Source organism: Schistocerca americana, chromosome 2 (genome assembly GCF_021461395.2).
Source record: "Schistocerca americana isolate TAMUIC-IGC-003095 chromosome 2, iqSchAmer2.1, whole genome shotgun sequence".
Lineage (NCBI taxonomy): Eukaryota > Metazoa > Arthropoda > Insecta > Orthoptera > Acrididae > Schistocerca > Schistocerca americana.
This window is the reverse complement of record NC_060120.1, coordinates 200,981,608-201,125,786: the sequence shown is the minus strand read 5'-3', so window position 1 is coordinate 201,125,786 and position 144,179 is coordinate 200,981,608. Positions and strand designations below refer to the sequence as shown.

The window sequence follows — 144,179 nt, the reverse complement described above, 5'->3', positions numbered from 1 at the left end:
CAGAGTGCTATGCGCTGACGACGTCACGCAGCGGGTATGACGTTCTCTTATCTATTTTGGTGGCGGCAACTGCTACATAGTGTAAAGCCGCATGTTCAAGGTGGAACACGTTCACTGTTCAAAATCTATTCTAGTTTCAGTGCGCAAGTGGTTCAACAGAAGAAAATGGCGAAAACTGCTGGTTCAAAGTGTAATCGCATAAGACAGTTGAAAACGTCCCCTTAGGAAAATTATACATGACTCTGTTTAAACTGACACACAATATTTTTAGCGCAACGCAATCTGACTTTCAAAAATCCGTACAAAAGAATGGCCCTGACTAACATTAACCTATACGTTTCACAAATCACTTACCTCACAAAAATCTTGGTTACTCGAACTACTGCAATACAGCGAGCGCCACTACTGCCAGCTAAATAAAATATTCAAACTACGGAAGGCACTAACTACTAATAGGCATAGTTAGCAAAAGAAAGATTTTGATAGAGAGCAAACAATGTATTTACCTTACTAGTGTTCAAAAGTCATAATATATATAGCAGCTCATGACATCCAGTCTTACAAATTTCAAAACTCCGCCATTTCTCTCCCCACATCCACCACTGCTGGCGGCTCACCTCCAACTGCGCAACGCTACACGCAGTTAACATCCAGCTTCCCATCACTACAATGGCAGACAACAATGCAAACTAGCCACAGACTGCACACAGCACAGCCAGCGATTTTCATACAGAGCGTTACGTGGCGTTGCCAATATAAAAACCTAAACAGCCTACTTACATAGCCCCCATGCTCCCCACAAAAAATTTTACAAATTGTTTTGGGCACTGGCCAATACAGATTTGAAATTTTTTTTCATAATTACAGTAAGAAAGATATCAAATGCACACAGTTATTAATACAATGTTGGTCAAAAGCTAAAATTTTCTCACAGTCCATAAAGACAGTCCTGATCATTCATCACAGTAAAACTGCCGTTTCTTTTCACAAAGTCTGAGCAGTAAAAGACAATGCACAAGGAAGTAGTGGATTTCCATGCAGTCTTGAAGAAGTAGTGTTGTCCTTCCAACAGAAAGACAGTGCTGACTCTTGACATGCAGACAGGTAATGGGTCACAACAGAGCAAACCCACAGCAGAGTCATTCGAAGTTTTGAAGAATATTGGTAGGTAGGTCATCACAGAGTAGACCCACTGTAGTCCTGGTAGAGATTACGTTATTGGTGGGCCACCAGAGGTGCAGACCCACTGCAGTCCTTGTAGAAATAATGGTACTGGTGAGTCAGCAAAGGTGTAGACCCACTGTAGTCCTTGTAGAAATAATGGTATTGGTGGGTCATCAAAGATGCAGACCCACTATAGTCCTTGTAGAGATGGCCAGCAGCCATCTGTTGTGACTGTGCAGGTGCACAATCACCATTGAAGAGTCTTGTGGATAATATAGCAAGTCCATAACCACCACTTGTGCACTCACAAGGTTTTTTGGAATTGTCCTTAGAACCAGCAATGCTGTTATCCAGTACTTGCTGAATTATTAACACATGTGCAAACACTAACAGTCCCTACTTCTCACATATTGTCCATATACTATGACCAACAGAAACGTGTACAGTGAAATGTAACTTACAAGTTAATAATATGATGAACTGGTGTCAATTACAATTTTATAACATAAAAATACAATTACAAAGGTACAAAATGCATCATTAAAGAACATAACAATACAGATAACATTTGTAGTACAGGCTTTACAAAAGAATCGAAATAACATATACATCAGTGTTACAGGAATTATGACATAAGTACATACATAGAAGATCAGAATAACTTTTGATACATCAACTTCACACATGAGCAACAAAACAGAACAGATAAATAATGTCTATACATCTTTACAAAGTAAATAACATAGTATTAGAAAAATTCTACAACATAACTCTCATCAGCTAAACACATAAAGACAGAAAAAATACAAATAAACAAGGGTACACAAACACATAGCAGAATAACACAAAGGGAAAGGACAGGGTTCGTTTTACTACAGTATCTTGCAAACAAAACTTTTTTTACTTCTTGGAGATCTCCCTTCGTTCTCCATTATTTCAAAAAGTGCTATCTATACCTGCTTTCTGTACTTTTTTCGTAAAACTTCTCAATGCATTTCTTCTAATTCATCGCAACTCATTCTCTTATATAGTCTTAAGCTAACTTAAATCTACCGAGCTCAGATGCTAAACTAAGGGATGAGGCAATGCAGCAGCATAAAACAATTAATACAAACAGCAATGAAAAAAATGGAAATTGTCAAATCAAGCTGCAATAAATCTAAATTACCAAGCAATGCAACATTACAATTAATATGAGCCAATGTGCAGCAACAAGAAAAATAAATCAGTAGTAAAACTAGCTTAACAGAGTAATACAAAGTGAAATTTAGTAGCACTATGCCTGGCAAACAGCAGCAGCAAATGCAATAACTTATATCTAAGCATGACAAAGCTCAATCAGAAAAAATATTACACTAAAGATGGCCATGTCTAATTCCTATGTCACATCATAATACTAGAGTGATGCATCACGATAAGTTACTGTAGCAGACAAGTTACCAAATCGTTTAAAAAATTATTTATGCAGTTCCTGTGAAGGGAAATGTCTATTTGTGCTCTCTTTTCTAAGAAAGTACATCATAAATGTATTCTTTCCTGGATCTGTAGACAGAAAATAGTGATATTAGTACATCTATTAAATTTTATAATAACCAATGCTGCAGTGCAGCTAGAAACTAGATATTAAACGAAATGAGCAAATATATATAGCCTATATAGAGCAATGCATGAAATGTCATTCACTAGGCAAATGGCGTCTCCAAAGGCAAAAGAATCTCTCAACTAGAAAGACAATAAATGTAAAATATTTCTCATCATTTCATTAGGCATTTCAGTAAATATCATAAATTAAGAGCTCCACAGTGTAATCATATGTTTTCAAGTTTGAGTGTGTCGTATTTGCGGTGCTTTCTACAAAGAAATGTCAATAGCGAGGGTAATGGCCTCCCTTTTTTTTTTTACCTGTGCCTCTGAAAAGGCACACACTAATGGCTTTTTCTCCAGGTGTCTGACACAGCTGGCCACTCAAGATGCATTACGTCAAGGTCACTTGGCTTTCTTACCGAAATATTTACGACACCAGTTTGCACTACTGTGACAGTCTCATATAAAAATTTCACAGTTCGAGAATTTGCGTTGCAAATCTGTAGAAACAAAATCCTATAAATATAACAGTGTCCAAAAAATATTCGTCGGCATTGTGATACATTCACGCATTTACACACATTTCATAACTCTTAATGTACGATTCTTGGTTTCCAGCATACTTTTCCACAAGTCAGAGTCCCTAACCACTACTCATTATTCCTTACCTTATTACACATATACATATTTATCAACACTTCTTCAATATTTCATCATAATAAATATGTAGCATAATCAAATTCCTCATATAGCATCAGCTTATTGATCATAAACATACCGCAACAGCGTAATACACATCGTCATCATAACATCATAAAACCTTGGCCAAATCTCAAAAAAGGCGTAGCTTTCTGCAATAATGTCAAAAAATAAAAAAAATTCTCTGCTCATTTCAATAGTGTCATTTACCTCCAACATTCTTGAAAAATCATGACCCCATACCAAATACATCATTCAAAGCTCTCATAGTATCACAATGGTTCCAAAAAAAAATATGAACAGTTCACAAAGTACAGACAAAATACAGTTCCATAAGTGTGAAGTTATTCAACTGTGTAATTACGTAAACATTTGTCACTGATGTAATTAAAAAAATGTTTATCTCTCAGTTAAATGATCAGATAGCTGTGTAATTTGTGTGTTAGAGGAATATGGTACCGATGTGTAAAGTTGTATAAGCAAATACCATATTAGCTAGGGCTCCTTGTGCTTGCCACACACATGGTGCACAAAGTAAGCGTGTACCCCCCTGACGATTAAATGTAATTATACCCTCAGGTGTTACAGATTACAGCAATGGAATGAAATGTATCACGGAAAACCTTTGTATCATTGTACTTCAAATATCTTTAAAAATAAATGATTTAAGTACAAAATTAATCACGCAAATACGTGTCCTGTAGCGCTAAATGTGCGTCTTGCTGTAAGATAATCTCTGTGAAAGTGTCGTAGTTATTGTCCTCCGAAAGCTAAGTTCTGCAGAAGCCAATGTACTTACCTCATAATAATCAAAAGTGAAATGCTTTGTGTATAGATATCGTAGTTATTACGTACAGTACCGTGATCAAGAAAGTGCTACACTGTAACATATTGTTGTGCTACTAAACAAAAAAAAAGGCTGTCTTATTGTAGCTATACCACAAAGTTACTATTAAACATGTTTTACTTTCCAGAAGAATTCAGAAAAACTGTGCAGATATAAAGCAGATACAGCACAAAAGCAACAATGTAAATTGTGTCACACATTAGTAGCGTGGTGATACAATTATGTAGCTGTCAAAGAAACCAAGTGCTAAGTCATCTTTCATCCCACAGAAAGTACTTCAAATATAGAATGTTTTTTCAAGTAAACCAAAATGTTGCATGAAAATCTCATTAGCAGTACCGGTATATGTCCTAAGTATGTGAGCCTTATAGTCATTACGTGATTGTGCAACTAACAAGCAAGAATGTAAAAATAACAACACTGTGTCGTCTATTCACTATAACAATGCATTCGTAATTTTTGTTTAAATAAGATCTCTTGGTTCTTGACTGGATATTTAACTTCAAACATTGTCGTATGTTAACAGATTCTAAGTCTGACAAAGCATACTGGTAATGTAAAGTGAAAAGTTATATGGCAACGACAAAGTTAAAACGCACATTATCTTTCAATAAACGGTTTTACATGTGAAATGTGGTGTAAACCTTTACTCTTCCTAGTATGCAGAGTTTCAGCTTCAGTGGAATTATCATGTGGTATATGGTACATCGGTAAAGAATGCTAAAATTTTTCTCAAGGTTAGCGTCTATGTAATTTTTCCCTGAGCCAGCCGGCGCACGTGGCTGCCTGCGGTGCGAGTCATTGTCTGTCTCTTTGTTGGCGTGCGTCGTTATTGGGATTAGGAGACCTAACTTCTACAAATTCACCTTGTCGAGAGTGCCCTGCTCTGTTTGAATCCCGCCATTTCTGATGGATTTCAGGTCTGTCGTTTTGTCGGTAGTTTACATAGTTTCTTGTTTGTCGGTCATGTGGTGGAGAATTTCTCCCGGAATCGTTACTGCGCGCTGAACTGTTGCGTCTGAAGTTATTCTGTCTCCCTTGATAATAATTGTTTTTGTTCCCATATTGTCTGTTTCTATGGTAATCCCTGTCATATCCATTACTACGGAAATGCGATCTTTCTCTGTAACTATTATTACTCTGCCAGTGGTTGTCATATGGGTGGTGTCTGTTTTGGTCACGATTTGCATTGTAAGAATAGACTTGTCGTGTCCAGTTATTGTTTCTGTCGTCACGGAATTGTGACGGATGTGACCTGTAGTGATTGTTTACCTGTTATTGCATCCCGCGACTGTCTGTGTCAATTTCTAATTCTTGTAAGAGTCCCTGAAAAGCTTCAATGTCGTCTTTGCAACGTCCTGCCAAAATAATATTTCTTAAATGTTCAGGCAATTTCATTAAGCAAATGCGGATGAGTTCTGAAGGGCTGTATGGGTTTGAAATATATTGATTCTTATGCAACATATCTTCAAAATATTTGACAAGACTGGAAAATTCAGATTGTTCAAAGTGTTTCATCATCATGATGCTATGTTTTACTCGGTCTTGTGTAGCTTGAGACCAATATGCTGAGAGGAAGGCATGGTAAAATTCTCCTTCACTGTGACAATCGTGCATGACCGATCGCATTCTTACAGCTGGTTCATTCTCTAAATAGTCACACATAAATTCTAATCTGTGCTCTAATGACCAGTTGGGAGGAAAACAATGAGAGAATTGATGGAGCCATGCTTGTGGATGAATGTCGTTGCCAGAATTCTTAAATGTTTTGAATTTACGTGTAGTAATGAACAGCTTGTAGTCAAAATCATCATATCGGCGAGTCGCATGTCGGTCATTGTTACGTCGTTTCGGCGGTTCCATCTCAAATTTCGGTGTACCTTGCCAATTTCTTTCATAATTTCCGAAGTGCCCTGAGGTATTATTTTGTGGCTGTTCCGTATTACTATGTCCCTCTTCCCGTATTGGAGCGCGAGTGGCCTCTGAAATACGTAATTCTTGTATTACCTGTGTCAGCTGATCTTGTACTTCTCGAATTTCTCTTTGGTGTTGCGTATTAATTTGATTCTGATTTTGTTTGAATTTCCTAATTTGTTTGCACTCTTCTGTGTCATTAAAGACTACCGGTTTTGTGTCATTCAGATCACCATCTACCATTGTAGATAAGTTAGTGAACTGATCTGAAAGTTCGGCTACTTTACCCGATAGTGAAATTATTTCCTCTGTGTGTTTTTCTGAACCAAGTTTCAGAGTATTCATTTGTGTTGAAATCGTATCTACTGTGTCCTGTAAGTTTTCCTGAGTTTTTGCAAGTTGCGTAACCGAATCGGTAGATGCAACTGAGTCAGTTTTAGCTTGCAAGGTGTCGTAATTTTCATGAACAATAGTTTGCAGTTCTTTTATGGCTGCTTCGTGATTCTGTAATGCATTTTCATGACGCGAAAAACTAGGTTGGAAATGCTCAAAATAAATTTGTGTTTTTACGTCATTACAAACTTTTTGACATTTCGATTCTATTTTATGTAACTCAGTAGTTAAATCTTCACGTGTTCGTTCAAGCATGGTGTGAAGATTTTGTTCCATTGCGTCTAACTGTTGCTGTGTTTGTCTCTGGTGTTGTTCCATTGTGTCTAGCTTTTGAAGATTTTGTTCCATTGTGTCTAACTTTTGAAGCTTTTGCTGTGTTTGTCCCATTTGTTGTATTAATTGTAATAACAATGCACTGGTGTCTGAAACAGATTCCTCGGTGCTTTTCGGCAGTGAATTTGCACCGGCAACATTCACATTTTGACAAGCAGAAAATGTGTCTTGACTTATTTGAGAAAACGGTGAGGACCCAAAACCTGAATCTACAGTATTTGCGAGATTTTGTCCTGTCATTTCGGATTCCTGAGGCGAGCTGTTGCCGACCGATCGATCGATAATGCTTCCCTGTTCACTAATTCTTTCACTGTCTACGCCATTATTTGCAGCCCGCTCCATTTCCCTATATACAATTACCAAATTACTACTTCGAACATTAATTAATTCATTACACGGTGGCGCTAACACACTGCTTTCGTCTTCACTGTCATTTCTCAGTTTACTTTGGAGCCTAGTATTACGTTTTTCACACGCCATTATTGTCACAATATTTCACACAACAACACAGAAAAGCACAATTTGAAGAGCAAAATAAGAAAACACATTAACATAGCATTGAAAATAATATCTAGTTAGTCGCAAGCGCAGCTGCGAAATATTTGGTGCAAATCTACATGCATGCCACAACTGTTTTAAACAAAATCTACACTAATTACACAAACTACAAGAAAAAATCAGAAGATTCCAGTGAGGTATCCTCGGCTAAGGGTCGACATATGAAACGTCCCCTTAGGAAAATTATACATGACTATGTTTAAGCTGACACACAATATTTTTAGCGCAACGCAATCTGACTTTCAAAAATCCGTACAAAAGAATGGCCCTGACTAACATTAACCTATACGTTTCACAAATCACTTACCTCACAAAAATCTTGGTTACTCGAACTATTGCAATATAGCGAGCGCCACTACTGCCAGCTAAATAAAAGATTCAAACTACGGAAGGCACTAACTACTAACAGGTATAGTTAGCAAATGAAAGATTTTGATGGAGAACAAACAATGTATTTACCTTACTAGTGTTCAAAAGTCATAATATATATAGCAGTTCATGACATCCAGTCTTACAAATTTCAAAACTCCGCCATTTCTCTCCCCACATCCACCACTGCTGGCGGCTCACCTCCAACTGCGCGACGCTACACGCTGTTAACATCCAGCTGCCCAACACTACAATGGCAGACAACAATGCAAACTAGCCACAGACTGCACACAGCACAGCCAGTGATTTTCATACAGAGCGCTACGTGGCGTTACCAATATAAAAACCTAAACAGCCTGCTTACACAGTGGCTGACAGAGCTTCCGCTCTATACGACAGATGGGAAAATTATATTTTGCCAGGCTTGCAACAAAGAAGTCAGCTGTTATATTTTTATGCCTCTTAGCTTTTCCTGCCATTTCGGAATTGCGAATTTCTTCTCACATCTTTCGACACCAGGGCATCTGTGAGGCAGTTTATTGTGTAAATATCCTTTAAAATAATACTAACAGACACAGGGGCTTAATTGTTTTACCATAACTTCTAAGTTGCCGAGTTCGATTTTGATGCAAAGGAAAATTAAGCGATGTGAAAATGTCATTTCTACGGTACAAAGCATGAATGTTTTTAAAATGATGCACATTTTTATAAAAATTTTGAGTTATAACAAAAATCTATTCAGTGTCAGGATACATGGGAAACAAAAATTTGTAATCTGTGCTTCAAGTTTTTCTAATGTTTTTTTTATTTTTTATAAACGAAAGCCACAAAGAATGCCACTTCTATACACACTTCTCTACAGCATCCTGCTTCTTTCTTGGATTAGGTTTCGAAAGTCCCACTTAACGCAGCCTTTTAGAAAAATAGGAAAATCCTATTTTGTAAGGTTTTCTTTAGAAGTACTGCCGTCAGTCTGTACCTGCAGAATCAACGTTGCGTAAAAATTACGTGGACCCAACTTACACTGATGCATTGCAAAGAATCCAAGAAGAAATTGGGGAGTCTTGCATGTGGATTTCTGTGGATGGAACTACTGACAATCTCGGCCGGTACACTGCAAATCTGACTGTTGGCAAGTTGGATCCAGATGCGCCATCCACAGCTTATTCGATTTGCTCAGAATAACTCCCAAAGACAAACAATTGCACAGTTTGTCAACAATAGGCTGAAGGTGTCATATCCAAATGGCGCAGATGAAAATAAAGTGCTTCTGGCCGTCATAAATGCCGCTGCATACATGCTTGCCGGGTCTCATTTGCTCCAAGTGTTCTACCCTTTGATGCTGCATGTAACTTGTGTAGCACATGGTATCAACCATATAACGGAGCAAGTAAGGCTAGAGTTCCCTAAGATAAATAAATTAATCTCCACGGCAAAAGAAGTTTTTGTTAAGGGACTATCAAGGGTACAGGCATTCAAGGAGCAACTTCCAGATGTCCCCTGGCCACCTGAACCTATAGTTACTCGCTGGGGCACGTCGTTCGCTGCAGCAGAATATTACAGCAAGCACATCCCAGCAGTTCAGGGGGTAATTCAAAATCCGCCGGAGGATGCCGCTTCTGTAACTTCCCCAAAACAGTCACTCAAAGATCCCTCAGTTCAACGGGACTGGACTTACACTAGAGCAACCTACACATTTATGGCGAGAATTATTTCCGCTTTACAAGGCTCAGGGAGATCTACCTACGAGAACATTGCTTTGCCACGGGAAGTGAGAAAGAAAATTAATGAAGCGCCAGTAGAAGTCGGCGGAAAAGTACAGGCAAAAAAGTAGCAGGTTTTCCAGAAGAGACCCGGCCTGAAGGACGTGAGCGCGGCAGCACCAATACTTGAAAATCCAGTTCTGCTGGATGTAGCGTTCCTATCCAACATGTGCCGCTAATGAAGTGCGCCCCTGTCACATCCGTTGATTTAGAACGTTTTTTCTCGGCGTATAAATTAACATTTACTGACAAGCACCGTAGTTTTTCAATGGAAAACCTATAAAGGATTTAGTCATTTACTGTGAATCCAACTATGGTCTCAACTTTGAAACCACTAGTTTATTCAGGCATTGTTAAATTATATATTACATGTATTTCAACATATGGCTTGTGTTCTGTACCGTATTTTTATCTTCGATAATCTATAAAGGTTTGGAGTCATTTGGAACATTAATAGTGGGTAATGCTTTCTGTGTTGTGCAGCTGTGCCTGTTTTCATTTTCCTTATGGTAAACGAATAACAATTCGCTCAGAAGTGAACAATGCGTACTTTACATTACGTTTAGTTTTTCTGTGAAATACTTTTTAGAGTCAATTTTAGTTTTAATATGGCCTAAATGATGTACTGAAAGAACCTATTTTAGGTGCCTAAATTACACGTTTTACGACCTAAAAATTCGCAGTCCACTTATTAGGCTTTAATTCACTTACAGTTGACACCAAAGCGGTTGGGGCGACCATTTCGGATGTAAAATTACTCTCGATAATTTTGAAGCCTCACACCACTCCCCCTCTCTTTCGCAATTTCCCAAAATGTTAACCGTACTTCATCTCTCACACTTCCTTTTTGCCATCCTCCTCACAACATAACACTATTTGTTTATGGTTCATGAACATTTTTTATAATTTTTTTCTTTAAATTTTTCGCATATTGGTACTACATTTTCTGTATATGTAAAGTGTCCTACACTGGAGATTGAAGTTTTTGACATTGTATGTTAGTAATGTTTGTAAAATACTATGTAAATTATTTATTATGTTCAATAATTTTCTTATGACATTTATGTATGAATGCAGAGTCTTGCGGCGATAACATTGAACAATATGTTCTCGGGTTTCCAACCGCGTCAATTGCTTAAAACTACTCGAGCTTTCGGCCAAGCACTTCTTGGCCATTGTCAAGTGGGCTATTGGTGCGTCCTTACATACGCTAGCTGTCGGCTGTGACGTCACTGGTGCCCGTGACATTGCCATACGTGGGCATGTTTTGAGTCGGCGTTCGATGTGCCCTCTTCAACCGCGCGATCGCTGGATCCCACGCAGCGCTGAGCTGCAAGCCACCGTCTCTATTCAGGGTGTTTGCGGTAATTTTTATTTCAATAGCTTCCTTTATTAAACTGTCCCAGAAGCCGTTAGTGCGAGCCACGACAGAGGTATCGTCAAATTTTATGCGGTGACCGTTTTCTAACGCATGCTCAGCTAACGCAGATTTATCTGGATAGCGTAGGCGATAATATCTCTGATGTTCCTTCCTGCGTTGTTCCACAGTTTTCACTGTTTGTCCGATGTACTTCTGGCCACACTCACAAGGTATTTCGTAGACTCCAGGTGTTCTGAGACCTACTGCGTCTCTAACTGGTCTCATTAATTGACGGATTTTCGTTGGAGGCCTGAAGATTGATTTGATCTTGTGTCTTCCCAGTACTTTGTAAGTGACGTGGTCTAGCTATTTAGGCACACTCTTACGTCCTCCTATTTCGTGTACAACGGCCAGTATTACGATCAGACAGACGGCGTAGTAATGGGTAGCCCGTTGGCTCCAGCTGTTGCAAACCTCTTCATGGAGAATTTTGTGGATATTGCCATAGATACTGCGCCATTGAAGCCGAAGTGTTTCTTTCGATACGCTGACGACACGTTCGTCATTTGGCCACACGGACGCGAGAAACTAGACGAGTTTTTGTAACATCTCAATAACATCAACAGTAATATCCAGTTCACCAAGGAGGTGGAAAAAGATAGTGCATTGCACTTCCTCGATGTCCTTGTCCACCGTATACGAAATGGGTGCTTCGGCCACAGCAGCTACAGAAAACCCACCCACACAGACCTGTACCTTCACGCCACCAGCCATCATCATCCAGCACAGAAGCGCACAGTATTACAAACATTGGTGCATCGTGCAAGAGTAATCTCAGACGACGATAACCTGCCCCATGAACTGAGCCACCTACGCAAGGTTTTCGGGAATAACGGCTACAGCGCCCATCAAGTGAAAGAAGTGATTTCTGGGAAATATCAGAATAAGACCACCGACGAAGAGCAGGAAAAGAAACTTGCTTACTGCCATTCTGTGGCTCTGTGTCGGGCAAGATAAGCCGCTTGTTGAAAAGACACAAGATCAAATCAATCTTCAGGCCTCCAACAAAAATCCGTCAATTACTGAGACCAGTTAAAGACACAGTCGGTCTCAGAATACCTGGAGTCTACGAAATACCTTGTGAGTGTGGCCAGAAGTACATCGGACTAACAGTACGCACTGTGGAACCACGCAGGAAATAACGTCAGAGATATTATCGCCTACGCATCCAGATAAATCTGCGTTAGCTGAGCGTGCGTTAGAAAACGGTCACCACATAAAATCTGACGATACCTCTGTCGTGGCTCGCACTAAAGGCTTCTGGGACAGTTTAATAAAGAGAGCTATTGAAATAAAAAATAACCGCAAACACCCTGAGTAGAGACGGTGGCTTGCAGCTCAGCGCTGCGTGGGATCCAGCGATAGCGAGGTTGAAGAGGGCACATCGAACGCCGACTCAAAACATGCCCATATATGGCAATGTCACGGGCACCAGTGACGTCACAGCTGCAGCTAGCATATATAAGGGCGCATCAACAGCCCACCGGCAGTCATAACACTTGACAATGGCCAAGGAGTGCTTGGCTGAAAGCTCGTCTAGTTTTAAGCAAGTGACGCCGTTGGAAACCCGAGAACATTTTATTCTATTATGACATTTATATTTAAAAATAGTTGTGTGTAGAAACTACTCATGTTGATGTAAATTTGACAGTTGTAATAAATGGCCACACTTAAGAACAATGTAAGAAATAGGTATTATGTAAAACCCAGCGTGCTTTTGTTTGAAACGAAAGTGGCTCTGGGGAGTGGAAAAGGTGGCAAGGGTGAATTAGGGAGCTACCTAGAGCGAGCTCAGAAAGTAAGTCACACAGTCTGTAGGCAGCAGTGATTGAGGCAGCACCCTTGTGGAGCCGGAGAAGCTTTGCGTGCATATTTGCACGAAAATGCCTCGGATGAACACTGCAAACGGCTTACGGCATAGCTGCGAGTTGTCGGGCAACTGTATGTTAAACTGAACGACGCCAAGAAGAGAAATTGAGGCCGTACAACAAGTTACTTGCGGGCCGTACTGGCATTCGCTTCCGAGCGCTAAGCGGCAAGAGTTTCGGCTCACCTCTCCGCAACCTCAATTGCAAACCCCCCCCAGCGGGACTCTCCCGTCCTTTGGTAGGGTGTTTCAGTGTCAGGGGCCCGTTCACGTCGGATAACCCCGCGCACTGTAGGCCGCTCTCTTCTACCCGCGCTCTCTTGCGCCACTCATTGCACTCCGCGCAGATATGTCGTAGTGACACCCCTCTTCTGTAGGTAGACAGTACATTACACTCTCGCCGAAAAATCAAAAGTTGTCGTTTTCGAAAAGAGCAAAATTGTCGTACACCGCCTGCCCCCTTGAACCTATCCAAATAAAACATCCTTATTCAGGAAACATGTTCGATCCTTCCAGCATATCTCCTCCATTAACCCGTAGCAAAGCTGCAGCACGAGAGGCGGGAATGCCGGCTGTTCCCGCCAGCATCTCCATCCCACTCTCCGTGTTGCAAGAGGCAGTTGCTTCGAAGGATCAGCAGATCGCCGAGCAGCAACAGCTGATCGAGCTGCTGATGGAGGGTGAACACACACAAACCCCGACATACGCACCACACACACAAGCGCCTGCTACAAACACATTAGATATGTCCTCGCTTTCACCTCTGGCGGCCGAGGCTCCGACAGAGCCGGAGCCAGAGCCGACAGAAGAGACAAACAACTGTCATGGCAGCAGATCGGTCTACGACACAAACCCCCTAGAACACACAAACAAGTGAGCCCACAAACTCACGAGGCAACCGCCGTGTCCTGCTGCCAACTCTACCTGCAACGCAAAATAGCAGCACCAGCAACACAGGGAACAACCCTGCTACTGCAGCACACACAAACACACAAGCAGCTGCGCAGAATCCGAACAAGCCCTCGGCTGGCTTCCCACCAGTCATTGTACACAACTATGGAGACCTTAGTCTCCTAAACAAATAATTTAATAACAAACACAACCCCACAACATTCTAGTCCAAACTCACCGGGGACCGCGCCGCACAGTACGTGGCGAACAAATTACACTACAAGAATCTGCTGGACTTTCTTAAAGAAAGAAAGGTAAAACATACAGGGCAGTCTTGGAAACTACCAAGCAGTACGTGATCAAGGGGGTACACTCTCGAACCCAGATCGAGACGGTATACGAGGAACTCACCGCCCTCGTATGGGAGTGCATTCGTGTAAATCGAATGACTTGAGCTCGTCACAGTGATCATCACATGACTACATGGTCAAGCTGGCCGCGACCTGCTGAAGTTAAAATTATTTCTTCACATGGTAGTCAATGTAGAGGTTTACAACACGCGGCGCACCCTCCCCCCCCCCCCCCCCCCCCCCCCAACAATGCCACAACTGCCAGCGCTTTGCGCACTCGGGTATCCGATGCGGTCTCGCTCCCCACTGCCGCAAATGCGCTGGTGGTCACACAGCACACGGTTGAAAACGATCTGGACTCAGACCACATGCCTGTAACACTGCACACGAAAGAAAAACTGCAGGACACAGAACCACGCAGGATACTGAGCTACAAGGGCGCAAATTGGACCCTGTTCAATGAAAAGCTTGATAGTCGTATTCCGGACAGCCGCTAAACTAACAACACGCAACAAATTGATGAGGCGGTGGAGGCTCTTACTACTGCCGTCCAAGACGCAATGACTGATGCCATTCCACGTATAACACCAAAACAACACTCGACGGCCCTGCCCCAGGAAATCCTGGACCTTATCTCCATGAGCAACAGCCTCAGGAGATACTGACAGAGTACCAGGTGCCCGTTCTAGAGACTTCAGGGTATAATACGGGACAAAATACAAACATTTCGAAACGAACAATGGGGGGGGGGGGGGGGGAAGAGAATCTCGCAGGGCTAGAGACCACACGTCCTGGCGTGTGGAAGTTAGCCAGACACTTCACCAGGGAGAAACATTACATTCCCATTCTACAAGGACCAGACGGCCCAGCTTACTCCGCGATGGAGAAGGCAGAGCTTATGTCACAACACTTGCAGCGTCTTTCATGCCGAATCTGGCTTCTTCAGATCCAGTATTCACATTTGAAACGGACCAGAAGGTTACACTACTTGTAGCCCAGCCCTCGCGTGACGCAATCAGATGCAGGAGGACAAATGAAATTACTTGGGCTATCAAAGATACCAATGCTAGGAAAGCCCCTGCGTCTGATGGCATTCACATCCGTGTCCTCTATGTCCCTGACTTTTGGAAGGTGGCCAAGGTCCTGATGTTCAGGAAGCCGGAGAAAGAACACTCTCGCCCCCATAATTACTGACCCATCGGTCTGCTGTGCTCGCCCAGCAAGATTGTTGAGAAGGTAATGCTAAAACGCATCACTAGACACTGCATGACCAATGACACCCTAAGACCGGAGCATTTCGGCTTTAGGAATCACCACTCAATAACACACAACTCCTCCGCGTAGTCGAACATATAATACACGGCTACAACACGGACAAAGCCACAGGGGCCGTGTTCCTGGACATCGAAAAAGTTTTCGACCGTCTCTGTCACAACGACCTTATACGCGAACTACGCGAAGCTGTGGGAGTGTAGCCACTATAATTGTTCACCACTCTCAAGTCCACAGCCACCAGATAATTTTTTTTTTGTATTCTACTTTTATACAGCGTAAACCATTAACTTAAACTGTGAATAATCGTTCTCGAACTTTAAAGAAACTGGTTCACCCTGTTATTTCATCCTAATCATACACCTATAAAGGGTTCCTTCCTGGTGTTTCATTAATCCGAGTATCCTGTTTTACAGATTTATGAAGTGACAAGTTGATATAAAAAGGCACCATTTAAATTGTTTTGTGGAAATAATGAGAAAGTTTTTTTAACAATTGCAAAGTATTAAAGTAAAATCATACAATGTAGGCTTTCACGGCCAGTATTGTCTTCACTTGAAACATCCATGCTGATAGGCCGTGGTCGAAATATAAAACTCTCTCCTGACGTTTTGTCTCCGACTGCGGGAGACATCCTCGGAGGTACAGCGCTTTATTATAGTAAAAGTTTGCTTACGTAAAATTAAATCAGAGTGAAGCCAGGTTACTAGAACCTGCTAAATGACTACACAGTGTTAGTTCAAAGAATAATAGTGTTTGAAAGTAAATTCCAGTAAGAAAGAGATTTTCTTGAAGTAAAATGTTCAGTATAAAAAGTGTGTGCTTTAGTATCTAAGTATTTTAGTATTTGAGTTTGTTGAATACGGAAAGTGCTCTTCTAAAGGTCCCCCCCTCCCCCAGGAATAATTTTTTTAGCTTCCTCGGAGTTATCTACTGGGTTTTCTTTTAAGATCGGAATGTATAAAGGTTGAAACGTCCCCTTAGAAAAATTAGTGAATTACTATGCTGGTTAACCCCTTACGTTATTTGAACGTACTCAGACATTTCGCTCTTTACTTATTCTGATCAACACTAAACTGACACACAATATTTTTAGCGCAACGCAATCTGACTTTTAATAATCCCTACAAAAGAATGGCCCTGACTAACATTAACCCATACCTTTCACAAATCACTTACCTCACAAAAATCTTCGTTACTCGAACTACTGCAATACACCGAGCGCCACTACTGCCAGATAAATAAAGGATTCTAACTACTGAAGGGACTAACTACTGATAGGCATAGTTAGCAATTGAACAGTGTTCAAAAGTCATTATATATCAGTTCATGACATCCAGTCTTACAAATTTACTGTCTCTGTCCAGATCATCCGCTCTCAAAACTCCGTCATCTCACTCCCCACATCCACCACTGCTGGCGGCTCACCTCCAACTGCGCAACGCTGCGCGCTGTTAACAGCCAACTGCCCAACACTACAATAGCCAACAACAATGCAAAGCAGCCACAGACTGCACACAGCACAGCCAGTGATTTTCATACAGAGCGCTACGTGGCGTTGGCGTTACCAATATAAGAACCTAAACAGCCTACTTACAAGGTGTAGCAGTCAAAAAGAAATTCCAATGTCTACACTAACTTTTTTTACGTGCAGTAATAATTATTTGAAGAAGCAACTTAAACAGTTGCAAGGAAGTACGCAGAATTCATACTTCTGCTTTTCCAATACTTTACTGTTTCATTGCCTGGATAGGCTGGCGACCGTTAGTAACTATTGTAAACCACTAAATGTACTTGGAACTGATTTGCATTAGCTTCAATATAATACTATTCATACTGCGTTTCTTTCTAATCGCTGGGTAAGATCTTAGGAAAAGAATTGAATAATCTGATTTACTTATCCAATATACATAACGCACCGTCAAATCCTATTGATTGGCTTTTCCTATTAACATAACTATCTTCTAATAGTGCACATTATTTGGAAACTAAACTAAGTTTGGTAAGAGGGTTGTATATGACAACATAGATACAGGGTTTTCTGTTATTTAGGCAAAAACAAACTAAATTACAAGGGTAGTGGAAGGCTTATAACACCTAGGTATAAAAATGAATTAGGTAAGAAAATAATTCATTTTTATACTTCAGTAAAAGGAGAAATGTAACCTTAACAATATTTTCTCTGCTGTATCTGTAACTGAGACATCTATGTGACACCTATATCATTCTACGTGGTGCACTATATCACCAGATGTATCCGCATACCTGTTAGTGGACATTGATGTGAGAGGGGTCCATCCTTCGCCTTTATTACTGCATGAACTCTGTTGGGGACACTTCCAAAGAGGTACCTTGGTGTCTGTGGAGTAATGACAGCTCGTTCTTCCTCAAGAGCTGAAACGAGACAAGGTAGTAATGTTGGACCTGGTATCTCGAGCGACATCGAAGTCTTAAGTGATCTCATAGTGTTCCATTGGGTTCAGGTCAGGTCCCTTCTGAGGTCAATCTATTTCAGCATCGTTATTATTCACAACACAATATGGCAGGTGGCTCTCTCTAGCAATTCGACAAACCCAAAGTCTTTCATAGGATTGACGCAGGGTATAGCGCGATTCATCTCTGTGCAATACTCGTTTCCAGTCATCCACCACCCAGTGGTGTCTCCTTAAAAAAATTGTTCAAATGGCTCTGACCACTGTGGGACTTAACATCTGTGGTCACCAGTCCCCTAGAACTTAGAACTACTTAAACCTAACTAACCTAAGGACATCACACACAACCATGCCCGAGGCAGGATTCGAACCTGCGACCGTAGCGGTCGCTCGGTCTCCTTAAAACATCATCTTAAGTGGCGCTAAACACTGACTATAGAAATGCGTGGTCTATGAGTAGCTGCTCGGCCATCGTAGCCTATTCTTTTTAATTCATTGCGCACTATCACTGTGTAAGCTGGACAACTGATACTACCGTGGAATTCACGAGGAAGTCTTTTCACGGACATATGATTTTTTACAGGTACCTTCCACAACGTTCGACCGTCCACATCTGTCAGTACATCTAGTCTGCCTGATCTTGGTTCAATCGTGGTTGTTCCTTCGCGTTCCCACTTCACAGTCTCGCTATTAACAGTCGACTTGGGTAGCTTTAGAAGGACCGAAATGTCCCTAATGGATCTGCTACTCAGGCGGAAAAAAAATGAAATGATCGTGTGGCATTGTTGGTCGGGAGGCCCCAACCAGGGAAGTTCGGTCGCCGAGTGCAAGTCTTATTTCAGTCGACACCACATTGGGCGACTTGCGTGCCGGTGATGAGGATGCAAAGGTGATGAGAGCAACAAATAGTTATAATATCTGTATGGTAGACATATTAAACCCAAAAGTATGTAAACAATACAGAAAAGATCTCACGACAGACACATGTTCTCATCCAACACAGAGCAACACAAAACACTAACAATGACCACATGCAAGACGCAACACAGAAACGACATACAGACAAAACGAAATGGCACATACTGATCTACAACAACAAAATTATTCATAGAATAGGCACCATATTAAAGAAACAGGAACTCCAAATAGGATGCAGGGGAGAGAACACAACACAGAAAAAGATCAGAACACAAGAAACACCCACAGATAAATTTAACAGCTAAGGAATATATGAACTCACATGCACAGCTGCCAGTCAGTATACAATGGACAGACATGCACAAACTTCAAAACAAGATATTCAGAACATGTCAGAGATTTAAAAAGCAACACCTCCCACAGCACCTTTGATGACCACCTAACAGCCCACAATCACCACCCAACTGCAATAGAAACAGACAGAATATTAAAATCCAGCCACAGCCTATACAGCAAACCGACCATTGAGGAAAACTTCCATATACAGAAGGCAATAGCAGGAGGAAAACAGATCATAAATGAATAAACTACACTCTGCAAGGGCACACTACTTAACACAGTAAAGGAACTTTACAGAAAAGACAATACAAACAGCTAAACAAACTACCCACATTTTTTAGCTATTTGTATTGTCTTTTCTGTAAAGTCCCTTTACTGTGTTAAGTAGTGTGCCCTTGCAGAGTGTAGTATAAATATATATATATATATATATATATATATATATATATATATATATATTTGTGATCCATTGATGCCTCAGAACATGTCCTACCAACTGGTCCCTTCTTCTTGTCAAGTTGTGCCACAAACTCCTCTTCTCCCCAATTCTATTCAATACCTCCTCATTAGTTATGTGATCTACCCATCTAATCTTCAACTTTCTTATATAGCACCGCATTTCGAAAGGTTCTATTCTCTTCTTGTCCAAACTATTTATCGTCCATGTTTCACTCCCATACACGGCTACACTCCATACAAATACTTTCAGAAACAACTTCCTGACACTTAAATCTATACTCGATTTTAACAAATTTCTCTTCTTCAGAAACCCTTTCCTTGCCACTGCCAGTCTACGTTTTATATCCTCTCTACTTCGACCATCATCAGTTATTTTGATCCCCAAATAGGAAAACTAATCTATTACTTTAGGTGCCTCATTTCCTAATCTAATTCCCTCAGCATCACCCGACTTAATTCGACTACATTCCATGATCCTCGTTTTGTTTTTGTTGATGTTCATCTTATATCCTCCTTTCAAGACAGTGTCCAGTGCGTTCAACTGCTCTTCCAAGTCCTTTGCTGTCTCTGACAGAATTACAATGCCATCGGCAAACCTCAATGTTTTTATTTCTTCTCCATGGACTTTAATACCTACCCCGAATTTTTCTTTTGTTTCCTTTACAGCTTGCTCAATATACAGATTGAATAACATCGGGGAGAGGCTACAACCCTGTCTCACTCCCTTCCCAACCGCGGCTTCCCTTTCATGCCCCTCGACTCTTATAACTGCTATTTAGTTTCTGTGCAAATTGTAAACAGCCTTTCGCTCCCTGTATTTTACTCCTGCCGCCTTTAGAATTTGAAAGAGAGTATTCCAGTCAACATTGTCAAAAGCTTTCTCTAAGTCTACAAGTGCAAGAAATGTAGGTTTGCCTTTACTTAATCTATTTTCTAAGATAAGTCACAGAGTCAGTATTGCCTCATGTGTTCCAACATTTGTGCGGAATCCAAACTGATCTTCGCCGAGGTCGGCTTCTACCAGTTTTTCCATTCGTCTCTAAAGAATTCGCGTTAGTATTTTGCAGCTGTGACTTATTAAACTGATAGTTCGGTAATTTTCACATCTGTCAACACCTGCTTTCTTTGAGATTGGAATTATTATATTCTTCTTGAAGTCAGAGGGTATTTCGCTTGTCTCATACATCTTGCTCACCAGATGGTAGAGTTTTGTCAGGACTGGTTCTCCCAAGGCTATCAGTAGTTCCAATGGAATGTTGTCTACTCCCGGGGCCTTGTTTCGACTCAGGTCTTTCAGTGCTCTGTCAAACTCTTCACGCAGTATCGTATGTCCCATTTCGTCTTCATCTACATTCTCTTCCATTTCCATAATACTGTCCTAGAGTACATCGCCCTTGTATAGACCCTCTATATACTCCTTCCACCTTTCTGCTTTCCCTTCTTTGCTTGGAACTGGGTGTCCATCTGAGCTCTTGATATTCATACAAGTTGTTCTCTTATCTCCAAAGGTCTCTTTAATTTTCCTGTAGGCAGTATCTATCTTACCCCTAGTGAGATAAGCCTCTACATCCTTACATTTGTCCTCTAGCCATCCCTGCTTAGCCATTTTGCACTTCCTGTCGAACCTCATTTTTGAGACATTTGTATTCCTTTTTGCCTGCTTCATTTACTGCATTATTATATTTTCTCCTTTCATCAACTAAATTCAATATTTCTTCTGTTACCCAAGGATTTCTACTAGCCCTCGTCTTTTTACCTACTTGATCCTCTGCTGCCTTCACTACTTCATCCCTCAGAGCTACCCATTGTTCTTCTACTGTATTTCTTTCCCCCATTCCTGTCAGTTGTTCCCTTATGCTCTCTTTGAAACTCTGTACAACCTCTAGTTCCTTCAGTTTATCCAGGTCCTATCTCCTTAAATTACCACCGTTTTCGCAGTTTCTTCAGTTTTAATTTACAGTTCATAACCAATAGATTGTGGTCAGAGTCCACATCTGCCCCTGGAAATGTCTTACAATTTAAAACCTGGTTTCTAAATCTCTGTCTTACCATTATATAATCTATCTGATACCTTGTAGTATCTCCAGCATTCTTCCATGTATACAACCTTCTTTTATGATTCTTGAACCAAGTGTTACCTATGTGCAAAATTCCACCAGACGGCTTCCTCTTTCAAAAATGGCTCTGAGCACTATGGGACTCAACTGCTGTGGTAATAAGTCCCCTATAACTTAGAACTACTTGAACCTAACTAACCTAAGGACAGCACACAACACACAGCCATCACGAGGCAGAGAAAATCCCTGACTCCGCCGGGAATCGAACCCGGGAACCCGGGCGTGGGAAGCGAGAACGCTACCGCACGACCACGAGATGTGGGCCTTCCTCTTTCATTTCTCTCCCTCAATCCATATTCACCCACTGTTTCCTTCTGTCCTTTTTCCTACTCCCGAATTCCAATCACCCATGAATATTAAATTTTCGTCTCCCTTCACTACCTGAATAACTTCTTTTATCTTATCGTACATTTCATCAATTTCTTCAACATCTGCAGAGCTAGTTGGCATATAAACTTGAACTACTGTAGTAGGCATGGGCTTTGTGTCTATCTTTGCCACAATAATGCGTTCACTATGCTGTTGGTAATAGCTTACCCGCACTCCTATTTTTTTATTCGTTATTAAACCTACTCCTGCATTACCCCTATTTGATTTTGTATTTATAACCCTGTATTCACCTGACAAAAAGTCTTGATCCTCCTGCCATCGAACTTCACTAATTCCCACTATATCTAACTTCAACCTATCCATTTCCCTTTTTAAATTTTCTAACCTACCTGCCCGATTGAGGGATCTGACATTCCAGTCTCCGATCCGTAGAACGCCCGTTTTCTTTCTCCTGATAACGACGTCCTCTTGAGTTGTCCCCGCCCGGAGATCCGAATGGGGGACTATTTTACTTCCGGAATAATTTACCCAAGAGGACGCTATCATCATTTAACCATACATTAAAGCTGCATGCCCTCGGGAAAAATTACAGCTGTAGTTTCCCGTTGCTTTCAGCTGTTTGCAGTACCAGCACAGCAAGGCCGTTTTGGTTAGTGTTGCAAGGCCAGATCAGTCAATCATCCAGACTGTTGCCCCTGCAACTACTGAAAAGGCTGCTGCCTCTCTTCAGGAACCACACTTTTGTCTGGCCTCTCAACAGATACCCCTCCGTTGTGGTTGCACCTACGGTACGGCCATCTGTATCACTGAGGCACGCAAGCCTCCCCATCAACGGCAAGGTCCATGGTTCATGGGGGTAGGATATATAGTGTATTCATTTGTCATATATATATATATATATATATATATATATATATATATATATATATATATATAAAACAAATGAATACACTATGCTCTGAGAAGGCTCATCAATTTTCCACACTAAGGGAACACCACTTAACAGACAAAACTAGCAGCTAAGAAGCGTACAGAACAAACACACACACACACACACACACACACACACACATACACACACAGATAAAATGTAAACAAAATTCAAATTGCCGAAATAAATCTCTGCTGAACAGCCTGGTATGAGTGTGCATAGGACACAATATTTCGGCATCGACCACGTTGCCATTATCAGGTGCGCTGATGTACTGACCGGCGTCCGTTCTCCCGCCGTCTGGGCGCTGCGTCCTACGTCTTCTCGTTCAGGAGGGTCTGCCGGCGCCGCTCTCGTTATTCTTCCCTCCTCCCCGATGTCGGTACACTCTGGGAAATATCCTTTTTCTTCTTAATCCGGGTGATCGTGGGTTCCCACGCCTTGCTAATGATGTAACCGCTGTCACAATTTAGTTGTGGCTCCCTTACTCTGATCTCTATGGCTTCTTTGATGACACAGTCCCAGTATTTGGAAGACTGTGTCAGGACTTTGGTTTGGTCATAATCCATGCTGTGGTGTTCCGACAGGCAATGCTAAGCCATTGCCGACTTACTGGGCTGTTGCAGTCTAGTATGCCGTTGATTTTCTCGGCATCGTTCCTCAATGGTACGAATGGTCTGCCCTATGTATACACTACCGCAATGGCAAGGTTTCTGATAAACCCCTGATTTATGTAGACCGATGTTGTCTCTGACACTACCAAGAAGGCTCTTGGTTTTGCTTGGAGGACGGAAGATGGTTTTCACTTGGTGTTTACGTAAAATGCGTCCAATTTTTCAGTATAAGGCCCCACAAAACGGAATAATAGCCAAGGCCGCCTCCTCCTGAGGTTCATCCTCAGTTTCCGCCGGTGCTGCACGTGTGGGATGTAGAGCCTTCCGAATTTGCCCTTCCTTGTAACCGTTCCTCCGAAACACGGTCTTCAGATGGTCCAATTTCCAATTCTTGTTGGAGACTGTCCCTATCGGAGATGATGTTAGCTCTGTGTACAACAGTTTTGAGCTCGCCATTCTTTTGTGCCGGGTGGTGGCAGCTATCCGCATGTAGGTACAAATCGGTGTGCTCCCTGCCGCCGTTGGATAAGCAGCTGCAGCAGCAAGTCGTATACTCTTAGCTCACTTATTTGTTACATAGTTTAATTCTTAATTCCTTTGCGTGTTTTTGGTACTTGCATTGTTTAATTTTTAAATTTCGGGCGTATTATAGTATTTGAGAATGTAGCATCGCGTTTTAGTACCTGAATAGTGTAAAATCCCGTAGTCTCCTTCCGCCGCAGAGCAGTGTGTCAGCAGTGCGCAAGTAGCAGCATTACTGCATCTATTAGGCAATCTTGTATATTAATAACCGTTTAAATTTTGTGTCGAATTGTTTGTGCTCTCTGTAGATTAGTTCAGACGTTCTTTGCACAACAGTTTTTAGCATGGATACGGACTGCAACTGCTGAGTTCGGATGCAGGATGAGTTGGCATCCCTTCGCTCCCAGCTTCAGGCAGTGTTGGCTTCGGTCACACAGCTTGAGGCTGTTGCCAATGGGCATCACTGTGGGGGTCCGGATGGGGGTTTGTCGGAGACGGCCAGCTCGTCCCACGCATCCCCCGATCGGACTACGACTGTGGTTGCCCGGGACGCTGCCCGCATTGAGGCTGATCCCTCACCTGTGGTAGAGTGGGAGGTCGTCTCAAGGTGTGGCAGGGGGCGAAAGACATTCCGGAGGGCTGAACGGAAAGCCTCTCCAGTTTGTCTGACGAACTGGTTTCAGGCTCTGTCTCAGGCTGATACTGATCTTCGGCCGGACATGGCTGCATGTCCTGTTCCAGAGGTTGCCCCTCAGTCTGCAAGATCCGGGCGGTCGCAGAGGGTGGGCTTACTGGTAGTTGGGAGCTCCAATGTCAGGTGCGTAATGGGGCCCCTAAGGGATATGGCAGCAAGAGAGGGGAAGAAAACCAATGTGCACTCTGTGTGCGTACCGGGGGGCGTCATTCCAGATGTGGAAAGGGTCCTTCCGGATGCCATGAAGGATACAGGGTGCAACCATCTGCAGGTGGTCGCTCATGTCGGCACCAATGATGTGTGTCGCTATGCATCGGAGGAAATCCTCTCTGGCTTCCGGCGGCTATTTGATTTGGTGAAGACTGCCAGTCTCGCTAGCGGGATGAAAGCAGACCTCACCATCTGCAGCATCGTTGGCAGGACTGGCTGCGGACCTTTGGTACAGAGCCGAGTGGAGGGTCTGAATCAGAGGCTGAGACGGTTCTGCGATCGTGTGGGCTGCAGGTTCCTCGACTTGCGCCATAGGGTGCTGGAGTTCCGGGTTCCGCTGGATAGGTCAGGAGTCCACTACACGCAGCAAGCGGCTACACGGGTAGCAGGGGTTGTGTGGCGTTGACTGGGCGGTTTTTTTAGGTTAGATGGCGTCGGGCAAGTACAGAAAGAGGAACAGCCTCAAAGGGTGCGGGGCAAAATCAGGACATGCGGGGACCAAGCAGCAATCGGTATTGTAATTGTAAACTGTCGAAGCTGCATTGGTAAAGTACCGGAACTTCAAGCGCTGATAGAAAGCACCGAAGCTGAAATCGTTATAGGTACAGAAAGCTGGCTGAAGCCAGAGATAAATTCTGCCGAAATTTTTACAAAGGCACAGACGCTGTTTAGAAAGGATAGATTGCATGCAACCGGTGGTGGCGTGTTTGTCGCTGTTAGTAGTAGTTTATCCTGTAGTGAGGTAGAAGTGGATAGTTCCTGTGAATTATTATGGGTGGAGTTTACACTCAACAACCGAGCTAGGTTAATAGTTGGCTCCTTTTACCGACCTCCCGACTCAGCAGCATTAGTAGCAGAACAACTGAGAGAAAATTTGGAATACATTTCACATAAATTTTCTCAGCATGTTATAGTCTTAGGTGGAGATTTCAATTTACCAGATATAGACTGGGACACTCAGATGTTTAGAACGGGTGGTAGGGACAGAGCATCGAATGACATTATACTGAGTGCACTATCCAAAAATTACCTCGAGCAATTAAACAGAGAACCGACTCGTGGAGATAACATCTTGGACCTACTGATAACAAACAGACCCGAACTTTTCAATTCTGTAAGTGCAGAACAGGGAATCGGTGATCATAAGGCCGTTGCAGCATCCCTGAATATGAAAGTTAATACGAATATAAAAAAAGGGAGGAAGGTTTATCCGTTTAGCAAGAGTAATAGAAGGCAGATTTCAGACTACCTAACAGATCAAAATGAAAATTTCTGTTCTGACACTGACAATGTTGAGTGTTTATGGAAAAAGTTCAAGGCAGTCGTAAAATGCATTTTAGACAGGTACGTGCCGAGTAAAACTGTGAGGGACGGCAAAAACCCACCGTGGTTCAACAACAAAGTTAGGAAACTACTGCGAAAGCAAAGAGAGCTTCACTCCAAGTTTAAACGCAGCCAAAACCTCTCAGACAAACAGATGCTAAACGATGTCAAGGTTAGCGTAAGGAGGGCTATGCGTGAAGCGTTCAGTGAATTCGAAAGTAAAATTCTATGTACCGACTTGACAGAAAATCCTAGGAAGTTCTGGTCTTACGTTAAATCAGTAAGTGGCTCGAAATAGCATATCCAGACACTCCGGGATGATGATGGCATTGAAACAGAGGATGACACGCGTAATGCTGAAATACTAAACACCTTCTTCCAAAGCTGTTTCACACAGGAAGACCGCACTGCAGTTCCTTCTCTAAATCCTCGCACAAACGAAAAAATGGCTGACATCGAAATAAGTGTCCAAGGAATAGAAAAGTAACTGGAATCACTCAGCAGAGAAAAGTCCACCGGACCTGACGGGATACCAATTCGATTCTACACAGAGTACGCAAAAGAACTTGCCCCCCTTCTAACAGCCGTGTACCGTAAGTCTCTAGAGGAAAGGAAGGTTCCAAATGATTGGAAAAGAGCGCAGGTATTCCCAGTCTTCAAGAAGGGTCGTCGAGCAGATGCGCAAAACTATAGACCTATATCTCTGACGTCGATCAGTTGTAGAATTTTAGAACATGTTTTTTGCTCGCGTATCATGGCGTTTTTGGAAACCCAGAATCTACTCTGTAGGAATCAACATGGATTCCGGAAACAGCGATCGTGTGAGACGATTTTCCTTGACTTCTGGAAGGCGTTCGATACAGTTCCGCACTGCCGCCTGATAAACAAAGTAAGAACCTACGGAATATCAGACCAGCTGTGTGGCTGGATTGAAGAGTTTTTAGCAAACAGAACACAGCATGTTGTTATCAATGGAGAGACGTCTACAGACGATAAGGTAACCTCTGGCGTGCCACAGGGGAGTGTTATGGGACCATTGCTTTTCACAATATATATAAGTGACCTAGTAGATAGTGTCGGAAGTTCCATGCGGCTTTTCGCGGATGATGCTGTAGTATGCAGAGAAATTGCAGCATTAGGAAATTGTAGCGTAATGCAGGAAGATCTGCAGCGGATAGGCACTTGGTGCAGGGAATGGCAACTGACCCTTAACATAGACAAATGTAATGTATCGCGAATACATAGAAAGAAGGATCCTTTCTTGTATGATTATATGACAGCGGAACGAACACTGGTAGCAGTTACTTCTGTAAAATATCTGGCAGTATGCGTGCGGAACGATTTGAACTGGAATGATCATATAAAATTAATTGTTGGTAAAGCGGGTACCAGGTTGAGATTCATTGGGAGAGTCCTTAGAAAATGTAGTTCATCAACAAAGGAGGTGGCTTACAAAACACTCGTTCGACCTATACTTGAGTATTGCTCATCAGTGTGGGATCCATACCAGATCGGGTTGACGGAGGAGATAGAGAAGATCCAAAGAAGAGCGGCGCGTTTCGTCACAGGGTTATTTGGTAAGCGTGAAAGCGTTACGGAGATGTTTAGCAAACTCAAGTGGCAGACTCTGCAAGAGAGGCTTTCTGCATCGCGGTGTAGCTTGCTCGCCAGGTTTCGAGAGGGTGCGTTTCTGGATGAGGTATCGAATATATTGCTTCCCCCTACTTATACCTCCCGAGGAGATCACGAATGTAAAGTTAGAGAGATTCGAGCGCGCACGGAGGCTTTCAGACAGTCGTTCTTCCCGCGAACCATACGCGACTGGAACAGAAAAGGGAGGTAATGACAGCGGCACATAAAGTGCACTCCGCCACACACCGTTGGGTGGCTTGCGGAGTATAAATGTAGATGTAGATGTAGATACACGCTGTGGCCCAAAGTGCCGACTGCTCGTCTTCTAATCAAAACATCTAGGAAAGGGAGCATCCCATCCCATTTCGATCTCCATGGTGATCTTAATATTCTCGTGTCTGGAGTTGAGATGTGTGAAGAAGTCTGCCAATTTATCTCTTCCATATGGCCAGACAACGAAGGTATCATCCACATATCTAAAGAAACAGGTGGGTTTTAGATGTGCTGATTCAAGGGCTTCCTCCTCGAAATGTTCCATGTACCGGGTGATCAAAAAGTCAGTATAAATTTGAAAACTTAATATACCACGGAATAATGTAGATAGAGAGGTAACAATTGACCACATGCTCGGAATGACATGGGGTTTTATTAGAACCACAAAAAACAAAGTTCACAAAATGTCCGACAGATGGCGCTGGACAGCAAAACGTCAGTGACTACGCATGACAATCGTGTATAAAAGGAGCTGTAATGAGAGAGAGAATCCTGACCGGTTCACCGCTTGGTGCAACCAGTGGTTGCTCAAGGTCAATCCCTCCATAACCCAGGCGATCATTATAGGCAAAACCACCCCTTCCTTCCGCCTCCTTGATTTCTATCTCACCATCTATGGTCGTCCTGTCACCCTCACTCCCACCCTTAAGTACCTTGGCGTCACCCTCGACCGTCGCCTCTCCTGGACTCCCCACCTCCGGACAATCCAAGCCAAGGCACACTCCCGACTCAGTCTCCTCAAGCTCCTCTCCGGCCGTACGTGGGGTCTGGACCCCTCCACCATCCTCCACACCTATAAATCCCTCATCCGCCCTATCCTTTGTTATAGCCATCCGACTTGGATCTCCGCCCCCCCCCTACCTTTTATAAATCCCTCCAAATCCTTGAACGTCATGCTCTCCGCCTCGCCTATCGCATCCGTCTCCCCTCCCCCACGCGGATCCTGTACGATCTCATCCCCTTCCCCCACCTCCTCCTTTTCCTTCAAAGGATATGGATCCTGTACACCTCCCGCAAACTCGATCCTCCTCACCCGCTCGTCTCCCCGATCCTCTCCCACCCCCGCCCGCTGCCGCACCTGTATTCCCACGTCCCACCCGGTCTCCCTCTCTCCACCCTCCTTACCCTCTCCCAAGGTGGCTTCCGCCAGCTCCCCCTCCCTGATGATGTCCTCCTCCCCTCCATCTACCCCTCCTACCAACTTTGATCCTCCCTCCCTCTTCCTGTATCTGTTCCTTTGGGCACCCTCCATCCCTCCCCCCCTTTCTCCCCACTTCTCCCCCGGGTCTCCCCTCCCCTGTCCTCCTACTCCTCCTCCCCTCCCCTCAGCCATTGGCATCTCTGTTCTCCCCTTTCCACCCTCTCCACCCGCCCTCACCCTTCTTCCCCTCTTGGCAGGTCCCCGGACTCGCACACGCTACGTGGACTTTCACGCGCCGGAGATCATCGCCATCTGTGTCTCGTGTGTGTGACGTCGTTTAGTGTTTTTAGTGTCCGCCGTCACGCTTCTCCGTTCACTTGTGCCATCGGATTCATCAGTGTTATGTGTGCCCTGTCAACGTGTTTTCAGTGTATTTTTCGTCGAGTGTGAACGTCTCCGTGTTTTTTGTGTGACTGTGACCACTATTTTTTGCCCGTCACTATGTTCATTTTCATTCTCCATTCCTGTACTGTGATTGTCAACTCTATGGCTGAAGAGCGGCGTGGCATGCCGCTGCCAGCCTACCTGATTGTTCAGGTGTTAAAATAACAATAACGTAAAAAAAAAAAAAGAGAGAGAGAATCAGATGCGCCAGAAGCCGCAGCATGTTGACGTTACCTGAAAAGGCGCTTTTAGTAAAGCTGTATTATCAGAATGGGGAATGTGCTAGTTCAGCGTTACGATCCTATCCCCATAGGAAGGGGATTCGAACGGGTAAGGGTCCGTTGACAAACGCAGCTGTGGCGAGAATGATTTCGAAGTTCGAAGCCATGGGTTGTTTAGATGATAGACCCCGTAGTGGCCGACCGAGCACAAGGCGTAATACTGCTGAGACAGTTCAGGAAGAAATGGAGACAGTAGCGGGTTCGTCTATGCACCAGGAAGTCAGCACTTGTGCAGTCGCACGTCGCACCGGCATTCCATACACTACTGTTTGGTTGGCACTGAGGCGTACCCTCCGATGCTATCCGTACAAAATCCATCGGCATCATGAACTGTTACCTGGCGATTTAGTGAAGCGGAGGGCATTTGCGGTGTGGGCGTTTCAAAAGATGGCGGAAGATAACGATTGGTTGAGTAACGTCTTGTGGACCGACGAAGCGCATTTCACGCTCCGAGGGTCTGTCAACGCCCACAAATGCAGAATTTGGGCTACCGAAAATCCTAGAACTGTCGTGGAAACTGCACTGCACGACGAGAAAGTCACGGTACGGGTTGGATTTACCACATCTACCGAAAGATCTCTTGCGCGCGTCGTTTGGTGATGATCGTGTGCTCAGCCGCCACTTTCGTCATGCTTGGCCTCCCAGGTCCCCAGACCTCAGTCTGTGCGATTATTGGCTTTGGGGTTACCTGAAGTCGCAAGTGTATCGTGATCGACCGACATGCCTAGGGATGCTGAAAGACAACATCCGACGCCAATCCCTCACCATAACTCCGAACATGCTTTACAGCGCTGTTCACAACATCATCTTTGGTTTGTCTTACTTTGTTATGCTAATTATTGCTATTCTGATCAGATGAAGCGCCATCTGTCGGACATTTTTTGAACTTTCGTATTTTTTTGGTTCTAATAAAACCTCATGTCATTCCAAGCATGTCTGAAAAGGTTGGTGGTCTCTTCGTCAAATTTCTGGCTGATGAGTTCCAAGGATTCTTGTAACAGAAATTTAGTGAATAGAGATACCACGTCGAAGCTCAACAGTATGTCAGATTCCTTAAGCACAAGGTTGTTGTAGGAAATACACGGAGTTACGGATGTGGTGTGTACATCTCCCAACGTAAGGGCTAAGCAGTTGTTTAAGGTGCTTGGTGAGAAGGTACGTTGGGGTACCAATATTGCTGACAATGGGACGTAGCGGAATCGATTCCTTGTGCACCTTCGGCAGTCCGTAAAGTCTGGGAGGAATAGCAGCCCTCGGGCGTAGCTTCTTGGTGATCTCGTTAGGGAAGCCTGAATCCTTGAGAAGCGCCAGAGTCTTCCTCTCGACCCTCTTTGTAGGATCGGTGTCAATCTTGCGGTATGCGCTGTCACCAAGTAGGCCCCGCATCTTCTCAGCATAATCCTCTCGGGCTAGGATCGCTGTTGCGTTGCCCTTGTCTGCAGGTAATATTACGATGTCTGGATCTTCTCTTAGTTCCCGCATGGCGGCCCTCTCCCTGTAGGAGTTGTTCGGTTTCATCAGCTTTATTTTGGTTTGTTTGGTGTCCAAGCGCCACCGCGTGAAGCGAACTCTCTGTCGTACGAAAGCTAGGCTGGCACGTTTCTTGATTATTCTGGCCGCAGCTGAGCCGATGTGATGCTTGACCTTAGCAAAATTCGGCACCACACGTTCTTCTCGGCACTTCATAAGAAAAACAAAAGAGGTCAGTAGACGACTTCTCCGATGACGCAGCTTGTCGATCCTTTTCATACTGCGATACATCTCCTCCCCGTAGAGGTATATGATGTGATTCTTCAATTTCTCCAGACGTAGTTTATGACGAAATAAATATCGGGTGAACAGCCTGGTAAGAGTGGATTAAGAAGAAAAAGGATATTTCTCAGAGTGTTCCGACTTCGGGGAAGGAGGGAGGAGTAACGAGAGCGTTGCCGGCAGACCCTCCTGAACGAGAAGCTGCTGCTGCTGCTGCTGCTGCTGCTCACATCTGTTACTTTCCCCTCTTTGGGGAAGTGTGAGGGGGAGTTTGTAGCCTTTCGGCTTTTACTCCCCTGTGAACGTGTTGTGTGATTTTTCTATAGTTTTTTGGTGTCTGTGACTTGTGATGTCTGTTGTGAGTGAGTCTGGTACTTGCCTGAGGTAGGCGAAAAGATTGATGTTATATGGGAAGGAACTGGATTAGGGATTGGGTATTGGGATTTTCTCTTCGACTTAATCGTCGAAGATCGTCATAGGGCGCTTATGCTTATCGCGGGACATGTCATACCGACCTAGGGAGTGGATGAGCGCGTTTCCGGATCTGGAAGAACCCTCATAGAAGGCCCTTGCCAGATCCTGGAAACGCTCTCTCAGGAGTGGGATTTCGGCTGCGGCGTGCAAGTCGTCTGTAGGGAATCCAAGAGGAAAGTGCAGTGCCCTTCTGAGGGCGCGGTTCTGCAGCCTCTGGAGTTTGTCCAGGTGCTGCTTTGCCGCGTATCCCCAGACAGGGCACGCATACTCCATTACTGGCCGGATCAGGGCCTGGTACACATTTACTGCTACTGGGCGGGGAAGGGAGCTGGTTGTGTTCAGGATAGGGTATAGGATGGACATTCTGGCGCAGGCCTTCCTGTGGACCTCGTCTATGTGGGGTTTCCACGTAAGACGAGAGTCCAAGGTTACGCCAAGGTACTTGGCGGTTCTGCGCCAGGGGAGTTGGGTTTCATTTAGGTGAAGGTGGAGGGGGGGGACGTTGAGGAGGATCGCGCCTTCCGAGCCTGCGGGTAATCAGCATCGCCTGCGTCTTCTCAGAGTTGATGGTGATGCGCCAGCGACGGGCCCAAGTTTCTGTGTCACCTAAAACCTTTTGTGGCCTACGGATGACCAGGTCCTTGTTCGCGTTTCTCGTGTAGAAGGCTGTATAGTCGGCGTACTGTGCGGTGTGCACCAGGGGGGCCGTTGGAGTGTCCGCAGTGTACAAACTGTACAATACGGGCCCCAGGACCGATCCCTGTGGCACCCCAGCACGAATACGCCTTCTGGTGGAGGTGGCAGTTTCTACTTTGACGGAGAAAGTCCTATTCGTGAGGTAGCTCTTGATCAGCTGAACTATGCTCCCGGGAAACCCTTGTGTGTATAACTTATAGAGTAGCCCTCTATGCCATACTGAATCAAAGGCTTTGGCTACGTCTAGTAGCACTATCCTGCAGTAGCCTCTGTGGTTGAAGCCCTCTGTGGCTGCCTCAACCATTCTCATGACCTGTTGTGGGGCAGAGTGGTTCTGCCGGAATCCAAATTGGAAATCCGGCAGAGTTTGCTCTCTGGTAATATGTTCTTGTATGGGTCTTAGCAGGAGGCGCTCATAGATCTTGCTGAGAGTTGGCAAGCGGATAATCGGCCTGTAGTGCTGCGGGAATAGAGGGTCTTTCCCTGGTTTGTGTATCGCGACCACTTCCGCATGTTTCCAGCAAGCTGGGAAAACACGGGATCGAGTAATCTCGTTGAGGACGTTCGCGAGGTGTGTGATCGCTGTGGGTGGGAGTTTTTTGACTAACTGGTTTGTGACACTGTCGTGCCCTGGCGCCTTTTTTGTAGGGAGGGACCTGATTACTCTTGCCACGTCCTCGGGGGCAAAAAGTATGGGTTCGTCCTCTGGGTCCTCCTCGGCATTGAGGAAGACGGCCAGTTGACGACTACCTCTTCATGCTCTTCATCCTGGGGTTCTGCCGCTTGGAACTGCTTCTCGAAGGAGTCGGCGAGGGCGTTGGCCTTTCCAGCATGGCTGTAGACCAGTCCCCGCTCGCCATGCAGTGGCGGCATCCTAGCACGTCGTTTTGTAAACTGTTTTGTCGCTTGCCATAGTGTATGATCGTCTACTTTGAGAGCTTTGAGGCGATTTTGCCATTGCTGGTTTCTGTGCTCATTAAGAGCTACCTTCAGTTCTCTCTGTAGACGATTGAGCAGCCTCCTGGTGGCCTGATTTCTGGTGATCTTCCACTCTTTTGCTTTGAGCTAGCAAGTGTTCCGGGAGCTGTATTTGCGGCGGTGGGCCATCCCTTTGTGGAGGGGTGACTTCTTCCGCTGCCTGCAAGATGGTGCCTGTTAGGTCTTGTAGCGCTTGTTCTACTGTTTCGGCAGTAGGTGGCGGAGCGCGAGCGATATCAGAGGCGACAGTTTCTTGGTATCGCTCCCAGTCTGTACGTTTGTACGACGTCTGGTACCGTGGGAGTGCTACCCATTCTCCCACATCGACCTCCAGAATCACTGGGCTGTGGTCGGAGGACATTCTGTTGATTGTCCTTGCGGCCACGAACCCTGCGATCCTCCTGGTGAGAGCTATATCTATCACGTCGGGCCTGCCTTCATTTTTTGGAAAATGTGTGGGCTCGACTGGACTCCATGTTTCGAAGTGGTGGGTGCGCGCTAGTTGTTGCAGTTTCGCGCCTGCTCTGGAGGTTACTCTAGAATTCAAATCAGGATGTTTGGCACTGAAGTCTCCCCCTATTATGAGTTTGCCTTCAATTTGCCCTAGAGCAGCTATGTCTCCCTCATCTATCTGGTCATGTGGGGGTCGGTAAACTGCAACAATTGTTAGGGGTCCAGTGGCAGTGGTTACTTCCGCCGCCACTGCTTCGATTTTGTTGGTAGCTGGTAAGAATACCCGGTGGTGGGGGATCCCTTTTTTTACATATATGGCCACTCCTCCGCCTTGGGTTGGCCTGTCTTTACGGTAGCTAATGTAGTTGGGAACTGTCGCTTTTACTCCCGGTTTTAGGTGGGTTTCTCCCATCATGCATATGTCGATGGAGAACTCCTTCATGAGTTCTCGGAACTCGACCTCTTGATTAACAATGCCGTCTGCGTTAAAGACGCACACTGTCAGGCCTTGGATATTCGGTCGTCTATTCATGATGGCGTTTTGATACTGCTGAGGAAGTCGCAGAGGGGAGCGACTGCTGGACTGTTGCCTGAAGGGCGACGAGGATCTGTGTGTTCTGCTTCTGGGCTTCCCTGAATTCCTTCATCATTTCCATGACGAGGTTCATGGTCTGCACCATTACGCCTAACAACTGATCCATGGGGGGGGGGGGGGGGAGAGTGTGTGTGGGGTTCCCTGGGGCTTCCTCCGTCATGGTGGACCTGGTCGTTGTTGCTGTGTGTTTCCCGGTGTTGTTCTCGTGATAGTGTCTGGTGTTGTGATGATTGGGCTACGCTTTCATGGTTCCTCGGAGGAGAAACCACTTCCGCATAAGTCGCCCTCGGTGTGTCCAGCTTTGGTTTTACCCAGGCCTTGTCCGTGTGTGTTGCCATGGTTTGTTTTCTTGTGTATCTTGATGGGTTTGTGGTGTTTTGTTTGTGTGTGTGTGTGGGGGGGGGGGGCGGCCTTTGCGCCCTTTGCCTGTTGTGTGTGTCGTTTGTGGACCTCACAACATTGGTAACCCGCCGTGTGGTTTTTGCCACACAGCGCGCACCTAATTTGTGGGTCCGTGTGTAGAAGTGTGCATGTTCTTGTGTCGTGGGCCTCGGCGCACTTCCTGCACCTTACTGGCATGGTGCAGTAGGCGGCGATGTGGTTAAGGCCCTGACACCTGAAGCACTGCACCGTCTTGTTCTTACGGCGCAGCGGTTCAGTGGTGACAGGCACAGCCAGAACCATCTTTATCTCCCTTTTGTTCACTGCACAGTACGACTGTCACCGAGCGACTGAACGAGAAGACCTAGGACGCAGCGCCCAGACGGCGGGAGAACGGACGCTGCACCTGGACCGCGCGCGGGGCGCCGACCGCACCGACTCATAGGAAGCGCCTGAGGGAGGAGCAGGAGGGGGATTGTCCTATATACACATTGCGCCGGCCCACCGCCGGTCAGTACATCAGCGCACCTGATAATTGCAACGTGGTCGATTGCCGAAATATTGTGTCCTATGCACACTCAAAACAGGCTGTGCATCCGAGATTTATTTCGTCATAAAATACGCCTGGAGAAATTGAAGAATACATCAAAATTCAAATTTGGCACCAAACTCACTGGTGAACGAATGAATACTGACTGGGCTGGGACACGCAACAACCACGATTATAGTGTGTTTTGGTGAAGTGTAAATTGCTCTTCACGACCAATTTTCTGAAAAATGTGTTATATTTACGTGTACTTCACAACACAAAAAAGGATTTGCCACAGGAAAACGTAGGTAAAAACGAATATATGCGGGAAATATCGCGACAGACTAAATTACGTTTAAAGCGTAAAATTATAGGGTGGCTCCCAAGAAACATCGTTTGGTTGCAGATGACAAGCTATCAAAAATGGCTCCGAGCACTATGGGACTTAACATCGATGGTCATCAGTCCCCTAGAACTTAGAACTACTTAAACCTAACTAACCTAATGACATCACACAACACCCAGCCATCAGGAGGCAGAGAAAATCCCTGACCCCGCCGGGAATTGAACCCGGGAACCCGGGAACCCGGGCGTGGGAAGCGAGAACGCTACCGCACGACCACGAGATGCGGGCGACAAGCTATCAGTACGACATAATACACAAGTTGTCCTGCAAAACGATGCGAGCCGAATGTAAAGGTATTAACTAACAGAAACAAATAGTTGTTTGAACTACATATTTCTGTAATTTTGTAATCATTTAGTAAAAATGTTCACATTACAGACTAAATAAAACAGAAACCCACTGTTGATGACACAGAGGTGCTGAAACATGTTTGGAAACTTTGAAAAAAACGTTGTTTTGCGTAACTGGCGGACCTTACATCCAACGATGTAATAAAATTTATTCCTGACCGTTTACTCAAATAATCATTTAAAGTAACTGTGGGTAGTCATTACATGGGACGATTAGGTGAGAAACTAAATAGCTGTCGCCGCCTTTGTACTACCTGTAGCTTGTTGAGTATTTTCACCTGTGGTAGTCCAAAGATTGAATTATTAATAATTTCTATTCTGCTATGTAATCATGATTAAAAACAATTGTAACTTCTTAGTACTTACGGTAGAATTATGCTGACAGTAGTAATGAGCTCGTCTCGTCACCGCAATTATAACTGTGATTTTGGATTTATCGTGTTATTTTTGCAGGGCCTTTATCGCAGTTTCCATGTAAGTGCTACATCTACTTTTACCAAGATCATTGCAATCGCCATTGTGTCTTCTTCGAACATCTCGGCGCTGCCTGTGCGGACCCGCCACGGAGGGACGTGAGTGCGCCGCCCATCGCACTGACAGCTAGCGCCCTCTCCGCCATCTCGTGCTCTGCCAGCTGACTACTCGTACTGGGAGCGATTATTTGCCTACAGGTCGATTCGATAGCCTTTCATTAGTACCGCGATATATCCACACTATCTTCCATATTATTCCGTACCAACGTATTTCATTTTTCAAAGGCTTCTATTCTGCAGTTGTCTGTACTGCTTACCGTCCACGTTTCTCTTCCATGCAATGGGGCACACCAGAGATAGTTTCACAGAAAGACATCCCAATATATTAATTTTTATTCGAAGTTAACGGGTCACTTTTTCGGAAACGCTTTTCGTGCTGTAATTCAGGTTTTCCCGGCGAGGCGTTGTTATATTGAACAATCGGGTTTCTGCCGGTTATTCGCGCCTTCGTTGGACGACATTTCAACTGCGTGACTCGCAGTCTTCTTGTCGGATACTGATTCGAGTGTGGAACGAGTACCGATTCCAGTGTGGAACGAGTCCCGTATTTATGTCTATGTCGTGCTAAGCCGACCACTGGCAGCTGCACTTGGTTGGCGCACACCACGAACAGAGCGCCTGCTGCGGTGCGGACCGCAAACGAAGCGCCTAGCACAACACAGGCATAGTAGGGCATGGGAGCACCAGGCCGTCGTGAGTACGTTGGGGCAGTATTATTAGACGTCTTGAAGGTCTTCGATGGCGTGTGGCATAACGACCTCATGTTCAAACTTCTTGACCAGGGGGTATCGGTGTTACATGTGTCCCTGCTCAAATCGTACCTCAGTAACAGAACATTCCACGTCAGAGCCGATGGAGGCGTCTCGACAGCGTGAAAAATGAGGGCGGGAGTATCAGAGGGGTCCGTACAGTATACTCCTCCAATACTCTGAAAACCCCGAGAGTTGATCTGGCGTTATGTGACGGTGACACTGTGCTGCTTGCGAGCAGTTTAAGTGTACACATTATAAGACGTCGCTTACAGCTAGTTTGCGACACGCTTGGAGCTTGGGCCACCAAGTGGCAGCTCCAAATGAACCTGACGAAGAGCCAGGATTTAATCATAACGAGAAAAAAGCTTCCAGCAGACTTAGTACCGATTCGCATCATGGGAGGCCCCATCCCTTGATCGCGAACGGGGAGCACCTAGACTTGACCTTCGACGGACACATAACGTGGAGACCGCACGTCAGAGAGGTCAGGGAGAAAGCATTGGGGCGTATGGAAACGCTCTACCCCCTACTAAACTCAATTTCGACTCTACCCACACACACTGTGGAGTAACATTTTATATGGCCCTTATATGGCCTTTCTAGAATACACCGCTGTGGTGTGGGCCAATGCAACTAATAAACATATTGACTCAATACAGTGGGTACAAAATAAAGCTTTACGCCTTGCACTGCGGCTGGTCCCGGCGAAGGTTCGAGTCCTCCCTCGGGCATGGGTGTGTGTGTTTGTCCTTAGGATAATTTAGGTTAATTAGTGTGTAAGCTTAGGGACTGATGACCTTAGCAGTTAAGTCCCAAAAGATTTGACACACATTTGAACATTTTTGAACCTTGCACTACATCTCCCAAGGTGAGAACCGAGCACCAGAGAAGTGCATGAGATGGCAGGCGTACCACTTCTACGACACAGATTTAAACAGACTGCTCGCCAATTTTACACATTGGCGCAGCGGTCAGAGAATAGTTTCATCGCCAACCTGGGCAACCAGTTCCACTGTCTACCGACCAGGGGATGGCCGGACGCGCTACTTGAACAGCAACACTTTGGCAAGTAGCAAGAGCAGTTGCACAAAACTGGATGACAACAAGAGAAGACAAACAAACAAGCGCGAGGTTTGAACTTCCCAACCCAAGATTACACGTAGGCTAGGCATTATGACTGATCATGCTACGCGAAACGAGGTCCAGAGACCTTCAGAAATCAAGGGGGAGAGGACTGGTTCCACACTGGACTCAGTATCATACAGCACCTGAAGAACACTGCGAATCACGCAGTTGAAATATCGTGCAAGAAAGACGCGAATAACCGGCAGAAACCCGATTGTTCAAGGTGCTTTTCGTGCTGCTGGCGGTCACCATTTCATGTCACCTCTACTGCCCGCAGGTTCACTTATTTTGCAATCCAAAAACGAAACATCCAGTACTGTTCAAGAAAGGCGGCACTAACTGGAACTGCTCCGTAGCAAAGCGGCGCCGCACGACACGGCTCTATCTAGCACACCGCAATTTAAACGCAGCGGTGCGACCTTATATTCTTTATTTTGTATGTAAGTCGTTTTGCGGTCTCCGAGGAAGAAGGACGAAAGTGACATGGATGTGATAATTATTTCTTTGTTATGTGACGAAGAAGACTGTAAATTTGTGTGTGTGAACGAGGTTGACCTTGGAAAGAAAAGCTACTCTGGAATCTTTTCACGTACATATTTAGTAATAACACTGGAAACAAGTACCTTGAATATACCTTGCCCTAAATAATTATCACGAACGAGAATTCGACTGTTTCAGGTGATTGTTTGAAACTTAACTTTTCCATTAAAACATATTTGATGAGGCATTGTGTACACAGTCAGATGACCAATCGAAAAAAGTGTAGGGTTACAGACGTAACAGAGCCCGAAAAGTTTCAGAAAACGCTTTTAGAATATTGTGCCAAAAATTTAAGATTTACTGTCGCAAGATCTGTCTCTGTCTCGCACAGTTTTCTCACACACAATACAGTGCTGTTCGACAAAGAAGTGACTGAAGAAAAAATGGTTTAAATGGCTCTCAGCACTGTGGGACTTAACATCTGTGGTCATCAGTCCCCTAGACTTAGAACTCTTAAACCTAACTAACCTAAGGACATCACACACATGATTCGAACCTGCGACCGTAGCAGTCGCACGGTTCTGGACTGAGCGCCTAGAACCGCTCGGCCAACTCGGCCGGCAAGTGACTGAAGAGATACAATTACGAGACCTACCTCACGTAGCAACCAATTTCGTAAATAATGCATTCGAGATGCAGGATAGATTCAACGAATATTTCAGTTGCCCGTAGGTTAGTTTGGTCTGGCAAAACGACGTGGTAAACGGGGGATGTCGTCGAAGAGAAAATAAGACGTAAAAATAATGTAATAAAAGCGTGTAGCCATAAAAAGCAAAGACCTAATGGTCTGTTTCACCGCGGTGGTCTCACGGGTCTAGGCGCTCAGTCCGGAACCGCGCGACTGCTACGGTCGCAGGTTCGAATCCTGCCTCGGGCATGGATGTGTGTGATGTCCTTAGGTTAGTTAGGTTTAAGTAGTTCTACGTTCTGGGGGACTGATGACCGCAGCTGTTAAGTCCCATAGTGCTCAGAGCCAGATCCGTTTCACCAAACAAAAACAAAAAGTTTTTGTAAGTATTTGCACATTCTGTTTACTCCCATTTCCTTGAAATTTTTTTTACAGATATTGCTTTTTGTGGCAATGTTCATTTTGGAGGTCCTAGACCTCTGGATATCCATTCATACAATTAATTATTTTTCCCTCGTCTGGCGCCAATTAGCTAAAGAAACTTTCTTTTCGCACACCGAAGCAGCAACTATTTGCAAGACGTGCAGTGTCGCAGTACTTTGCTACAACGCTCTAGCGATAACGGAACGCGAAACCACACGGGTCGCCACAGTCGGCCAGTTGGTCAACTTTGCCTCGCACTGCCGCGACACGCAGTTCCACTGCCGCGTAGTGCGTTCTGTCTCGTACGATTTCGTATAAACTATATTTGGTCGCATCGTGACGCGCCGCCCTGCTGCACTGCAGTTCTGTTTAGTGCGAGCTGGCCTTGTCACTGAACCTCAATTCTCTTCTCAAATTTATCCTGACCTTTTCCTTCACAGCTTGCTCGCTGCACAGTTTGTACAATTTCGGGGATAGCCTACAGCCGTGTCTCACTCCTGTCAACTACTGCCTGCCTTTCACGTCTTCCTACTCATAGTGGCACTCTAGTTTCTAAACTAGTTTTAGAGAGTCTTTGTTCCTTACATAGTAACCTCCCTACCTTCAGAATTTCAAAGAGTGTTTTTTTTCCTTGCGAGGATCCCCCCACGTTGACATATTTGTCATTTTTTGTGACCTTGATTGTTAAAAACACTAAACACGAAGAAAACTAATGCACTCTGGTGGCCGATATCTCACAGGGAATTGCAACTCTAATCATTTACATGCTCACCGATGACGTGTATGTGTACGAAGTTACTTTGAATTCAACCTTGTGTTCTGGGTGCTTCAAATTTTCGTTAGGCAGTGTATGTACACTGCTGACCATTAAATCGTCAACACCATGGAGACGGCAGGTATCAACGTCAAACTGGCCTAAAGTGTACTGCGTGTGTGGGTGTGCAAATGATTAGCATTTCGGCGCAACTCCATGATGGAAGTAGGAGCAGCGCCAACTGTCTGTATGTAGAGGAAGATAATGCATGAAGTTTCTGTTTTAGAAAGTCGCTTTTAAAAGTAGTTTGTGTTGTGTACTGCCTCGTTCAAATGGTTCAAATGGCTCTGAGCACTATGAGACTGAACTGCGAGGTCATTAGTCCCCTAGAACTTAGAACTACTTAAACCTAACTAACGTAAGGACATCACACACATCCATGCCCTAGGCAGGATTCGAACCTGCGATCGTAGCGGTCGCGCGGTTCCAGATCGTAGCGCCTAGAACCGCTCGGCCACTCAGGCCGGTTGTACTGCCTGGTATACAACGGTAAAGAGAGGTGGAGCCGGCCGCGGTGGTCTAGCGGTTCTAGGCGCTCAGTCCGGAGCCGCGAGTCTGCTACGGTCGCAGGTTCGAATCCTGCCTCGGGCATGGATGTGTGTGATGTCCTTAGGTTAGTTAGGTTTAAGTAGTTCTAAGTTCTAGGGGACTGATGACCATAGATGTTAAGTCCCATAGTGCTCAGAGCCATTTGAAAGAGAGGTGGGCTACAGAGTAGTGTGGCAGCTGTCGTCGTAGGAATCTGGATAGGAGCTCAACTAATTAGCGAATACATAAATACAGTAAATAGACGTTTCAATGCACGAGCATACTGTCGAACGCTGACTAAGGCAGAAGGCTGGGCCGAGTAGCTGCCGCAGGCCATCCTGTATCGCGGCGGCGGAGGGCGCTCGTAGTCAGAGCTGCTGAAGGCATGGCTCAGCGGCGCGCATCATGGGATCCACTGGATCTCCGTGCGAACACTATCGCCGTCCAATCTCTGATGGTGTCCGCCCCTGGTAGCCGAGTAGTCAGCGCGACGGAATGTCATACCTAACGGCCCGCGTACGATCCCTGGCTGGGTCGGAGATTATCTCCGCTCAGGGACTGGGTGTTGTGTTGTCGCTGAAGAGGCGTCAACTCTAAAGACTTGCACCAGGCGAACGGTCTACCCGACGGGAGGCCCTAGCCACACGGCATTTCCATGTCCATTGATTTGCTTCATCGCAGATTAAGTGTTGCATTGTTGCAGCTACCGCTAGTTTAGCCGAGTCCAGCATCTGCCCGCAGACAATGCGCTAATGTTAGAGTCTACCGTGCTTGGAATAATGGCCATATCTAAATCTGGCGCCGGGTCAACTTCCGAGCATCATGCGCCACAGATGACGGAAGTGAAAGATGGCTGTAGAAATGTGTACGGGCGAATAAACGTGCAACGGTTGAGCGACTGTCCGCCCGGATGAATCAAGGGGCTACCAGCAATGTCTCCTCAACGACCGTTGAGCGAACGTTGATGCTTATGGGCTTCCGCAACAGGCGCCTGGTTCACGCACCCACGCTGACTGCTGTTCATCGACGACGAAGTCTGCAATATACATTCCAGTAACGCAACTGGACGTCCACTCCTTTCCATACGAATCACGTTTTACGCTCCATTGTACTGTTGGCCACTGGTGGGTAAGCCGTGAGACGTCAGAAAGCAAACACCCCGCAATCATTGTCAGAGAGGTCTATGCCTGAGGGCGGTCCATGGGTAATCTCGTCATTCTGGAAGCCACAATTTATCAACTGCAATGATACACCTATCCTAGGGGACTATTTCTAGCCTTACATGCGGTTTATTTTTCCTCGTCCAGGTGGTGTCTACCAGTAGGACAACGCAACTTGTCACACAACTCGCAGTGTGCGTGCACCACCTGGAAGAGCACCAGGATGACTCTACCGTACTCCCTTGGTCACCAAACTTCTCAGATTTAAACACAATCCAGAATCTCTTCGATCACATCAGTTGGGCTTTTCGCGCCTTGGATCCTCAACCGAGAGACCTAGCGCAGCTGGCCACGGTGCTGGAGTGGGCGTGGCTCTACATCCCTGTCGGTACCTCCCACTACCCCACTGCACGTCTCGCTGTTGCCCGGGCTGCAAACGGTGGTTATTCAGGCTCTTGACAGGTGATCACAGTGTAATACACTCTTCAGTGACACTGTGATCACCTGTCAAGAGCCTGAATAACGCAACTTATTTTATAGGTGGTCGATTAGACGAGATGTTCCAGGATTTCATATTAAGAAGTGGGTACGTAACGCTCTAAATCCAAATAAAGCATTGAATTTCGCTGATTTGCGGAGAAATAGTCCCCTAAATACAGTTTTAAGGAAGTGGAGAGGTTCAGTTTTAATCCAGAAACTGAGGAGAATATCAAGATAAACTACAAACTTTACGAACACGTTGAGTATGGTATTTTAAATATTATATTTACCTTCTAAAAGTGTTACGGTCCTTACAGTGGCTACTCTCTATATTTCACTCAATGCTTGTATTTCCGTGTCTTTAACTGATCCAGTGAGCGAGGATTTAAATTTTTTTGTCACACTTGGCTCTACCAGCATCTCAAGGCATTATTCCGAAACAGACGTTTTTAATACAGTATAATGTAACCCCTACCATTGTCTGGAATGTTTATAAGACTGAAAATGATAGCAGCATTTTAACACACAAGACTTTTGGAGAGATCGATAAAGAATAAGCAGTGGGTGGAAAAGGAACTAATAACACGTCCATGATGACATTTTGTATTTTTTATTTGACTTGGGAAAACGTACAGAACTTTGAACGTTCTTGAACCGTACCAAATCTTTGACATAAGTTGTAAAAAATTCAGTTTGAAAAAAAAAATACCCCCGGAATCTCTAAATAACCCAATACTTATCAGGAATTAGTTGCCACGCTCTGGACATATCGATTTATAGGTATTTAAGTCACACAGCTTGGCTTCCACACTGACCCACACACCTGCTAAAGGCAGTTCAAGACAAGATCATCGCGGCATGCGAAACCATCACCACAAAAATTAAATGGATTCATTAGAATATAACTTTTAAAGCTTAAACTTGGTAATTGTAAACAGTGTGTGTCAAAATCCTTCGCTAGCAATATGAAAGCAAGTACTTCTAAATTCCGATTACAGTGTCGCCCATTTACTCAGATCTGTAACGCCCTTAGTCACCCTACATCTAAATCTACGTCTATACTCTGAAAACCACCGTGAGATGCATGGCAGAGTGTATGTCCCACTGTACCAGTTATTAGGGTTTCTTCCTGTTCTATTCACGAGCGAGCGAAGAATGATTGTTTGAATGCCTTTGTGCGTGCAGTAATTATTTATAATCTTAACCTCATGCTCCCTATGTGTGCGATACGTACGGGGTTGTAGTATATTTCTAGAGTAGCCATTTAAAGCCGGAAAGCCGGTTCTTGACACTTTGTTGATAGACGTTTTCGGGATAGTTTAGTCTGTCTTCAGGAGCCTTCCAGTTTAGTTCCTCCAGTATCTCTGAGACACTCTTCCACGGATCAAGCTGCCCTTCTCTGTATACATTCAATATCCCTTGTTAGTCCTACCTGGTATGGGTCCCACACACTTGAGCAATATGCTAGAACCGGTCGCACGAGTGATCTGTAAGCAATCTCCTTTACAGACGGATTCCCCTTCCACAGTATTTTACTAATAAACCCAAGTCTACCACTGGCTTTACCCACGACTGAACCTATGTGATTATTCCCCCTAAAATGTATTACATCCAAGTATTTACATGAGTTGGCCGCTTCCCCCAATGACTCATTGATAGTATAGTCATAGGACACTACATTTTTTCGTTTCGTGAAGTGCAAAATTTTACAAGTTGCTAATCTCAGGACCACGCTGAAATTTTATCGAGACCTGACTGAATATTTATTTGAGATAGTACTTCACTATAGATAACTGCATCATGTGCAAAAAGCCTGATTTTACTATTAATGTTGTCTGCAAGGTCATTAATATACAATATGAACAGCAAGGGTCCCAGCACACATCCCTGGGGCACACACAAAGCTACTTCTACATCTGACGATGACTCTCCATCCAAGATAACATGCTGTGTCCTCCCTACCAAAATGTCCTTAATCCAGTCACAAATTTCACTTGATACCCCATATGATCGTTCTTTTGACAATAAGCATAGGTGTGGTACTGAGCCAAATGCTTTACGGAAATCAAGAAATATTACGTCTACCTGGTTCCCTTGAGCCAAAGCTTTCAGTATGTCATGTGAGAAAAGTATGATGGGTTTCACATGATCGATGTTTCCGAAAACCATGCTAGTTGGCATTGAGGAAGTCATTCTGTTCTAAATATCTCATTAAGTTCGCGTTCAGATTAGAAGATTCTACAACGAATCGATGTCAAGGATATTGGACGGTAGTTTTATGGATCACCTCTACTACTCTTCTTGCAGTCGGATGTGACCCGTGCCTTTTTTCAAGAACCGGCCCCGGTTTTTTGTTAGAGCTATCTGCGACAGATTATATCTGAAAGAGAGGATAACTCAGCATCAAGTACAGTATACAGTCTGACACTGATTCCTTCGGGATCTGGAGCTTTGTTCAGTTTTAACGATTAAGACCGTTTCTCAACACCCTAACACTGACACTAACACTTATTTCATTCGTCTTTTCCCTGGTACGAGGATTAAATTGGGACAATTCATTTGCATTTTCGTTTTGTAAAGGAACATTGGAAAACGGAATTAAGCATTACAGCTTTTGCTTTGCTACTCTCCATTTCCGTTTCTTCCTCATTCGCTAGGGAGTGGACACTAACATTGGTGCCGCTAACAGCCTTCACATATAATCAGAATTTCTTTGAGTTCTGCGAAAGGTCACTGATAATATTCTGTTACGGTACTCATTGAAGGCATCATGTGCTGCTCTCTTGACAGCCAAACGCATTTCATTCAGCATCTTGCTACCTACAGCCCTACACCTATTACGCAGCAATCTCTGTTTCTTTAGAAGTTTCTTTACAGTGACTGTATACCATGGAGGTTTCCTGCCATTATGAACAGTTCTACTGGGTAAATATCAGTCCAGTGGCTTGTGTTTTTTTTTAATGGCTCTGAGCACTATGGGACTTAACATCTGAGGTCATCCGTCCCCTAGAACTTAGAACTACTTAAACCCATAAACCTAACTAACCTAAGGACATCACACACATCCATGCCCGAGGCAGGATTCGAACCTGCGACCGTAGCGGTCACGCGGTTCCAGACTGTAGAGCCTAGAGCCACCCTGGCCGGCTCAGTCCAGTGCATGGTCAACTATTCTTTTAAACTTAAGCCAGAGTTCCTTTACATGCTCCCGTTCTGTGCTGAAAGTTTCAAGTTCCTCATTGAGATATCACACTACTGATTTTTCTATCTAGTTTATTGACCATATATATCTTGTTGTCCTTTGTACTTTACTAATCACTGTTGTCACAACCATGTCATGGTGACTGATACCAGTTTCGATGTCGACGTCCTCAAAGAAGTCAGGTATATTTGTTGCCATTAGATCCAAGCCCGCATCTCGTGGTCGTGCGGTAGCGTTCTCGCTTCCCACGCCCGGGTTCCCGGGTTCGATTCCCGGCGGGGTCAGGGATTTTCTCTGCCTCGTGATGGCTGGGTGTTGTGTGATGTCCTTAGGTTAGTTAGGTTTAAGTAGTTCTATGTTCTAGGGGACTGATGACCATAGATGTTAAGTCCCATAGTGCTCAGAGCCATTTGAACCATTTGAACCATTAGATCCAATACACGCTGAAGCGCCAAAGAAACAGGTATATGCATGCTTTTTCAAATACAGAGACATGTAAACGGGCAGAATACGGCGCTGCGGTCAGTAACGCCTGAATAAGACAAGCGTCTGGAGCAGTTGTTAGATCGGTTACTGCTGTAACAATGGCAGGTTATCAAGATTTAAGTGAGTCTGAACATGGTGCTACAGTCGGCACTCGAGCAATGGGACACAGCATCTCCAACGTAGCGATTAAGTGGGGATTTTCCTGTTCGACCATTTCACGAGTGTACTGTGAATATCAGGAATCCGGTAAACATCAAATCTCTGATATCACTGCGACCGGAAAAAGATCCTACAAGAAAGGGACCAACAACGAGTGAAAAGAATCGTTCAGTGTGATAGGAGCGCAAACGTTCCGAAAATTTATGCAGATTTCAATGTCGAACCATCAGCAAATGTCAGCGTTCATACCATTCAATGAAACTATATCTATATGGGCTTTCGGAGCCGAATTCCCACTTGTGTACTCTTGATGACTGCACGACACAAAGCGTCACACCTCGCCTGGGCCCGTCAACACTGTCATTGGACCATTGATGATTGCAAACATGTTGCCTGGTCGGAACGAGTCTCGTTTCAAATTGTATCGAGCGGATGGAAGTGTAGGGGTATGAAGACAACCTCTTGAATTCATGGACCCTACATGTCAATTGGGGACTGATCATGCTGGTGGAGACTCTGTAATGGTGTAGGGCGTGTGCCGTTGCAGTGATATGCGACCTCTGATTCGTCTAGATTCGACTCTGACAGGTGACACGTACGTAAACATCCTGTCTGATCACCTGCATCCATTCATGTCCATTGTACATTCCAACGGACTTGTACAATTCCAGCAGGACAATGTGACATCCCATACGTCCAGAATTGCTACACAGTGGCTCCAGGAACATGCCTCTGAGTTTAAACACTTCAGCTGGCCACAAAACTCCCCGGATATGAACATTAATGAGTATATCTGGGATGCCTTGCAACGTGATATTCAGAAGAGATCTCCACCCCCTCGTACTCTTACGGGTTTATGTACAGCCCTGCAGGAGTCATGCTGTCAGTTCCCTCCAGAACTACTTCAGACATTTGTCGAAACCATGCCACGACGTTTTGCGGCACTTCTGCGTGCTCGCGGGGGCCTTACACGATATTAGGCAGGTGTACCATTGGCTCTTCGGTGTATTTCCATCATGAATTGGATTCCTAACTATCTGTTCTACATAGTTTCAGCGAAGGCATTTAGTAAAGTTTCACAGGATATCTTATCACGCCCACAGCTAAAAGAATTGTAAGTTCCCAATTAATTGTTGGATGATTAAATTCTCCACCGATGATTACAGTATCACTGGGGAACGTACGTACAAATGAACCGAGGTTTCCTCTTTAGAATCCGGTTACATCAGGAGATGAGTCTGGTAGGCGATAGAAGAATACAATTATCATTTTACTCCCACCCCTGATACTGAAACTGCCCAAACAGTCTTTCCTATTTGCTTATCCTTTCCATATACAATTAAATTTTCCCTCAAAATTACACTGCTGCTAATTTCAGCTTTCAACCAGCTTTCTGTACCTAGTATTATGTGAGCGTGATTGCTTTTCATGAGTGCTGCAAACACTGGCACTTTGCTTCGGCAGTTCACCATTAGGATTTTAATATTGTCAAATGTGGGAGGCATTTATTTTGAAATTACACTAATTCTTACACAATGACTGGGTGTTGTGTGATGTCCTTAGGTTAGTTAGGTTTAAGTAGTTCTAAGTTCTAGGGGACTGATGACCATAGATGTTAAGTCCCATAGTGCTCAGAGCCATTTGAACCATCTGAACCTATACCTATCGTTATATAGACTGAATGGAGAGCCACCTAACCTAAAAAAAAAAAAATCACGCTTTGTGCACCCCACACAAATTCAGCTACCTGAGTAGTGCACACCTGACCCATTTAGGGGACCTTGCAGTTCTCAACCATTTGGTGCAAGTCCAGGAAGTTACAGACTAGCTTGTCACTGAACCTTCGAAGTCTCTGGTTCAGTTCTTCCAGTTGACTCAGAACCAAAGGGCCACGATCAGTTCTGGGGCCAATGCTGGAAATTGTGAGCTTCACTGAAACTCCACGCTCAAGGCTGGTATTCTCAACCTTCTCAGCCAGTCGCTGGAATGATCCAAGAATGACCTCGGAGACCAGACAACAGGTATCATCTGTTCCAACGTGCGCCACAGTCTGCAGTTGGTTGCAACCTGTTCCCTCAATAGGTGCCGGAATAGCCTCTTCAACATGCTGAATGAGGCCCACAGGCATACACACTGAGTGCACCTGGTGTCCTTACCTGTCCTTTGCTACCATTCCCCGAAGGGGTACTATCATTCGCCGTACGTTTCAACAGCCGACGATTAAAAGACCCCTACAGAACTTTTCTGTTTGCTTCCTCCTCACACCAGACGGAACAGGTTTCCTCAAAACAGGTGAAGTGAATCCCACTGGCTCATCTTCAGTTTCAGTGAAAGACAGCACCTCAGACTTGTTGGTTAAGGGGATCAGTACAACACTCTGAGCCCTCCCTGGTCGTAAACCAATCCTACTTTTGAACAAAAAGATTAACTATGTACATTACTTTTTATGTGTGTGATACCAATGAATGTGGCTATTTGTAAATCCAGGTGAATCTAAAGAAGGGTCATCAATGATACGCAGGATGGCGTCCACGTCAGACGGTTGCACGCAAAGCTAACAACTGCGTATTAAAACTGTGCCCTGTTAGAAAAACGCGCAAAGCTCGTTTAGGCCCTACAATTGTTTCTTACCTTGCAACGGATAACTCTGCTCGCTGCTTACTGCGTACTGAAGTGTAAGACCCTAAAATGAATCACTGGTCGGCTATTGCTTTATCTTGCTTTAGGCTGCTTTGCCAAGTGACAGTTTTGTTATCTTTCCAAAAATGCAGATACACGTTCACTCAGCAGTGCAAGACGAGACAATGCAGTAAAATTATACTTTTCGCTCAAATGCTGAGGATAAGCTTCACTGAAATATTTGGAAATAAATAAAAGGGTATTTCGAAATTACTGTGAAGTCCTTTCAATAACGCGAAAGTGACTTGCATCACCATTAAATATGGTATTTTTCTAGGATTGTCAGACACCAAAAATACTAATTCATACAAATAATATTTAAATTACGTAAAATTTACTATTTGCTTCATTAATTACGTATTTTAACTGAATGTGGGAGGTGAAGAATGGTAAGATTCTGAACACATGTGTGATGATTCGCCGTGCACACCAAAACGTAGATATTATTGAACACAATGTAATGTTTGCTCTACATTAATTATTCAGCTAGCGCTTGCAGCAAATAAAACTCAGTGCATATTACCTTTTTCCAAAAGTTTCGTATCTCTGTAAAATCGTATCAAATATCCATCGTCTATATTCAGTTACAACAGGGAGCATCTCAAAATTCATTCTCTGTACGCCAGGTGCACCATCAAAACTCTACATTCTGCGGCGACTCAACACTCACTCTCTCCAGAGTACTGCTCATTTCACTCAAACATGACGTCATTTTGACGTCACGCGCAGTATCGACAACCACATGACCGGTTAACAACATTGTGATAAGGAAAAATATGAATTTTATGACTCCTCGATTCACTCGCAGCAGTTGAAGACGTCCTCTTAGGTTCCTGCCTAACCGCACAACCGTAAATCGCCACATATTCGGAAACAAACAGCCAAATATTTCTGAAAACACAGTATATGAATTTTATTGCACCTCGTTTTAGTCACCGCAATTAAATCTGTACTCTTATGTTCCCGCTTGATCACATACTCGGAAATAAATAAACAGGAAATATTTGTGACAAGGAAGAATATGAAAGTGACTGCTGTCCGTTTCAGTTGCAGTAATTTAAGCCGTCCTCTTAGGTTCCTGCCTAACCACACATCCGCAAATAAACAGCGAAGTATTTGTGACAAGGAAGAATATGCATTGTATTGTTGTTTGTTTCAGTCGCAGCAGTATAAACGGTCTTCTGCAGTTCCTGCCTAATCAAATACTCGAAAATCGCTAAATATTTATGTCTTCCTTCATTCTCAAATCAGAAGGAATGTAAATAACAGTGGATATTGCAGAACATACTTTTTTACATTCATAAGCATGTGCTAATTACGCTAACATGAAAAAAAATATTTGTGTGTGGTGGGATGCGAACCTGCGCTAGTACTTAATCATGTGATGTTTGTCGCCTGTCTTGGTATGATATTCTTTCTGGAAGGCGTATATCGTTGATGCATTATTAAATGACATTCAATGGCAGTGGTGACGTGTTTCCAGTGCTCCGTTACCTTGAAATGGCATACTATAAGTTATACAAGTGTGGATCATGTTTAATTTGTAAATTATTAACGATAATAACTCACTGTTGACAGAGCAGCCCGCATCCCGTGGTCGTGCGGTAGCGTTCTCGCTTCCCACGCCCGGGTTCCCGGGTTCGATTCCCGGCGGGGTCAGGGATTTTCTCTGCCTCGTGATGGCTGGGTGTTGTGTGCTGTCCTTAGGTTAGTTAGGTTTAAGTAGTTCTAAGTTCTAGGGGACTTATGACCACAGCAGTTGAGTCCCATAGTGCTCAGAGCCATTTGAACCATTTTGACAGAGCACTCTTATATGAAGGCACAAACCGTCAATAAATCACTGTGTAACGTTTTATTGCAGCAATAATTATGATAAATCATTCCAAGAATAACTAATTTTGTACAAAACTCCGGTACCCGTACATTATGCCTTGTGAGAGATCCGTATTTAAAGCTAACAAAAGTCGATAGCCGATCATGCGGTCGTCGATATTGCGTCTAATGTCAAAATGATGTCACGTTTGCGGAAACTGTTGTGAGACGAGCATTACCCCTCTCCCTCTCCATCTCTCCCTCCCCCCCCCCCCTCACCCTCTCCCTCTCTCTCTCTCTCTCTCTCTCTCTCTCTCTCTCTCTCTCTCTCTCTCTCAATCGCTTGTGCTCTACTAATAACACAACCTTTCGTAGCCAAAGTATACGTATGACTCACGTGGTCGGGCTTCCAAAAGCGCTCATAGTGTCAAACATTTCAAACAAACTGCCATTCCTCATTATATACACAGCTTTTACGAACTTTCATTTTTGGAAAAGAAAAAATGGCTTTGAGCACTATGGGACTTAACATCTGTGGTCATCAGTACCCTAGAACTTAGAACTACTTAAACCTAACTAACCTAAGGACATCACACACATCCATGCCCGAGGCAGGATTCGAACCTGTGACCTGTGACCGTAGCAGTCGCCACTCCGGCCGGCGAAAAGAAAAACCTTCGACTCAGATCTTCTCCGCGACAAAAATTACAAATGAAAAACTGCAGGATTGAACAAACGACTGTTGATGGATCATCAATTGAAGGCTTGTGATGGCTTGGTGGAGAAAGTTGACAGTGAAATAAATGGCATTTTTGCTGACGCTCAGGAGAGGTGCTGTGGAGGGGGGGGGGGGGGGGGGACGAAAAATATTGTTTATGATAGTAGCCAAAATACGATGCCTTGATCTGGCATTGCGAATATTCATGGATGGTGGACGGACAGCGCTTTCGGCTCATAAGTAGCCTTTAAAAATATAAATGGAAGGAAAACCAGTGTTTGCAACATTGAGGCAAAAACGATACGAATATGCGAGACTATTACTTGGCACGAATACACAATTACTCGAAATAAGACTCTAAGCAGCTCTTGAAGGGACTGTAAGAAAGCCAAAAAAAATAATTAGTTGCTTTTAGGATCCCTTGTGGCTCTAGCTAGTGACTTTATACCAAACTCTTGCAGTTACACCAAAATCGGCTTACGCTGGTAAACTGTACACCAGTGGAAGTTCGTAAAAAAATCATTAGAAAGAAATTTTGTAATCATTTTGCAACAGTACAAGAACTGATAAACACAATAAACCCTATGTTGTCATAAATTATCGAAACTTTGTATGGTTGTGCGAAAAATCCATCCTTGTACCTAAAGATGACGCTGTGTATGATTTAAACAGCAGAGTTCCAAATACGATACCGGATCCAGTTAATGAATTTAAATCTTTAGGTACGGTAATGGATGCTGATGATTCAGTCAATTTTCACCACACAATGTTCCAACGTCCTTACGGAATGCCGCCTAATCTCTGACTACTCTGAAATTCATATCTAATCGCCTGGCGTATGGTTCATTGAACCACTTTAACTATTTCTCTGTTGTTTCACTTTCAAACAGCACATGGGAAAACGAACACTTTCGTCTTTCTGCGCGACCTCTGGTTTCTTTTACTTTACTACAATGATCATTTTCCCTATGTAGGTGGGTATCAACAAAATATTTTCGCATTATGAGAAAACTGGAGATTGAAATTTCGTCAAAAGATCACGCCGCAACTAAAAATGCCTTTGTTTTAATTATTGCCACCCTAACTCGCGAATCATATCCTCGACACCCTCTCCCCCTGCCCCGCCTGCCGCCCCACACTTTTGTCGAAGGAATTTCGGAAAACCGTGTGTAGTAACTTCACTTTAGTGGCACTGGCATCTGTAACATTACCATTGCTATCGTACAATGAAGGGATTGATTTTGTATCACCGCTGGCGTGCTTTGCATACAAACAGAAATCTCTCTGGATTTTATGTTATATTCCGGCACACTTGCAATATGGGATGTGTTAAAAGAATCTCGCATTTAAGTCCACACTAAATTTCGATCTTCAGTAAAACACGGCCAATCATAGAGATTTTGCGTCCTTTTAAATTTGGCACAATGTTTTCGTAGCTTCAGCAGCTGTTCTCTGACCTGTTTCGTGTGCCGTGTGAATGATTTCCATCTCTTATTAATTTATTGACATAAATCTCTCAATAGCCTTCAATACTATTCCTTTGAATTTAAGCCTCATCTGATCTACATTAACGTAGTTTGGAAGGCATTAGGACACTCTTAGGAAAGCACCAGGCGATTTTTTATTTGATTTTTTAATTAGATACATTTTGCGTTTATTTTTGGTGTGTCTGGGTGTTACGGTATTCAGTATGACTGTAACGACCTTGTGGTCACTAATCCCTGAATCCGTCGTAATGATTACTATTTGCTCGGGATTCTTTTTGCTAAAAGATCAAAAATATGTCTTCGCAACCATTTACAGTTCTAGTTGGCTCCTGAATTAATTGTTCAAAACAGCTGTCAGAGTAAGCTATTAGAACGATTTTGGACGATATATTATGCTTACCATTGACTTTAAACATGTATTTTCAGCAACATATCGAGAGTAAATTGAAGTCATCACCATGTATAGCTGTACGTGTGAGAGGGGTGCCTATCTGAAATGAGACTCAAGTAGTCTTTGAGCTGTTTAGCAACTATATCATCGCACTTGGCAGGTAGTAAAACGAAAATGGGGTCAATAACGGTGCTCGTATAAAATAAAGAACTGCCAATGTTTTGCTGTGGTACGAAGTTAACGCTAGAGAGATTGTTGCTAATGGCATAGAAACTTCAGTACCAACATGAATAATCGGATTAGATTAGATTCAGTTTTCGTTCCACAGATCCAAAAATGAGATGATTCTCGTGGGTATGGACCAAGTCAGAAAGTATAATATAAAAACAGAAAAAAATGAATATAACACTCACTACTCTGATCGTTTGTCAGAAGATTATCAAAATAGTTGAATACGTTACAGTAAACTGGAACTGCTAATATTTACAGAATTAACACACTGTCAGAAAGAGCCGTAGTTATACTCTTAATAAATTTGTATACAAAAAGCACCTAATCTTCACTGTTGTGACCACGTGCTGACAAAGCTGAAATCTAACAGACATTTTTACTGAAGCTCATCTAACAATCCCTGTTAAGATATTCATCTATAGAATAGAAAGAGATGCCTATCAAAAAGTCTTTCAAACTCTGTTTAAACTGTGCTTTATCTGAAACCAAGTTTTTAATGGTTGCTGGCAATTTATTGAAATTGTTTGTTCCTGAATATTGGAGGCCTTTTTGGAGCAACATATATTATTTTAGATCTTTATGCAAATTTTACTTATTCCTCGTACTGATACTATGTATTGACCCATTGACTGGAAATAGGGACATTTTACTAGCGACACATTTCATTACAGAATAAATATATTGAGAGGCAACGGTTAGAATAACCAGTTCCTTGAACAGGTTTCTATAATATGATCTTGAATTTACACTGCAAATTAGGCTTGCTCTCTAAAAGTTTTTGCTCGGTTTGACGAGATACAGCAGAATATGATCCCACACGACATAATAGAATGAAAGTAAGCGAAGTATGCAAGCTTTTTTTATATTTATATCTCACACATCTGACGACATTCACACTGCGAATACAGACCTGTTCAGGCGCTCTATCAGTCTGTGATCCCAGAAATTTAACATTGGCAACCTCTTTGATCTGCATCTCTTCATTTGTTATACAAATTCTGGAAGGGAATCTCTTACAGGTTTTGAATTGCATGCAGTGGATCTGTTCAAAGTTTAATGACAGTGAATTAGCTTTAAACCATTTAGTTATACAATGGAGGAGAAAGGTTAGTCATTCAACGAATACCAGTACCAAATTCCGATTTTCCCTTAGCTTTCACAAGGTTTCTATTGCGGTTAGACTAATTTTTGCCAAAACAAATAACCAAGCTCATGGACAGCCTAACTGCATGACATGTGTGTAGTATACAATACGTCCGATTACTGGGCGTCGTGATCCACTGTAATTTTTTTTCTTTATCGAGTTGAGCCTCTATGGACTGCGTGGTAACATCCAATTTAATTTTAGTGTCTAGGTCTTGTTCCAGCTTTGACTTCCTGCCAGCATCTTCTGAGCCTCTCAAGGAGTGCCTGTTCATGCTCTTCGGACAAAGGTCCTCTCCGTCTTTTGGACGTAATTTTATTACATTTTTTGTTATATATTTATCATCATGTCTATTTTTAATTTACACTAGTTATTGGGTAAGAAAATTTGAGACAACACAGAAAATACAAAAATGATCGTTGAGAATACGAGCGTGACAGTATGGGAATCAGAATGAGTGAGTCAGAAGGTGTGCTATTGAATTCAGGTTGCTTTAAAAAAGGAAATGAGTTGTTTCAGGCCTTTAATTAAGGACGCTCCTCGCAAACACCTGTGAACTTCTGCAACGAAGGTAAATAATATTTAAATATGAGTAACAAACTTCGACACCTCCGATTCAATCAGCTGAGGAACTGGATATTTTCGATACTTTTCCTGCTCCAAAAACTCCATATCTCATTTTGCACAAACCACAATATTATGATATGGATACTGCAAATAATATTGTTGAACTTAAAGTTTGAGTTCATACACATCTGTATTGATACAGAAGTGTAGTGATTGGTGGAATGGATCAAGTATGTAAGTACTGTGTTCATACGAAATCCTGCATAAAGAAGAATCTCGAGATAAGTGTCGTTTCACTGGTAAAGTGTCTACCATCACGCATTGCAAATCCAGAACTGTTTCTCTCTTACAGGCCTGGGACTACATCAGATTACGAGAACTTCCTCAACAATTCAAGGACATTCCCACTGATCAGCGGGAACACTATGACCACCTGCCTGACAGCCGGCATGTCTACTTCTGGCACGGATAACAGTGGCAAATGGTCATGGCATGGAAACAATGAATCCTTGATAAGTGGCTGGAGGGAGTTAGTACCACATTTGCACACACAAGTCACCCAATTCCCTTAAATTCCAGGGAGGAAGGCGATAAGCACTGACGCCACATCTAATTACATCCCAGATGAATTCGATAGGGTTCAGATCTGGAGAGTTGGGAGGCCAGCGCATCAACTGCAGCTCGTCACTTTGTTCCTCGAACCACTATCACACTCCTGGCCTTGTGACATGGTGCATTATTTGTTGAAAAATTCTACTGCCGTCGGGAAATATGATCATCAATAAGGGGTGAAAGTGATATGCAGCCAGTGTACGATACCCCTTGGTCGTCACTGTGCCTTCCACCAGCTCCATTTGACCCACGGATGCGCAAGCGAATGCTCCCCAGAGCATAATGGAGCCACAGCCAGATTGTCCCCATCCAGGAGTACAGGTGTCAAGGAGCTGTTCACCTGGAAAATGACGGATTTGTGCCCTCCCATTGGCATGATGAAGAAGGTATCGGGATTTATGAGACAATGCTAGTCTCTGCTACTGCGCCAACGTCCAATGCCGGTAATCACGCGCTTGTTTCAGTCGTAGTTTGCAATGTCGTGGTGTTAACATTGGAACATGGATGGGATGGGTCGTTGGCTGAGAAGACCCATCGTTAAGAGTGTCCGGTGTAATGTGTGTTCAGACACACTTGTACGCTATCCAGCATAAAATTCTGATGTTAGTTCCGCCGCAGATCGAAGCCTGTCGAGTTTTACCAGCCTGCCCAGCCTCCTACGTCCGCGATCTGTAATGAGGGTGACAACCCAACCCCATGACGTCTGGAAGTGGTTTCACCTCGGTTTCGCTGCGTGTTGCAGACACCACAGCACTCCACAAACACCCAACAAGAGGTGTGATTTCCTAAATGCTAGTGCCGAGCCTCCGGACCATCACAATCTTCCCATGGTCAAACTCACATACATCATACACCTTGCCCATTCCGCTCAAGGACAGAGCACATTCACAGAGGCTACATGCACTGTGTGTGTCTGACTAGCAGTCCTTCCTTGCCAAGTAACGCTGCTATAGCCTGGGAGGGTGCATATCGATAGTACGTCGATGGTCATAATGTTCTGGCTGATCAACGTAATTCAAGCTTTCAAATAACTTCACTTGGAGCGCAATTTGTTTTAGACCAACGTTGGCTTGCAAAAACTTTCAAGGTTCAGGATAAAAAATATCACACTGTGGGTCAGTGCCCTCCCTAGCAAATGAAAACGCAAAGCTGCTACAGCTGGGAGATGAAGGACTGGAGAATCATCGAAGACGTTGCTTTGTAGTAGGAGTAAGGCGCTATGTACTGAACTTTCAACTAATGTTTCGCGAAAACAATGAGTAAATTTTTTTGACACACTGTTTAAGTTCCAATAAATGTTGCTCCTACGACAAACGAAAGTTAATAAAACGAAGGAATGTGAGTGAATTTGAGGAAATGAGATGAAATAATGACACTGTTATAAATTTAAAAGTGTTTTATTTTTCATTTTAACATCTAAAGAGGTCGAACCATTGTTCACAACATTTTATACTTTTGCAGAGGCAGAATTGTACGTCGGCGAAGCCACGGGCAAAATGCTACTTTTTTAATAAAGTACTGTAATTAGTGTACGTATGGTAATAACATACTGAAATTAGTGTAAGTACGGTAAACCCCTCCTCTAGAAAAGTTGTGTCTTCTTTATTGTATTAAAACTACAGATCACTGTGAAAGAAATTACACAATTAACCTACGTATCAAATTTATAAAAATATTTAATGCTGTGGTTTTCTCGCCACAGCTACCATAGAAATGTAATGGTAGAAGACCGTTATCTGTCCTGACTTTTCGTCCTTTTCTTTTGTCAGCATCTTCACTTTGTAGCAGTCCTCTAAAAAATCATCAATGTACGATTCCTTTTCGTCGTCTGGAATGCGACTGACGAACGCGTTCACAGATTTCACTGCACCTGAAACAAGAGAATTACAGCTCTTAATGATCTGATATCCAGCCTGTTTTTCCAGGACTTACGATTATATTTAAAATCAGATTCCTTGCAGAACTGATTTGAAGTCTCACAGCAATTACGTAACTGAACTCTGATGTCAGAGAATGTCAGGAGAGGCCCATAAATGGCTGTCTGAACTACAGAAAGGAAATAATGAACAAAGTACTCAACTGTTACCGCAGCCCTCATATAAAATGAGAAATGTGGAAGAGAAAGTGAAGCACTTGTTACAATGGGAAGCCTCTACAGAATACGACAAAGTAAAGATTGAGAGGTTTCCTGAGAGTACAAGGGAAGATAATGGAATATAGAAGAAGTTGAAAGATTGATCTGAGTTGGGGGACGAGACCAGACAGCGAGGTCATCGGTCTCATCAGATTAGCGAAGGATGGGGAAGGAAGTCGGCCATGCCCTTTCAAAGGAACCATCCCGGAATTTGCCTGGAGCGATTTAGGGAAATCACGGAAAACCTACATCAGGATGGCCGGACGCAGGACTGAACCGTCGTCCTCCCGAATGCGATATGAAATCTGAGCAGCTGGTACTGGAAGTAAAAATCTGTACAGAACTCATGCCAGAAATATCACTAACAAAAATTCAAAGGTGTTTTGTATAGAAGAAATTTAGAGACAATTAGATTTTAAGGAGGCATTTTGTTAAACTATACTCACATGAGAGCAACTTCTTCCTGCTGAAATAAATGAAACTAAATACAAGGGCTGGAGCTGGACCTAACATTTAACCATGAATTGCACAACAATCCATTCGTGAGGTACTACCATCAATCTAAAAAGACTGAAAATTTACCAAACCGAGATAAAATGTGGTTGCTGATAGTTGTACTTTTACTATTCCTTTCCCAGTCATCTGCTGTATTTCTAGTTTTTCAGACGGTTAGTGCAACTTACGCCAATCAAATTTTCACATCTGTTTTACAGGCGACAGAAGATCTAATATTCTTCCCACAAGCCATTAATACAGTAATGTTTCTTCATTTCTCATTGCATCAACAGTTTTCCACGAATATTAATTTATATGGCCACAATTTTTAACTCTGTCTTGGAACATTATTCAGTTTTGTCGAATTTAAAGGGTCTTTCTGAAAAACTGCAGAGTTGAATTTACGCTCTATTGTCTTCGTGGTTCCTTGAATTCCGGTACTTTTCGTTTTGTGTGCTGGTTCTGAAGTCTGGCAGAACAACGCCTAGCAGCTATTTCCCATCATCATTGGGCAATTTACCTCTGGTCTCTTGTATAGAAATCTCATGTTTCTCACTTCCCAAGAAACTTTGATTGGCATTTCAAAATGAATAAATACGAAAAAGTGGCTGTTATTGTTTCAGTCATGTGTTCTATATTTTCACATATTTTACCATTGACTCCTAATTTTTGAACCCTATTTGCGTTAATTCCTTTTCGTAACTTCTGTAGCTTAGAGAAATTTCTTTCTGAATAAATTTTAGTGTTTTTATGTTAGCAACAAATTTGGTTTTCTCTATAGTGGTTCTCAAACCTCGTTTTAATATTTCAGGCATTTTTATTTGGTTAGCAGTGAACTGCTTTTACATCTATAGGATGTACACATTATTAATTTAGTTTCGGCTGTTACAATCAATACCTCACATTCAGCACGACTTCGCATTCCTGGCAGAAGATATTTTGATGTCAGATGTTTATCACCGTTGTTCCTCACTACTTTCCAATTCTAGTTCTTAGATGTCTTAGAGTTATGATGACAAAGCCCTGTAGGATTACATTGAAGATGTAAACAAGTTTCTCAGCTGCTGTAACTATCTGATGAACGTCATCCCAATCTACTGTCTTGAAACTCTGTCAATTTTCTGAGCTGTGCTTATGATTCTTGCATATAGTAGCGTTCCTGTATTAACTGTAAGTAACTACTAGGTTACGAAACAGAGATGATACAAACCATTTATAATTGCTTTTGTAAGTAAAGTGGCAAGCAGATGAATATAAATAAAAGATGCATCACGTTTTGCTTCAAGAAGATTAAATCAGATTCTGAAACCACTTTCTACAACGTACAACCCCATTTGCACTAACAAGGATTTCTATTAAAACTTGAAATAATATTTACTCAAACCACAATCAGTAGCGGTCGTTTTCACTTTCTGCAAATACTAATGTGTATTGATTTATTTGATATCTCCTCAAGTGTCACAATGTGAGGATATTGTGCAACCAGCACGAGGTCCCTGAACCAACAACAGAAGGGAAATTCTTATGAGAAGTCTTTTCTTGTCAGAAGACTTGTGGATATCGTAATGCAGATCTATATCACAGACTATGAACAAGATAGGTATGAGAGCAATACAAGAATGAAATATTACCATGTGAAGTCTACCGTTTTTAGGTTCTCTACTAGAGCATTTTATTCATAACGCTGACGTTTCATACTGAAGCCTTTGTGGATGTCATTTGTAGCTGTTGCTCCAAGCCAAACCAGAACTACCAATTCCATCCTGGCAGTTTACGAAATGCTTCAGACTGCAAATTTACAACACATCCGTTACAAATGTTAACTCTACAGCTGTGTAACCTTTACATCATTGCAATTTCTAGATCCCATCTTCCCAGTTGCATCAAGGTGGAGCAATTTCTAATGAGTTGTTGATTCATTCAGTTGTCAGATTTACGAACCATAAACGAAGCGACATGAATTCACTGCCTACCATATTATAACAGTGCTTTTGAGAAAAGCACCCACATTAAAAAACGTTCACAAGGAAGGACACGTTCATTAGATGCTACTCACCTCTGGTTTCAGAATCAGAATGAAATACGTAAGTTCGAGGCTCCGCCTTGACTATCACTGGTTCAAATCCCTCTTCAATCAACATGTTACGAAGATCACAGGCAGGATCCTTCGAATTCTGATATGGAGTAATGTATTTGTCGAAATCCTAAAATTACAAATCATAATACATTTTACTGATAATTATTTTAGAACAAATTCATGCAGTAGAGCAGAAAAAACACAAGAAACAAAGTGGGCTGGCGCAGATCTGTCAGGCCCCAGAAACTTCCAGCAGCTCATGACACTATACTAATTATTTCAAATAAATAGATTTAAGGGAATGGTCACCACACATTGATAAGCCTATGCCGATAAAACTTTTCATGTACATTGCTCTATAAAATTTCAGGCATTGTAACAGAATAAGCTAGCTGACACTAGCATTTATCTCAAAACCTGCTGAATGACTCATATAGAAAGTGATTATATATCCTGTGATCATTCACAATAAACAAATGAAGAAAGTAAACGTGAACTGTTCAGGCACCATGTACTTTAAATTTTATGTAATTTAGTTATACGAGTCTTGTCCAGGAAGTAAGTTCCGATCGGTCGTGAAATGGACACCACAATGAAAACCCGTTGAAGCTTTGCACAGATGTGTTTGGCAGTGTCTCTAGTATGACCGTCGACTGCATCAAGATGGTCTTTTCATTTCTGAGCGCGCTATGAGCGAGTAAAGGTGCCTAGAACATGGCTGTCTCCTGCCAAGGAGGAGGGCCCGCTGAGAGGCTTCGCCTTAATGAATGCAGCCCGCCTAACACAACTGCCACGCACTTCCTTCATGACAATTCTCAGCCGCACTCTGCAAGGGCAGTGAAGACGCTCCTGCAGCCTTTTCGATGGGAAGTGTTCGATCACCCACAACACAGCCCTAATTGTCTCGTCGTGAGTATCATGAAACGCTGGATACGAAGAAACCACTTGGGCGCAGGCTACGCGCTATAGACCAGCACAGAGAATTATCGGGAAGCACAGGTGGCTGCCTTCTATGACAATGGTGTTGGAAATTCGGTATAACGCTCCAACAAATTATGTCAGAGCAGTGAATATGTAGGGAAGTATCTGGAAAGTGCAGCTAACTCTTGCAAATAAAATGTTTGATTTTCACTGTGGTTTCCATTTAGCGACCGATCGGAACTTACTTTCTGGACAACTCTAGTATATGAAAAAATTGTGTATATTGCCTAATTGCATGGAAATTCTCATTTAAAAATAACAGCATTTAATTTTTTGTCATGAAATTACATAGTGAATTTTTATAACAAAATCGTTTCATTTAAATTTCTTCTACAATATGATACTCATCAGTTATACAGATTTTTATTTGTACATTTATTTCATCTGGCAAGATTTGGAACTTCAGTTGCTCTCTACAGTGTAACCAAACTTCCTAAGTTAGTACAAATTATAATAATTATAATAATAATAATAGTAATATATAGTAATGAAACATGGAATTCAAGAAATGTCATGTATGGGTCAATGGAAGAAAAAGATAAAAAAAGATTTAGTGGTGAGTAAAGATATATCCAACGCGCTGGACGTATCTCGTCTGGTACTGCAGTTGTGGAATAATGATAGGTATCTGGTATGTGAGGTGAGATACTGAGAAGACCAGTGACTAAGGAACCCATGAAGTAAGTGTGTTATGTGAAAATTACGCCACCTATTACGTGAATCTAACGTAACTGAATGTAGAAAGGACGGATATGACCAAAGAAGCAAATTTTGCACACCTGTCTTACGCAAGCATTCATCCCAGCTTGCGTCATCAGTAGTTTTAGTTATTTGTGCCATTTTGAACTACATCACAGTAGTTCAGATTTGGTACGACAAAACAGTTGACTAATATTAGTTTCATTTAAGGTGAAATAACTTTTCTAAATCTGGATTACATTTAGGCACGAAAGGAATTTCTGTTCATATCCTTCCGCATTTGGAATTTTCTTAAGCGCAATAAGGCAACCACGCCCTAACCATTATGGAACACCCAATCCTGTAACCGTCACCTCATTCGTACTTCACTGTTGGCACCACACACGTCGACAACCCACACCCTTCCATCGGATTGGTGTGCATACAGAGTTTTACATTACTTTGAATCACTCGTTTCCAGCCATCCAGTACATAGTGACGTTGCTCTTTACGCCACCTCAAGCATTGTTCAGGCAATGACTTCAGAGGTGTGTGGCTTGTGTGGAGCTGCTCGACCATTGTGTCCAGTTCTCTTTTTCATTCGTAAGTCACTGTGTTAGCTGGACTGATGGTAGTATTTTAGAGCCGACAAGTGATTACTGTCGTTTTCATCAGATTTTTTACAGTCACCCTCCGCAATGCTCAAAACTCCTGTCTTTCGGTATTTAACGTCTGCCTGGTTTAGCTGTGGTTGTTCGTTCATGTTTCCACTTCGCAATCACATCACCAACAGTAGACTTTAGCAGCTTCAGAATTGCTGAAATGTCCCAGATTTATTACTCAGGTGACACCTCATGACTATTCCACGTCCGACGTCACTGAGCTCTCCTGCCCGACGCTCTGTGGTGCTGCTCCTTCTCTATTGACAACACAGTAACCCCCCATTCCCTCCTTTCACAGTGGCGGGTCCGCCTCGCGTGACCTCTACCGATGAGTTCCGCATTACATAGGGCTGTTCGGATACTTTTGACTAGATATTATGTCACAGACGGTTCGTTCGCACACCGGCGTGGAGACTGTCCTGCGCCGCAGTTACCCGCCTGCCGGAAGGCACACAGAGTTCGATAGTTGCTGAGGTACACACTCTTCAGGGGGCGACCAGAGTTAGCTGGCCGCTGTGACGGAGCGATTCTAGGCGCTTCAGTCCGGAACCACGTGGCTGCTACGGTCGCAGGTTCGTATCCTGCCTCGGGCATGGAGGTTTGTGATATCCTTAGGTTTGTTAGGTTTAAGTAGTTCTTAGTCTACGGAACTGATGACCTCAGATGTTAAGTCCTCTAGTGCTTACAGTCATTTTTGATCGACCAGAGTTAGGGTTGTCACGATCGTCTGTAGGCTGCGGGGACCGACCGACAGACACACAGACAGACAAATTTCGAAGGAGGAGTGGATACGGAGTAGTTTCAACAATACGGGATAATCGAGTCCCCTCTAAGTGTGTCGTAAGATGCAATTGGGATATTGCAGAGTAAAACGTTTAACTACAATTAATTGTAAGATTCAGAAACAAGTGATTACTATAATTCTACGATGCTGCCAGAAGATGGAAGTATAAATCAAGTTGTGATAAACGAAGCCACTTACACCTGTTGAGCACTGAAACAATTTAATTAGACAATAACAGTGACAAAAATCAAAAATTTGGTTTTAAAAAGGTAGATTGAGGTAATTATTTCGAGCATAGAATATCTATAGCAACCAGACTGACACATGAAGATACGAGTACATAAAAAACGAAGAAAATAAGTAGTAACAACGAACTAAAGTAGTTCTTGAAACAAAAAATATAATGAACAAAAGACGGAAGTGTTAGTGTGTATTGTGAGATTCCACTTCATGTCTTTCAGTTGAGATATGTGTGTTTTTGATCCTTCACTTTCTACTTTCTTTAGTGTGATCCTGCAGTCATATCACACACTGTTTATACTAATTTCTGATATGGTGACCTTCAACAACTTCTCTTTCGTGTGTGAGATCTTTCCTGACATTGGTTTCAGTCTTCGCGATTTTTCTCTTCTGGCTGAATATTTCCCTTCATTCCCGGTAGGAAGCAAATGTAATTATACCCCTGTGTTTCGTGGCACTAGGTCCTCTGCGTCCAACACGCTGGCTTCTGTCGATGTCAGTAATGTTAACCTGTTTGTCGCGAGCGATAGTGATTAAAAGGTCATCAGTGTTCTACCGATAGGTTTCATCCACTATGAACAGGCCCGAGTTGCTTCTCTAGTAGTTCGTCGGCGATCAAACGAAGCATAATTCCTACATTGACACTTTTTTGTTTGTTTCGTATTCCGGCAGGGACTTCCTTAGAGATCATATTTTGACACGTAATTACTTCCGTCAGACCCGGTGACGAATTCTACTCGTACAATGAGATCTACACCGTCATCTATGTGAGATCTACCGTGTCGTGAATGTGCAACGCTGAACTTACCTGGGACCGAGCCAGCTCCCAGATGTCTGGAATAAAGGACTTACACCCTCGATGCTGCGGCCTGTTGGTTTTTCTCATTACAATTCGTTGCCACTCGTGATACCCAACAGAAGAAATTACAGCGAAGCAAATAGAATTTCTATCCTACGTTACCATCTTAGTTCTCTACCGTACTACTCTAGAACACTATCATTATTGTTAAAAACTCTCGAACCAAAGGCACACATGCAGCGGTCACCATCGCACAGGTTGTACGAAGGAGAAGTAAATTTTTTTATTTAGACGAAGAAACGATTTCCTACAGTTATTACTACTTCTGTTTGTCACCAAAGAATGACAGTAAATATCTATAACCCTAGGCTATCGTTTCCAAGCCTGTGGTCCACGAACCCCCTGGGGGTTCGTAAAATATTTAAAGGTGTTCGTCAAAACACTTTTTCATAAGGTCAGGTTTCGAAGTTAGACCCAGTACTGTTTCCTTAGCGTCTGCAGCACTGTTATTATTATTATTATTATTATTATTATTATTATTTTAAAATTAAATTAACTCTGTATTCCTCCTTGTCACACATATGTAACATCGGGAATTTTTCACATTATTTCCACAATAAATTAACATTTACCGGGAATGCTTGACTTACAGTTATGTAACAACGTTAGGAACGTATTTGATTTCACTACAATGGAAATTTAGTCTGCCAGCTTCTTGATGTTCTAACAATACTAACAACAGTACCACAATCCCGCTGAGGAACGCTCACATGGCGGTCAGGCCCTTGATTTTCAACAATAGCCCACTAATTCCTTCCTTGTGTCAAGTGCAGCAAGTCGTCAGTTGTGTATCATAATCGTTCCCATTCACATTCAAATGGATAAACTTGAAGTTCTAAAGGGAAACATGGTTTAACAAAATCGCAAGTTAGTGCTGTGACAGCTTGTGATTCAGCTACTAGAGACGCGTGTCAGTCCGAAAAAACTGAACTGTATGTAACGAAAAAGAGCAGTGATAATTGCATTAGGTTTGGATTTTCGTATAGAAGTGACAAGGACTGTCTGTGACCACAGAATGCCGTTTGTAGAGATATGCTTGTTAACAGTAGTCTGAACCTTTCCCACTTAAAAGCCATTTAGAAACTGATCACTCCACCCACGTAAACAACATTTTTTTTATAATTTTTCATTTTCTCTTACAAGAAAAGCTGTTGTTGTTGTTGTTGTTGTTGTTGTTGTCTTCAGTCCTGAGACTGGTTGGATGCAGCTCTCCATGCTACTCTATCCTGTGCGAGCTTCTTCATCTCCCAGTACTTACTGCAACCTACATCCTTCTGAATCTGCTTAGTGTATTCATCTCTTGGTCCCCCTTTACTATTTTTACCCTCCACGCTGCCCTCCAACGCTAAATTTGTGATCCTTTGATGCCTCAGAACATGTCCTACCAACCGATCCCTTCTTCTTGTCAAGTTTTGCCACAAACTTCTCTTCTCCCCAATTCTATTCAATACCTCCTCATTAGTTATGTGATCCACCCATCTAATGTTCAGAATTCTTCCGTAGCACCACATTTCGAAGGGTTCTATTCTCTTCTTGTCCAAAGTATTTATCGTCCATGTTTCACTTCCATACATGGCTACACTCCATACAAATACTTTCAGAAACGACTTCCTGACACTTAAATCTATAGTCGATGTTAACAAATTTCTCGTCTTCAGAAACACTTTCCTTGCCATTGCCAGTCTACATATTATATCCTCTCTACTTCGACCATCATCAGTTATTTTGCTCCCCAATAGCAAAACTCCTTCACTACATCAAGTGTCTCGTTTTGTAATCTAATTCCCTCAGCATCACCCGACTTAACTCGACTACATTCCATGATCCTCGTTTTGCTTTTGTTGATGTTCATCTTATATCCTCCTTTCAAGACACTGTCCATTCCGTTCAACTGCTCTTCCAAGTCCTTTGCTGTCTCTGACAGAATTACAATGTCATCGGCGAACCTCAAAGTTCTTTCTTCTCCATGGATTTTAATACCTACTCCGAATTTTTCTTTTGTTTCCTTTACTGCTTGCTCAATCTACAGATTGAATAACATCGGGGACAGGCTACAACCCTGTCTCACTCCCTTCCCAACCGCTGCTTCCCTTTCATGCCCCTCGACTCATAACTGCCATCTGGTTAGCTACCGAGTGGAAAATGATTTAACTACTTGTGTATCCGCTGCAAACGGTGACGATGGAAATGCTCTTGAAGCGTCTTATTGCGTTAGCTACAGAACTGTTAAAATTACAAAATCTCATTCAATATCTTAAGTTTAGTGCGGGCATGTATCAATGATGTAGTGTAGTGCATGCTTGGAGAACCTTTCACAAACGAAGTCAATATGGTACCACTATCGGATAATACGGTCAACCGCCACATTAAAAGCATGTTAAGTTATGTCGAAAACGAAATTCTGGAAACAGTTCGTGCCAATCCTTTTGGGATTCAACTTGATGAATCGACGGAGGTCGCCAATTTGTTACGTGTCGGCCGTTATATTGATGGGAAGTGTAGCAGAGGAGCTACTATGTTGCAGACCCTTAAAAGAGAGAACGATGAGATGATATATATGTAAATGAACATCGAATACTTTCGCGAAAATTCAATAGACTCGACTAGCTGTGTATGTATTGGTTCAGATGGTGCGACATCTATGACAGTGTGGTATGCTGGGTTTGTCGCCAAAGTGAAATCGGTAGCGCCGAACGCTTCTTGGACACATTATTGCGTTCATAGACAGACTCTTGTTTCTAAACACGTTCTCGATGGACTCAAACCTGTGCTGGACGACGCAGTGAAAATAATTTTATTAAGGCTTGTGCTACAGATTCCGTCATTCTTGCAGTGCTTTTTGAGGAAATAGGAAGCATTTATAAGTGTTTATTGACTCACACTGAGGTCGGGTGGCTAACTCGAGGTAAAACTCTTTCTAGACTGTATGAGCTTAAAGAAGGAAGTTCACGTTTTTCTCACAAAGCAAAGTGCATGGAAGATGAAATCTGGTTTCAGATTTAGCTTATTTGGCAAACATTTTCTCAAAAATTAACAGTTTAAACTTATTTCTCCGGGGGCCAAAGGTAATTGTTTATAGTGTGCAAGACCCTATCGAATCAGTCTTTAAAAAACTCAATTTTTGGTAGACGTTCTTCAACAGGAATCATACCGAGTGCTTTGATACCCTCCTCGACTTCCTGCTGGAAAACTATCTTTCTTTTGACGAAAATGTCAAGAATATAGTTAAAGAACATTTCAAGGGACTTTGAGAAACTTTCAGAGAACTGCTATGTCCAAAAATAACAACTGGATTAGCAATTCCCTCGAAGAGTCAACTGTTCGCAGCCCATGGTCTAGTGCTGCCTCTGAATCACTGGGTCCCGGGTTCGATGCGCAGCAGGGTTTGGGATTTTCTCTGCCCGGGGACTGTTTGTATTATCATCATCATTCGCGACAGTGGCTAGATTGGATATTGTAAAGATTAGGACTTTATAACCTACATCTACATCTACATGATTACTCTGCAATTCACATTTTAGTGCTTGGCAGAGGGTTCATCGAACCACAATCACACTATGTGTCTACCATTCCACTCCCGAACAGCGCGCGGAAAAAACAATCACCTAAATCTTTCTGTTCGAGCTCTGATTTCTCTTATTTTATTTTGATGATCATTCCTACCCATGTAGGTTGGGTTCAACAAAATATTTTCGCATTCGGAAGAGAAAGTTGGTGACTGAAATTTCGTAAATAGATCTCGCCGCGACGAAAAACGTCTTTGCTTTAATGACTTCCATCCCAACCCGCGTATCATATCTGCCACACTCTCTCCCCTATTACGTGATAATACAAAACGAGCTGCCCTTTTTTGCACCCTTTCGATGTCCTCCGTCAATCCCACCTGGTAAGGATCCCACACCGCGCAGCAATATTCTAACAGAGGACGAACGAGTGTAGTGTAAGCTGTCTCTTTAGTGGACTTGTTGCATCTTCTAAGTGTCCTGCCAATGAAACGCAACCTTTGGCTCGCCTTCCCCACAATATTATCTATGTGGTCTTTCCAACTGAAGTTGTTCGTAATTTTAACACCCAGGTACTTAGTTCAATTGACAGCCTTGCTAATTGCACTATTTATCGAGTAATCGAATTCAAACGCATTTCTTTTGGAACTCATGTGGATCACCTCACACTTTTCGTTATTTAGCGTCAACTGTCGCTTTAGCGGCACAGTCGTCGGTAACAGTACCATCGGCACTGCGCAGCGAAGGTACTGACTGCGTCTTGGCGCTTGTGTACTTTACATACGACCAGAATTTCTTCGGATTTTCTACCAAATTTCGAGACAACGTTTCGTTGTGGAACCTATTAAAGGCATCTCGCATTGAAGCCCGTGCCAAATTTTGCGCGTCTGTAAAATTTAGCCAATCTTCGGGATTTCGCGTTCTTCTGAAATTTGCATGCTTTTTCCGTTGCCTTTGCAATAGCGTTCGGACCTTTTTTGTGTACCGTGGGGGATCCGTTCCATCTCTTACCAGTTTATGAGGTATGAATCTCCCAATTGCTGTTGCTACTATGTCTTTGAATTTGAGGCACATCTCGTCTACATTTGCATAGTCAGATCGGAAGAAATGGAGATTGTTACTTAGGAAGGCTTCTAGTGACACACTATCCGCTTTTCTAAATAAAATTATTTTGCGTTTGTGACTGGTGGATTTGGAAGAAACGGTATTGAGCCTAGCTACAACGACCTTGTGATCATTAATCCCTGTATCAGTCATGATGCTCTCTATTAGCTCTGCATTGTTTGTGGCTAAGAGGTCAAGTGAGTTCTCGCAACCATTTACAATTCGCGTGGGTTCGTGGACTAACTGCTCGAAATAAATTTCGGAGAAAGCATTTAGGACAATCTCGGAACATTGTTTTCTGCCTACCACCGGTTTTGAACAAGTATTTTTCCCAACATATCGAGGGAAGGTTGAAGTCCCCACCAACTACAACCGTGTGAGAGGGGTATTTATTTGTTACGAAACTCAAATTTTCTCTGAACTGTTCAGCAACTACATCATCGGAGTCTGGGGGTCGGTATAAGGAGCCAATTACTAACTTAGTTCGGCTGTTAAGTATAGCCTCCACACATACCAATTCGCACGGAGTATCTACTTCGACTTCACTACAAGATAAACCACTACTGACAGACACAAACACTCCACCACCACTTCTGCCTAATCTATCTTTCCTGAACACCGTTTGAGACTTCGTAAAAATTTCTGCTGAACTTATTTCAGGCTTTAGCCAGCTTTCTGTACCTATAACCGATTTCAGCTTCTATGCTTTCTATTAGAGCTTGAAGCTCAGGGACTTTCCCAGCACAACTACAACAATTTACAACTACAATTCCGACTGTTCCCTGTTCCAGCACGTCCTGTATTTGCCATGCACCCTTTGAGATTGCAGCCCACCCCGTACTTTCCCGAGGCCTTCTAACCTAAAAAAAACCCCAGTCCACGCCACACAGCCTCCGCTACCCGTGTAGCCGCCAGCTGAGTGTAGTGAACTCCTGACCTATTCAGCAGAACCCGAAACCCCACCACCCTATGGCGCAAGTCAAGGAATTTGCAGCCAACACGGTCGCAAAACCGTCTGAGCCTCTGATTCACACCCTCCACCCGGCTCTGCACCGAAGGTCCGCAGTCGTTTATGTCAACGATGCTGCAGATGGTGAGCTCTGCCTTCACCTGGTAAGCAAGACCAGCAGCCTTCACCCAATCAGATTGCCGCTGGAATCCAGAGAGACTTTCCTCAGATCCAAAGCGACATACGTCGTTAGTGCCGACATGTGCCACCACCTGCAGCTGGCTGCACCCTGTGCTCTTCATGGCATCCGGAAGGACCCTTTCCATATCAGGAACGACTCCACCCGGAATGCACACGGAGTGCACACTGGATTTCTTCCCCTCCTTAGCCGCCATATCCCTAAGGGGCCCCATTACGCGCCTAACATTGGAGCTCCCAACTACCAATAAGCCCACCCTCTGCGATTGCCCCACAAACCAAACATCGTCACTGAAGAGTCATCAATTTTAGCGTAAATGAAAACGAGCGTTTTATTTAAATTTCCACAGATTTTCAGTTACAGAAAATTTATAAGTCTTGTCATTAATTGGTTTTCCGTTAAGTTTAAATGAGTTATGAGTGTTAGCGAATAAAGGCATAACGGATTTATTAACCTTTTCATCCACATATTTGTGCGAAAAGTCGCTTTCTTCGTACCCCTATTTAAAAAATAAATACAGAAACAGACTTCGTGCTGAAAGTGATTTGAGGCTTTATTTAACATCTGTGGTTCCTGACTTCAAGGCTCTTTGCCATGCAAAGCAGGCGCAACATTCTCACTGAATTCCAAGGAAGCGGTGAGTAATTTCAATGAAAACTTGTATTTAAGCATTGCAACTAGGTCCGCATGTTGTGCAACTTTTAAGCCGTAAGTAGAGTAACTTTAGGTTTGAATCATTAAGGATTAAGTTAATTTAATGTTATAAAACGTTTTGCTTGGAATTAAATTTTATGCATGTCTGCTGTATGTTATATTTAAAAGCCAGTTGTTCACCCAACTCAGACCGTTGTATAAGGGATCGCGACTCTAAAAGGGTTAGGAACCGCTGCCCTAGGCTGTTCTGTGCTGTGCTGTGTTGTGCTGTGCTTTGCTGGTCAGCCAATACAATTAACCACACGAAAATCAGAGGATTTGCGTCCTAACGAAGGGAAGTGGTTTGATATCAGTAGCTTAAATTTTACTGACAAAGAATGCGACGTCAACCTTACCTTCATATACTTACTCCACCGGGAGTTCTTTGCCATGTATCGGTAGACGTCGAACATCGTACAATAAGCCTTCAGAGTAAACACCGCTTCACCACCCGGTGCCAGAAGTTTGTATATATTATGGAGGGCCCGCCTGCAAAAATTGCACGTCAAAGTGTAAGGTGTTTTTGTAAAACAATTAACAAAATTCACAGTAAATATTTAGCTGAGTGATTTCTCTGGTTTTCTCGGCGCGACTGTAACTCTGTACGAGGGTGTTCAGCATAGTTGTTTCTATTTATCTGCACGATATTTTGACGACTGATTTAACCTTTTTCACCTGTTTCGAAATGTTCTAGGGGGGCAGAAAATGGAAATGACTCCGGTGAGCACCCGAAGGTACGCCCTCAATGAACCCAAGTGTTGAGGCAACATAATATGAGAGTACCTCAAATCTTAAAACTTGAAACTCCTAGCAACTTCATCGAGGAGAATATTATATTAGGCAAATAAGCTGAGCGGAAATAAATATTTTTCTGAGAACATCGAAATGCAACCTTACAAAACAATAATGGATCACAAATTCAGAATAACCCAATTTTGTTAACAGAACCTGTAAACCTCGTCCATTTTCTTTCGGTTTGATAGAACAGTTCCATTCTGCAGTCTTCAGTGGTTTTTCATAAATCAAGGAAACGAACTAAAATGCCATTACCTCGTAAAAAAGAAAAACTCATATGAAAGTCGGCTAAGCTGTCAATACAGTACTATTTATAACTAAGTTCGACGACTAACGCCCACTACGAAGTTTGATGGTTTTCTTTCCACAGACAGCACTGACATTCCATGTAGCGCTCAGCAGACCTAGAGGATATGTTGATATTTTAGAACTGGGGAAACGAAAGAGTGCCTGCTAGTGGAATGTATAGTGCAGACTGCTGTTCATTGCAGAATGCTAGGGAAATGCAATCAAGTTTACAAAAGCAGTTGCTTAAAATACTCTTGTGAGCCATCCTAGAACATTGTTCATCTGCATGGGACTAATACCAAATAGGACTAGAAGGGGATACTGAATGGATAAATACTCAGAAAGAATAGTTGTCTGACCCTCCGGTGAACATCACAGAGATGCTAAAAAAAAAATCTGCCAGACGCTTGAAGACAGACGGACATTATGACGTAAAACCTATTAAAAGTTTCAAGAATCATGCTACAACATTCCACGTATCGCTCCCATAGGGATCACAAAGATTAGTGTATGCACACAGAGGTTCTGAAGTAAGCTTTAATCCCGCTCTCCATACATAAATAGAAGAGCAAGCTACCAAACTGTTACAATGGGACTTACTCTCTGCCACGCAACTCAGTGATTTGCACAATATGGATGCAGATGTACAAAAATATCCACCAGTGAATGTCAATTGTATGACGATATTAATTATAATTTTCAGACTGAATTTCTTTCAACCTCATCAGCATTTATAAGAGAAACGTAGACCTACACTTAGAACTTCCCCTTGGGTATTAGGTATTTTCTTGTAACTCGGAACATTATCCGGAACTGATTTAAGAAACACTTACAGGTTGATATAAATTTTTGGCGTTAATTTTATACGATTAATTTACTGTTTAATATTGTAAAACTGACGGCAGCGGTGTAGAAACAGATACAAAATCACCAATTAAATTTCTAGTAAAGAAAGAACACTTAGGCATTAAATAAAATACAATGACATCAAGGCGGTGCTCGTATACCGCGACAGTGCATAAGAATATCGGTGCAAATATGGCCGAGGTGAAGTCTGTTTCGTCATTAGAGTTGCTGCTTGTTTTAATTCCAGGAGAAGCAAGTAGGGTGACAGTGAGAGAACCAGCACAAAGAGTACTGATATAGCACATAGCAGTGATATGCACATCTGTATGTGGAATTCTGATACCGTTATCAGGTGTTATAGTACACAGATTTCCGACATGTGGCTTTTACCACCACTTACATCCATCGAATTCTGCGATTACGATATTGCGATACTTCAGCTGCCTTATAGGCACGTCTGTTTCCGATATTCTGTGCCGGTATCCCTAAATGTCTGGTAACGTCTGCAGAGCCTGGGAAGCAGAGAGACAGATAGCACATCTTCTTATGAGCATCAAGTCACAGTGTTTGTCCAGCGACCAGTGAGGGCCACCCGGCGTCCTTTCCACAGTTGTGTCATGCTCCCGGCTTTGAGTGCCCCCACAGAGAGCACTGGGCCAACAGCATCCATGTTTGTTTTGTACCCAGCTATATGTATATAAATTACAATCAAATGAACACCCTTAGCAGCTTACAGGCGTTGACATACGTCAACGGGGACACATGAAAATGTGTGCCCTGACCGGGACTCGAATCCGGGATCTCTACATCTACATCTACATCTATACTCCGCGAGCCACCTTACGGTGTGTGGCGGAGGGTACTTATTGTACCACTATCTGATCCCCCCTTCCCTGTTCCATTCACGAATTGTGCGTGGAAAGAACGACTGCTTGTAAGTCTCCGTATTTGCTCTAATTTCTCGGATCTTTTCGTTGTGATCATTACGCGAGATATATGTGGGCGGTAGTAATATGTTGCCCATCTCTTCCCGGAATGTGCTCTCTCGTAATTTCGATAATAAACCTCTCCGTATTGCGTAACGCCTTTCTTGAAGTGTCCGCCACTGGAGCTTGTTCAGCATCTCCGTAACGCTCTCGCGCTGACTAAATGTCCCCATGACGAATCGCGCTGCTTTTCGCTGGTTCATGTCTATCTCTTCTATTAATCCAACCTGGTAAGGGTCCCATACTGATGAGCAATACTCAAGAATCGGACGAACAAGCGTTTTGTAAGCTACTTCTTTCGTCGATGAGTCACATTTTCTTAGAATTCTTCCTATGAATCTCAACCTGGCGCCTGCTTTTCCCACTATTTGTTTTATGTGATCATTCCACTTCAGATCGCTCCGGATAGTAACTCCTAAGTATTTTACGGTCGTTACCGCTTCCAATGATTTACCACCTATGGCATAATCGTACTGGAATGGATTTCTGCCCCTATGTATGCGCATTATATTACATTTATCTCCTGCTTACATGGCAGACGCTCTATCCATCTGAGCCACCGAGGACACACAGGATAGCGCGACTGTAGGGATTTATCTCTGGCATGCCTCCCGCGAAACCCACATTCTCAACATATTGTCCCGCGCTACATTCGCAGTGGCCCCGCCCATTATACTCATTACTCGCGGCGCGTTGCCGATTCCCGTAAGAGTTCGGGCATTGTTTGTGCATTCGCACAGAAGAAGAAGATGGTCAAGTGGCCGGTGAGCTTTAACTGTAAATATACTAAGATGGTATCTGTTCTTTCGGACATCTGTCCCCGTTGACGTATATCAACTCCTGTAAGCAGCTAAGGGTGTTCATTTGATTGTAATTTCACTCTAACGAGCTACATGGTCACCGATGGTATCTGTTCTGTCGGACATGTCCGAAAGAACAGATATCATCTTAGTATCTATATGTATATGTTTGTTTATAAACAGCTATACGTGTGTTTTTTCTATAAGGCCTCTTGCATACTAATGTAACCACGTAGATGCTGGTCGGCCAGTGTGGCCGAGCAGTTCTAGGCACTTCAGTCTGGAACCGCGTGACCGCTATGGTCGCAGGTTCGAATCCTGCCTCGGACATGGATGTGTGTGATGTCCTCAGGTTAGGTAGGTTTAAGTAGTTCTAAGTTCTAGGGGACTAATGATCTCAGATGTTAACTCCCATAGTGCTCAGTGCCATTTGAACCTAGTTGCTGGTTATGACCAAGTGGACGAAATACACTCACCACAAATGTCTTATCGTAACCAACCTTGTCCTCCAATAACACTGGAGGCTGTGAGGAGAATAAAAATGCTTCACTACTTCCCAAAGAAATGCGCTGCTTAACTTCTGGGCCTTCTGGCTGTGTAAAGAAGAATCTCGTTCTTTCACTGTTGACGTGACAGACTGTCAATCCTAAGGGCCCGGGTTCTATTCCCGGCTGGGTCGGAGATTTTCTCCGCTCAGGGACTGGGTGTTGTGTTGTCCTAATCATCATCATTTCATCCCCATCGACGCGCAGGTTGCCGAAGTGGCGTCAAATCGAAAGACCTGCACCAGGCGAACGGTCTACCCGACGGGAGGCCCTAGCCACACGACATTTCCATTTCATTTTTACTGTTGACACAACATGAGGCGTACGTTGCGAACGTATATATTTTCAAAGACTACTTTTCAGCAAAAATATCAATTTTTACAAGAAATTTTGCACAGAGTAGCCTACCAGACATTTGGTGGAAGCAGTGATATTCCACCAACAGAGAAAGTAAAGCCATAAAATATGTTCGTATTTGATGATGTCATAGTGGAGAGCAAAGACAAGATACAAAGATATTTTTGTTTCGGCCATCATATGAAAGTCGACGTCATTTATTTAAGCCATATGTATTCCAAGACTCCTCAGCAGGTGGGGGAGATAAAGTCAACCTTATTATTATTATTATTATTATTATTAAAACAGGAAAATGTGAATGTAAAATACATTTACCCAGAACATGTTGCGGCTGACATGCCATCTAACGAATTTGTTAAGGGAACCTGGACGTCGAGACCTGTACTGTTTAATGGTATTTCGAAATTTAATAACACAAGACTTTAATAGATAATGAAACTTTAACCATAAAAAAGTCTATATGAAGAAATTTAAAAACTGTGAAATATATCAAGCAGTGAACACTTGTTTTTGTCTTACATGAAGAATTACGTGTAATTTTTACACACTATGCAAAATAGGTCAAAACAATTTTTTTTAATCATTACCCTGTTGAAACAGTAAACACGGAATATTTACCAATTTGTTGTTTCCTGTATTTTTGAAAATGTTTTTAGAAGTCAATTTTTTACCTAATAATTTAAGTGCATATCCCAGTCTCCAGCTTAAAATATTTAATACGTTGCTGAATAATGCAGTTCATCGTATAGGCAAGCATTACATTATTATTTACGTAAAATTTTGTTTTTCTAGCTTTAATATTGGATGAGATGCTGATACCCACAAATGCAAAAACTTTAATTAGAGTAAATTGAAACTAAAGATTTGATGCCATTTTCTTCTCAGTGATAGCATGTCAAAACATTCCAACTCCATAATTTTGTTGATTCTAAGTGTCCTTTTCATCTTCTTTGGTCGAGTGTGCATATATGTGTTTATGTCCATTTGCTTCACACCTATTATACTGTAAGTAGGCTGTTTAGGTTTTCATGTTGGTAACGCCACGTAGCGCTCTGTATGAAAATCACTGACTGTGCTGCGTGCAGTCTGTGGCTGGTTTGCATTGTTGGAATATTTGCTATTGTAGTGTTGGGCAGTTGGATGTGAACAGCGCGTAGTGTTGCGCAGTTGGATGTGAGCCGCCAACAGTGGAGGATGTGGGGAGAGAGATGGCAGAATTTTGAGAGCGGACGATCTTGGACGTGTGTCCATCAGAAAGTGTAAATCTGTAATACTGGATATTATGAACTGATATATGTATGATGACTTCTGAACATTATTAAGGTAATTATATTGTTTGTTCTCTATCAAAATCTTTCATTTGCTAACTATGCCTATCAATAGTTAGTGCTTTCAGTAGTTAGAATCTATTATTTAGCTGGTAGTATTGGCGCTCGCTGTATTACAGTAGTTCGAGTAACGAAGATTTTTGTGAGGTAAGTGATTCATGAAAGATATAGGTTATTGTTAGGTGATTCATGAAGATATAGGCCATTGTTAGCCAGGGCCATCCTTTTGTAGGTATTATTGAAAGTCAGATTGCGTTGCGCAAAAAATATATTGTGTGTCAGTTTACTGTTGATCAGACTAAGTAAAGAGCGAAATGTCTGAGTACGTTCAGTTTTGCTCAGCTGTTTGAAAATCAAATAACGTAATAGGTTTACCAGCACAGCCATTTCTAATTTTCCAAATGGGACGTTTCAATACGTGTAGCATGTAATGTTTCCTTCTGGCTAGAGGCGATGTTCTAGTTGCTTATCAATAGATATGTTGTGAAACAGAGTTGCCCAAACTGCTTTTGTTAACTCACTGACATTTTCACTGTTTCTCGTGACGGCTAGAGCATAATATTCTATGAGGTTTTTTATTTCTGATTCGGTAAGTTTCCTTGTCCACCATATGCTTTGTCAACAGAGTTTTTATCCTGTCATGTCCTTGCAGAGTTTCCTGACTTTCCCCAGTTCTCTTCAGCTCACGTCCTATGCATTCTAGTTTTTTTTTTTTCAGTTTAATCATATGGATTAGCAGCCAGAACATTAGTCAAGTCCATCGAGTCACCATCATGAAGGTAGTATCATGCATGTGAGTTACCGAGCATTGCCCTCTCATTTAAGTTATGGCCGAAAGAGTCAGCCTACAGGAATTGTGAAACGAACTCCGTCGTCTGGGACCGCGTGCCACAAAGGGCGCAGTTTCATCACGAGATGGGGAAACTCACAGGCGTCTATTGATGCCTAAGTGCTGTAGCGTGCGAGTGAGGCAAAAGACAACGTATGTCATAGGGAAACCCAATAGAAGGCTTTTGTGGCAAAGGAGACGTAGCAGTGTTAAATATGGCGGGCCTAAGATAGGCCGTAAAGGGAAACATTTATGGAAACTATTAAATTCTGTAGTAATTCAGGGAATTAATCAACAGTTATTTTAATCTACCATCCTTCATAAACTTTCATGGTGATCCCAATAAAACCTGAATATTGATCATATCTATAAGAGTTTAGGATTTACTGTTAAAGCGAAATTCACAACTTTTGTGACAGAGACCTGAATGCTAAACTCTGAACACTTTAGTCGATCTTAACGATCGACATTTCATACAGAAGTACATAATTAAAATGACAAATGTTGTAAATATCAACTCTTGGAACTTCATTTGTTTAAAAGATACAGTAAATTTAAATTATCATTATGTTCAGTTAAGTATTAGATCATCATTTCCTCCACACAAAACACACTGAACGACGATAGCATGACACATTATTGAATCATTAGGTAACAGAATATTTATTGTTAAGTTTAGTGCATAATAGTTAATTTTGTTCTTTATTTATTTATCAGAAAGCACCTTGGCGCAAGGCTACTGGCCGCGACATTCAAAGTTAAGAAGGAAATTTTGTTGGTTTTATGTAAAAGAATTTAACAATGGGTCAAGATTTGATTATTTAAATATGTTAAAATGTAAAATAATGTAGAATAAGCTGTAGCCAATAAGATGGACGGCTTCAGGAAAGAACTGCCCTAGTCAGTTGAGCGATATTCGGCGCGCGGGAAACGCGGACGGTAACGGGCAGAGGGTCAGTGCGGGTGCAGACGCGAAAGCGGACAGTACGGCTGGAGACACCAGATGCGAAAGTGGACAGTCGGTCTTTAGGCAGCTATGAAATGAAACGACTTAGAAAATTTCGCGTTGTGTGGCATCGCGGGACTTAGGCTGAGCGGTGAGCAGCCGCGCGCCTGGTGTGAACTCTAACTTGCATTACATTGTGAATGATCGAACTGTGTCAAATGGATATGCGCTCGAGTGTAGCAGTATCTCTAAATACGACCACTTTCGATTTTATTCTGCTTTCTGAATAAACATTATTCTAACCAAATCGCAACTGTGTGGCCTATATCATTTATGGGTCGTTAATTTAGTTCCCAATATTATTATTATTGTTATTATATGTTATTTAACTTTGTATTTCGCAAACTTGCCATCAGCCAGGCAATTTAACCAAAAGGCCACAGGTGTCTAGTTTAGGGCGTGTAATGCGACACGTCCAATTCAACCCCTAGACGAGTTTAAGCCAAGACACTACGACGAAGACGAGCCGCATGTGAGCCCTAACATCTTTGGGGTGTTAGCTCGCATGCACCACATCTAGCAATTTACTTACTAAAAATAGAGACTGCCTCTTTGCTTTCCACACCACCATTGAAATTGTCGAAGTTCTTGTCACATTTCTGTTCATTTACCTTAGTGACACAACCTTGCCAATGTTTTGTCAATCACAATCCAACACATTGCATATATCTACGGAAGCAATTGTGAGAATAACATGCAGTGATACATAGCCTTTCTTCAGGAACCGTCCAATGCAGCAAGAATACCAGTAGACTGTCTAATATCTAAATAGTTTCTTTCGCTGCCCTCTGCTTAGATGCTTCACTCTGTTGTGGTATTATGCAAACGCTTATCATATCTTTCGAGTTTGACAGGTGTTGGTGGGACTTCTTTTTTTATATTCTCAATACACCTCATGGAATAAGTAAGGCGAATATTCAATTGGTTATATTTTGTGCATCTTACATGACACTGTGCATTTCGTTATTTTACACACTTGATATTCCTTTACGATCTTTCTGGATAAGCCTGTTCTCTTATATGATCACTAACCATAATGGGCTTTTCACTATTACAGTGTTTATATTTAGCAACACACAAAAACAATTCTGAAAGCTTGCTCTTACTAATCAAAATGTAACGGTTATTTTTATATTTTCAACACCAACATGTTCATTTTTGGTAAGATGTTTCAACTTGCGTTCTGAAGCACTGCCTGGCGAAGTTTTTGACGAAACTGACTTTGTTGTAGCGTAACAATTTCTTCATTTTTACGATTTCCAATAATACACTTATGTTGACTACCGCAAAATTTACGACCGCAATTAAACTTCTTCGTTTTTCGTATTTTACGATGTAAAATAGTTGAAATACACATTCACAACAAATAGTTTGCAACATAAAAGCACTTGGAAAACTTGAACTCAAGTAATCTACTTGTATCAACAGAAAGCTCGATTGCAATAAACCCCTGCTCATAGCACAGTCGGCATGTTCAAGGATATTACACAAACAAGTTGTTATGGAAATATCTGCACCAAAATTAAATAACAAGACGTTGTAGGTAATGTTTTGTGTACAACAGTAGTGTGACAGGCATTCGTGCTCCGCACCTGCTTTAGAAAGGCATTTAAACACGACAATGGAGAGGTACTGTACATAAGGTATATATTTTCAATATCAGGAAGAATCACATAATTTTATTAAACAAAAAAACATTTTTTTGGGTCATCCTTGACATATGCATGGATTTGGGGAGTCACTTGCAGTATGGCTTCTCGGTTACAGATAAAATGAAGAAACTGAATGATGGTCGGTGTAGACGGAGCTTCCACAAGTTCCTGTTTAAGAGACAGAACAAAAATACCTGACTATCAGTATACTGTGGGCTATGGATAGGCTCATGCAAATACAGTGCACTCATCTAGGGGTGCTAGCACAGGTCGTACATGCAGACAACACGAAATTAATGGAACATGATGATCTTATCGAAACAGTAGCCAGAACCCAGCAACAAATTGAAGAAATCAATGCAAAGCTATTGAATATACTCAGCTTTGTTCAGACATTAGCTATGGAACATGCATCCCATCACCACCAGTAGTCTCAGAGTATATGGAAGTTGCATGCTAACACAAAACCAGTTTAGCATACAATACCATGTAAGCGACAAAGTGTAAGGTTATTGAAGCGCATAACGACATTCAGTGGAAATTACGATTGCTAAAATTAGGGCAGTCACAAACAAGTCAGTCTCTTAGAAAAGTTTAAATCAGTAACAAAATATGCAAAGATTGTCACACACTATGGATGGAGGTAGAAAAGAGGAGGAGGAGGAAGAAGAAAAAGAAGAAGAATGTGCTATTACAGATTTCAATAAAAGTCCCAGTGATCATGAGTTAGACAACTTTCGGAGTCAGTACTAAGAAGCCATATATGTTTGGTAATCACACTATACTTTTAACCGAGAATGCAATACCAGTTGGGAATAATGAATTTGAAAGAACACCTGGTATATTGACTAATATTCTTAAAAACTTCGAACGCCGAAGTGTATTCCCAGAGAATAAAGCACATGGTAAAATATTACATATGACTAAGGCACATAGAAAAGCCAAGACACCTAAAAGACGAATATAAAATGCAAGAATATAACTAAACTAACATTAGAAGCTACACACAATGCAGGCAAAGGCAATGAAGTTCAGCTTAAAGGATTAAAAATTCTACCTCTGGAATACATATTATATACATATTACTATGACCTAAACGAAATCGTGGAACAAACAAATACCCACAGCATCAGCAGTTGTGGAGAATACAGGTCACACAAATTAAAACGTATCAATAATATCAGAGCTTAGGAAAGACATATTATCGAGTAGTTATGGAGACCGTTATTTGTGAACAGACCAGGCTACAAAACATTCATGCACAGCCTTGTCATAATACAAGGACTGGATGATCTATGGCAGGCTGATCTAGTAGACATGCAGGAATATTCACAACTGAATAAAGATTTCAAGCACGTTTTAATGGACGTAGATGCATATTCCAAATTTATATGGGCCCTCCCCGTGAAGTTGAAGGCAGAGAACAAAACTGCACAGGTGTTTGTACAATTGCTGCAAACTGCAATGAATCAGTGTCCTGACAATCATCACACCGATAATGGAGGCGAATCTGCAACACACATTTCGAGGTAGTAATTGCACAAAAACTCCTATTTGAAAACTAATTCTGTTGGACATATTAACAGAAAAATCAAAACTCGGATATGGAAGCAATTTAATCCCTTAGTACCATGCAAATAGCTAGACTGGCAACACGAATGTGCATTTCGTGGAACTGTTTCAGCGTCACGATCTGCCTCATCTTAATACAGCCGTCAGGCGTAATAACATGAGACTTGGGGGTGCGCTGATGACAGAAAGCATGGGTCACATTTCAGTGGTGTCGGTGGAGTCTATCAGCAGGACGGGTTTCACTAGACATCGCCTGCACCTCAACAGATATGGGAAGCGGAGGTTGGCAAAGCTTATAGGTGACAGCATAGGTGGGGTTGGTGGGATCACTCATGGGAAAATTCCTGCAGTAGTGGATGTTAGAGCTGCACCTTTTTTAGATTGAAGTCAGCTGATAGGTATTCCTGCTTAAGGGAAGTCTCTCTAACAAGGGAATCACTTTTGACAAAGCTTAGGTATCCGAGTAATGGAATTAGTATGTTTCATCAAAATATACAAGGTATTAGAGATAAAGTTAGTGAACTGCTTATAGATGTTGACTCTGAAATTATTGGTATATCTGAGTACTTCTTAAATAAGGAGATAATTTAGAGGCTTCCTTTACCAGGATACAGGTTGGCTGGCAGCTTTTCGAGGAGCTCTTTGCGGCGTGGGGGAGTAGCCATGTACGTGAAAAAGGGCATCCCATTTGAGTCAATTGATGTTTCAAAGTACTGCACTGAAAAGGTGTTTGAATGTTGTGCAGGTGTGGTTAAATTTAACGGAGCTAAACTTCTAACTGTTGTTGTTTATAGATCCCCAGACTCCGCTTTCACAACATTTTTGTCAAAGCTAGAGGAGGTTCTTGGTTCACTTTATAGGAAATACAAAAAGCTAGTTATATGTGGTGACTTCAATATTAATTGTATAAGTGATTGTGCAAGGAAGAGGATGCTGGTAGACCTCTTTAATTCATATAATCTTATGCAAACCGTGTTCTTTCCAACGAGAGTGCAAGGGAACAGTAGAACAACCATAGACAACATTTTTGTTCATCCCTCATTACTAGAAGGGCATTCTGTTAGCAAAAAGGTGAATGACCTTTCATATCATGATGCACAAATTTTTACTTTAAAAGATTTTTGTGCTGCAACACGTGTTAAATATAGTCATCAGCTGTTCAGGAAAGCTGATCCAGTTGCTGTAGACACCTTTGTAAACCTTATAAAGGAACAAGAGTGGCAAGATGTTTATAGCGCTGATACAGCAGACGATAAATATAATGCTTCTCTCAAGACTTTTCTCATGCTCTTTGAAAGTTGCTTTCCGTTAGAACGTTTAAAACAGGGTACTAGCAGAAACAGGCAGCCTGGGTGGCTGACTAGAGGGATAAGAATATCTTGTAGAACAAAGTGGCAATTATATCAAAACGTTAGAAACAGTCAACATCTGAATGCAGCAGCCCATTACAAACAGTATTGTAAGGTGCTTAAAAATGTTATTAGGAAGGCAAAAAGTATGTGGTATGCAGATAGAATAGCTAAGTCTCAGGATAAAATTAAAACCATATGGTCAGTCGTAAAGGAAGTTGCTGGTCTGCAGAGACAGGTCGAGGATATAGAATCAGTGTGTAGCGGGAATGTTCGTGTTACTGATAAGTCGCATATATGTACAGTATTTAATAATCACTTTCTGAATATAGCAGGTAAACTAAATAGAAACCTGGTCCCAGCAGGGAATCGTATAGCACTCTTAGAAAAAAGTGTTCCGAGACTGTTACCTGAAATGCTCCTCCATGATACTGACAAGAGGGAGATTGAGTTAATAATTAAATCACTAAAGACCAAGAACTCTCATGGATATGACGGGGTATCTAGCAGAATACTGAAGTGTTGTTCTATGTATGTTAGCCCAGTTCTCAGCCATATCCGTAACTTTTCCTTTAGGGGTGGTCGGTTCCCTGACCGATCAGAGTACTCGGTAGTGAAGCCACTTTATAAAAAGGGAGACATTGATAATGTTGACAATTTTAGACCTATTTCTATGCCATCGGTGTTTGCTAAAGTTATCGAGAGGGTTGTATATACAAGGTTACTGGAGCATTTAAATTCACATAATTTGCTGTCAAATGTTCAGTTTGGTTTTAGAAATGGCTTAACAACTGAAAATGCTATATTCTCTTTTCTCTGTGAGGTGTTTTCTTTGATTTAACGAAGGCTTTTGACTGTGTTGACCACAAAATATTACTGCAGAAGTTGGACCATTATGGAGTATCTTACTTTAAGAACAGAAAGCAGAGGGTAATTCTCCGCAATATTGAGAGTGGTAGTGATGTTCGGTCCCAATGGGGCACTGTTAAGTGGGGCGTTCCCCAAGGGTCTGTGCTGGGGCCACTGCTGTTTCTTATTTATATAAATGATATGCATTCTAGTATTACAGGTGATACAAAAATATTTCTGTTTGCTTATGGCACAAGCTTGATACTGAAGGATCTTGTGTGTAATATTGAAACAGTAACAAATAATGTAGTTCATGAAATAAGTTTGTGGCCTGTGGAAAATAATTTGATGCTAAATCACAGTAAGACTCAGTTTTTACAGTTTCTAACTCACAATTCAACAAGAACCGATATTTTGATCAGACAGAATAGGCATATTATAAGCGAGACGGAACAGTTCAAGTTCCTAGCGTTCGGATAGATAGTAAGCTGTTGTGGAAGGTCCATGTCCAGGATCTTATTCAGAAGCTAAATGCTGCTTTATTTACCATTAGAACAGTATCTGAAATAAGTGACACTTCAACACGAAAAGTAGTCTACTTCGCATATTTTCATACGCTTATGTCGTATGGTATTTTTTGGGGTAATTCTTCTGATTCAAAAAGGGTATTTTTGGCTCAAAAACGGGCTGTTCGAGCTATATGTGGTGTAAGTTCGAGAACGTCTTGTCGACCCCTATTCAAAAATCTGGGAATTCTGACATTGCCCTCACAGTATATATTTTCTTTAATGTCGTTTGTTGTTAGCAATATTAGCCTATTCCCAAGAGTTAGCAGCTTTCACTCAGTTAAAATGGCTCTGAGCACTATGGGGCTTAACAGCTATGGTCATCAGTCCCCTAGAACTTAGAACTACTGAAACCTAACTAACCTAAGGACAGCACACAACACCCAGCCATCACGAGGCAGAGAAAATCCCTGACCCCGCCGGGAATCGAACACGGGAACCCGGGCGTGGAAAGCGAGAACGCTACCGCACGACCACGAGATGCGGGCTTTCACTCAGTTAATACTAGGCAGAAATCAAATCTGCATGTAGAATGCACTTCCGTGACTCTTGTGCAGAAAGAAGTGCAGTATTCTGCTGCATCCATTTTCAATAAGCTACCACAAGAACTCAAGAATCTTAGCAGTAGCCCAAACGCTTTTAAGTCTAAACTGAAGAGTTTCCTCATGGCTCACTCCTATTCTGTCGAGGAGCTCCTGGAAGAGCTAAAAAATTAAGCAAATTCCAGTGCTACATTGTTGATTTTCTTCATTTAAACTTACGACTTGTCACCTGAATATGTTTTTTTTATATTTCATTTTATCTGTTTCTAATATCGTGTTATAATTTCATGTATTGACTCGTTCCGTGACCATTGAGACTTCTCCTTAATTTGGTCCCACGGAACAATAAATAAATAAATTGATGAATATAATGAAAATACTCATCGTACAATTAGGGCAAGATCTATTGATGTCCATATTGGTGCAAGACCACACTGGACTTTTATGTTGTGAAAGGCTACTGGCGATTAGGAGTTTACTCCGGGATCGCAATCACTTTAACTAGTAAGCCTTCCACTTCACTACCTGGCTCATGCATCTGATAAACTGATATTTCCCTGTGACTGTGTTTGTAGCTGACAGCCAGCATTTGACGTTATCAGATAGAAGTTTGCATGTGTTGGAAACTCTGCTCTGTGAAGGAGTAGGTTAATGTTTAACGTAACGTCGACAACGAGGCCACTGAGATGTAGCACATGCTCGGATTACGGGCTGATGGAGAAGGAAACTGGCCGTGCTCTTTCAAAGGAACCATCCTGGCATTTGCCTTAAGCGACTTACTGGAATCAGGGGTAATCTAAATCAAGCTTGCCGGACGTGGGTTGAACCGTCGTACTCTCGAATGTGAGTCCAGTGTGCTAACTGCCGCGCTACCCCACTCGGTGGTTATCACATTCATTAGAATCTAAATGAGCTTGAGTGCTGAAATAATATTAATTAAATGGTGGTCCTTTCATTATTTTAGTCAATTGTTGATGGGTGATTAATATACCAACGCAGGACTGATCTTTTATAAAAGTTATGGCACAAACTTATTGACTAAATTAATAGGAAAAGTAAAACATGTTAGCGTGATGACAAAACATGATTTGTTGGCAACACAAGTAGATACAACGAATAGTTAACACTCCATTGGTTGGCGACTAGTTGGCAAGGACTAAAGTTAGTCTGATTCAACAAATGACTCTGGCTCAAAACTTGGATAACGCAATCTGAAATTATCTAAGACTGAATCAAGTTTGATGGATCTATTCTACACAGAAGTTTTACTACGTTGGTGCAGCTGAGAACAAGTGGCAAGATTGTGATCCTGTTTGCCGTAACAAGCCGGAGCAGCGATACTGCACTCCTTCTCGATGTGTAATGCTGTCTCAGGTGACCGTCGTGGTTCACATATCTGCAGAGCAGCAATGTGCGGCGCCTGTAATTCCCAACCGCAGACACGAAATACACTATGTGATCTAAAGTATCCGGACACCCCCAAAAACATAAGTTTTTCATATCATGTGCATTGTGCTGCCATCTACTGCGAGGTACTCCATATCAGAGATCTCAGTAGTCATTAGACACCGTGAGAGCAGCATGGGGCGCTCCGCGGAACTCACGGACTTCGAACGTGGTCAGGTGATTCGGTGTCACTTGTGTCATACGTCTGTACGCGAGATTTTCACTCTCCTAAACATCCCTAGATCCACTGTTTCCGATTTGATATTGAATTGGAAACGTGAAGGGACACGTACAGCACAAATGTGTACAGGCAGACCTCGTCTGTTGACAAAGAGACCGCAAACAGTTGTAGAGGGTCGTAATGTGTAACAAGCAGACATCTATCCAGACTATCACACAGGAATTCCAAACTGCATTAGGATCCACTGCAAGGACTATGACAGTTAGGCGGGAAGTGAGAATCTTGATTTAATGGTCGAGCGGCTGCTCATAAGCTACACATCACGCCGGTATATGCCAAACGACGCCTCGCTTAGTGTAAGGAGCGTAGACATTGGACGACTGAAAAGTGGAACAGCGTTGTGTGGAATGACGAATCACGGTACGCAGTGTGGCGATCCGATGGCTGGGTGTGGGTATGGCGAATCTACCTACATCTACATTTATACTCCGCAAGCCACCCAACGGTGTGTGGCGGAGGGCACTTTATGTGCCACTGTCATTACCTCCCTTTCCTGTTCCAGTCGCGTATGGTTCGCGGGAAGAACGACTGTCTGAAAGCCTCCGTGAGCGCTCGAATCTCTCTAATTTTACATTCGTGATCTCCTCGGGAGGTATAAGTAGGGGGAAGCTATATATTCGATACCTCATCCAGAAACGCACCCTCTCGAAACCTGGCGAGCAAGCTACACCGCGATGCAGAGCGCCTCTCTCGCAGAGTCTGCCACTTCAGTTTGTTAAACATCTCCGTAACGCTATCACGGTTACCAAATAACCCTGTGACGAAACGCGCCGCTCTTCTTTGGATCTTCTCTATCTCCTCCGTCAACCCGATCTGGTACGGATCCCACACTGATGAGCAGTACTCAAGTATAGGTCGAACGAGTGTTTTGTAAGCCACCTCCTTTGTTGATGGACTACATTTTCTAAGGACTCTCCCAATGAATCTCAACCTGGTACCCGCCTTACCAACAATTAATTTTATATGATCATTCCACTTCAAATCGTTCCGCACGCATACTCCCAGATATTTTACAGAAGTAACTGCTACCAGTGTTTGTTCCGCTATCATATAATCATACAATAAAGGATCCTTGTTTCTACGTATTCGCAATACATTACATTTGTCTATGTTCAGGGTCAGTTGCCACTCCCTGCACCAAGTGCCTATCCGCTGCAGATCTTCCTGCATTTCGCTACAATTTTCTAATGCTGCAACTTCTCTGTATACTACAGCATCATCCGCGAAAAGCCGCATGGAACTTCCGACACTATCTACTAGGTGAATGTCATGTGCCAGCGTGTGGAGAGCCAACAGTAAAATTCGGAGGTGGTGGTGTTATGGTGCGATCGTGTTTTTCATTGAGAGGGCTTGCTCCCGTTATTTTTTTGTGTGGCACTATCACAGCACAGGCCTACATCGATGTTTTAAGCACCTTCTTGGTTCCCACTGTTAAAGAGCAATTCGGGGATGGCGACTGCATTTTTCAACGCGATCGATCACCTGTTCACAATGCACACTCTGAGGTGGAGTGGCTACAAGACAATAACATCCCTGTAATTGGCTGGCCTGCACAGAGCTCTGACCTGAAACCTACACAATACCTTTGGGTGGTTTTGGAACGCCAACTTCGTGCCAGGCCTCACCGACCGACATGATACCTCTCCTCTGTGCAGCACTGGGTGAAGAATGGGCTGCCATTCCGCAAGAAACCTTCCAGCACCTGATTGAACGTATGCCTGTGAGAGTGGAAGCTGTCATCAAGGCTAAGGGTGGGCCAAAACCATATTGAATTACAGAATTATGGAGCTGCCAGGAACTTGTGAGCCATTTTCAGCTAGGTGTCCAGATACTTTTGATCACATAGTGTATGCAGAATTGTAGGTGGCAGTTTGTTAGATGGATCGCAATTATTCTATTATGGAGCCTTGAAATCTTAGATTCCAGCGTGTGACGCTCTAGGTCGCTGGTCATACCATGGACGAATTTGACTCACTTATATGGCAATGCGCGCAAGAAAATCAAACGTCAAGGCAGCTAGACCGGCAGGACAACGTGTATGGGCTACTGTATGACAGTTATGCACGGTTTTACCCACTACTACGAGTACGATGGGTTCATATGCACACTCAGCCCACAGAAGTTTAAGGATTTATCATCCCAAGTGGTGAGGCCTTTTCAAAGCAATACGAGGGCTGGTGTAAACCAACTGTGTACATACATAGTGTATTCGAATCATCAGAAAATTTCCCTTCAGTTACTGCCGCAAACATGATGTTAATTCATGATCGGCTTGTGAATTATTCACCAGTCACAGAAATGTGTGGCATAAATGTTTAGGTTTGACACAACATATGAGGTATTTTACGATGGCGTCTCAGGATGCAAACATCATTGCAGGTGCAAAGGGGTTTATGATGAGTTTGAGTATTTCATGTTTAAAAATGTCACATTGATCGCATTCTCCAATGTTGGGTATGTATTAACGAGGAATTCTACAACCGTCAGTTCACAATTATTATGTAAGTGTGCTAACACCAGAAAAACGTTAAATGGTTAACCGAAAGTACCTTCCGAATATGATGTAGATTATATATGGTGTAGATTTCACCATGCAAAACAGTGGGATGATGAGGGACTGAAATATAAAGAGATGGTGTCGGCACATCGGGCATATTACCATAAAGGCAACGTAGTTTATGTAAAAGGTAGTGAGAAGATGTCCTAGTTTCAAGAAATATTCGAAAATGCGTCTATTCAGAACCTCGAAAGACAGGGATGTCCTGTCCTCGAACAGCTGATGGAATGAGCACAACATGAATTTATGCTCAGCTCAAAAAATGTAGAATTACTACTACATTGGTTTGTTGCTAAATAATTGCCTTTTACTTTAAAAAGAACTTTTCATTCGTTTCATAATTTCATTTCACCATTAACAAGCTTAAGATGAGTATTTAACATATCTTGTCTATGCTTCTCATGGAGAACTGGTTGGATAATTTCCGATAACTTCTCTGTAGGACTCTCCATATCTGCGACTGCATGTGTCCAGAGGCCAATACAAGCATCTCTCTACACACGGTACGTAGTCAGCATCTAATACGTATACTGTGAGATAAGGGAGCGCTACTTGGTGCACGCCTGGCTCTGCATGAAAGAAAAACATGAAGCGAAGTCTTTATGTACACATGCACTCTAATAGTTAGTAGATCTTATTTCTATCCCTAAACTCTCAGTGCAAATGAAATATAAAATCGTAGGTAGCGGTACAGGTAGCCCCGTGTGAAACTATTCTCCCTCATGTTCAATCCGATTGTCATTGACACTGACTGCTTTTCCATTATGGAGGGACAGTTTGATGAATGTACTCGTTTAACTAACTAATTGAAGCGTATCTTATAAAGATAATGTAATTTTTCACCTTTTTTAATTGATTTTTTTTAAACAAAAGTAAGGAAGCGTGGTCTTTCTCTTCTGCGATTCACTACTTCTTGCGTTTTCTTACTGAACAGAGCTATGTGTAACCGCTCTGTTCAATTTGTAATTTTTATTGAATGATAACTGCTAACTTCATACTTAAAAGGTGTTTTGCAAATCATTTGTAGCATCCTTTAGTTCGTCACATTAATCACTTATGTTAGTTTCTTTATGTTTCAGAGGAATCCATATGTATGTGCATCCATTGTTGGAGAACGGAACAACCGAAAGCTATATCGCATTTTGTCGTTTAAATGTTGCTTACATACAAAGTCAAAGTTGCACACATTTTAAGTCCAATTATATGCTTGTCATCACATTTTTTACATATAAATTAATACATTATACTCAAGCTCAAACAATGTTTTTAAACAATGAAGAACTACAATAACCGCCAGGGTCTGATACATGACAAATGTCAATATTATGGTAAAGTGTAATCCAGCGACGTTAAATACAGTAATTCAACTTGTATGTGATTTATGTGACATTGATAACTGCATCATACCAACACACTTCTGACGTACTTTTCCCGAGGCAAATAACTCTTAAATTGACTGCATACTTTATCATGTCCAGATATTTTTCTCAAATCTTATTCTCCCGATAAGGAAAAGTTTCATTAAAATTGGCAACGCATGACTGGAGGCATTCTATGTACATATTTTTCAAATATTTTTCCTGTTACATGTATTGTCTTGCAAACAAAGCCCGATGAGAAGGCATAAAGACGAATGCGAGGACAAAAACAAAAATCAAGAAGGGAAACCATAATAAACCGCAATCTGAACGTACTTGGGTTTAAAGAGAAAAAGATCAGATATCAAAATATGAGATTGCTGCCATCCAAACGACCTGCAGAAATACCGGGTGAGAGCATTTTTGATCTGTAGCTTGCCTTTTAATTTTACGAACCCTCAGATTTTACTGTATACGTATGATAATCTGTAAGGAATGTTTCATTTCAATTTAAAATTTAAAGAAAAATTTTATACAAACTGTTGTATACTCAAGGTAGTGGCCCTAAGGTGGCCGCTTTTGCTGTGCACGTTGTTAAAATGTCGGCGCAACTTTTCTCTAGTTTTTGCTGGAATTTTCTGTGAGTAATTTCATTAATAATAGCATTGCTCCTACGCACCCCAATTTTTGCAAAGCAGTTGACATTAAGTTTATAAATATCTAATTTTGTTATAACGAACATTGGTAAAATTAATAAAATTGGGCATGTAGAAGAAATAACTCCCCAGGAAAATGTCTAAAGTGGCAACATGGTGGAACCCATCTTCCAAGCTGGCAGTGGTGGCTGAGCAGTTCTAGGCGCTACAGTCTGGAACCGCGCGACCACTACGGTCACAGGTTAGAATCTTGCCTCGGGCATGGCTGTGTGTGATGTCCTTAGGTTAGTTAGGTTTAAGTAGTTCTAAGTTCTAGGGGGACTGATGACCTCAGAAGTTAAGTTCAAAATGGTTCAAATGGCTCTGAGCACCATGGGACTTAACATCTCAGGTCATCAGTCCCCTAGAACTTAGAACTACTTAAACCTAACTAACCTAAGAACATCACATACATCCATGCCCGAGGCAGGATTAGAACCTGCGACCGTAGCGGTCGCGCGGTTCCAGAATAAAGCGCCTAGAACCGCTCGGCCACAACGGCCGGTTCAGAAGTTAAGTCCCATAGCGCTCAGAGCCATTTGAACCATTTGAACCATTTGAAGCAACTTCGTAATTACAGTTGCCATTGTGACAAACACAGATACGTCAGTTCAACAACCACCTCCAGTAACAGATCCATTCATGAATGTCAGATTAGAAAATATGACGAATAGTTTTCAACATCTTTTGCGAGATCTTGATGTGAAGCTAAATGATCGAGATAAGAGACAAGGCGACAAAAAGAAACCCAATCCCGAACATTTAGCAAAAATTCTGGATATATGCATGAAAGAATTTTGATAAAGTAGCCAAGAACATGAAGATCAGACTGAAGTCAGTCTTACAGGAATAAGTTCCGAAATAAATAATTAGAAAAAGCAGATGGAGGTACACCCGGAACAATAAAGCAATTGACTTTTGAAGTTGGTGAGTTAAAGAGAACACAGACTGCAATGGAAACATCTGTGCAACAATTCTCAGACCAGTTTGTAACATCACGAGACAGTGGACTATCGATGTCTTACTTTAATGTTTGGTTAGGATTGTGTTCATTTTTCTGTAATGTTTATGCGGTGAATATGTTTATAAATGTTATTTAATTCAGTGATCTATATGTCAATACATTAATAATAAATGTTTAAAAGTACTGTACGTAGATAGACTGGAATAGTCAAGGGGGTAACATCTGCAAGAGTGTCGATCGGTAGGCTTCATTAATGTCTTTGGATGCGACTGCTCGCGAAATAGTTGGAGAGGCAGCCACTGCATTGCTTTACTAGACTGCTTCTCGTTCAGACGTAAAATGTGGCGTATCGCAAACGCCGTCAACCGCCGACGCAACACGGCAACACACCGCTGCCGGGTTGGTTGCCAGCTGAGCTCCTGTGACTACAAGATATTCCGACTCCGCCATTTGCAGCGCGACCTACCGAGGGCATTCGCGTCCCCCAGACCATAGTACAGAGAGCGTGTAAATCAGCGAGAGGGGTCGCTCGTCCCATGAACCTATTTCTGCATCCGCCAGTCTCACTGGCAGCCAATCAGGAAGAAGTGTACCTCCCGGTGAGGGTAATTAGGATCCCGTCCGCGACAGTCACGGCAAGCCAGCCAAGAGAGGAAGTCTGCTCCGGATCCAGCACCGCAGACAGCACGCCGCCGTCGCCGTCGCCGCCGCCAAGGGAACTCTGAACCGGTTCGCCAGCCTGTGGGCATTCTGCCAGACTCACTTGGCAAGACTGCAGAACTGCGAAACTGTACAGACCGTAACTTAAGTGCTAATCTGTTCCAATGTGCTCCACTCCTCAAGAATGAGGACTTAATATTTGATAGTTAACTAATAGAGAAAGAACTCTGACTATGAAAATCTTGTTTTTGTTGTTCCAAGTACCTGCGTTTAGTTGTGAACATACTTCCCTGCTAGGAAAGAGCCACGAAGTTGGTTACTTGTTTCTTTTGATGGTCAACGAAGACCATTTGTGTTAAATTTATTGTGTTCTTAAAGATAGGGGATGAACTAAATGCCCGTGTATTTCTTGTAAAAGTATTCAGAGTTCAGGATAGTTCGAAACATATTACAGTCGAATTGTGCTTAGATTTGTGTGCGCTTATAATGATATCGAAATGCTCGTCGCTACGCTGCAGTAAGAAGACTTTGTATGGACAGGCAGTATTTGGAATTATGTGAGCACAGAACAAGATCTCAAGATGTTAACTGTCAACAAAACGTGCTGCGGGCCCAATGCTGCATACTGTAAATCGATGCCATGAAGAGCCGATACCATTTATTGCTACATAATGTTATCCGCCAAACCACCTAAGAAAATTCAGCCCAAAGTAAGATCTAACCAGTTTATCGTACGAGTTTGTACAGGCATACCAGTGTTTAGAACTGACAATATTGACACACTTTTTCATTGTGATATTTGTTATATTTCAGCCCAAATATTTTCCATGATAGGCTCCTTCCTTTTCTTAAGAGAAATTCCGAGTTGTATTAAAAGAGAACTTTATTTGCATGAGTGAATATTAGTCCGACATTTTTTGTGATAAGTTTGAAACAGTCGAAACTTTGATAATGCTTTGTGTTAACCGCTCACAATTGAACAAATTAAATATTAATGACAGTGTGATCTAAGTTTTTCTGAAACCCAAAGGTAATAACCTTAATTTCTTGAAAAGACTATTAAAGTATTTTACAAAAGTAACTGGTCATGCTCAGATTAAATGATCTTAACAATCGTCAGTACTATCACGTTTCCAGTGACACCTCTCAGACTGTTTTTCATTTAACATAGTTCCTTAAATGCCAACGGCCTTGCCGCAGTGGTAACACTGGTTCCCGTCAGATCACCGTAGTTAAGAGCTGTCGGGCTGGGCTAGCACTTGGATGGGTGACCACCCGGTCTGCTGAGCGCTGTTGGCAAGCGTGGTGCACTCAGCCTTTGTGAGGCAATCTGAGGAGCTACTTGATTGAGAAGTAGCGGCTCCGGTCTCAAACTGACATACGTCCGGGAGAGCAGTGTGCTCACCACATGCCCCTCCGAATCCACAACCAGTGACGCCTGTGGGCTGAGGATGACACGGCGGCCGATCGGTACCGTTGGGCCTACATGGCCTGTTCGGGAGGAGTTCTTTCTTCAGTTTCTTAAATAAAAGGCATTACGTTTCAACCTTCAAAATATGAAGGTCAGTTTTTCAATTTTACGTTATTATTATTAACGTCCTAAGCATTGCAGTGAGCATTACGCTACAGTTATTGCTAAGATCACTACACCAAAAAACGTATTCAATTACTGCTCCATTTTCAAAGCTAATACATAAGAGAAAATGCAAACATGTTTCCATACAGGTATACTCAATGCACCTAACATTAAGCACTAACGTGAGTAACGTAACATTCTGCTGTGCACAAACCCTTTTGCTAATGAGAAATTAAAGGGCAATGCCAGTGCTTTAAGCAGTTATTCTGTTTAACAGCCAGAAAAGAAACCTTCATTTCGCTGTAGCATTACCATTTCATAGCTGTGTCAATGTATTGTTAGAAGTTGAGTAGTGTCGTACGTGAGTAACAAAATGAGCTTAGTTACGCTGCCATTGTCGTTATTTCAGTATTTCAGTATACTAGAGTTGATCGTCCAGTGCGCTGGCTACTGTAAGTTTGTAATGAATAGGAAGTCAAAACAACAAACTACTGGAATTTCAAATCGACCATTGATTAATATTTCGGTTGACCGAGACTGTTTATAGTCATTAGAAGAAAAGTGGGTTAACAACGAATCGGTAATAACTCTTGATAAGTTACAACAGCATGATTTTACTTCGAATCAGATGCCTTATTCCACTTTGTGGGGATCCTTAACAACACTTGTCATTACAAAGTGTAGCACAGAGGAGGGGGTGTTACAAGTCCCGAAATTTAGCCGCGGAATTAAGGAAAGAAAATTAAAGAGAAGCACCAAGAACATGAAAATGACTTTTCGTTTTAACTGCGAACCCAGAAAGCACACATAAATGAATCAGTCAGGAGTGAATTACGTGCAGCTGCACAGGCTGTAGGTCAGGAAGTCGTGCGTAAATGTAGTCCACCGAACGATGCTGTAAACAATGAATGGAAACAACTTAGGGAAGGACTGAACCACAATGGCGCGAAGATCTAATCGCACAGGTTAGTAACCTGCGACAAGAATTAGCTGCGATCAGAAGTACCGCGCATGAGCTGTCGCCCCTTAAATGAGTGTGTCAGTGATGCATACAGTTACGCAGATCCGCACGAAAGACAGTACAGAGAACCAACGGGACCGGTCAGTCCATGCACCAATTGTTCATTCGAAGAAGCAGGTGCTGGACCGACACTGTCGCCCATCGTGCTAGAAGAAAGGCTTCTGAAACACCGACGATTTCATGTATATGTGCCGGAGAAAAAAATTCCCGACATCCAGATGTTGTTATAAAAGGATTTAGAGGCATACTACCTTAATCCTGGAGTGACGAACAAAAGATCAAATTGATAACGCTTTATATACAAGGAGATGCTGCCCTCTGGGCTTTTTTGAACCGGTTCTGGTCGGCATCGATTCAGCAACGTCTTCGAAAGGAAGTATATGATCAATAACAGTGCAATGCGAAGTATGGCAGATTAAGAAAGTATGTTGAACGATATTTGAACAAGAAGAGATATTGGAATAAGCACATATCGCACAAACACAGTATCTGGCTGTTGAAATCTAAATTACCTACACATATATAGGAGAAATTTATATACGTGCAGGAGGCAGATCTGGAACAGTTTATGTCAGTTCTCCATCCGTTAAATCTTATACATGAAGATTTAAAGAGCAATGCGGCAATGTCGCTAGCCAACCAGCGATAGCCACTAACGCTCGCAATAATCAAAACAGTATAAACAGGTGGAAGCAAAGTAGAAACAATTTAAAAAATACATAACGTAATCAACTACAACATGCATAACTGTAGCCAAAAACGTTCCTTTTTTTTCAACTTAACGAATTTGCACACGCATTGTGCTCAGTATGGGGTGTGGCCACCTAAGGCACCAGTACGGGCCTGACAGCGACAGGACAAGAGACGAATGAAGTCCTCAATCTCATGTTTAGGCAATAACGCCCATTCTTCCTACAGAGCTGCTTACGAGTCTTTGAGAGTGGTTGGTGGATGCAGACGTGATGCAACCAATCTCCCTAGTACATCCCAGACATGCTCTATGGGATTCAAATCGGGAGAGCGAGCAGGCTACGCCATGCGTGCAATATCTTCCGTTTTCAAGCAACTTACGGGAATTCAGCCAAGTCGCCTTAACAGCGACCGCCGATATTTCGACGGGAGCACACCCCGCCATTTTCAATGCAAACTGCAAAGGACAGGCTATGTACAGGCAAATTTAAAACCTCGGTTCTCCGACTAATGCAGGAAAGATACACACACACACACACACACACACACACACACACACACACACTGAACACCAGTGCCACCAAAGGTGACCAAAGGCAGAGATATCGATAGAGAGACTACGAACTAGCTCTAAAATTAGAGTGCTTTTGGGTTCCGTTAAGGATGATCTTGGTTTGCGTAAGGCGGATGTATATCGCATTCCTTGTAGCTATGACATGGCGTATATTGGTCAGACTATCAGGACCGTGGAGGACCGACGTACTGAGCATAAACGGCACACACGATTACAGCAGCCAAGTAGATCTGCTATTGTCGAACATTGCTTGGATACTGGTCACTCTATGTTATACAACAACACCGAGATATTGGCATGCACGTCCAGCTATTGGGACAGTGTTATTAAGGAGGCAGTTGAGATTAAATTAGCGAGCAACGTTGTAAACAGGGATGGAGGTATTTGTTTAAGCTCTGTTTGGAATCCTGCTCTCTCCCTTGTCAAAAAACAGAGGGACAGAGTCAACGTTACCTCACCTGCTAGTTCGTAGTCTCACTATCGATATCTCTGTCTTTGGTCACCTTTGATGGCACTGGTGTTCAGTGTGTGTGTGTGTGTGTGTGTGTGTGTGTGTGTGTGTGTTATCTTTCCTGCATTAGTCCGAGAATCGAGGTTTTAAATTTGCCTGTACATTGCCTGCCCGTTGCAGTTTGCCTTGAAAATGGCGGGGTGTGGTCCCTCCGAAATATTTGCGGTCGCTGTTTATACTACCTGGCTGAATTCCAGTAAGTTGTTTGAAAATTGTTTACGCCAGGAGAAACTCAGGTCTCTCAATATCTTCTGTTTCCACAAAAACATCAACCACTCGTGCTCTATGAGGTCGAGCATCATCGTCTATCAATACGAAGTCTGGGACCACAGCACCTCGCAACAACCGTGCATCAGATCCCAAGATCTTACGGTATTTGACAGCAATTAAATGTTGCTGATTCATCCGTACAGTTTCATGAAGAGGTATTCGAGTGCTCAACATAATTGCTGTCCGCACCATTAGGGATCCTCCTCGATATCGTTCTCTTTCCATAATGTTAGGGTTCCGAAATTGTGTACCACGCGCCCTCTAGGTGCGAATCCGTTGAGAATCACTCTCCAGACAAAATCGGGACTTCTATGTGAAACGAATATTGGCTCAATGTTCGACCGTCCAGATGGCATGTTGACGACTCCAGACTAGACATTCCCTTCTGTGAAGACACGTCAGGGATAGAAATACGGCAGGTATCCGGCAGTAAAGAGCACGCTACCAAAGACTTCTGTACACTGTTTGGCGTGACAACACGATCAGTGGATGCTGCGACGTCAGATGACATTTGCAGTGCAGTAGTAAGGCCGTACCATTGTGCCCTTACAGCCAAATAACGGTCCACTCTTTCTGGTGTCATTCGTGGTCGACCCTGTCCTCGTCTCTGGGATATAGTTTCAGTTTCTATACACTGTCGCGTCATATGAGAAACAACAGAACAAGTCACATTAAGTCGTCGGGCCACATCAGTTTGCAACTCTTCTGCGCAGCCGAAAGTTTGTAGGCATCTTCTCTGTGCCACACTGCACCATCTGTGACTGTGTACAGAGTTATTGTGGATGTGGGACTCTCCTGCAAACACAACCCCACTTGAGAAGTGCTCTGACGTCATTGTGGGCATGGTTTTTCGTTGATTGGAATGCTGTCTTCCATGCAGAACACGATTGTAACGACATCTGTTGACAGTTTGTATGATTATATCGTGAATTAATTAGACGCATGATAGATAAATAGCAATCTACTGCTTTAATTTTGGACACCATTCTAAGTGTAAACAGAAAGAAGGCCAGTAGTCTGCATACTGACTCTCCGCACTGTCCAGTGGAGCTATGCGCGTATATGGGTGCACAAAGACTGTCCTGGTTAGCCTCCTAATCAAGGTGTAGCAGCAGCAGTATGAATAAAAGGTCATGAATGCTCCACTAGCTCTGCTGTCTTTCTCAGACGATTTTACAGAAACTATTCATCAAATTAATTTTTGCGCTACATATAGCTTTATATGTCAGCTTCATGCTTAACTGGCCATGATCTCCCTAGTGGTCATAATTACTGTGATATTCTCGTTTAAATAAGACGCTGCGCGAAATTCGAAAAAGTTTGTAATGAAAAATATGGGTTGCTATGATTTTGCATTTGGTGCGTATGTTGCTGCAAATGAAATTTAGCTAAGATGTTGAATTTTTCTTTAGACTTGGGAGGAGATCTGTCTTCAAACTCTCAAAAATGGAAATTGTGTAGCACATTCACTTCCCATGACTCGCATCTGAGTATGAAATGTTTACAACATATTTCATAGCGCAAACTGTTTGGGGCATCAGAACGAGATTTTGGCAAATGATAGCACACAATGAGGAAGCATTTGCCACATGGTTAACATATAGAACTTTTTTATCTGTCAGTATAGCCAAAGCCATAGGTTTTATTTATTACTTTTTTCAATCCGTTACTGTAATTTTTTAAGATCCTTCGACAGTTACTAAAAAGAGAATTTACTAGTATGAACATAAACGTGAAATTTTTTATGGTTTTTCATAACTTATTGACCACACTAGTAGCCTTTTGCTCGTTTAATAAAACACTTAAAAATCGTGCTTCAACAGGTATTTGAAGACGAGTCTGAGCAATTTGTACTGTGTTTCAGCAAAAAACTCAAAATTGTCAACAATAGAAGTGTAGCCATTCCTTATAACTGATGAAGATTCTTCAAATGAAAAATGGTTTACAACTGCAACAAAAATAAATCACCAATTCTGTTGTAATATTTGCAGAATCCTGTAACCTACTGTATTCTTACTATGGAACAACTGAAATGGAAAATTACCTAAGGATTTTCCCCCTGTTTTCATTTGGGAAGTATGAAAATAATTCGCAGCAATTAGTGTACCATATTTCTGTTCCCATCCCCATTTGAATGGAAGTGGTAAACTTGTCTCCCCTAATTATTTCTTAATGTATTAAAGGTAGATCATATATCCTTATGATCTATTTTAACTGTAACAGTTTCATGTGGTTTGTTAAGCAATGAAACAATGTAAATTTTAAGGGCCATCGATAGTAGGTGAAACGAGATTTGCTGTGGGTTTTCGCAACAATATTGCCTTATCAGCGCTGACATCAGCATTCTTTGGGCTCGATCTGTCACTGCTACCCTACTGAAGCAGCCTCACCTGTTGTCTGGGACCCAGTGCAGCACCATCACGCCGAACACCTTGCCGTAGGGCCCGTGCTGCCACACGGCCGTCTTAGTCACGTCGGCGTCCATCACGTCTAGCACTTCGTGCGCCTTGACGGCCGGCACGGCGTTCTGCTCCTTTGCGTGCTTCACCATGGCTGGATTCACGTCACTCGCGACGATGACGGTTGACGGAGGCAACCGTGGAACCAGTACCTACACACGCAAACGTTTTATATCACATATGACATGAACATAAAAAGCTTTCATATACAACCGACTTCAGTAAATCAGGAGCCTGGACGACACAAATAAAGTACGTTTGGTGCGCTTATACCTGTCTTCAATGTGCTTCACCTGACGGTAAAATACTAAGAGCAATTAGATGGAGGGGCAAAGGGATATCCAACGTGATTAGGATTGCTAGACTCTGAATGCAGAATAGTAGTTGGAGCCAGATGCACGGGACATTCCATTTCCGAAACTGTTAGGGAATTCAGTACTGCGAGATTCATAGTGTCAAGTGTGTGCCGAGAATATCAAATTTCAGGCTTTACCTTTCACCACACACAATGCAGTGGTCGATAGCCTTCACTTAACTACCGAGAGGAGCGACGTTTGCATATAACTAATGCTAACAGACAAGCGAAGAACGTATCCATTAGGACAGTGTGGCTAAATTTGGGGTTAATTAATTACGACATCAGACGACTGACGCGAGTGCCTTTTCTACAGCCTACAGCACCTCTCCTAGGTTCGTGAACCATATTGATTGGACCCTAGATTACTGGAGAACCATGGTCTGGTCAGTTGGGTTCTTATTTCAGTTGGTAAGAGACAATGATAGGGCTCCAGTGTGGTGCCGGCCTCACGAAGCCACGGGCCCAAGTCATCACAAGGCATGGTACAAGTCGGTGATGGCTCTGTAATGGTGTGGGCTGTATTTCTAAGGAATATACTGGGTCCTCTGGTACAACTTAACCCATCAATGACTGTAAATGGTTGCATTTGGCCATTCTGGGGCCATTTGCAGCCATCCATGGACTTCATGTTACCAAACAACGGTGGGATTTTTATGGATGACAATGCGCCATGTCAGTGGGCCACAATTGTTCACGAATGGTTTGAAGAGCACTCTGGACAGTTCGAGAAAATGATTTGACCACCCAGATTGCCCGACGTAAATTCTATTGAATATTTATGGGAAATAATCGAGAGGTCAGCTCGTGCAGGAACTCCTGACGCTCCAACTCTTATGGACGGCCCATAGAGGCAAAATGGCTCACTATTTCTCCAGAGGACTTCCAGTGACGTGAGTCCATGCCACGTAGAGTTGCTGCTGTACGATGGGCAAATGAAGGTCCGACACAATATTAGGGAGTATCCCATCACTTGTCACCTCAGTGTAAACAGCCTATATATGAACACAGTTCACTCAGGAAACTGAGAACAACGGTGCATTACCATTTTTGGACATGGAAACTACACAAATACCTCCTTTGAGTTACCCTATCGTGACTGGAAAACCTATCTTGTTCCACAAAGCCCTTGAGCTGGCTCAAGTCTTGGATGTGCCACCGAAAAATACGAAAGGTGACAAATCATTAAGCAATAGAGATGATGGCTACTAACTTTCAGAGTCCTTCTGACCATCCCTGTCCGACTGGCTGGGAGCTATTGCAGGGCAAATGCCTCACTGGTCACGGATATGACAATCTTAACAGCCGTAGGAGGACTGTCAGTGCATTTATGTGCACTCCAGGGAGAGAACATGGCCAGCAGAAAACTAGCACGATGTTGATTTGCAGAGTGTCGCCAATCACAGGCAAGCTGAACAGTTCACGAATAGGTTCTTTCCTATACTCTCCCTTTACCCATGACTAGCCTGTTATGTTGTAGCGCGAATAAACTTTCACAAAGATGACATATTGATACCGATCGTCTGCAATAGAGGCACCTTTCGTCCGCCAAAACCAGTCTTGGCCCTAGGAAAGCCATTGTAATACGGACTGAACTTAAGTTTTACAGATTGCAATTTAAGTGTTTCATATCGTGATGCGGCACGGTGTCCAGAAGAATTAATCATTACACTGGCCTATGTAGTTATGTCAATTTGATTACACCGATGAAACACTGGAACACTAAGAAGAAGTTGTGCAACATAATGAAAGTTGGTAGATGTATTTCTACATCTGAAAGATGTCCGTTCAGATATCTTGCCAGTCGCATGAGAGAGGCGCTAGGAGTGTCACTATGAGGATGCAAATCAGGTTTGCATTGTATACCACTGTAATGGCCGTGAGTACCTCTGAGATTGTATGTGGTGAGTTGGTCAGCAATGAGTTAGACAAGAATGCCTTTAAGGTGGTGGTGATGTTTGGTTTGTGGGGAGCTCAGCTGCGTGGTCATCAGCGCTCGTTCAAAGATCCAATTTTTACTTTAGACAGTCCAATTTTTACTTTAGACAGTCCAATTTTTACTTTAGACAGTCCAATTTTTACTTTAGACAGTCCAATTTTTACTTTAGACAGTCCAATTTTTACTTTAGACAGTCCAATTTTTACTTTAGACAGTCCAATTTTTACTTTAGACAGTCCAATTTTTACTTTAGACAGTCCAATTTTTACTTTAGACAGTCCAATTTTTACTTTAGACAGTCCAATTTTTACTTTAGACAGTCCAATTTTTACTTTAGACAGTCCAATTTTTACTTTAGACAGTCCAATTTTTACTTTAGACAGTCCAATTTTTACTTTAGACAGTCCAATTTTTACTTTAGACAGTCCAATTTTTACTTTAGACAGTCCAATTTTTACTTTAGACAGTCCAATTTTTACTTTAGACAGTCCAATTTTTACTTTAGACAGTCCAATTTTTACTTTAGACAGTCCAATTTTTACTTTAGACAGTCCAATTTTTACTTTAGACAGTCCAATTTTTACTTTAGACAGTCCAATTTTTACTTTAGACAGTCCAATTTTTACTTTAGACAGTCCAATTTTTACTTTAGACAGTCCAATTTTTACTTTAGACAGTCCAATTTTTACTTTAGACAGTCCAATTTTTACTTTAGACAGTCCAATTTTTACACAGCCCAATCGAGCCACTGTCACGAATGAAGATGATGACACAAACACCCAGTCACCAGGCAGAGAAAATCCCCAACCTGGCCAGGAATCGAACCTGGGATCCCTTGATCCAGAAGCAGCAACGCTTTAAGAGTTTAAGGTGATGAAGACGCCATTATCAACACCTCGCTGCTTTTGAACGAGGTCCTGTAATACAGCTACGTGAAGCTGGATGTCCCTTCTGCGATACTGCAGGAGTATAGCCACTGTGCATGACTGCTGGCATCATAGGTCACGAGAATGTACGGTCGCAACAAGACTGGGTGTCAGACAGGCGCGTGGCAACAGCGAGAGGGAAGACCATAGTGTTCGGTGAATGGCAACTTGAGCAGTGGTTGGCTCCACAGTGACACAACGAACTGTTAAAAATTGTTACTTCAAGGACAGCTCCTAGCCTGACGCCCTGTAGCGTACATTCCACCCAAACCACCGCCTTTGCGACTTCAGTGATGTTAAGCGAGAGCTCATTGGATGAAAGTTGGTTCTGCCTCATTGATAGTGATGACTGCGTGTTGGTTAGGAGGCGATCAGTTTACGTCCTACAACCAACTTGTCTGTGTGCTAGAGCCAATGGACCTACACCTGGAATTATGGTCTGGGTGAAGGACTGCGATGTCATACAACAGTAGGAGCACTCTCTTGGTTATCCCAGACACCCTGGCTGCAAATTTGCACAGAAGTCTGGTGATTCGACCTGTTGTGCTGTCATTCATGAACAGCATTCCAGAGGGTGTTTTCCAACAGGATAACGCTCGCCTACATACCGCTGTTGTAACCCAACAAGCTCTACAATGTGCCGACATGTTACCTTGGCTTCCTCGATCACCAGATCCATCTGCAATCGAGTACATATAGGACATCATCGGACGACAACTCCAGCGTCGCTCAGTCAGCATAAACCGTCCCCATACTGACCAAGTGCAACAGGCATGGAACTCTATCCCATAAACTGACATCCAGCATCTGCACAACTCAATGCATGCAGCCAACATTTTGGACGTTACACCGGTTATTAATGTAACAGCATTTCATATTTGTAATGGCTTAAATCGCACTTACGTTAAGTTGTGATCTTGCACTGTTAAACACTTAAATATGTTACCTAGACAAACGTATTCCCGTTATTTCATCACTATACATTGAGATAATAGGTATGCTATCTAATGCTAACTTTGTGAATGTTTAATGTGGAGCACTTGCTACTTGATGGCTGAATGTTTTGGCAACCTTTGGACAATTAAACCGTAATTTATTTCGTAAATGTTCTAACAAAATGATATCCTACCTAACTCTAAGAGTCACATATAATATGATATATTAAATGTAAGACTTTTGAGGTATCTTAAATTTTTAAAAATATCTTAATGGTAAGTTCTTGCTGTTGTATAGTGCTGATATTGCGCGGGAAAGAAGGACGCTGGTTAAGAGATATTAATAGCAGCAGTTGGATAGCGACTTAAGCATAATAAAGCCATATATGACTATACATCAACGCCGGGCAATTTAGGATATTTAAATAGCAAAACAGCATTTGCATACGCCATTGTCTTTGTAAAGTGGGATGACGACCCCAGCGTTGAAACACGGTCGCAATTAGCATAACGACACGTTGATCGTACAGCACTTCATCAGTTGCTGGCTTATGATAGGTGAACTGTCACTTTGGACTCTCTCTCTGGGATCCCGCACACATTGTGCTGCGTTATAAGCACAAGTCAAACAAGTCACTGTAACGTCAATACTGGCAAGTAGGAAGCAGTTGTCTTATGCACCTGAAATGGATCTTTTTCATCAAAATCAAAATAATTTTTCGCAGGCAGCAATGCTGATGGTAGAACCCCTAAGTAGAAACACTTGTCCATTCTTCTGTTCAACATTTCTCCTGACGTTTTTTGTTTGGGTTTCGAGTTGCTTACGCCGAACATGTATTTGCAGCTATGACATTCGTTGATGAATAAATGTACGTATGCTGTGCCTTCAACACGTCTGACAAGAAAAAATGCACAGTGGAAGTAACTACGTCTCACCTACTGCAGCAGTGCTATGCTCGCCGGAGAAAATGTTTCTTACTGGCGACCTTTTAGCACTATCGATGGAGAAGAAATGCGACAGAGCAGTCCCGTGGCCTTCCACCACTGTCTCAAGCCATGACGTTGAGTACTGCGAGTCGGTTGTACGAAATCCGCGCAGTAAAACTGGTCCACTTGATAGAATGGCACACAGTGCAGTGAAGTGAATGAAGTTGCCCGATTTGTTGCTGTACCAATGCAAACAGCCCAACGTAACCGCAAGAAATGATGTACCATCTACGTCTACACAAACTCCGCAATCCACCTTACGGCGCGGGGAGGATGGTACTTGTACCACTATTAGCCATTTCCTTTCCCGATCCACTAGCAAAAAGAAAAAGGGAGAAAAAACGACTGCTAGTTGCATCCGTATGAGCCCTAATTTCTCGTATCTTCGGGATCCTTACGCGCAGTGTATGTGGGAGGCAACAGAATCGTTCTGCAGTCAGCCTCAAATGCAGATTCTCTAAATTTTCTCAAAAGTGTTCCTCGAAAAGATTGTCGCCCTCCATCCAAGGATTCCCATTTGGGTTCCTGAAGCATGCTTGTAACACTTGCGTGTTGTTCGAACCTACCAGTAACAAATCTAGCTGCCCGCCTATGAATTGCTTCGATTTCTTCCTTTAATCTAACCTTGTACAGATCCCAAACACTCTAGCAGTACTCAAGAATAGGTCACCGTACTCGACATCATCGGAAAATTACCGCAGATTGTTGCTCTCCCTGTCTACCAACTCATTCTTGTATACAGCAAATAACAGCCGTCCTACATGCGGTCTCATTTGCAGGGGAACCACACTTTCTTTGAATTCTCCTAATAAATCGAAGTCGATCATCTGCCTTTCCTACCACAATCCTCACAAGCTCGTCCCACCTCATATCGCTTTGCAATGTCACGCCTAGATATAAACAACATGACTGTATCAAGCAGGACATCACAAATGCTGTATCTGAACATTACAGGTTTGTTTCTCCTACTCATCCTCACTAACTTACATTTTTTCACATTGAGAACTAGCTGTCATTCATCACAAACTAGAAATTTTGTCTAAGTCATCTTGTATCCTCCTACAGTCACTTAACTTCGACACCTTACCGTACTCGACATCATCGGAAAATTACCGCAGATTGTTGCTCTCCCTGTCTGCCAACTCATTCTTGTGTACAGCAAATAACAGCCAACCTATCAAACTCCCCTGGGGCACTCCTGACGATACCGTTGTCTCTGATGAACACTCGCCATCGAGGACAAATATTGGGTTCTACAACTTAAGTCTTAGAGCCAATCACATATCTGTGAACCTATTTCCTATGCTCGTACCTTCTTTAACACCCTGCAATGGGGCAAAGTGTATAACACTTTTCGGAAATCTAGAAATATGCCCTCCTCCCATAGTTCGCAGTATATCATGTAAGAAAAGGGCAAACTGAATTTTGCACGGGGGATGCTTTCTAAAACCGTGCTGATTCGTAGACATAGGCTTCTCGATATCAAGAAAATTTATTACATTGGAACTGATATGTTCACGGATTCTGCAGCAAACCTATGTTAGGAATATTGGTCTGTAAGTTTTCGCGTCCGCTCGTTTGCTCTTCTTATACACAGGAGTCACATGCGATGGGACTTTCGCTGGGCGAGAGATTGGCGATAAACGCAAGCTACATAAGGTCCACTGCCATAGATTACTCTTTGGAAAGCCGAATTGGGATTCTATCCGGACCTCTTCCAGTTGTTCTCTACGCCAGGGGTGGTTATTATTATGTCGTTCATATGGAAATCTGTTATATGGTCAAACGATTGTACGTCTGTACGATTCTTCTGCGTGAACGATGTCTTTAAAGTTAAATTTGAAACTTCTGCTTCCGTTTTGCTATCTTCAAACGCCACACCAGACTGATCAACAAGTGACTGGATGGAAGCCTTAGACCCACTTAGCGATTTTATATAGGATTAGATTTCTTTTCCGGTTCTCTGTCAGATCTTTTACTAAGGTATGACAACGATAGCAGTCGTATGCGTATTATACACACACATCAAAAAAAGTTTTGCATCACCCCGGTTCCCAGGACTGGAAGATAGGCGTTGATTGTGGATATTTTATCACAGACACAGTCCCTTTGACTCTTCACAGATGTCACTAAACCGGCCCAAAGATGTAAACAACCATGCATGAAAACGCCTATTACACGGTGGAGGTCCGACGGCCGATCAGTTCCAATCATTCCACCAGGAAGGAGGTACACGGCTCGTGTTGTCTGTAGTTAACCATGCCGAGACGGTCAATACCGTGGTTTGATCGATAGCGTCCTCATTGTTACTTTGTGCCAGGTAGGGCTCTCAACAAGAAAAGCGTCTAGGCGTCTCGGAATGAACCAAATCGACGTTGTTCTGACATGGAGGAGACACAGAGAGACAAGAACTGTCGATGACATACCTCGTTTAGGCCGCCCAAGGGCTACTCCTGTAGTGTGTGATCGCTACCTACGGATTATGGCTCGGAGTGCCCCTGACACTAACGCCACCATGTTGAATAATGCTTTTCGTGCAGCCACAGGAGGTCGTGTGACGACTCAAACTGTGCGCAGTAGGCTGCATGATGCGCAACTTCACTCCCGACGTCCATGGCGAGGTCCATCTTTGCAACCACGCAGCACAGGCCCAACAAAATGCCGAATGGACCGCTCAGGATTGGCATCACGTTCTTTTCATAGATGAGACAATCGTCGGAGACTGGTCTGGAGGCAACACGGTCACCAGACTGAACGCTTTAAACACACACTGTCCAGCGAGTGCAGCAAGGTGGAGGTTCCCTGCTGTTTTGGAGTGGCATTATGTGGGGCCAATGTACGCCACTGGTGGTCATGGAAGGCGCCGTAACGGCTGTACGATACGTGAATTCCATCCTCCGACCGATAGTGCAACCATATCTGCAGCATATTGGCGAGGCACTCATCTTCATGGAGGACAATTCGCGCCCCCATCGTACATATCTTATGAATGCCTTCCTTCAGGATAACGACATCGCTCTATTAGAGTGGTCAGTATGTTCTCCATCTCCCTATCGAACATGCCTGGGATAGATTGAAAATGGTTGTTTACGGACGACGTGACCCATCAGTCACTCTGAGGGATCTACGCCGAATCGCTGTTGAGGAGTGGGACACACTGAACCAACGGTGCCTTGATGAAATTGTGGATAGTATGACGCGACGAAGACAGACATGCATCAATGCAAGAGGACGTCCTACTGGGTATTAGAGCTACCGGTGTGTACAGCAATCTGGACCACCACTACTGAAAAAAAATGGTTCAAATGGCTCTGAGCACTATGGGACTTAACATCTGTGGTCATCAGTCGCCTAGAACTCAGAACTACTTAAACCTAACTAACCTAAGGACATCACACAACACCCAGCCATCACGAGGCAGAGAAAATCCCTGACCCCGCCGGGAATCGAACCCGGGAACCCGGGCGTGGGAAGCGAGAACGCTACCGCACGACCACGAGATGCGGGCACCACTACTGAAATTCTCGCTGTATGGTGGTACAACATGCAATGTGTGGTTTTGATGAGCAATAAAAAGGGCGGAAATGATGTTTATGTTGATCTCTGATCTTATTTTCTGCAAAGGTTCCGGAACTCTCGGATCCGAGGTGATGCAAAACTTTTCTTGCAGATATTTTCACAGATGCACGAATCTCTACTGACCCTTGCTTGTCATTTGCGCGTTCTCTGCTTCCTCAGCAGATTCTGAATCTCGTTATTATTAACGACGTTGTAACAGTGGTCGTAAAGATATTCCAAGTGACAGAAAAGGTGACTACAATGAGGCCTTGTCAATGAAAACAGGTTTCTAATTCGAGACGTACTGCTGCTGTCATTTAATGCAGGTCCATCTTTCCCATTTTCCAAATGAACATTGCAATGCGATACGCATGTATTGGGCACCTAGAGTCGGGTATCTCACGGAAGGCCATTGCTCGCAGCGGCACAAAGCTGCATGTATACAACGGGCCAAACACAGAAGCTGGGCTCAAGCTGAAGGTGTACGTAGTAACCGCAAGAGTCGCTACTTTGACTCTTTTCAAATGACGCTGCATCAGGCCACTGAGCCCTGTAAGCTGCAATATATCGAGGGTGTACTTTAGGGTGGAGGTGGCTCGGCGGTTTTTCTGTTTTCTTTCCGTAGCATCGCTTGAGCCGCGTCTTTCAGGTTAACGTCGACATGAACCGGGATGCTCATTTCGGCATTCTGTGTGACCATGTGTTGCCCTTCCTTCTACGAGGGGGATTTCAAGAAGTTACCCATTATTATGGTGCAACAAGAGACATTTGTTGAATGCTGAGCTACACTTGAAAGCGACGTACGTGGTAGTGTTTCTCAGCACTGTCACCAAGTCTCTGCGAACCACTGACGGAATGTTCTACCGATCCTTGAATTAGCCGATCACAGAAATCCACTCCTTGGTCAAGGAACCATTCTAGAACGCTGTGTGAACGTCGCTGTGTGAACGTCTTTATAGCTAGAATATCTGCCTCTGTTCAGATGTTCTTTCAGCTTATCTAAAACATAAAAATTGCCTGGAGCAACGTCTTGACTGTGGCCTTACTTCCCGATCAGCATCACCCAGGTTAATGTGGCGATGACTGATTGATTGAGGGGGCTGTGGGACTAATCAGTGAGGTCATCAGTCCCGCAATTCAAAAATTACATACGGAAAATAGCGGCATCAACTACAAGTAGGCGAATCCAGTCAGAAGTCAAACTACAAAGATAGGAAGCTAAAACCACACATAGTAGAAGGACTAAAAGAGTAGGCGAAATCTAAAAACTGGAAAAACAGACGAACGAAAGAGAGGTCTTTGCACAGGAGAGGGGGGGGGGGGGGGGGGGGGTTGTTCACGGGTCTCACATCCTCACATCCAGAAAACGCGAAGAGATCGTAACTACCCTGCCCCTGCTCCAGGAGTACAGCAGAACCCTATAATTTAAAATAAAAACCAGTTTCACGAAGGAAACTGAGGATCAGTTCAACCATCTGTGAATCCTCTGCTAACGTTAAGACAACAAATCTGGACCGCTATACTTAGTATGAAGGGCTAAAAGGAGGGGACTTTTTACCAATGTATGGGATACCGACAGTCCGGCTCCACAACCACATTGTGGGGGTGGCTAGTTACACTAGTTAAAACTAGGTGAGCCTAATATGACTGATGTGTAGATAGTGTAAGACAATGGGCATCTTCCGAGAGGAGCGGAAGAAAGAGCTCCAAACTGCAGTAGTCTCCTTGATTGTCTGTTCATTACGGAGAGCAGTAGCGCACCAGATGTCACTCCAATTTTGGGCAAAGAGAGATTTAATGTGTACCCGCATATCTGCACTTGTAATGATAAAAGTCTACCCCTCTAGCCAAATGGCCAGCCAGTTCATTCCTTGGGATTCCCACATGACTTGGGACCCAGGGGACAGCTGAGCAGGCGGCATGGCAACGGACAGAGATGAGCAAGGACCAAAGGCTGCCAAGAGTAGCATTGGTCTGTGGCCTTTAAGCTGCTCACTGGATTGGTACATACTAAAACACTGTCGAAGGAGGCCTGAGTAACAAAATGGAGGACCTACTTAATGGCTAGCAGCTCTGTCGCGAACACACTACATGATCCCAACAGTAAATGGTGCTCCATTCCAGTAAGAGACGTAAAAGCATATCCCGCCTTATCTACCGTTTTAGCATCATCAGTTTAGAGGACGGTATCACACTGTAACTCTTCAAGGGTGGAATGTGGAAGATTTCGGAATATTCTAGGCGTGACAGAGACCTTAGAACCCTGGAATAGGCCGGCCCTTATCCGTTGAAGAGGCACCATCGGAGGGAGGGTTCACGAGGAAATACACGGAGCACTTTCCAGTAAGTGGAGATCCAACAGAGAGAAGTGAGATGCATTCCAACCGCCAATTCCACCCAAGAGCAGGTATAAGGAGGGAGATACCCCTCGTTTGCAAAGATGATGGGGAACACAGGATGGTCAGGGAATCGTCGAATGACTATTGTATAAGAAACGAAGAGCTGGCTCCATTGTATTTTACAGTGGGAATCCCCTCTTCCGCGAGGAGACTTTCGACAGGACTAGCGCGGAAGGCACCAATAGTCAGAAGCACCCCATAAGGATGAACAGGGTCAGGTAGTTTCAGAGTAGAAGGTGCTGCTGAGCCATGAATTTGACAACCACAATGTAGTCTGGACAAAACCAGAGGATTGTAAAGATGGAGAAGAGTAGCACATTCTCCAACCCATTATGTGTGGGCCATGTGGTGGAGAGCTTTAAGCTTCAGCGATGATGTAGTTTTCAAGTGGCGAATATGGTGCATATAGTTTTCAAGTAGAGAATATGGGGCAGACACGTCAGCTTCTTGTCGAAAAAAAGACTGGATCGGGGTGTACTGGGGGTCGATGGCAAAAAGGCGTAACCTGCGTTCTTGAAGGGACAAAATTGTAAGCCATGGGAAAGGTCCAACGCAGAGGTCCATCTGATGGAGCCTTGGAGTTGGCATTCAGCAGATGCTACCGAGTGGGAGCTGCACAGATGCAATAATCTGTCTTCGTAAAACGCTGGGGAAACCAGGGGCCCATCAGAGTTACAAGTCCACTGATGGCGATGAGGAAGAGTGTGACACTTAACACAGAATCCTACGGGGTACCGTTCTCCTGGATCTGAGGGGTACTGGGTGAAGTTCCAACTCAAACCAAGAGGAGTTGGTGGGATAAAAACTCGGATAAAAATAGAAAGGGGGCCTCGAAAGCCCCAGTAATAAAGGACAACTAAAATGTGGCGGTGCAAAGCCGTGTCGTATGCCTTATGTAGGTCAAAAGAGACCGCGACAAGATGTTGGCGGTTAGTAGAAGCCTGTCGGACTGCTGTTTCCAGTTTGAGTAGTCGGTTGTAGATCTGAAGCCACACTGGTACAGGGCCAAAAGGTCCTGAGATCCAAATACCCAACATAAACATAAACTAATCATCCTCTCAAGAAGTTTAAAAAGTAATCGGTGAGGCTTGTAGGGTAACGGGCGAGTTGTGGCGTCCCGGAAATAATTTAAGTTCAGAGTTGGCGGCCACCGTTCGGGCCGCTCGACAAGCCGCGGCTTGTTAGCAACCACGTGATGCTGCACAAAGGCCGGACCACGTGGTCCAGCCGATTGCGTGGTTGGGAATTCCATGGTGACGTTGTGTCGATGAAGGAGATATGCAGGGAGTGCCAAATATGGCGGTCTTTGTGAAACCATAATGGCAGACATTTCACCGATCATATAGATATTAATAGTAGCCAGAGGAATCATTATACCTCAAAAAGAAACACGTACATTACCATTATTTGCACAACGATTCTAATGGTGTAATCAGATTTTCAATCTCTCTATTAGTTTAAAGTTTAGTATCTGAATGTAAATTATGCAAGTAACACCCAGCAACGAATTTCCAAAACCTAAACTGTTCATCCGGTTTTGTAGATCGACGTGTCTCTGTAAAACTATTAGTGTAAACCAAAATTGGTATGAATTTCAGGAATGTAACTTTAACAGTACATGAGTTATTGGAGGTCAAAGTGGCCGATTACTATTGATCGCGTCAGGCCTAAAGTACCCCACAGTTACTCGAAAAAAACGGTAGCACCATGCTTATAAATATATTACGTCTTTGTTTATATCCGATATATACTACTCATGACGAAATTGGTCAATTATTTACTGTGTTTTAGAAAGCACAGAGACGTTATGCTACTGGCCTACTTCTGTTATATTCCTTTGATATATGTTTATTTAATAATGTGTGTTAGAGCGTGTTTATGGTGCAGCCATAGGAATATTTATTTAATTTCAAGTTATTTGCATGTAAATCCAGTATTTCGAATGCGTTTCATTATGTTTGTGAGTGTGCATTAGCTTGGAGACAGGGCGGGAGCACTCTAGCCAATCACAGCGATCTTTCCAAAAAGGACACGTGGAGAGACTGTATGGAAGTGGGGGAGGAGCATCGTTTCGAGAGAGGGCAGGGGAGTCCTGGACAGTACGGCGCGATGGACGCACAGTCGCGGGAAAGACTTGCAGAGGGGAGCAGTTTGCACGAGGTCGTGGGACACACAAATATTTCGTAGCGCCGACTTGTGCACTGGTGAGATTTCCGTGGCTTCTGCACTGAAGACGTAGTATGCGTTTAGAAGTGATTATCTCGCGAGCTACTTTGTTGTTCATAACGAATTACGTGAAGTACGAATCCATTGTTTCCGTGTTATTCAACTTATATTTTATTTAATTGCTGGAACATCAACACCAATAAGATTTTTACAGTAATAAAGGTCATTCTTAAAGTTACTTCTATCGTACCCATCATTTAAAGTCGTTGAAATAGTACCTGCAGAATTTATTTAATTGCAATCTTTCATTTATAAATTTCTATACAACATTCAAAATTCGCAATTGCCAAGTGATAGAAACCTTAGACCATTTGATTCATGTGTATGTTCATTTTGTATAATGTAGACTCAGCAGTATTTGGCTAGTAATGCGGCAACTGCGTATCCCGACCCCTAGACAACGAAACCAGCCAAAACTTTTAATATATCAACTCTGAGTCAGAGGGTACGTAGTTGAGGGCCATCACATTTCATTTAGTTTTTGAAAGCCCGCAGGCTAATCAATCGGTAGCTGTTGAGTGACAATGGCTTCTTCCCAGGATTAAGGGTGGGGATAACTACATTGTCGCGCCATTGCGAGAGGAATGCACCTGTGACCCAAATGCATTGAAGTCACTGAGATGTTCCCTATGAGTAATGTCCAAGCGTTGTATCATCTGATTGTGGATGGAATGTGGACCTGCGGCAATATCATGTCAGATCGTAAGAGCCTGCAGGAATTCCCATTCAGTAAAGGGTTCATTATAGGATTCAGCTCGGTGGGGGTTGAAACGGGGGAGATTTTCTTTAACTCATCGATTCTGCTGTAAAAATGTAGCAGAATAGGAAGAGGACACTGATGCTGTCAAAGTGTGTCGTGAGGTGTTCTGCAAGTACAGATGGATCAGTACACCGAGAACCCTGTAGGATGAGAACCTGGACAGTTGATCGTCGCAGACGATCCAAAAGTATACAGAGCTTGGAGCAAACCTGCGACAGGAAGACATACATCTCCAAGGAGCAAACATAGCAATCCAGTATTCCTTTTTACTCTGCTTAATAAGATAGCGAATCTTCGCATGGAGATGCTTAAAATCTATAAGGTTAGTCTCTGAAGGGTGTCGTTTCGAGTGTTTTAGCACCCATTGGCGGTCCTGGATAGAGATTGCTACGTCCTGGATTCACCACGGTACCGGTAGACGACGAGGGAGACTTGTGGATAGGAGGATAGCAGTGCCAACGGCATGAAGAACAGTGGCGGAGAATTCTAGCACGATTGCAGCAATGCAGTCAGAGATAGAAGAGTCGAAGTGTACAACAGATATATATATATATATAGCCTTGGGAGAGCCAGCCCTGACAAAACTCTACCATCTGGTGAGCAAGATGTACGAGACAGGCGAAATACCCTCAGACTTCAAGAAGAATGCAATAATTCCAATCCCAAAGAAAGCAGGTGTTGACAGATGTGAAAATTACCGAACTATCAGTTTAATAAGTCACAGCTGCAAAATACTAACGCGAATTCTTTACAGACGAATGAAAAAACTCTTAGAAGCCGACCTCAGGGAGGATCAGTTTGGATTCCGTAGAAATGTTGGAACACGTGAGGCAACACTGACCCTACGACTTATCTTAGAAGAAAGATTAAGGAAAGGCAAACCTACGTTTCAAGCATTTGTAGACTTAGAGAAAGCTTTTGACAATGTTGACTGGAATACTCTCTTCCAAATTCTGAAGGTGGCAGGGGTAAAATACAGGGAGCGAAAGGCTATTTACAATTTGTACAGAAACCAGATGGCAGTTATAAGAGTCGAGGGGCATGAAAGGGAAGCAGTGGTTGGGAAGGGAGTGAGACAGGATTGTAGCCTATCCCCGATGTTATTCAATCTGTATATTGAGCAAGCAATACAGGAAACAAAAGAAAAGTTCGGAGTAGGTATTAAAATCCATGGAGAAGAAATAAAAACCTTGAGGTTCGCCGATGCCATTGTAATTCTGTCAGAGACAGCAAAGGACTTGGAAGAGCAGTTGAACGGAATGGACAGTATCTTGAAAGGAGGATATAAGATGAACATTAACAAAGGCAAAACGAGGATAATGGAATGTAGTCGAATTAAGTCAGGTGATGCTGAGGGAATTAGATTAGGAAATGAGACAAAGTAGTAAAGGAGTTTTGCTATTTGGGGAGCAAGATAACTGATGATGGTCGAAGTAGAGGGAATATAAAATGTAGACTGTCATTGGCAAGGAAAGCGTTTCTGAAGAAGAGAAATTTGTTAACATCGAGTATAGATTTAAGTGTCAAGAAGTCGTTTCTGAAAGTATTTGTATGGAGTGTAGCCATGTATGGAAGTGAAACGTGGAAGAGAATAGAAGCTTTCGAAATGTGGTGCTACAGAAGAATGCTGAAGGTTGTATGGGTAGACCACATAACTAATGAGGTATTGAATAGAATTGGGGAGAAGAGGAGCTTGTGACACAACTTGACTAGAAGAAGGGATCGGTTGGTAGGACATGTTCTGAGGCATCGAGGAATCAGCAGTTTAGTATTGGAGGGCAGCGTTGAGGGTAAAAGTCGTAGAGGGAGACCAAGAGATGAATACACTTAACAGATTCAGAAGGATGTAGGTTGCAGTAGGTACTGGGAGATGAAGAAGCTTGCACAGGATAGAGTAGCATGGAGAGCTGCATCAAACCAGCCTCAGGACTGAAGACCACGACGACGACGACGACGACGACGACTAGAGAAAGTTCCCCTACCCACTTCAGTGCCTCTCATGGCCTGATGATCTTTGTGACTGACCACTTTCCGGTGATCTTATCGTTTCCCCGTCGCCACCACGCAGACACACCCACATTGGGCATTCTACAGTTCCAACTGGCCTATATATATATATATATATATCCAACTGACTATATATATATATATATATATATATATATAGGCCAGATGGAACTGTAGTCTCTAGTAAGTTGGCCAATTAGAAGACCCTAGCTGTCGAAGTGGCACTCCCCACAAGAGGTCGAGTGCATTAAAGTCCCTGAGAAGGAGCTATGGAAGCAAGAGTTGCTGCATTAAGTTAGGCAGATCAACATAAGGAAGTGGCCTGCCTGAAGGGAGGTAAACATTGCAAATGGTGATTTCTAGAGTCGTTCACACTCTTTCTGCTATTGTTTCCAGGCTGGTATGAAGGGGGATCCAGTCACTAATGGCATAGGTGCGAACGAAAGTGCAGACTTCTCCAGATGCTATCCCAGGGCTGGCACTATTCCGACAGAATGGCCGATAACCACTAACCGTTGGAGAGTGGTCATCATGGAATTGCGTTTCTTAAAGAGAAAGACAGAATACAGAATAAGAGAAAACATGTTTTATTTCTCATAGGCGACAGTAATTATCTATTGCCGTTCCAATGGATTATCGTGTGTTGAACTAAGGAGCGGTCATGTCATCAGGGTCGGTGGTCGTCACTGAGAGGGATGGGATGATGTCCATAAATAAGACGTCAGACAGACTCGAGTTGTGAGGGGAGAAATGGTGCCTCGGGAGGGCACCAGAGAGGCCTTATCCTGAGGCTTGGATTTCTTCTTCTTCTTCTTCTTCTTCTGCTCATTCAGAGGTTGGTGAGGACAGGACACAGAGGGAGGGCAGGCTTCTGCAAGGTCCGGAACCGAACGAGAAAAGCCGACCTTAGGGCGCTCGGATAGTGTGTCCCGTGGTCAAGTGTGTTCCGTGGTCGAGCTGTAGTAGATGGCTTACAGCCTGAGTGACGCTGAGGGAGTGGTGCTGGGGGGATCCCCATCACCAGTGGGCGCCCAAGAAGAGGGGCACGTCTTTGGCCAGAGAGTGGGAGCAGCACCCATAGGGGAGGGCACAGGAACTGCATGGGAAGTGGATGGGAGAGGGGGAAGGGGCTGGGGTAAGTAAGAGGTAGGGAGGAGAAAGGATGTAACTGTGGCAAATGTAGAAGAAATTGACACAAGGTCGAGCAGCTCATATTTTTGGCGAGCCTCAGCATAAGATAGGGTCTTGGATCTTCTTTTCTCTCATGTAAGCTGGGCAATCTGGGGAGGACAGAGAGTGGCGGTCATCACAATTCACACACACAGGTGGTGGAACACTGGTGCTCCCTCATGGAGTGAGTGTCCAGTCACCACACAGAGGGTCTGCTGTACAGCAGGAAGACATGCCCAGAATGCGAACACTGAAAGCACCTCATGGGTGGCGGAACGTGCTACTTCATGTCACAGTCACATCGGTAACACACAACCTCGACCTTCTCTGGGAGGATATCTCCCTCGAATGCCAGAATAAATGTGCCGTTATAGGTGCAGCAGTTTTTACGAGCCCTCTGCAAAAGTTGAATAAAATGAACACCCCCTCCCTCCAGACTAGACCAGCGTTTCTCATCAGTTTGTAGGATGAGGTTCCTATGAGAATCACTACTTGGGCTATATTCCCAGACTGGTGAAGTGTAATAGACACCGGGACATCGCCAAGACGATCACAAGCACGAGAAGCTGCGGAACGTGCGGCAGAAGAAGCTTTGATCAATAGGGAGCCCGAATGCATCTGAGAGACTCCACTTCGCCACACTTGTCCTTGATATCCTCCACAAAAAATAACGGTTTTGTGGCGGTCAATGTGTCCCTGTCCATCTTAGTACAGGCCAGGTAGTGGGGAAAGTGTTCCATCCCAAGACGTGTTGTGCCCCGCCGATCTTGCGGTAGTGGCGTCGTTTGTGTGTCACGGCAATTTGTCTGGAACAGAGGCAATGGCCAGTGAAGAAATTGGATAATTTAATTCGTCTGTTTCAGTTGCATTGATATTTTTTTTTTTTTTTTTTGCTGCAGTGGTTACCGGTTTTGCGCTGCCGTGCGCATGCTGGAACCACACACCTTGTTAATAACCGTAACTGGTCTTACAGTATGATGCCAAAAGCACTGTACAAAAGTGTTAGGTGCAACATACACACAGCTTAATATCAATGACAGTGCTTGTTGCCCATTGTGTACCTTCCTGTACAGAAGTATTCGTGTTTTGGCACCATACTGTACGACTAGTTAATGTTAATAAAATAGTGTGTGGTTTGAGAATGGGTGTGGCAGCCCGAAATCAGCAATCACTGCAACAAAAGCTCAACATCAGTGCAACTGAATCGAACGAAATAAAGTATCCAATTTCCTCAGTATCGAACAATTGCGGACCTACCGTCCCGTGGCAACATGCCTCAAATAAGCAAATGACGGCAGTCGGTTGGGCTGTAGTACTTCCTGGTGACTGACCTGTTTTCTTCACCTGGTAAGCTGTGCCTCTCATTAAGTGGGTCACTGACCAGTGGCCTGATTACTGCCCTGGCTCTCCACCTCTGGCTCAAACTTCTGTAGTAGCTTTTTCTCTTTGCAGTAACACAATGGTTCAAATGGCTCTGAGCACTATAGAACTTAACTTCTGAGGTCATCAGTCCCCTATAACTTAGAACTACTTAAACCGAACTAACCTAAGGACACCACACACATGCATGCCCGAGGCAGGATTCGAGCCTGCGACCATAGCGGTCGCGCGGTTCCAGACTGAAGCTCCTAGAACCGCTCGGCCATACCGGCCGGCCTTGCAGTAACAAATCCATAACATGTACTTTCTTCTGACAATGCTCCATTCTTGTTGCGCAATGGTCTTAGCGTGTAATAACGAATGTAAATTACTTTGTGAAGGCTCTAACAAGGGAACCTTCCCATCGCACCCCCCTCAGATTTAGTTATAAGTTGGCACAGTGGATAGGCCCTGAAAAACTGAACACAGATCAATCGAGAAAACAGGAAGAAGTTGTGTAGAACTATAAAAAAAATAAGCAAAATATACAAACTGAGTAGTCCATGCGCAAGATAGGCAACATCAAGGAAAGTCTGAGCTCAAGAGCGCTGTGGTCCCGTGGTTAGCGTGAGCGGCTGCGGAACAAGCAGTCCTTGGTTCAAGTATTCCCTCGAGTGAAAAGTTTAGTTTTTTATTTTCAGACAATTACTATCTGTCCTCAATGCACATGTTGGCACAGACAGGAAAGGATTCGAGGACATAATGGGACCAGAGGGCTGGGGGAACCGAAATAGAGAAGGAAAATTGTTGCTGGAATTCTGCAAGAGGAATGGGCTGGCGATCGCAAATTACTGGTACAAGAAGAGAAGTAGCCACAAAATAACTTGGTACAGTGGAGACTGGTCCCAAACTTCAGTAGTAGACTATGTACTAGTGGATAGGCAGATGATGAGCAGCCTCACAGATGTTAAGGTCATTCCATCTGAGGCCTTAGACAGTGACCATCGGCTGTTGGTAGCCACCCTGAGAGAGAAAAAAGATAGGAGAGCAACAGATATACAGGAGAAAAGGTTGAAGACATGGATGCTGAAAGAGGATGAACGGAGGACCCAGTACCAGACACTGATCAGGAAGAAGCTGCCAAAGGAAGATCAGAGAACAGTGGAAGAAGAATGGGGAGATTTTAAGAGGGCTCTAGTTGAGGCAGCTGAGACTGTGTGCGGAAGAACTAGCACAAAGAGGAGAAGTAAGGAAACTCCATGGTGGAACAACATATGTAAAGAGGCAGTACTTCGAAAGAACAAAGCCTTCAGAGAATGGTTCCAGACCCGAACAGAGGAAGCTAGGGTAAAATATAAGGAAAGCAAGAAAGCGGCACAGACCATAGTAAGGGCGGAGAAGAAGAAGTGGATGGAAAAATGGAGAAGAATGTTAGAAGAGAACAGTGAAGGGAACAAAAAAGTACTTTACACCATGGTAAGAAATAAGAGGAATGACAGAAGCGAGTGCCTGAGGATCATGGATAATAATGGAAGAGTTGTGGAGGAAATGCATGAGCTCAAAAAGATTTGGAAGGAGTACTTTGAAGATCTGTTGAATGCCGCCAAGCGGGTAACTAACAGCGATGGAGAGCCTAAGGCAGTAGACGATTATAATAGTGGGGAAACTGATGATCTAACTTGGAATGAAGTGGAAGAAGCCATAAAGAGGATGAAAGGGGGCAAGGCACCAGGTTGGGACGAAGTAACAGTGGATATGATACGAGCAGCAGGAGAAGTAGGAACCCAGTGGCTATACAGAGTGCTGAGGGTGGTGTGGAAGGAGAACAGAATTCCTGAGGATTGGAAGAAAGGAGTTATAGTCCCGATCTTCAAGAAAGAGGATAAAAGGAGATGTGAGAACTACAGAGGAATCACCCTGCTATGCCACTGTGGAAAAATCTATGAAAAGATCCTGGAGAAGAGAATAAGAAGCAGTATTGAAAGTAGACTGCAAGAGGAGCAGTATGGTTTCAGACCGGGAAGATCAACAACGGACCTCTCATTTGCGGTAAGGCAACTGCAGGGAAGGCACTATGAGTACAGGAAGGACTTAATCATGGCCTTTTTAGATATTGAGAAGGCGTATGACAGTATCTATAGGGACAAGCTCTGGGATGTGCTGAACGCAAAAGGGATAGATGAAGAGATAACACGAAAAGTCAGAAAAATGTATGAGGGAAGTGAGAGTTGTGTGAAAGTGGGGAGGGAACGTACTGCATGGTTCAAGCTGGAAAATAGGCTGCGATAGGGAAGTGCACTTTCCCCTTTATTGTTTATTATTGTTATGGATGAAATCCTACAGCAAGTATCAGATGCAATTGGAGATCATAAAATGAAAGCAGTGCTTTTTGCCGATGACCTGATGTTATGGAGAAATTGCGAGAAGGAGGTGCAAGAGCAGTTAGATGTATGGGAGGCAACGGCAGCACAATATGGAATGCATTTCTCTGCAAAGAAAAGTGAAATAATTGTCACAACAAGGAAGAACAATAGGCCAAATGTGGATATAACTTGTGGAGGGGAAAAACTACAAGTGGTAGAGAACTTCAAGTACCTGTGAAGCATGATTGAAAGTAAGGGGGGAAACGCGATGGAAATAAATGAAAGGTGCAGAAAAGCAGGGCAGTTCTACAAATGCATTAGGGGGCTTATTTGGAGCAAGGAGGTGCCACAGAAATCCAAGGGCATTATATACAGAACCTACTTTGTCCCCATATTGGCATACGGAAGTGAGACATGGGTAATGCACAAAAGCGACAAAAGTAGAATACAGGCTAGTGAAATGAAGTTCCAGAGGAGCAGGTTGAGTGTAACAAGACGAGACATATTGCGAAATGTGTATGTGAGGGAAAGACTAAAGGAGGAACCAGTACAGGACAGGATATAAAAATCAAGACTGCAGTGGTATGGACACATGAAGAGAATGGATGAGGGAAGAATTCCAAAGAGAATGTTTGATCTGCAACTCGAGGGGAAGAGGCCCAGAGGAAGACCAAGAGATAGATGGGTGAAGGGAGTGAAGGAATGTGTGATGAGAAGAGGAGAGAACTGGACGAAGGTGGAAGAGGGGGAATGGTGGAAAGACAGAACACGATGGAGAGGCTTGTGTTCCCGACAGACCCAGCCAGTGGCTGGAAACTGTCCAAGATGATGATGATGATGATTATCTGTCCGTCCGTCAGTCCGATGCGAGGCAACTGCGCCGCAGTATGGGGACGCTACACCTAAACAAACATATGTTTTGACAGAGCACAGGGAAAACTGTGCGACTGTGAAACTGTTGCATTCATTTGTTGCAGTTTATGTGACAAACTGTTATGTTTTCATCTCTTTTCTGGGAGTGATTATCACATCCACAAGAAAACCTAAATCGGGCAAGGTAGAAGAATTTTTTTACCCATTCGCCAAGTGTACAAGTTAGGTGGGTCGACAACATATTCCTGTCATGTGACGCACATGCCGTCACCAGTGTCGTATAGAATATATCAGACGTGTTTTCCTGTTGAGGAATCGGTTGACCTATGACCTTGCGATCAAATGTTTTCGGTTCCCATTGGAGAACGGTTTTGCGGTGCGATCGCAAAACACAGACACTAAACTTATTACAGTGAACAGAAACGTCAATGAACGGACGGACAGATCATAACTTTGCGAAAATAAAGAAAGTAAAGTTTACACTCGAAACAGGACTTTAACCAAAGACCTCTCGCTCCGCAGCTGCTCACGCTAACCACGGGAACACAGCGCTCTTGAGCTCAGACTTTCCTTGATGTTGCCTATCTTGCGCATGGACTACTCAGTTTGTATATTTTGCTTATTTTTTTCATAGTTCCACACAACTTCTTCCTGTTTTCTCGATTGATCTGTGTTCAGTTTTTCAAGGCCTATCCACTGTGCCAACTTATAACTAAATCTGAGGGGGGTGCGATGGGGAGGTTCCCTTGTAAATGCACTAATCAGTATACTGGCACACTTGTCTTCCAAGTAATGTTCACAGGGTTGCACGCTTATGCTCCTGATTTGGCTGACACTCGGGCTCATTACAGCAACTCTACTGGTCTGATCTTAATTCCATAAAAATATGTTTGACTATTCGGGCAACAGGTGGTATGTAGCAACCCACATCCCCACAGTTTGGTAGATCTACTAGGTCTGGTACGAGATGTCGGATCATTAATTAGATTGCAACAGGGCGCAGGCCTCTGCTTGGGTCATACGGCACGACATTTTGTCCCGGCTGCATAGCGTACCTCTCTGGTGAGGATTCCCGGCCCGCAGCCGACCTCGAGCACCGGCTGCGGCGAGTCGGGCCAGCTGAGGCTGGGCCACACCTCATCCAGCAGCTGCGCCGCCAGACGCCTGTAGGCGCCGCCGTACTCGCTGAACAGCTGAGGGTCCTCCATGGCGTCTTCAGTTGACCTTCAGCCCTGAACAAAGAGAACATTAGTCAGGTACATCGCGAAGGCCAAACAAAGTGATAACTGCAAGGCCGTACATTCTTTTTGTTCCTGAAAGAGTTCTATCTTTCCTTTCTATATATTGTATGTACACAGTGAAGTGGACAGAATGGTCTTAAGAATAAAAAAAATAATAAAAAAATAAAAAAGAATCTTCTCCGGTGAAGTTTCCCAGAGCAAAATAACATTGTCTGAGAAAGTTCTCAATGTCGTACGAATAACAAATTCAAAGAATATTCTCTGACGAGGGAGTTCCTTCTCACCACCTCCTCTCCTCTTCGAGGAGGTTCAGAGTGTGCTCGTCTGCCGTGTCCGACACAGAACACACACGTAATGTTACATTTCGTTCAGCTCGCTCAAACAGGCAAACTGTTCAGTGTACAAACATCAATTTGTTCTGGAAGGGTTGCACAATGTTTCGATTTTACCTTTATGTCCGCCAACAAATTAAGGTGATTATGGACAGTTTACGAAAAAGCATTCTCTTGCGATGTTGTCTCATTTTCGACATACGGGAAACTTTTATTAAGTCAGATGAACACATTATGCGAACTTAAGATTAAGAGTAGATGACACGATTAATTTGAGTTTAAATGTGACGCGTGGTCCGCTCGCGCTTCGAGTACGTAAGCGGTCACCCGTGCGTTTCGTTACTAGGAACAGACCGCTAGGTTTGTAATAAACCAATTACTGAATTTTTGATCCGTCTAGTTATTTCTAACGTAATAAAATATTAGATTTATGCTACGAGAAACCTGGTAATGAATATTTAAAAATGTCAGTGAGAGTTGTCTGGTGAATACTTCAGTCTTCTCGTTCATCAGTCTGAAAACTTGGGGTCTACTAAATAGCAACAAAATGCTTTGATTTTCACTTCGTTTCCAATGTTGCCGTGATTTTCAGGAGGGAAATAACGCTTTTTAAACCCTTATAAACTGAAGTTAATCTTTTCAGTACTTCTTTGGGCTACATATCCGTTTTGCTTTCCAAGCAACAAAAATTCTTCCATTCTTACTAAAATGAACTTGGTAAAACTCAACTTCAACAGGAGTTCCTCGGCTCAAAGTAAGCTACACAGCTCACTTTTGAAAAACGGATAATATTCTCCGCTTGTGAGAAGCTCCTCTAGTTTTATTCATACTAAACTGCGTGGTCAGGGATTTTCTCTGCCTCGTGATGACTGGGTGTTGTGTGATGTCCTTAGGTTAGTTAGGTTTAAGTAGTTCTAAGTTCTAGGGGACTGATGACCATAGATGTTAAGTCCCATAGTGCTCAGAGCCATTTGAACCATTTATTCATACTAAATCAGAGGAATTCTTGTTTTGAGCAACTTCCCCCACCTCTTTACTCACGCTGAGAACGTTGTCGGGTGAAGTATATTCACCGACTCACTTTATTCATGTGAACCTGAGAATATTCTCCGAAATTCCGAGTACAAAGTATGTGCTCCGTTTCACTCATACGACCCAATATTTTCTCCAATAAAAAAAAAGAAAAAACGACGCACTACGAAGGAATTATCCGAATGGGACAGAAATCTGTAGATGTGCCGTGCACCTTCAAGACAAATGATTACAATTTCAGAAAATCTGCATGATTTGTCGAAGAGAAATACCTTGACAGGTTGAGTAAGTCAACATCGCGCTGGTCCACTTCTGGGCTTTATGCTTTATTCGGCTTGGCATTGACACAGTTGTTGGATCTCCTCCTGAGGGTATCATGCCAAATTATGTCCAACTGGCTGGTTGAAGGGCCCTGCCCGTAATGCTCCGAACGTTCTCGATCGGGGAGAGATTCGGGGACCCCGCTCGCCACGATTGGGTTTGTGAAACACGAAGACAAGCAGCAGTAACATTAGTAAACTTCATCTACTCTGTAAGCCAGTTTTCTCGCGCGTGCCTCGCAGTCTCGTTGCCATCGGTGCACCACTCCGGTTTACTGTCATTATTGGTCTGCTGATGGCTGGTCTCCGCACTTTCGTGACAGTGGCTAAGTCGTCCTTTAGCCACGAAGCTACTTCTGAGGACCTTACTATTATGTGGGATGAATGTTCATTCCGTGCACACATTTAGAGGAGTACTTTCCTAAATGCCGTCCTTAGATCTTGTTTCCATCGTATTATTTAGGAGGGGAGAAATTTCTCCTGACATACTTTCATTTAAGGAACACACCATTTCTGATAATACACTCATTTTGTCACAATGGGAGACAGTCATAAACACACAAGCGATACCGGCAAGCTCCTGCAAATCACCGAGCGAGGTGGCGCAGTGGTTAGCACACTGGACTCGCATTCGGGAGGACGACGGTTCAATCCCGTCTCCGGCCATCCTGATTTAGGTTTTCCGTGATTTTCCTAAATCGCTTCAGGCAAATGTCGGGATGGTTCCTTTGAAAGGGCACGGCCGATTTCCTTCCCCATCCTTCCCTCACCCGAGCTTGCGCTCCGTCTCTAATGACCTCGTTGTCGACGGGACGTTAAACACTAATATCCTCCTCCTCCTCCTGCAAATTAGCAACATTGACTGCATATGCCAGCTGCTATTAAAGCCGACCAACAGGCTACAGCAGGGAAGCCGACAAGCTCGCACACTAACTCAGAAACAAACCGCCAGCACTACCCAACATTGTGAATCCATTACATGACCTATCGGACACGAAACAATGATGAACCTAACTATTACAGGTATGCTGACGCTGATCTACAAGCCAACACCGGCACCCAGCTGCCCAACGTCAAAGGTATCCGCCTGCATCATACCCACTACTAACAAAGCCCACCCTTGCATGACCTGTCGCAGGCACCAAGGAAACCGCTACTGTTCTTACAGTCCGACCCAACTATCGCAGAGGTTTCTTTCCCATGACCCTTCCTTTGCAACTTTTTTCCCCTCTGCCCTTCAAACCGCTACCGTTCGTTCAAATTTCGACCTAATCTGTCTCCAGATGCGTGCTTATTAATGGTTAAACATAACCAGACGTACGCAAACATCGCGGAACCCACATTCTGCGAGACCTCAACTCGTGAAAAGTAACCAATATGCAGCGGTGGCAGTAGACCTTTTGTGTTGGCCATCATGCCAGTGTAGGCGTGGAGGGGCTCCACCCTACAATTATATTAAAAAGAACGCATTAAGCCATTTAGATAACATGGGACATCAGATCTTTTAAGTAATTTTATGATAGCGACTCAAACCTTTTTTTATTAATTCGCTAGCTAAAATTTTAATTTTTAGTATTAAGATCCCTGAACAAGTCAGTAGTACAGTTTTTAAAAGTTATGTATAAAAATGTTTAACCAGAAATACACCTGAGCATGTGCCTGAATCTGTTGTACCAGTCTCTGAGCGACTACAGTGAAACCGGGACTATTTTGTCTAGGAATCTTGCATACTCCGTTCGCTAGACAAACAAACAACTCGTATTAATTAGTTTTATTACAAAAAGACAATTAAAATTACTTAACTTTGATATGTATTGCAAACAAAGGGCGACTTGCGAAAGAATCAGTCATCTTCAGAATAGACAAAAGAAATGAGTGTGTTATCTTATGGGACTTAACTGCTAAGGTCATCAGTCCCTAAGCTTACACATTAATTAAACTAAATTATCCTAAGGACAAACACACACACACCCATGCCCGAGGGAGGACTCGAACCTCCGCCGGGAGCAGCCGCACAGTCCATGACTGCAGCGCCGAGACCGCTCGGCTAATCCCGCGCGGCTCAGAGTAGACAAACACAAGTCTGTGTTACATAGAGATAGCTAACGAATTGGTGAACGTTGAAGCTGCTATCGAAGTGGCCAGCCACCATTTGGGTGCGGCGCTTATGTCCTCTGCACCTGGGGGCCTCTGCTGTCACGTTGTCGTCCTGGAGGGAGGTCCGTTAGCGTACGATTGGCTGATCTCTTCTCACAGCCGTCTCTTCTCTGTTGTTCCCTATGGGAGTGCTGGCGCTGACTTGGCGCCGTAACAGCGGCAAATTGGACTCTCGATGAATTTTGTCAGCATTTCAGCACCTCAGTAATTTAAATTTGTTTCAATATTCCTTTCGGTACGTATAATTATCTTAGCTGTGGATGCCCAGCTTATAAGATTGTTTGCAATAATTAAAATAAGACGTCGGAATGGAAAAAATTTCTAAGAACAACAATTGCTCTTGAAAACAGCCAAGATCAGTTTAGCAACAATGCTATACATTTCCCTACGGAGTCAGACAATCAACGGCACCCACGTGTTAATCACGAAACAACACCCTCATGGCTACTAGCCCTATAGTCCGATTAAAGTTACTTGATAGTTGATGTAGTCACTTGCCGCTACAGTGTTGCCACCTCCGCCGACAGCTACCGTTCGGTTATAACCGAAACGCAAACGCGTTTTGTGTCCCTGAATTTGAACTCATGTCCTGACCTAACCACAACCTCGTCACATGCAATGTTTTCCAGAAAATGGCTATCAACAATCTTCAGCAGAATTAAAATCACGATTACTTTGTTCACAGTGTTTAGGGCTAACGCATACGAGCAAATAAGACAGAAAGGTTTCATAATATGCTTGTCTGTATAGCCATCCTCCGCAGCAAAAATTCAGCGGTGAAAGCAAACCAATTTTTCGCTGACATGGTTACCTGAAACCATCGTCACTCTGACTACACGGGATGCCGCGTTACCACCGATGAGCACTCCTGAATGGCACTTGGTTGCATATTACAGACGAGTAGATTCCAAACGAGAAAAGAATGATAGGAAGAAAAATAATAACACACAAAAAATCAAAACGATGACGAAAATGACGCGGAATTGGACTACAGTACACCAACAATAAAGGAACTGACAGCATTAACGTTCCAGTTACCGTACTTAAAATTTAGCAGCATGGTTCACTAGTGTTGATTTAAACTGGCCTCAATCGGTGCCACTTCCAAGAATATGATGAAACTCTGATGCCTGCATAGTTATGGCTTTCTATACCGCAAAACGCGCTCCTCATGATAGAGGTTGGTTATGAATGGTATTTTAGTTCCGAACAACCAGGATTTTTTGGTACTTGTTTGGTCTCTATTACAAGAGGTGTTTTTATTTTTGCAAATAACCGAGTAGAAACGGTTCAAATGGCTCTGAGCACTATGGGATATAACATCTGAGGTCATCAGTCCCCTAGAACTTAGAACCACTTAAACCTAACTAACCTAAGGACATCACACACATCCATGCCCGAGGCAGGATTCGAGCCTGCGACCGTAGCGGGAGCACGGTTCCAGACTGAAGCGCCTAGAACCGCTCGGCCACACAGGCCGGATAATACCCGAGTATAAAGCTGGAATATCAAAAGTGCTATTTGTTTTTAAACATACCTTTCTTATAAAGAATTTTTATTAGTAAAATTTGCGCTATTTTGAAGTATTGTGCTGTTACAGAGAAGAGGAAAAGGGATCAGTGATATTTTAATAAAAATGCCGGCAGAAACGGTCAACAGACACGTGAAATAAGAATGGCTACACTACTGATGAGACAACGTCCCCATTTTCGTGTGTCGTGACGTAAGGTACGAGTCTACGTGTAGTGTGCAAGACTTGGCCCCACCTGGCGTGTACGTTAGTTCCTTGCTGTGGTCGCCGGACGTAGACTTATTGCAATATGGCACCAACCCTGCTCTAGAAATATTTTTACGAAGTGACGTAACAATGAATTACAATGCTTCATTTCCTTCGAAAGATTGAAGATTTGTCTCTCATTTCTGTGAAATAAGAGGACGGAAATTATAGCAACAGCAATAAATTAAAAACTTAATTATTCATTCATAACACGCAATAAAAAAATTCCAGACACACACCGTCATACTGCCTGATGACGTCAATGCCCAACTGGGAAGAGAGAAAAAACACAGAAATATAGAGGGCAACTATCCAGCACATATGAGAACTAACCGCAATGGGGAACGATTGGTGGATCTCTGTAGGACTTTTGGGTTGGTCATGAAGTCTACAGCCTTCAAACACCTGCCAAGGAAACAGAAGACCTAGATTTCACTTAACACCAACTTGGGTGAATTCCAGATAGATCATGTAGCTATTTCAAGAAAATCTCAAAAGGAAATACAAAAAGTGGAGGTATTGAGAAGATTGAGAAGTCCAATCTGGACTCAGACCACTACCTCTCAAAGATCAAAATAAGACTCCAGCCTAGAAACACTAGAGTACACAAAACCCCCAAGATTGTGATATTTGACATAGAGCGACTTAAGAAAGGTCAAAAATTAAGCCAGAGACTGAACAGTACAGATTTCAACAGCTGGGACCAACTGAAGGAGACTCTTGTGAAGACGGCCAATGAACTCGCCTCCTTCACAAGAAGAAGGAAGCAATCGTGGTGGAATGAAGACTGTGACAATGCAATAGCCCGAAGACAGACATTCTGGGGGAAGTCGAATTGTAAGAAAACGAAGATAAATTGGGAAAAATTTTTTGAAACAAAGAAGGCTAACAGCTAAGATACTTCGAGGAACCAAACGGACCTTCACACAAAACCAACTAACCCAAATCGAAGAGAACTTTGCTAAGAATAACTGAAGAGATTTCTATAGAACCTTCTAGCAGACACTCAAAAAATACAATCCACCAAGCCTCCACTTTAGAGACTCACAGGGCAAACTAGTTTTTAACGACAAGGACAACTGCCACCTCTTAGCTCAGTACTTTAAAAACCTACTCAACTGTGCTCCACCCAGTAAAGACTTCAACTACAAACAAACCACACCAAACCCAGACTCACTGCCTCCTTCATTGGAAGAAGTTCGACAAATCATTCAACTTCTCAAGAATAATAAGGCAGCTGGAGAGGACTCTATCATTGCTGAACTCTGGAAATGTGCTGCAAGTAATGCCATGGGCAAGCTCACCGAGATCATCCAGAACATCTGGGAAACAAAGAAATTACCACCTGATTGGAATACGGCTCTGATCCATCCCCTTCACAAAAAGGAAGATGTTACTGATCTGATCAACTACCGTGGAATTTCTCTTGTCCCGGCAACATACATGATTCTCTAGAAGGCACTATTAACAAGGGCAGAAGATCAACTGGAAAGTCAACTAGGAGAATATCAGGGAGGCTTCAGGAAAACCAGATCCTGTGCTGAACAGATCCACAACCTTAAAACTGTACTTGCATACTCCAAGTTGAGAAACCGCAAAGTGGTTGTCACATCTGTTGATATCAAGAAGGCCTACGACTCTGTTGATAGAGAAACGCTTAACAAAATACTTCCGGAATTAGGACTAGACAACAAAACCCGCAGGCTCATTGTAGAAACCTTGACAAACACCCATTCAGTGGTCAAATTTAGAGGTGAGATCTCAGAAAGCTTCGAGATAAAAACTGGAGTGAGACAAGGGGATGGACTCTCCCCTCTTCTCTTCAACTGTGTCCTCGAAAACGTTGTTAGAGAATGGTGCAAAGAACTGATCAATTTGGGTGTCCAGAGCGGTGCCTACCTGGGCCGTAAGAACGAAGGACTGATTATAGATTGCCTGGCTTTTGCAGACGACATGGCACTGATTACTGATTCTCTTGAAATGGCAACAATGTAGGTAAACTGCCTCAGAAAACAGGGAGCCAAAGTGTATCTTCAAGTGTCGCTGAAGAAAACAGAGTTCTTCACCAACATCAAAGAAGCTAACAAAGTGATGTTACTAGACCAGGTAAATATCAAAAGGACTAAGAAATTTAAGTATCACGGCGAATAGATTGAACCCAACTTATCAGAAAAAACGTCTTATTCATGAGAGTCAACAAGTTAGAACTAGCCTATCCTCTCACTATGAACACCTACAACAAGAAATGTCTGTCACGCAACCTGAAACTTAAGCACTATACATCACTCATACGACCAGAAGTCCTCTATACCATGGGATGTCTTTCTATAAACCGGAGAGGTCTGATGGAGAAATTGGAAGTCAGAGAGAGAGGAGAATGCTAAGGAAGATCCTAGGCCTGTTAGAAGAAGCTGGGGAATTCAGAAGGCGGCATAACTGAGCTCTACGAACATATCGAGATGCTCTCTGACTGTGCAGGAAAAAGAAGGGTAGCTTTCTATGACCATGTCGCAAGATTGCCTCCAAACAGATTGACCAACCGTCTGCTCACCTTCTGGAAAAACAAGAAGGTTCGCACCGCTTGGCTGACAGAAACTGAGAAGGCCATTAAAGAACTAGGAATAACTGATCTCCAGAACAGACAGTCTGTGAGACACACACCCTGAAGGACGCCCGAGGATTTCAGGAAAAGCCTCGAAGAAAAGCTACCCCCTGGACAGAAGAAAGGAAGGAGTTACACCTACAGAAGATGCGACAGTACTGGGCAAAGATCAAAACCAAACAGCTGAACAAGCGTAGTCCGAAGCAGGCCCATTCGAAACAAGAAGAAGAAGAGGAACACGCAATAAAAATAGAAAGTAGCTGATCTGCTACCGGTGTCGACATAATGTGCCTTTATCTGCCTGTAGCCCTTGAAAACGGACAAATTAACACGAAAAATAGAGTTCTGCAACCTCGGATTTCACACTTAAGCACTGACTATTCGTGAGGCCCAGATACTAATATGATCCCTTGTGACAACATGATTTGCGAGCAAAGTTTCAAACAATTAAAATCAATGTTGGTGACGTTTTATAGCTTCAACCACTTACCAGTTGTCTTTGTTCGGTTTCTACGTATATCATAGGTATAGGAAATTGTAATGTCTCTTGCAGCGGTCTCTCCGCGATATTTTCAGAATTTTTTTATAAATTATATAACTCAGTACATATCTCGAAATATCTCTTCTTATCTTACCGATTCCTAAACTTTAATATACGATGATTATCAATGCAAAGTAGTTTCAAGCCCTATTATTCCTTGGAGCGTGCATTTACTCCATGGAATAGCTTCTCTGCTATCTATGTTTTCTCTTATAAGAAGAATGAAGGAGATCTTGCCGATTAGCCGTGAGAGAACAAAGATGTATATGTATGTATTGTTGAGCTAGTCGCCATCTTGATGAGATTCTGTATGAGAAGGAATTTAATACATGAACTAAAGTGTGTTCGCGTATTAGTTAACTGATTATGATTGACAGTGTCTGCTTGCTACGCTGTGTTGCACGGGATCAGTGGGGAACGTCTGATTTACACTAGTCGAACCTGCCGTTTTGTATGCTCAAGATATCCAGCTTATTACTTTCATTAAATAGGCTAACACGGTCTTACCAGCAGATCTCCGGTCTTCCCCATGTGATCACCGAAAGTTAATAATTATTACAAATGTTTTCAGGAGATCGACTGACAATTTTCGTCGCACCGAGACTTCGAAATTGCTTCACTGCCTTATGGAATTTAAGTTAAGCTCAATTTAATCAGGATAGAACAGTACTGAACTGTGTGAATGTGATAAGCCTGCTTTGTGAATGAAAATGCCCTTAATATACGCATGTTTTTTTTACTATCCTGATCAGTGAAGCTAAATCAGGCCAGTGTGAGAGGTTTTTAAATTTTAGATCCCACAAAAATATTAAAAATGAAAACTGAAAATTGGTTATTTCAGATGCCGATTATTTTGAGTGGCTTTAACAATCGGGTTAAACTGGCGTGGAAAAATCGATATAACCTAAACTCGGTTATTTCAGCGGCAACCACCATCCCTAGCGAAAGTACTACACAGAGGAGTCAACAAACACCGGACACAATTTCAGCAACGACACGAGCCGTTTGAGCATAAGCATTGTCTTCAAACTGCAGTAATTTTTATCTCAGTTTTCATTCTTTGAAAAATAAATCCAAGCTATCAGATCTTGCAGTCATATGCCTACATTGTGTTACATGAATTTATTTTCCTTTTTGTAGTTAATCATCTGTTTTACTTGCGACTGATTCTATTAACGTACTATTAACGTAACCAACGGAATCGTTTGGTAGGAGATCATGTCACGTAGTAATACCTCATCTTTTTTCTCCTTCGTTAAATGGTAGTACTCAGTTTAGCGTGCTTCTGCAGTTAATCTAGTGACATTTCCTACGCCAGATGACAGGACAGTCTAAGTACAGAAAATGGCCCACATTAACGTACGTATAAGACAGCACTCTCTAATTGAATCTCCTTACAGCAGAAGATGAAACACCAAATCGCATTCATGAAATGTTCAAGACGCTGTATGGATTTGCCACGGCCGACTTCAGCACCGTTAGACGATGGCTTCCATCAACAGAGAGAACCTCGAAGGGTAAACAGTCGGATGACGCAACGCAGAGCGGCTAGCGACTGCAGGGACTTCACCCGACATCCAGCGTGTCGGCCAAATTAAGCTCAGGACAGATTATTCAGTTAGGGTTTTCGAAATTCCCGCGCAACAGAAAAAAATGCCTCAAAATATTATTTCGCCATCTGTTCCCCAAATACCTCAAACTTATCTGTTCCTTTAAACAACTATTTGTTATCAGTGTTGGCTGCTTGAAGACGTGGAATTGTGAGTTCAGAGCAGTAAAATTATCGTGCATATCAAAAAATTACCGTACATAAACTAAAATTTTCGATTTGTAAATAAAATCAGTATCCAGAGCAGAAAAAATCTTCACTAGGGCGTCACATTTATTTACCTCATGCTTTTTTTCATTGTTCTCTCTATTTTGCATTAGCCACCTATATCTCACTTCACAACTTGACATCTATCCACTACGCTAGTGTGAACTCACAAGATCGATCCGTGCCAGATGGCTCTTAACCGCACGTTATTACCTCATATTTAATTATAATAAATCACACCAATACCCACGTCTTTTCAAGAGCTCCTCAATAGATAACACATATTCATAGGACATACCTTATAATACCAAACCCATAAATTCGAAGCTTCAACAAAAACAACTACATACAATACGTCGTCTCCTCAGGATTCGATAAGACCACGCAAGTCGACAGACGTCCCAAACGGTTGAAACTCGGCATATACACGTCATAGTGACCTCACGGAGAGGTATCACCGCTGTGAGCCCAAAGTCCAACACAGATGGAAAGGTATATCAATTGATCTGAAGAGAGAGCGACAGTTAGTGAATATCTAGAAAATTGAGTATGATTTGTTTAAACTAAAATATCAGATGGCATTAATAGTAAGGTTAGGGAGATAAAATACTTCCCCAATTTCGCCGGTATCGAAATTTTCATCCCCAAAAATTTCTGCAAGGTTTCAGTTTCCCCAACAGTTGTCCGAAAAAATATTTTTACGCAAAATTACGAAAAAAAACCTAAATAGTCGTTGCCTTAGGATAACAGATGATTTGTGCCCGCCATATTCCATCGGTAAAGGCAGTGTGGTGACCGTTATTGGAAAGACTGGGCTACGTAAAGTTTTGTGCACGCTAGGTAACGAAAACCTTGACCGATCAGAACAAAAGGCAAGGCACACAACTGTATCCAATCTGTTGCAGTGCTTTAGTTTTGAGAGAGAGCACTTTTGGTGGAAATTATGTCTGGAGACAAATTTTTTAACCTAGCTGAAGAAGCAAGACCACGATTTTCAGAGCACTTGTTTCAAAGAGAGAAAACAAGAGAAAAAGGGGGTAATTGTTTTTAAAATGCTAAACTAAACGTGAACGTTGTACATGTCTCATTTATGGCATTTACTTTTCTTGTAAAATAAAAACAAATAATAGTAGGCATTACTTTGACTGACCCACATATCTCAATTTGGATTCATGGCCATTAAGGTACAACGTATTTATAATACTCGGTATTAGTTTCAGAACTTTATGCAAGGAATATTAATGGCAGCGTTTGTATAGGCCATAACCGTTATGACACGATCTGAGCAGATCATACCGTGACTTCCTAGACTACTCAATTGTGCGACAAAGTTCATTTACTTCTTGACTCTGATTCACAGTGCAGTCAGCTATTTTGTTATTTTGTGAATAAAATTGTCTGCATCAAAAAAATGGTTCAAATGGCTCTGAGCACTATGGGACTCAACATCTGAGGTCATCAGTACCCTAGAACTTAGAACTACTTAAACCTAACCAAGCTAAGGACATCACACACATCCATGCCCGAGGCAGGATTCGAACCTGTGACCGTAGCGATCGCGCGGTTCCAGACTGAAGCGCCTAGAACCGCTCGGCCACTCCGGCCGGCTGTCTGCATCACTTAATATTTGTTTTCACCTACAAAGTCATTTTGGCTACTGCCATCATCAGATCAAAACTTAGAACGTGTGAAACAGGGTTCACTGTCAGTATCACTAAAACCAACACGCAATCGGTGTGCCAACTTACAGATGGATGTTAGTGATACTGACACTCAACCTTATTTTACGTGCTCTACGTTTTGATCCGTTGAAGGCAGTAGCCAAAACAACGTAATAAATGAAGATAAATATTAATCAATGTAGACAGCCACATTCAGAAAATATGCACAATGATCACAGACTCATTTACGAAATTTATTTTCATTACTACCTGTTCCCAGCTACGTGTTGCTGCGGCTTAGCCTGTCTGAATGGAAATGAAAGAAGAAAAGAGAGCACCCGGTCTCTGTCCATCTCTTCAACATCCCCCCCCCCCTTCTCTCTCTCTCTCTCTCTCTCTCTCTCTCTCTCTCTCTCTCTCTCTCTCTCTCTCTCTGTCAAACCTCCTACCCCCCTCTCATCGTGCATAATCATCACCATTCTCCTTATCACCATCATCCTCTTCGTCATCGTTGTCATCTCCTCTTCCTCCTCTTTTCCCCCTTTCTACGACAATCTTCTCTTTCATTGTCCATCTTCTCCACCTTTTCTCTGTCCAAGCCGTCCTATCCACTTTTTAAGTCCGTTTGCTCCTAACCCTCCGTCCATCTCTTTCCCCTTCTCTCTGACCCTGAGTCTTGTTTATCGTTACTGCAAACTCAGACTCTCTAGCAGTACTCTAAAATGGCTCTGAGCACTATGGGACTTAACTGCTAAGGTCATCAGTCCCTTAGAACTTAGAACTATTTAAACCTAACTAACCTAAGGACATCACACACATCTGTGCCCGAGACAGGTTTCGAACCTGCGATCGTAGCGATCGCGTGGTTCCAGACTGTAGCGCCTAGAACCGCTCGGCCACCCCGGCCGGCCAGTACTCTAAACTTAAGCTGATAAGCCATTAATACAATTTTCCTCTTTCGCAACAGCATTTCCGTGTTGATATCGAAGTACTCGACCGGTTTATTTCAGATTTTTTTACACGTTACTGTAATAGTCTGAAAGAAATCAGTCGAGTAGTTTGAGATATTTGGTGACAATATTTCACCTTTATATATATTACATATCAACTTATATATTCGGTACATTACAGTATATAGCCTACGTCCCTAAAAATGTTCATTAGCGTTTTATGGAGAAATCGGTTAAGAATTTTTCGATATTTTAGTAATAACATTTCCCCTTTATATATTACACGTCATTTATATATTATACATATTTGGGAAAAGGTTTATTGGAGTGCAACCTTGTGTCAAAAGTTCAGACCAATCTGCGAAAAACCTCCGGAGATTTATGATTTTGAACAAACGAACATTTATATTTTTATTCAAATACGTTAACAAGTTTCCTTGCCCGCTAATTATACGTAAACAGCGTTTGTCACATAGTTATATTGCAGTGGCATTGTTTCGAACAGCCACGCACACCCAAGACTCTGGGATGAATGTGACAGCAGAGAACTCTAACCTAGGGCATTACGCCTGGTGTCCGTATCCATTATAACTGCTTACTTATAGTTTCGCAGATACCCCTGTCCACCGGCTTACCTCGAAACAAGCTGACAACACACCTCGTGTCCTGTCGTCGCGGCAACAGCAAACGGAATGCTCAGCTGCAGCAGAACGCCGTGTCAGTTTTGTAACAGCAGCTCGCGACTAGGCACTCGGAAGGAAAGTGAGTCTCATTGGCTGACGCAGATAACGGGAGTGGGGAGGGGGTGGGAGGGTGTCGCAGAACAGTTGAAAACAGGGCCGCTGTCATATGTGACACAACTTAGAGTTACGTGTGTACATCTGTTGAGTGTCCGAACCGCGACTGTGCCACAGATTGCGCCAGCAGGAAAACATCTTTGCTTTCGAAAGACACAGCTTTTCTGGCTTTCATACTGACGGAGAGTCCATAGCAGCTGCGCTGTTAGTTGAGAAACGAAGTAACAGCAACAGCAGCAGTAACAGCAGAGCACGCTCCTCTTTGGAACTTCTTTCTTTTTGCTTAACAACACATTTTGTCTGGGATAATACAACGAAACCGGATTCATGAAACGATACGGTGTTTCATATTTCGAATACAAGAATTTCGTATTCAGTAAGCAGTGTATTTGTCCTCCATGTTAACGAACTAGTACGCCACTTAGTAACTACCAGTAACCCACGCGCCGAATTATTTCAAGAATCGATATCCGGTGGGTAAAACACTTTCAAACGGCTGTTTACTTTACAGAGAAGTTACTGTGTTAAACATTTGGCGTTAAACATGTAACAGCTTTATGGTTGATGACGAAACATCATATTTATGTTTGTTTTATTAGTTTCCGATAATTCACACACGGATTAACGGAAAAGTCAAAACCAAAACTACGAAATGGTTTGAAATTAAATTTAGCGTAAGTTGCATGTCGTTAACCAAACACATGGTGAATATAGTCCTGATAATTTGAGCGCCACCCATTGGGCTGACTCAAGACAGACACACAGATGCGACTTTGCTGTGTTCAACCTATAATGTAAGAATGTAAGTCTTAATAAGTAGATTAAGACAGCTTTTCAAAATTTGTAGATTGGGTCAGTAATTATATAAAATACTGAAAATCAAATTTTTCTCGCCTTTGGAAGCAATTAAATAACCAACCTGCAACGGGGATTGTGTGACCGTTTAAGTCGTATAGTAATCCAACATCTACAGGGTGGTCCATTGATAGTGACCGGGCCAAATATCTCACGAAATAAGCATCAAACGAAAAAACTGCAGAGAACGAAACTCATCTAGCTTTACGGGGGAAACCAGATGGCGCTGCCATAGGTCAAACGGATATCAAAAATGGTTCAAATGGCTCTCAGCACTATGGGACGTGGTCATCAGTCCCCTAGAACTTAGAACCACTTAAACCTAACTAACCTAAGGACATCACACACATCCATGCCCGAGACAGGATTAGAACCTGCGACCGTAGCAGTCGCGCGGTCCGGGCTAAACGGATATGAATTGCGTTTTTTTTAAAATAGGAACCCGCATTTTTATTACATATTCGTGTAGTACGTAAAGAAATATGAATGTTTTAGTTGGCCACTTTTTTCGCTTTGTGATAAATGACACTGTAATAGTCACAAACGTATAAGTACGTGGTATCACGTAACATTTCGCCAGTGCGGACGGTATTTGCTTCGTGATTCATTACCCATATTAAAATGGACCGTTTACCAATTGCGGAAAAGGTCGATATCGTGTTGATGTACGGCTATTGGGATTAAAATGCCCAACGGGCGTGTGCCGTGTATGCTGCTCGATATCCTGGACGACATCATCCAAGTGTCCGGACCGTTCGACGGACAGTTTCGTTATTTAAGGAAACAGGAAGTGTTCAGCCATATGTGAAACGTCAACCGCAACCTGCAACAAATGATGATGGCCAAGTAGGTGTTTTAGCTGCTGTCGCGGCTAATCCGCACATCAGTAGCAGACAAATTGCGCGAGAATCGGGAATCTCAAAAATGTCGGTGTTGAGAACCCGTACCGTATTTCTATGCACCAGGAATTGCATGGAGACGACTTTGAAGGTCGTGTGCAGTACTGCCACTGGGCACAAGAGAAATTACAGGACGCTGACAGATTTTTTGCACGCATTCTATTTAGCGACGAAGCGTCATTCACCGACAGCGGTAACGTAAACCGGCATAATATGCACTATTGGGCAACGGAAAATCCACGGTGGCTGCGACAGATGAACATCAGCGACCTTGGCGGGTTAATGTATGGTGCGGCATTATGGGAGGAAGGATAATTGGCCCCCATTTTATCGATGGCAATCTAAATGGTGCAATGTATGCTGATTTCGTATGTAAAGTCCTACCGATGTTACTACAAGATGTTTCACCGCCTGACAGAATGGCGATGTACTTCCAACATGATGGATGTCTGGCACATAGTTTGCGTGCGGTTGAAGCGGTATTGAAAAGCATATTTCATGACAGGTGAATTGGTCGTCGAAGCACCATACCATGGCCCGCACATTCACCGGATCGGACGTCCCCGGATTCCTTTCTGTGGGGAAAGTTGAAGGATATTTGTTATCGTGATCCACCGACAACGCCTGACAACATTCGTCAGCGCATTGTCAATGCATGTGCGAACATTACGGATGGCGAACTACTCACTGTTGAGAGGATTGTTGTTACACGTATTGTCAAATGCATTGAGGTTGACGGACATCATTTTGAGCATTTATTGCATTAATGTGGTATTTACAGATAATCACGCTGTAACAGCATGCGATCTCAGAAATGATAAGTTCAAAAAGGTACATGTATCACATTGGAACAACCGAAATAAAATGTTCTAATGGTTCTAATGGCTCTGAGCACTATGGGACTTACCATCTGTGGCCATCAGTCCCCTAGAACTTAGAACTACATAAACCTAACCATCCTAAGGACGTAACACACCTACATGCCCGAGGTAGGATTCGAACCTGCTACCGTAGCGGTCACGGGGTTCCAGACTGAAGCGCCTAGAACTGCACGGCCACACCGGCCAGCAATAAAATTTTCAAACGTACATACGTTCTGTATTTTAATTTAAAAAACCTACCTGTTACCAGCTGTTCGTCTAAAATTGTGAGTCATATGTATGTGACTATTACAACGCCATCTATCACAAAGCGAAAAAAGTGCTCCAACTAAAAAATTCATATTTCTTTACGTACTACACGATTATGTAATAAAAATGGGGGTTCCTATTTAAAAAACGCAGTTGATATCCGTTTGACCTATGACAGCGCCATCTAGCGGGCCAGTCATAGCGCCATCTGGTTTTCCCCCATCAAGCTAGACACGTTTCGTTCTTTGTAGTTTTTTCGTTTGACGCTTATTTCGTGAGATATTTGGCCCGGTCACGATCAATGGGCCATCCTGTATAATTCTGTATTATAGATGACCACATTGCGAACACGCCATGTCTGTTTAACATTAATTACTGTTTATTTCATTCTGTCTTGTGGGGTGAAAACTGGAGGGGGTGAAGGGAAGTGACGGTATTAATTTAAAAAGTGAAATACAGTCTCGCGTTATCACTTTCTCCTCCCGCGTTCCCATCTCCCATTCCCTCTCTTCCCCAATCGTTTCATCTGCAACCACTCCTCCCTCCCCCCAAAGCACAAACACACACACATACATAAAGAGAGAGTGAGAGAGAGAGAGAGATAGTGATAGAGATAGAGATAGAGATATGTGTACAAAAATATTATGGGTAACTCCTCACTTAAAACTATTCATTTCACAAAAGAAAGTAATTAGCATGATGTGTGGATTACGCAGACGTACTTCTTGCATGCATCTCTTCACTATGGTGAACTAGAATGAGAAATGTTCCTATAATTGCACAAAAGCGCGCCGGCTTGTCGTGCCGAGGGACCATGGTTCGGTTACCGGCTGGGTAGAAGATTTTCTCAGCTCATTGACTGGGTGTTTGTGTCGTCTTCGTCATCACTATTTCATCCTCACCGACGCGCAAGGCGCCGAATTTGCGTCACCTCAAAAAGACTTGCACCAAGCGATCAGGTCCACACGCTGAGGGGCCTTCGCCACTCGACATTTTATTTATAGAACAAAAAACGCGAATAAGTCGCGGGCATCTTTAAAGACATTACAATCAAAACACTTTGACGTATTCGCGCATTTTTACTTGTTGGTATTACCACCCTTGCCATGTAATATTATGCACTGAGTCAGATAAAGTAACATTCAATCATAAGTAAATCAGGACCCTAAGCTATCGACAGGCGTTGATATACATCAACGGGGAAAGTTGAAAATGTGTGCCGCTTACATGGGAGACGCTCTATCCATCTTTCTTTTTTTCGGTATAGTTCGTTGCGTTTGGTCTGGGCGGACGTCACAAGACATCCGTTCAAGTTGATCGTTGATTCCTTTACTACAGAGGGCGAGCAGAAGGTATCGAGAGAAAGGAAATACGGCGTTAGTTTCAAACGTGGTGCCGGCCCGTCACGCCGCATGACGTCACTCCATCCTGCGGCGGGAGGGAGGTGCTATGAGCAGAGGCGAGGATGGGCCAAAATAGGAAGCTACAACCGGCATTCGGTGTTCGGCTGGCGTTCGCGTCACCTGATGCCCCCCACTCGCTACTTTGAGGACTCCATACTGGATTTCATCGTATTTTATTTTTTCTATATTATAACTCTCATGCTATGACAGTATGCCGTTTCAGAGCAATAGACATTGAAGATTTATCATAAAAAAGTCACACTTGGTATGATACATTACAATAAATATCAGTTAAAGATAACAATTACGGCAGTTGTATATATTCTGGTAGCCTTATGGTTACAGACGTGCAGTTACAGAGTTGAAGGAAGTAGGTTCGTGCCCTGGTACACGCTACTAATTTTTCTTTTTTTCATCTTCGAGTTTGTAACACAATCTGCTTCTTTATTATTCACCTAAAAGAAATATCTTCTACAATATTTGATGTTATTTACGTATAAGAGCGTTCTCTCTCAGGAATAAGTTACTTTGATTTTGTTACTTCAGTCTGATTAAAAAACGAAAGATGCAATTCATGTGAATGAAATGACCAGCAATTTTTATTCTAGTGTGTCAGAAATATTTGTTCATTTTATTCGAATATTTCGCATTTTCCGAGGGTGTAGTTGGGCAGGAACCTAAGAGTAGAGCTTAAATTTGCGATAGTAATGTGAGCAAGAATGACGTAAAAACCTTGAATGCTTGGTGCTTCGCTGCTTCCAGATATTTATTAAAGGACATCTTCTATACTCCATGAGCCGCGCTAGAAATGTTTTATTTCCCAAACCCGGGTTTCGGTTTCATATCCCATCATCAGTGACATCTGATACACGGGAACAAATAGTTGTACGCACATTGATTTCTACAAAAAGACAACTACATACAGTAGCAGTAATGTAAGTCTACTTACA

At 42.9% G+C, this 144,179-nt stretch overlaps 1 protein-coding gene and 1 pseudogene across 2 annotated transcripts; one reads left to right on the top strand and one right to left on the bottom strand.

Moving 5' to 3' along the window:
- Positions 1-58,550: 58,550 nt before the first annotated feature.
- Positions 58,551-138,897, bottom strand: LOC124596048 (juvenile hormone acid O-methyltransferase-like). Of its 2 annotated transcripts, none has more exons than XM_047135021.1 (6): positions 138,781-138,897; positions 124,772-124,948; positions 101,791-102,011; positions 72,884-73,016; positions 61,855-62,002; positions 58,551-59,039 (listed from the first exon to the last, which is right to left on the bottom strand). In XM_047135021.1, the coding sequence occupies exons 2-6, from the start codon at positions 124,922-124,924 to the stop codon at positions 58,846-58,848; spliced, it is 849 nt and encodes a 282-aa protein (XP_046990977.1). In that variant the 5' UTR covers positions 124,925-124,948; positions 138,781-138,897; the 3' UTR covers positions 58,551-58,845. The 2 variants fall into 2 exon arrangements, with proteins under 2 accessions (XP_046990977.1, XP_046990978.1); XM_047135022.1 differs by having other exon boundaries at positions 138,804-138,886.
- LOC124596900 lies at positions 95,940-96,057 on the top strand (annotated as a pseudogene).
- Positions 138,898-144,179: the final 5,282 nt, after the last annotated feature.

Excerpts from the sequence above, each read along its gene's own strand:
- LOC124596048 (XM_047135021.1), bottom strand. The coding sequence starts at position 124,924 with ATGGAGGACCCTCAGCTGTTCAGCGAGTACGGCGGCGCCTACAGGCGT. Across the intron at positions 102,012-124,771 it reads CGGGAATCCTCACCAGAGAG|GTACTGGTTCCACGGTTGCC; the intron begins GTACGCTATGCA and ends TTGCGTGTGTAG. Across the intron at positions 59,040-61,854 it reads TTCTGATTCTGAAACCAGAG|GTGCAGTGAAATCTGTGAAC; the intron begins GTGAGTAGCATC and ends CTCTTGTTTCAG.